This window comes from Narcine bancroftii, chromosome 5 (assembly GCF_036971445.1).
Source record: "Narcine bancroftii isolate sNarBan1 chromosome 5, sNarBan1.hap1, whole genome shotgun sequence".
Classification (NCBI taxonomy): domain Eukaryota; kingdom Metazoa; phylum Chordata; class Chondrichthyes; order Torpediniformes; family Narcinidae; genus Narcine; species Narcine bancroftii.
Genome location: NC_091473.1, coordinates 38107157 through 38251335, shown reverse-complemented (window position 1 = coordinate 38251335; position 144179 = coordinate 38107157). Strand labels below are relative to the sequence as shown.

The following is a 144179-nucleotide window of genomic DNA, read 5'->3' as shown; positions in this document are numbered from 1 at the left end:
CTAGCAGGCCTTCGCCCTTTAGCCTAGCAGGCCTTCGCCCTTTAGCCTAGCAGGCCTTCGCCCTTTAGCCTAGCAGGCCTTCGCCCTTTAGCCTAGCAGGCCTTCGCCCTTTAGCCTAGCAGGCCTTCGCCCTTTAGCCTAGCAGGCCTTCGCCCAGTTCTCTTGCTTATTGCATCCTGAGCACATAGAGTCCCTTCATGGGGCATCTGGCATGGGGCTGTTGTGCCTGTCCACAGAGGTAGCATCCCTGGTAGTGCATGGCTGCAGCAGTGACTGCTAGGGCCTTGTCCTCAAAAGGAGCTGCTTTCACCCATGAGGTCATCAACTCCCAGCTGGGCCTGCTCGAATGATTTTGCCAGCTCCAGGGTGCTGGCCAAGTCTTTCTTCCCCATTTCTAGCAGTAGATGTGTCATTTACCTCGACCTCACTCCTGCCATGATGGTGTACTGGATTTGTTCCTCCTCTCTCACCCGCGCCGTGGCCACTTCATAGTGGCATTTTCTGGACAGGACCTCTTCATTATTATGTGTGAAATAATGACTGGTGTCAGTGGGTGCAATGAACCTAACCATGAAGTATAAATCAGACACATTAATATGGCAGGGAGAGAGAGTCTGCAGCTCAGCGTCTGCTCTCTTCACAGTTCTCCACTCCAGTAGCCTCACAGTACCTGCACAGTGCACCTTTTTTACCATATAACCACTTACAGCACAGAACAGGCCAGTTCGGCCCTACTAGTCCATGCCGTAACAAATCCCCACCCTCCTAGTCCCACTGACCAGCACCCGGTCCATACCCCTCCAGTCCTCTCCTATCCATGTAACTATCCAGTCTTTCCTTAAATGTAACCAATGATCCCGCCTCGACCACGTCTGTCGGAAGCTCATTCCACATCCCTACCACCCTTTGTGTAAAGAAATTTCCCTTCATGTTCCCCTTATAATTTTCCCCCTTCAATCTTAAACCATGCCCTCTAGTTTGAATCTCCCCCACTCTTAATTGAAAAAGCCTATCCACGTTTACTGTCTGTCCCTTTTAAAATCTGAAACACCTCTATCAAGTCCCCACTCAATCTTCTACGCTCCAGAGAAAAAAGCCCCAGTCTGCACAATCTTTCCCTGTAACTCAAACCTTGAAATCCAGTCAACATTCTCGTGAACCTTCTCTGCACTCTCTCTATTTTGTTTATATCTTTCCTATAATTTGGTGACCAAAATTGTACACAGTACTCCAAATTTGGCCTCATCAATGCCTTGTACAATTTCATCGTAACCTCCCTACTCTTGAATTCAATACTCCGATTTATGAAGGCCAACATTCCAAATGCCTCTTCACCACACCATCTACCTGAGTATCATCCTTGAGGGTACTATTTACCATCACTCCTAAATCCCTTTGTTGCTCTGCACATCTCAATAGCCTACCATTTAATGCATATGACCTATTTAGATTTGCCTTTCCAAAATGTAACACCTCACACTTATCTGTATTAAATTTCATCAGCCATTTCTCAGCCCACACCTCCTGTCTTCCTGAATCACCTTTTAATCTACGGTAATCTTCCTCACTGTCCACAACACCACCAATCTTTGTAGCATCCGCAAACTTGCTTATCGAATTCTCCACCCCTACTTCCAGATCGTTTATATATATATATATATATATATATATATAACAAACAATAGTGGACCGAGGACCAATCCCTGAGGAACTCGACTAGTCACCGGCCTCCAATTGGACAAACAATTTTCTACCACTACTCTCTGACACCTCCCATCCAACCATTGCTGAATCCATTTCACTACCTCCTCATTTATACCTAATGCCTCCACCTTTTTTCCTAACCTCCTGTGGGGAACTTTGTCAAAAGCTTTACTAAAGTCTAAATAGATAACACCCACAGCTTTCGCTTCATCAACCTTTTTTGTAACCCCCTCGAAAAACTCAATCAGGTTTGTCAAGCATGATCTACCCCTAACAAAACCATGCTGATTACTCCCTAGCAATCCCTGTACCTCCAAATATTTGTAAATACCATCCCTCAGAACACTTTCCATCAACTTGCCCACCACAGACGTCAGACTCATGGGCCTATAATTCCCAGGTTAGACCCTTTCTTAAACAGCAGAACCACATGCAACACCCTCCAATCCTTTGGCACTACCCCCGTGGCCAGTGACATCCTAAATATCTCTGTTAATGGCCCCACTATCTGTCCACTAGCCTCCCTGAGTGTCCTTGGGAATATTTTGTCCGGTCCCAGAGATTTATCCACCTTTATCTTTTTCAACACAGCCATCACTACCTCCTCGGTTATCCTTATATAGAGCTCGTCGAAAGAATCAAAGACTTGTTGATCCAAACCAAGGCTTTTATTAGCAAAAGACGGGAGCTCTTCACCGGTGGCTGACCAGTCCGGAATGATCTGACCTGGCTAGGGACATAACCCTTTAAGGCCCAGAGAGTAGGTGTGGCTAAGCTCTCAGCCAATCGCTGTAAGCACAGTCTAGATACTGTAACTATATACACTATATTCATTGGTGATAGATCTGTACTATCACATTCAGCCCTTCTTGGAGAACTGACCCTGGAAAAAAAAGCAAAAAAAACGAGGGAGAGAATGAAAGGAAGGGGTAGGTTAAGGACTGTAGCGGTCAGGGGGTCTGACCATCCGGCATGACCGCCGTGGTGCCGGGATTGGGGTTGCTGGAGTGGTGTCACCAGTGGGCTCATCGGGTGCGACCGCTCCTTTGCTCAATTCCCCAGTCATGTTGTCAGCAGGGTGGCCCGGGTCGTTGGGGTGCTGTTGGTCCTTCTGTTGCGGCACGGGGCCTGGGGAATAAAGAGTTGGGGAAGGTTGGGTTGGGGGGTTTGCTGGGTCTACCATGTCCTGAGCTAGGACCCGCAACGAAACAGTGTCCTCCCGCCCGTCTGGGAACTCAACATAGGTGTAATGCGGGTTCGTGTGGAGTAGAGTCACTCGGTCGACCAAGGGGTCGTTCTTTGAGTGCCGGATGGCGACAGGGACGGTGAGCCATGCTGGTTCAGTGGTTCCTGATTCGGATTTCCTCGGGAAAAGGAACATCCTTTCGTGGCGAGTGGCATTTGTGGCGGTACATAGGAGTGAGCGGATGGAGTATAAGGCACTAGTGAGAACCTCCTGCCAATGAGAGGTGGGGAGACCATTAGACCGGAGAGCCAGTGTAACCGCTCTCCATATGGTGGCATTCACCCTCTTGACCTGGCCGTTACCGCGTGGGTTATAGCTGGTGGTCCTGCTTGAAGCGATACCACACTCCAGAAGGTACTGTTGCAGTCTGTGCTCATGAATAAGGACCCCCTATCACTGTGGATGGAATTGGGGTACCCGAAAATGGCGAAAATACTGTGAAGAGCCTGTATCACTGACATGGCAGTGATGTCTGGGCAGGGCACAGCGAACGGGAAGCGGGAGTATTCGTCAATGGCCGTAAGGATGTAGTTATTAATTACGGTTGGTCGACGGTAGGGGCCCCTTAAAGTCTACGCTAAGACGCTCGAAGGGGCGGGTGGCTTTGATAACGTGGGAGTTATCCGGATGGAAGAAGTGGGTCTTGCATTCAGGGCACATCGATCAGGATCAGGTCATGGAGCGGATCTCCTCGACTGTGTAGGGTAGGTTGTACACCTTCACAAAGTGGGCAAACCTAGTGACCCCTGGATGACAGAGCGCCTCATGGAGTTTCTGTAGTCTGTCAATCTGTATGCTGGCGCACGTCCCCCTGGAGAGCGCGTCAGGCGGGTCGTTGAGCTTACCAGGCCGGTACAGGATGTCATAGTTAAAGGTGGAGAGTTCGATTCTCCATCTGGCGATTTTGTCGTTTTTTATCTTACCACGCTGGGTGTTGCTGAACATGAAGGAGACCGCGCGTTGATCAGTCAACAGTATAAAGTGCCTCCCAGCGAGGTAATGTCTCCAACGACACACCACTTCATCTATGGCCTGGGCCTCCTTCTTGATCGAGGAGTGTCTACTCTCTGGACCCTGGAGGGTTCTGGAGAAGAAGGCTACAGGCCGACCGGTCTGGTTCAAGGTGGCTGCCAGGGCGAAGTCGGATGCATCGCTCTCGACATGAAACGGGACAGACTCATCGATCGCGTGCAGCGTCGCAGCGGCGATGTTGGATTTGATTCGATCAAAAGCCGCTCTGGCTTCAGTCGAGAGGGGAAAGGAGGTGGTCTTGATAAGAGGATGCGCCTCGTCGGCGTAGTGTGGAACCCATTGGGTGTAATATGAGAAAAGGCCCAGGCAGCGTTTGAGCATTTTCTGGGTATGGTGGTGGGGGTGGGGGGGGGGTAAGTCCATTAGGGGAAGCATGCGGTCAGGATCTGGCATGACTATCCCGTTCTCCACCATGCAACCTAGAATCGCGAGTCATGTGGTCCGGAAAACACACTTGTCCAAATTGTAAGCCAGGTTCAGCTGACGGGCAGTTTTAAGAAATTTGTCTAGGTTGGCGTCGTGGTCCTGCGTGTCATGACCGCAGATGGTGATATTGTCCAGATACAGTAAGGTAGCAGTTAGCCCGTTCTGGTCCACCATCCGGTCCATTTCCCGCTGGAAGACCGTGACACCATTCGTGACCCCGAATATGTAAACACTGAATGCAAAGTAAAGACAGGGACATTTGTGTAGATAAAGGTAGAATCAGAATAGCTGCAAGATAGAAATCCATACTGGAAGATGAATAGCCATACACACAGTTTATTTTAAAAAATCTTTGTTTTAATAATCTAGGGGCTTTCAAGATAATAAATTTGAGGAACTGAAACTCCACGCATTCAAAGTTTTCTTTTCAGGGCAAAAGTCATGGCTTGGCAGTAATAATGGCTTAGAAATCTGTCAGAGCAGAGCTTCACATCATTCAATGAGGCATTCATTTTTGTTTTTTTACAACAAAAATAGTAGCTAAACCATTGAAGTTCGTGTTGACTCTTTAATTGGATGTTGACTGCCTCAGTAAAAGAAGATTATAGCACACGCTGTGGGGACCAATGAATTACTGGCAGCAACTTCTGAATTTTCACATTGTACTTAATTTAGTTTGCATGTTGTTCTCAGAAGTTGCTGTCAGACTTCCTCCAATATAATGGTGAGCACTAATTGTCTTATTATCATCATCAGAGAGACAAGGCCTTTATACATTAAACGTAACTTTGCTCATCGTTTTATTCGCTAAACGGTAAGGAACATGTTAAATAAAGACTGCAAAAATTAGCAGTAGGCTTGATGGTTGATGTGGTGTTAAGAGTCATGGTGTGTGGAAAATAAATTGTTACTGGCCATTATGATGGGATCGTGGACATGTGACAACATAAAGTTTCAGGAGGCTAACCTGTTAATGGAATAGGCACATTGCAAAGTAGAGATCGGTGGGAGGTTGAAGGCTGCACGCAAATCTAGGTTGAAATCTTGAATTCCTTGGAGCTGAGAGTGCAGGCAGGTAGAGCTGAAAGAAAAAGCACAATAACACTTGGTAATATTAGTACAAATAGGAAAGTAAGGAAGTAATAAATTAAGGTGAATTTATAAGAGGTCACTGGCCTTGGGCAGCTTGAGTCATTTACTGTGGAAAATGATATCAGGTAGATATCAATGTCCCTGTCTTTACTTTGCCTTCAGTCAAGTGTTTACATAGTAGCTCTTTTGACCAAGTGAAGGTTTGTTTACCAGGAAAAGGAATAGTGTTTATAAGGGACTGAATAAAAAGCTACAGTATTAAAATCATGAAATATTTTGACATGGTGACGAGGGGATAGCCCTGAAATTGACATCAGAGGTTGTTGTGAGCCAGTGCTGATTACTGTTGTTTGGATATATGCACCAGAAGGAATTTTGCCCTCTAGTACTAACTGAAGCTTAGGTGCATTTTTCAAAAAAGAGAAATCCACTGTTGCTGGAGCAGGCACGGTGAGAAAATGTATCTGTCCTGGAAAACTGGAGGAGTGGCACAACTCAGAATGGAGGGGTTGTGGCACGATCAATGACCACCCACAGACATGAAGCAAGCAGTCAAAGGCTTTATTAATCATAAAACCTTGACATGCGGGGGACGTCACATGATGACGTAGGACCAGGATGGAGAATCTGGCTCCTCCAAGGAAATTTTTTTTTTAAATGAAAAGAAAAGCTTGAAATTCATCTGAATAAATTATAAATAGTCGAGGAAAAAATCCAAAGCCACCAAAGAAATTATAGAGAAGATGGAAGAAATACAACCAGAGGGAAAAAGGCCTACCTTAGAGTAGAAGCTGGGACCTTTAGTAAGAGGGCCTCCCAACCCACCTCTCAGCGAGCTACCGCATCCCTGCTACAGCAGGGATCCCTGGACAAGTCATGGAAAGGAGTGACCTGACTGTGCATGCGCGAGGAGTTGTGCATGAGCAGTTGGCAAAAAAAAGGAGGCCATGTCAAGAGTGGCTTACTAAGCCCTTTAGACGGGCTCCCAGGCAGTCCAAGAGGAAAATTGTTGGCGCTGGAAGAAAAGGAGGAGGAGGAGAAGAAAAAGAAGAACAAAGCTCAGGAAGTGTTGGCAGAAGAAGGTGTAACATAGAAAGCTAAAGTTGACACTAAATTCAAGATCCAGTGGTTATGATTATGGAAGAGTTAAAGTTAATAAGAGATCAGAGGCGAAAGTTGATAAAGTATGTGAATTTGTTGAAGTGATGCAGAAAAAAATCAGGAAATGGAAGAAAAAATTCAAAACATTAATTTGGAAATTCAATTTCTTTAAGAAAAAGTCAATAAAGTGGGTAAAGGTTTAGAACAAGGGTTGGCAATGAATAAGCAATTGTTTGGAAAAAGTGGATTCATTAGAAAATGTTCATTGAAGAAATAATATTAAGATTATTGGCCTGAAAGAAGGAGAAGATATTATTCAATTTTTACAGGATTGGATTCCTCAGACTTTTAAGCAAGATCATTTGAAAGGAGGTATTGAGATTGAGCGAGCTCATGGAGCCCTTCGACCTAAACCTCAGCCGGATCAAAAGTCGAGGCCTATTTTGGTCAAATTTCTTTGTTATCAAGTGGGGGGAAAAAATCTTGTAATTAGCAGCCAAACAGTCTAAAGAAAGAAAAGCACCATTAGAATTTGGAGGGAACAAAATTTTATTTTATCCTGATAAAAGCTCTGAATTATTGAAGAAAAGGAAGAGTTTTAATCCAGTTAAAAATATGTACTTTTATTCTGCAACATCCTGCAACTCTGAAAGTATTTGTTCAAGGAGGTCCAAGTAGATTTTTTACGAATCTGGAACATGCTCAAGAATATGCAGAAAGTTTGCCAGGCATGAGTCAAGAATTTACCTAAAGAGTGGACACTTGAAAATGGAAAGATATATTATTGTGGTAAAAGAAATCTGGAAGCGGTTTGAAATATTGCAGAGATGAGTTTAATATAGTAGGGGGTGCTGGAGATAAGCTGACTCATTCCTGTCGAACCGTGGATGTTATTTTGTGACTCTAGATGCAACCTGAAAAATGGAGGGTAGTAGCATTGTCGGGGGCTCTATGACAATGCTCAAGGGGGGGGGGGGGGGGTTCTCCTTTCTATTTCTCTCTTTTAAGTATTCAATCAAATACTATTTTTATTACTGGATTTAATTTTTTTGTATTTAAGAGGTTGGTGAAGAGCTGGGGACTGATGAAGGGGAATCATGAAAAGGAAAAATGTGTGAGAATTTTTACAATGAGTAAAGGATTAAAATTCATACATTTCAATGTAAATGGGCTTCAGAACTCCATAATGAGAGTTTTGACATGTTTTTAAAAGAAATGAAAGTAGATATTGCTTTTCTACAAGAAACATTTAATTGAAAAAGAGTATCAAAAATTTAAAAGGGATTGGGTTGGAATGATAGCAGCATCGCATTTTAATACAAAAGCGAGAGGAGTAGCAATTTTGATAAATAAAAATCTTCCAATTAAAATACAAAATACAGTGTTAGACCCATTTGGTAGGTTTGTATTAATAATGTTATGAGCCCAGATGACCCCAAAACCCAGCAGCAATAGAAGTTCACCAAGACAAATGGTTACTTAGACAGAAGTTGCTTTTACTTATCTTTTAAATATGAAAACCGGATCAAACTTTAACTTATCACTATTAATTTAACCTAACTTATCCCCCTTCTAATAACCTCTTTCTTTCAGGTCACCATAGAGTTCCTTTTCATGTGAAACATGTACAACCAGTCCTCTCCTCTTGGATGAACAACAAGTGCTTTGACTAGGCTGAACCAAAATTCACAATCCATCTTCAAAATGCAGTTTTTCCACAAGCTTGCCAGCTTATCATGTTCCAGTCCCTGCTGCTGAACTGAATTCATGCCCTCTCGCCTTCAGAAAACCACATGACTCTCTTGGAAGCACTCTGCACTGAGACAGGCTGCAGCAGTGGACCTAATCTTCTGAGTCTATTCCATTACTACACAACATGTCTAATTAATACCTATGTGTGAAGTCCTTAAGGCATTCTTCAAAATTTTTGCAAGGACACTCAGACTCAGAGTCTGAACTGTCTGGCTTGAGCAGAGCTCTGGCATTTTAAATGAGACCTGTTTTGAAGTGTTTCTATGTGACCTACTTTTTTTATTAAACTGCCACAATTTATCTCCTTTAAAACTTATCTATATACAGTATAAAATATAACAAACTGTCACAATAAATTGTCAATTTTTATCTGAACAATGGACATTAATGAATATTTATGCACCAAATGTGGATGATGGTAAATTTATACAAGAAACCTTTTTCAATATTGGGGAAGCTAATGAAAATATTTTAGTGGGTGGATATTTAATTTTTGTCTTGACCCTTTATTGGATAGATCTAAAAAGAGTGTGTTGAAATCTAAGGCAGTAAAAATAACTTTGTCATTAATGCAAAACTTGAATTTGGTTGATATTTGTAGAAGGATATATCCTAGAGAAAGGGACTATTTATTTTATTCTAATAAATATGATTCATATTCCAGAATTGATATGTTTCTATTATCAGCAAGACCAAAGTAGGGTTCAACAGGTTCAATATAAGGCAAGGTTCATATCAGATCATTCTCCTTTGTTCTTAGCATTCTATTTAGAAGAAGAGCATGATACAAGTTTTAGATGGAGATTTAAAAATTTTTGGACATTATTGCTGACTCTATGGATAATAAATTTGTTCTATGGGATGCATTGAAGTTGCATATATGTGGACCAAAAATCTTTTTCTTCTAAAGTTAAAGGAGTGTATGTCTAAATTAATAATTTAGAGGCAGAAATATTAAATCTAAAAAAGGAATTACAAAAACAATCATCAAAAGAAAAAAAGAATTCTTGTGAATAAAAATTTACAGTATAACCCGTTACAATCTTGTAGCACAGGGGAAAAATTCATGAGAATTAAGCAGAGATATTATGAATTGGGGGAACGAGCACATATAGGCTCAGTATGGCAATTGAAAACAGAACAAGAATCGAAAGTTATTATTGCAACAAGAGATGAGACAGATCACATAAAACCTGGGATATAAATAATTGTTTTAAGCAATTTTATATGAAATTATATAAATCCGTCTACGCACAATGCTAATAAAATTGATTGATGTTTAACCTGAGTAAATTTGACTAAATAAAAGAACAGTAAATATTAGGAACCTCTTTTACAGTAGAAAAGGTTGAAAGAATTGTAGCTTCTTTACATAACAATAAATCCCCTGGTGAAGATGGATTTACATAACAATATTATAAAGAATTTACAGATGTCCTGATTCCTGTATTTATGAAAGTTTTAATACAATTGGAAGAATCTGGAAATTTACCTGATTCTTTTAAGACACCAATTATAACTGTAATTCCAAAAAAAACAGTAAAAATCCATTAATGCCATTGTCTTTTTGACAATATAGTGGTTAAATTATTGGCAAATAAGATGGAAACTTTTTTACCAATATTAATTAACAAGGACCAAACAGAATTTATTAAAAAAGAAAATTGGTGAACAATGTAACTAAGTTAATTAATTCATCTAGCTCAAAAGCAAGAAATTTTAAGTATAGTAGTGGCTTTAGATGCAGAAAAGGCATTTGATAGAGTAGAATGGGACTTTAATTTTTAAGACACTTGCTAAATTTGGCTTGGGACAAACATTTTTAAATTGGATAAAAGCATTATATATTGAACCAAGAGCAAGAGTAGAAACAAATGTTCTCATGTCTGATTATATTAAATTAACATCAACAAGACAAGGTTATCCTTTATCTCCTGCTCTCTTTGTATTAGTATTTGAACCTTTAGCTGAATTAATTAGAACAGACTTGGATATTAAGGGTATTAAAATTGGGGCTAACAAACATAAAATAGTTTATTTGCAGATGTAATTATTTACTTGATAGATCCAGAAAATTCATTTGATAAACCACATATGCAATTAGAACAATACGGAGCAATCTCAGGATATAAAGTTAATTGGGATAAAAGAGAAATTATGCCATTGACTTTGGATGTCTATACCCAATGACTTGCAGATGTCTATACCCAATGTATAGACAAAATTTACAATGTATAGACAAAATATACCCAATGTATAGACAAAAATACAAAATTTAAGTGGGCAGAACGTGGAATAAAATATTTGGGAATTAGAATTGATAACCAGTTAGAGAATCTTTTTAAAATTAATTATGGACCATTGTTTAAGAAAATTGAAGAGAATTTTTTTTAATGGGTTGATTTACCAATTACATTAATTGGCCAAGTAAATTGTATCAAAATGAATATTTTTCCATGGGGGCAATATTTATTTCAATCATTACCCATTGATATTCCTTAAGTTTTATAAGGATCTAAACAAAATTATAAGGAAATTCTTGTGGAAAAAGATGTGGACGATTTCTAAGGAAAATTTAACGTGGTGATTTCAATCAGGAGGTCTACCACTTCCAAATTTTGAGTAGTATTATAAAGCAACCCAACTACAATTTCTTTCTTCCTTTTTTGAGGAAGGAGAAAAAGTGGCTTGGGTTAATATAGAAATGAATAAATTAAGTGAAAAATAATCTGAAGAATTTTTATATAAATGGAATGAGGTATTATTAACTGGAGAAACAAACACCAATATTAAAACTTTTGGTGAGAATGTGGCATAAGGTACATATGTTGATGGAAGTTGAGGGATATGGATGAGTAAGAATGCCACTGGTGCAAAATAAATTGATTCTGTTTACATTGAATAATATAAATGTTATTAACTGGTCAAAAAATGAATACAATTTATAAAAGATTGTTATCAAGGCAGATAGTTATTGACATTTGGCTAATTGAAAGCTAAATATGGAATACAAAATAATTTAACATTTGGATATTATCAATTAAAGGCTTATCTATGAGAAAGATTAACTACAACTTATTTACTATTAGAAGACGATGAAATAGAAACAATAATATCGAATCGAAATACAAAAAAGTTTATATCAGTTATGTACTTATTACTTTTGAGGGGAGTAAAGAAGAAAGATTTTTATAAATCTAAACAAAGGTGGGAAATGGAACTCAGTATAGATATAAATGATCAAAATTAGACACAAATATGCCAAAATAGTATGAAAATACAATAAATGTTTGATATAGAATAGTTCAATAAAATTTAATACATCAGTTATATAATTACACCACAAAGGCTTAATAGATTGAAGTTAGATATTTTGGTTAAGTATTTTCGATGTAAACAGGACACAAGCACCTATTTACACTCTACATGGACATGCACCAAATTGAATTTTGTTGGACTAATTTAATAGATTTTCTTCAACGCGTAATAGGTGCTAAACTCTTTTTTTAAAAGAAAAAACACTATGCTGTTTCATTTTTGGGGATATATCAAGGATTAGTCTAGATTTATAATTAAATTGGTTTTAAAATGAATATTTAACAATAGCACTGGCACTTGCCAGAAAATGCATAACAGTTTCATGGAAATTGGATATGGATTTGGTATTCAATAGATTGGCTTGGTGAAATGTGAAGTTGTATACCTTTGGAAATGATTACATATAATTTAAAGTACAAATATGATCATTTTGAAAATGTAGTTTCCATATATGCAAATAAAATAGGTGTTATAACTTTGTAATTATGTAAAATTGGTAGAATTTGGTATGAACTTTGTCACTCCCCAGCCTCACCTTGATGTATCTCATTTTATTTTACTTTATTGCACGTTGTTTGTGCTTTATTTATTTATATATGTGTGTGTATAAACACACACACACACACACACACGCATGTGCATACACATATCTACTTAAATTTTGATAGTGTGTACTGTACAGTAGTGTTTTATTTTACTATATACTTCATATTTTAAAGATATAATGGTATTTGCAAGTGTAGAATAATTATGTCACAATTTATTCGTTAGGTAATATCCAGTATTGTTTAAAAATCAATCTATACTTTTTTCTTTTTTCCTTTTTTCTTTGTCTTGGAGAAAATTATAGAAAAGCATGTATTGATTCTGATATATAAAATTATCTAGTTCTGTATGCAATTTAATTACATGTGCTAATAAAATAAAATTTGGAAGAACTTGGGATGCTTCCACATGCTGCTGGCTCACGTCCAAGGCAGGTATGAGGGAGGAAACTAGAGCTATCAGTCTTTATTAGGGGAAATTATGGGGAGGAGCTACAGGTACGGAAGGTGGGCCAGCCTGCCCAGTCCAGTGAGGTCATGCCTGCAGTACAGCATTCCACCACAGTGATTCCCATTAATTTATGACATACAGATGGATGAGGTAAAAATAAGTCCTGATTCACCTCTGCATAGAATGCATGTTAAACACCAGGCCAAAAATGGTGTAGAGCAACAGTCCTTGGGCTGCATAAAGAGTCCTAGACTTGGATATTAACGTGAATGTCTCAATGTAGTTCATAAAAAGTTCATGAATTTCCACAGTGATTAGAAACAATGAATGCATGTCAACCCAATTTCTCAATGTCAGGGTTTGTTTCTCACTTTCACCTTTATATATTCAGTGCTTCTGCAAACACACCCACAGTCTGAACAATAATGCTAATGAGCTAACCCAGTCAGTCATATGACCAAGCACATTGCATGGCATCTACTGACACCTTTCTCTCCCTCCTGCAAAACCATGGACTGCAGAAAATAACTGAGGGATACGTATGTCTGCTGGACCTAAATTCAGAAGGCACAAAGGGACAGCTATGGAAACATTGCTTCACAACAGATACTAAGATTTAGGCCTTCACCTGCATAATCTGTATCTTTTGGTCACACCAGCTGTGCTCTGAGGGAATTGAATGTCATTTAGTTCCATTGCAGGCATAGCTAAAGTGCACGTTGAATTGATTTGCATTAAGCTAATGCACCCTCTCATCATGTGCTGGTCTTTGCAAGAGTGAATGTATGTGATTAGCTTTCTTGAAATAGAAAATATAATTGACATCAATTACTCAACAGCAGACAGCAAGTTGCAAGATATTATCTTCAGTTCCAGATTGAAGGAATAGTACCTGTGGATTTAATTGCTGCAGTCATTGGTTAGAGCATCTCACATTACATTCCTATGATCACCATGGCAGCTACTTGCAATTCAAATTGTGCCCTGCTCTGAGGTGGCTGCTGCTATTGCAAGTACCAGATTTTAATGAGGGCTTTCTCACAGAGACACTGACATCTTGTCATTTTTCCTGTGCTTCAGAAAGGATAGTTCTTCCTTGAATACCCCAGGCAGATGTGCCCTGCGACTCCTTTTCTCATTTCCAAGGGCAATCTGGTTTTCATCTGCTGATCCTTATATAATTTTCTAGCCTGTAAAAGTTGCAAGAAGCACCTAAATACTTGTATGATTATAACAACAGCTAAAAGAAACTAGTAAACAATTAACAAGAAGATAGTGGATTATACATTTAAATAAGCCAGTGGAGGGATCTCTTCCCACTGTTTGAACATTTTCAGTTGTATGAAGTTAGGATGGCCAGAATGAAGATGGACAAGGTTATCTGCTTGCTGTGTGATTTACCAGTGCCCTTATGAAAGACCATCATGATATGCAGAAGCACACAAGCACAGATTTATCACTATTTTTGTTGTCAAACTATTTCCTAAGCAACTGAGTCCAATTTCACTTTCTCTTTCCCTTTATTTGGGGAACAGTTATAAAGAATTGTCAATGTGAAAATATCAGAATGAAGAAGAGATGAGGAAGTATTTCCTTCTATGGATGATGGCAAAGAAGAGTGCTTAACAACAAAAAAAAAATTAGAAAGTTCTATTAATGCTTATGAATTTGCTTTCAGAGAAACTGTAAAAAAAATATTTGAGACAGAATGCAATGGAAACTCATGGTGAGATTGTAGGCAAATGGGATTTGTTTGGTTCACTCTAGCAATGAGCTAACTCAGACATGATAGACCAAAATAGCTTTCCTCTATGCTGTAAATATGTATAATTCTAAGGTGTTACATCAACAAATGAAGAATTATTTCTCATAAGTTTATATCCATTGTAAGATGTTCGAACAAGGTGGCATGGAATGCGAACTGACTGAGAACATAGAAGGAGAGACTGGAGGAGCTAGATTAACAGTCTAATTCATACTAATAAGCCATCATGGGTCCCACAAGAAAACCAACATCAGGTGCTCTGCAGAATGACAATCAAGAACTTCAAGCTACTTTTCAGGTTATAGTTATATTTAGTAATACAGCACAGGAACAAGCTCCTCAGGCCCACAAGCCCGGGCTGCTCAATTAACCTTCTAACTCTGTACATCTTTGGAATGTGGGTGGAAACTGGAGCAACTGGAGAAAACCCACGCGGTCACAATTCCGAACAGAGAGCTACAGATTCAAACCCAGGTCCTTGGCATGGTGATAGCATTATGCTAACTGCTACGTGAACCATGACACCCTTTGCTTCTTGTTGGGATCATCTGAAGTGGCCGAAGGGTCTTGAAAACATTTCAGATGTGGCCATTGCCCAAGGTTTTCCAAATTTGGCAAGCAGTGCATTTCTAACATAATAAACCTCTGGTTTAGGCACATCATACTTCTGAAACCATTTAGTGTCTGGGGAACAGGAGACCCAGAGTCACACTTCTAACTTGAACAGTTATATCAGCATTAAATCAATATAAAACTGAAATTCTCAGGTGAAACAAGTCTTTTTTTTTTGTTTTCTTCAGACTTGTAATATTCATTACTTCAGGAAAAACTGTCCTCAAATTAAAAATCTAGATTGCTGTGTGTGGTGGAACACCATACAGTAATTGTACTGGTTGGCCCACCCATGATACCTTAACTCTTCCCCCTCCAGGATTCCTAATAAAGGTGGCATGGCCCAATCCTCTCCCTCAGTACTGCCTTGGAATCGGGCCAGCAACTATAAATTTATAGTAATTAAAGCCTATTAATCTTGACCTGGTCTGTCGGGTCTAATTGATAGCACGACAATTTAATCGCTATACCCAATTCAAGCGGAGAAGCTGAATACTGATCCCAAGGATTCAGAGGCCTCCATAAAATTCGATCAGTGGCTGCACTTGTCTGATTGCCTTTATAAGGTGACACGACATTCGGAAAGAAGTAGATAAGAGAGACCTGTTGTATGCACAGGTCAGCCACCACATTTTCCATATGATGAGAGACTGAGAATTACTAAGCTGCTATGGAGCTCCTGCAAAAGCAGTACTTGCCCCCCCCCCAAAAAAAAATGTTATCTATGTCAGATACCTCCTGGCCTAGATAGTGCTACACTGTGATTAACCACTGATTCACAATGTCTGTTACATGCAGTATATAAAGAAAAAATACTCACCAGTTCGAGTGGAAATGTTTGAATTGGACACAGCTATTGTCATTGTGTATATACTGTATAAGATCCACACCTACAATTTCATAATCGAAGTCTTTGGGTCCTACCTAAAACTCAAAGGTATCATCTCAAAACTGCTTCATATCTAATTGTAACAAGCTCTGAAATTTTGTTCATCTTGCTTGTATCTTGTTTAATGTCTACCTGCATGTGTGCACCTCTGTCCCTGTCTGTGTGTTTGTACATGTGTAAATTATGTGATCTTTGTGTGTGTGAGGTGTTTGTGTCTGAGAGAGTTTGTGTGTGAGGGGGTGTGAGAGAGACGTGTGTCTGTGTGTGCATGCATGGCTATGACACAAACCATAAAAAAGAAGTTGGGATTTTTTGGGGTTTACAATTGATGAAATTAGTGACAGTGTTCCAAATTTTAAAAGCCCTAAACTGAATAGCAGGCCTTGGGCTATGACCAACCCCAGGATTGTGGCCTCCAATAACCATATGCTTATTACCGAGGACACGGTTACCTAAGTAGCACAGGAACTCATCTGGCTTTGCTGCTGAAGACTCGGGTCACACGCACCTCTCCATGAGTTGAAGGTCTTTATCAAGCCAAGGTCAAACCAATTCAAAAACCTCATCCTTGCAGAGAATGTGTGAATATTGTTTTAATATGCTATCTATTGTATTTATTTGTTTCCCAAAGTAGCAGGTGGAAATCAGATCTTGGCTGGTCTCCATAGGTAGTGCACTAGCATGGCGGTTAAATCACTGGATTATCAGCCAGACTTCAGCACCATTGATATAGAAGCATGAGGTTTAACTCTCATCAAGGCAACTTGGAAATGTTAATCCAATTAATTAAATAAATCCAGTTAATATTAGTTTTGTTAACATTGACCATAAAACTGCAGAATGTGGTTAAAAATTCACCTGGTCCTCCTCTACAAATGTCCTTCAGGGAAGGAAATCTGGGGTGTTTGCTTAATTGGCCTATACCATTGAACCCTCCCCACCATCAAGAACATCTACAGGGAATGCTGCTATTGGAGAGCAGCAGCAGCAATCATCAAGAATCCACACCACCCAGTACACGCTCTGTTCTCGCTGCTACCATCAGGATAGATGTATCGGTGCCACAAGACTCACATCACCAGGTTCAGGAACAGCTGCTACCCCTCCACCATCAGACTCCTCAACCACAAACTCAATCAGGGACTCTTTTAAAGACTCTTACTTTTGCACTTTATTGATTTTTTTTTCCTCTCTGTGTTGCACAGTTTCCTAACATTTTTTCTTATTTGTTTATGTGTATGTTGTGTACAGTTGCTTTTACACTATCAATTCTAACTCACCTCCAGGATTGTATTTGGTGTCATTTCAGATTTATTGTCAGAGAACATACAGGAGAGCTGCTGCTCTCCAGTGGCAATGTCCCTGTAGATATTCTTGATGATGCGGAGGGTTTTGCACGTGATGTCCTGGCCTTTTGGAGGGCTTGACACTCAGGAGTATTAGTCATGTATGTACTCTGACAATGAGAAATCTGAAATTTATTGAAAAGTAGAGGACCTTGTTGGACAGTTACAAATTGAAAGATATGACATTGTGGCCATCTCCGAGACATGGGTTAATGATGAATGTGATTAGGAGCTGAATGTCCAAGGGTACACAATGTACAGGAAAGATAGGCAGGTAGGTGGGGGGGGGGGGGGGTGGCGTGGCCCTGATGGTAAGCCATGATATATTAAATCACTAGAAAGAAGGAACATAGGGTTAAATGGGGTAGAATCTCTATGGGTTGAATTAATAAATGGCAAGAGTAAAAGGACCCTATTGGCAGTTGCATACAGGCCCCTAAACAGCAGCCGGAAAGTGGATGAGTTACAGCTGGAAATAGAAAAAGTGTGTCAGAAGCAAAATATCAAATAATTATGGGGGATTTTAACATGAAAGGAGATTGGGAAAGTCAGGAAGGTACTGGATCTCAAGAGAGAGAGTTTGTAGAATGCCTACAGGATGGCTTTTTGGAACAGCTTGTCAATAAGCCCACCAGGGGATCAACGGTTTTGGATTGAGTGATGTGTAATGAACCGGAGGTGATTAGGGAATGAAAGATAACGGAACCCTTAGGAAGTAGTGATATTAACATGATTGAGTTCAGTTTCAAATCTGAAAAGGAAAAGCTGATATCAGGTGTGTCAATATTTCAGTGGAACAAAGGAAATTACAGTGGTATGAGAGAGGAACTGGCACAAGTTGTCTGGAGAAGGAAGGTAGATGGAGGGACAGCAGAGAAGAATTGGGTGATATTTCTACAAGAAATAAAGGAAGTGCAGGATAGATATATTCTAAGAGAAAATAAAATTATGATTGGAAATGGACACAAATGTGGCTGAAGGCTAAAATAAAAGGAAAAGGTGGGGTATGCAAGGGAAGCAAAACATAGTGGAAAAACAGGATTGGGAAACTTGTAAAAACTTAGAGACATAAAGTCATTAGGAAATAAAAGGAAGTTGGCTAATAACACACAAAAGAATACTAAAGAATGTTTTTAAATACATAAAAAGTAAAATAGATATCGGACTGATTGGAAAAAGATGCTGGAGAAATGATAATGAGTAACAAAGAGATGGCAGAGGAACTAAATGAGTATTTTGCATTAGTCCTCACTGAGAAAGGCAATAGCAATCTATCTGATCATCAGAGGGTCTCAGGGAATAGAAGTAAACACAGTCAGGATCAGAGATAGTGCTTAGCAAACTGAATGGAGAAGTCTCTTGGACTGGCTGAGGTGCACCCATGGGTTCAGAAGGAGGTGGCTTTGGAGATTCTGGAGGCTTTAGAATTGATTTTCCAGAAATCAATAGACTCTGGAATGGTTCTAGAGGACTGGAAAGTCACAAATGTAGCTCTGCTGTTTAAGAAAGGAGGGAGACAGAAACAAAATAAATTGTAGGCCTATTAATCTGATGTCAGTTGTTGGGAAGTTATTGGAGTTGATCCTCAAAGATGAGATTATGAAATACCCAGAGATGCATGACATGATAGGTCCCAGCCAGCATGGTTTCATGAAGGGAAGATTGTGCCTGACCAACCTATTGGAATTCTTTGAGTAAATCTCAAGTTGGATGGACAAGAGAGAAGCTGTGGATGTTGTGTATTTGGATTTTCAAAAGACCTTCAATAAGGTGCTACATAAGAGGCTGCTTAATAAGATGAGAACCCATGGAATTACAGTAAAGATATTAAATTGGGTGGAACATTGGCTGATCGGCAGAAGGCAAAGGGTGGGAATAAAAGGATTATGTTCTGGTGGGTTACCGGTTACTAGTGGCGTTCCACAGGGGTCGGTGTTGGGGCTGTTTCTTTTTACAATATGTATTGATAATTTAGATTATGGACTGAATGGTTTTGTGGCCTAGTTTGCAGATGAAACCAAGATAGTTAGTGGAGTAGGAAGTGTTGAAGAAATCGTAAGGTTGCAGGGAGATTTGGACAGTTTAGGAGAGTGGGCAAAGAAATAGCAGATGAGATACAATGTTGAGAAATGTATGGTTGTACAATTTGGAAGAGGAAATAAACAGGCAGATTATTATTTGGATGGGGAGAAAATTCAAAATTCGGAAACACAAAGGGGCTTGGGGTCCTCGTGCAGGATAACCTAAACGTTAACCACCAGGTTGGATTGGCATCTTAAAAATAAGAGAATGCTATGTTGGCATTCATTTCAAGTGGAATAGTGTATAAGAGTAAAGAGGTATTGATGAGGCTCTGTGTGGTATTCGTGAGTCCTCATTTGGCTTACTATGTGCAGTTTTGGGCCCCTTATCTTAGAAGGGATGTAATAATGTTGGAGAGAGTACAGAGAAGATTTACCAGGATGATTCCTGGAATGCAGGGGTTAACATATGAGGAACATTTAAAGGCTCTTGGACTGTATTCATTGGAATATAGAAAAACAAGAGGAGATCTTATAGAAACATATCAAATGCTGAAAGGATTGGGGAGAGTACCGTACATGTGAATGGGATGTTTCTCTTGGTGGGTGAATACAGGACATGAGGCCATGGTCTTAGAATTAGAAAGTACCCATTTAAAATCTGAGATGAAGAGAAATTTCTTTAGCCAAAGTATCATGGATTTATGGAATTCATTGCTACAAACAGCTGTGGATGCCTGATCACTGGAGCATTTAAAAGGGAGATTGACAGGTATCTAATTAGTCAAGATATCAAAGGATATGGGGAAAAGGCAATTAAATGGAACGAGATGTGAGAACATCTCAGGGTGGATTTGAGGTGAAAGCTCAATGAGTCGAATGGCCTACTTCTCATCCTTTATCTTGTGATCACTTTGTTTCTTGCATTACTGTAACTGTGAATACTCATTTATTGATCCTTTTATATGTCTATCTTTTTCTGTCTTGGCATATTGTGATAATTTAATTTATAATACTGTAATTGGTGTATTCTGTGTACCTGCATGGCTATAACAGGTAAGAATTTCAGTTTACCTGTACATTGTACTTGTGAATATAACAATGAAATCTCATCTAAGAATAAAATAATTGAATTTTCTTTTAGTTTTGACATTCAATAGCAAAGACCATTATTTATAAAATTTATAGCATATTATCACATAATTAAAACCATGTCAAAATAAGTAGTATTTTATTTAACCAAAGGTAATGATTTATGTATCAGATGGAAAAAAAGCAAAAAAAATCATGCACAAAACATAATGTTATTTTGATTGAGTAATGTTAAGGTTATAAGGCCAAAATTAAATATTTATCAAATTGAATTTGTGTTAATTGCTTCAGCAGTTTCTAGCAACATCATGGAAATCAGAAATAGATTTGGGTCTAGTAAGATAGCATGCAGAATGTCATAGTTGTAAACCATTGGAGAAAATTACTTCTAATCTGCAAGATAAATATGGAGCCCATATTTACAAAATTTTGGTTTGCTTGTATGATTGGCTCTCAAAAGACCTCACTTGGTAACCTCCAATAGATGTAATTGTATAAATGTTTTATTTTCTTAGCATTCTCTGGATTTTTTCTCTTTTAGGGGTGAGGGGAATGGGAGATGGGGGGGATGGGGTGATATATACCACATGTATAATTTCTTTTGATATAATTTAATACTGAATGTAAAATATCTGTGTCTTAAAAATTTATAAATAAAGTATTAAAAAAACAATAGCAGTAAAATTGCAGAAGCACGGTGTAATGTTTCCATTAGAATCACATTAGATTTAATCAGGATGTAATGGAAACAAGGAATATGGAGAACTGTGGGATTATACACTCAGTGTCATTTAACAATACACATTCAGTATTTTTAAACATAAAAACTTAAGAAATAGGAGGAGGAGTCGTCCATTGGCCCGTCAAGCCTGTTCCGCCATTCAATAACACCCTGGCTGATTTGATCATTGACTCAACTCCACCTGCCTTTTCCCCATATCCCTTAATTCCTTTTTCTGTAAAAATCTATCTAACTGAACGTTAAATATGCTTAATAAAGTGGGCTCAACTGCTTCCCTGGGTAGAGAATTTGCTACTCTCTGGGAAAAAAAGTTTTTCCTCATCTCTGTTTTAAATCTACTCCCCTGAATCTTGAGGCTATGTCCTCTAGTTCTGGTCTCATCTACCAGTGAAAACAATTTTCCTGCCTCTAATTTATCTATCCCTTTCATAATTTTATATGCTTCTATAAGATCTCCTCTCATTCTTCTGAATTTGAATGAGTGTAATCCCAGACTATTTAGTCTCTCCTCATAGGTCAACCCACTCATCTCCGGGATCCATCTGATGAACCTCCTCTGGACTGCCTCCAAGGCCAGTATATCCTTCCTCATGTATGGAGACCAGAACTGCACACAGTTCTCCAGGTGCAGCTTCACCAGTACCTTGTATAGTTGCAGCGTGACCTCCCTGCTCTTGCATTCAATTCCTCTAGCAATGAAGGCCAACATTCCATTTGCCTTCTTAATAACCTGTTGTACCTGTGATTCATGCACAAGCACTTCCAAATCCTCTGCACTACAGCATGCTGCAGTTTTTCACTATTTAAATAATTGTTCTATTTTTCCTGACAAAGTGGATGATCTCAAATTTACTAACAATTTACTCCATCTGCCACACCTTTGCCCACTCACCTAACTTAACTATATCCTTCTGCAGCCTCTCCACATCCTCTGTACAATTTGCTTTTCCACTCAATTTCGTGTCATTCACAAACTTGGCTACGCTACACTCTGTCCCCTCTTCCAAATCATCAATATAAATGGTGAAAAGCTGCGGGCCCAGCTCCAACTCCTGCAGCACCCCACTTACCACTGTCTGCCAATCAGAAAAGCACCCATTTATCCCGACTCTCTGTCTTCTCTCAGTTAACCAATCCTCAATCCATGCCAACATACTTCCCATGGCTCCATTCATCTAGATCTTATTGATAAGTGTCATGAGTGGCACCTTATCAAATGCCTTCTGGAAATCCAAATATAAACATCAACCTGTTTCCCTCCATCTACCGCACCCATTATATCCTCAAAGAATTCCAGCAAGTTTGTCAAACAAGACCTGCCTTTCCTGAGTCTATGCTGTGTCTGCCTGATGGAACCCTTTTGTTCTAAATGCCTCGCTATTTCATCCTTAATGACAGCTTCAAGCATTTTCCCAAATACAGACGTTATGCTAACTGGCTAATAGTTACCAGTCTTCTGCCTACATCCATTTTTAAAAAGTGGCGTGACATTTGCTGTCTTCCAATCTGAGAATTTTCATAAATGACTACCAATGCATTGACTATAACTCCTGCCATTTCCCTCAGTACCCTGAGATGCGTACCATCAGGACCAGGAGATTTGTTTGCCTTCAGTCCCATTAGTTTGTTCATCACTATCTGTGATGCACTGTTAGCCAGAATCAGACACACACAAAGATAAAGATTGTACAACAGGCTTTAATCCACAAAGACTTCCTCAGAGCCAGGCTGGCTGTGGCTGCAGCAACTCTGAGTGAGGCCTCGGGAGGCCGGCGCAGGCTTATATCCCGAAGGGTGATTGACACCTGACCGGGTGAAGCTTGGTCCATCCAGGCTGACTGATTGACAGCCGGCTAGGTGTTGTCCTGTCCCCTTACACTCCTGCAGGTACAGAGGTTTCCCCCTGCAGTAGGCCGGTGGTGTAGCACCACACAATCACTTTTGACAATTATTTTATCGAGGCTATCACCTCCCTTGGCTCCCTATCACCACTCTTTGGCATGCTAGACGTGTCTTTCACTGTGAAGATTGACACAAAATATCTGTCTAGTGGCTCTGCCATTTTCTTATTACTCAATATCAATCTCCCTTTCTCATTTTCCAAGGGACTTATGTTGACTCTAGCCACCCTCTTTCGTTTTATATATTTAATTTTATTTTACTATGTTCTTGAATTTTGTGCTAATTTACCTTCATAATTCTTCTTCCCTTTCCATATTTCCCATTTAATTCTCCTTTGTTGCCTTTTAAAGTTTTCCCAATCCTTCAGTTTCCCACCACTCTTTCCTGCTTTGTACACATGAGCTTTTAATTTTATACCTTCCTTTATTTCCTTAGTTAACCAAGGCAAACTCTTCCCTCTCTTACTGCCCTTATTTTTAATGGGAATATATTTTTGTTGAGCATCTCTTTCAAAGTCTTCCTCTGTTCCTCAACTGTTCTTCAAACTAGCCTGTGCTCCCAGTCCAGGCTGACTAATTCCTCCCTCATCCTGCTGTAGTCTCCAGTCTCTAGTTTTAGATCTAACTATTGCACCCTCCATCTGTATGAGAAATTCAATCATACTATGATTGCTTTTTCCAAGAGGGTCCCTAACTACTAGAACGTTAATTTTACCCATCTCATTGCACAATACTAGATCCAAAATAGCATTCTCCCTTGTTGGTTCCTTAACATGCTGCTCAAGAAAGCTATCATGGATGCATTCTATGAAGTCATCCTCCAGACTCACTCAACCAATTTAATTTTCCAAATCTATGTGGAAGTTAAAGTCTCCCATGACAACTGCAGTTCCATTCTTACATGCCTCAGTTATCTCTCGGTTAATTGCCTGTGCCACTGTGCTATTGTTATTTGGTGGGCGATACACAACTTCCACCGGTGATTTTTTGTTTCTTCCTCCTTTATTATTCTTAATCTCAATCCAGATGGACTCAACATTCTGCTCCTTAGATCCTGTATCATCTCTCACTATTGCCCTGATCTCATCCTTAATTAAGAGCGCCACCCGACCTCCTTTACCATCCAGTCTATCTTTTTGTACTATCTGATACCCTTGAAAATTTAATTCCCAATTATGCCCTGTTGCAACTTTTTTCTGTGATGGCCACTAAATATTTTGTATTTCTCCAGGATGCAAAGCATTTAGTTTTCTGTATGACCATCACTGGCATTTTGTGTTCCTTGGTTGGTACTCTTTAGATAATATAACATAATGACTTTAATAAAATCATCCACTCTAGTGAAAATTTTAGCTTGTGTAAGCTAATTAAATAAGTCCTAACTGTATGGCATTATCGGCAACAGGTTTTTGCACAAAGGTATTTCCAGGGCCAAGAGACCCACTTAAGGGAACATATGACAATGTGTCACTTGAGTAACTAGAGTCTGTACAAATTAAAGTTGCAACCATTGTTTCAAGAAGAACTTGTTTAGGATATGAAACTGAAAGGAAATCATTTAAAAATAGATTGAGTCAGGATTCAGTTCATACAAGACAACAACTCAAAAATATTTCAAATTCCATGGAATTCTTGCTATTTGTTGCATACGTTAATGATCTAGATGTAACCATGGGAGATATGATTAGTATGTTCATTGATGATACAAAAATACATATGCATGGCATGCACCAAAATTAATGTCAATAAAACACGTGTTGATATTAATGAGAATGGTTTCTCGCTGCAGGGCACTATGGTTCAATTAGTCAGACTGGGAGAGAAATGGCAGACGGAATTTAATTCTGAAAAATGTGAGGTAATGCATTTTAGGATTGATAAGGCTAAAGTACAATCTTGGGACTCCAGAAGTACTGACAGAGGGAACATAGTGTCTGTTTACACTGAGCCCTGTTGGCAGCAGCATGGGCAGATGAAGTGGAAAAGAAAGCTTGTTGTGCTATGGTACAAATATATTAAACATTACTTGAGCCACAGATGTTGTGGTTTTCTGAGGTCCAAAAACGAGTTGGGCAACGTGGAGAATTCTTCAAGAAGTTTAAACCTTTATTTGCTAGTAAAGGCTGAGGCAATCAGAGAACAAGCCACTAATCACCCATCAGACACCCTCTTTTTATGTTAAAATCCTGACCTTGCTTGCTTAATCAATCATGTCCTTTATCTTAGATGCATACCGATCTTTAACCTGCCACCATTGCTTATTTACGTCTCAAACTACTTGCTCCATCTTCTGCCACTATTATCTTTTACTCCCCTTTCTTATCAATGTCCTCTGTCAAGTCCTTATCACATCTTATGCATCAGTGCTTGCCATTCTTATCTTTTAATAGTACATGGTTACACAGCCTTGCTAATTGAATACATATGGTTGCTAATTGGATACATACATAGTAAAGTAAAAAAAATTAATGTTTAGAAGTATAGAGTAATACAAAGTAAATGTAAAAAGTAATTGTTTGAATACAAAGTAATTGTTTCCATATCAAATAAATGTTTCCATATTGTGTGCAATTCTGGTCCCCAAAGTGATGGAAAAATGTGATTGCACTGGAAAGAGTGCAGAGGAAATTCAACAGGATGTTGCTTCAGATAAAACACGAAAGGCTGCAAGATGCCATGATTGAAATAAAAACACTTTTCTTTCTTTGGCTTGGCTTCACAGACGAAGATTTATGGAGGGGTAATGTCCACGTTAGCAGCAGGCTCGTTTGTGGCTGACAAGTCCGATGCGGGACAGGCAGACACGGTTGCAGCGGTTGCAGGGGAAAATTGGTTGGTTGGGGTTGGGTGTTGGGTTTTTCTTCCTTTGTCTTTTGTCAGTGAGGTGGGCTCTGCGGACTTCTTCAAAGGAGGTTGCTGCCCGCCGAACTGTGAGGCGCCAAGATGCACGGTTTGAGGCGATATCAGCCCACTGGCGGTGGTCAATGTGGCAGGCACCAAGAGATTTCTTTAGGCAGTCCTTGTACCTCTTCTTTGGTGCACCTCTGTCACGGTGGCCAGTGGAGAGCTCGCCATATAACACGATCTTGGGAAGGCGATGGACCTCCATTCTGGAGACGTGACCTGCCCAGCACAGTTGGATCTTCAGCAGCGTGGATTCGATGCTGTCGGCCTCTGCCATCTTGAGTACTTCAATGTTAGGGATGAAGTCGCTCCAATGAATGTTGAGGATGGAGCGGAGACAACGCTGGTAGAAGCGTTCTAGGAGCCGTAGGTGATGCCGGTAGAGGACCCATGATTCGGAGCCGAACAGGAGTGTGGGTATGACAACGGCTCTGTATACACTAATATTTGTGAGGTTTTTCAGTTGGTTGTTTTTCCAGACTCTCTTGTGTAGTCTTCCAAAGGCGCTATTTGCCTTGGCGAGTCTGTTGTCTATCTCGTTGTCGATCCTTGCATCTGATGAAATGGTACAGCTGAGATAGGTAAACTAGTTGATCATTTTGAGTTTTGTGTGCCCAGTGGAGATGTGGGGGGGGGCTGGTAGTCATGGTGGGGAGCTGGCTGATGGAGGACCTCCGTTTTCTTCAGGCTGACTTCCAGGCCAAACATTTTGGCAGTTTCCGCAAAACAAGACGTCAAGCACTGAAGAGCTGGCTCTGAATGGGCAACTAAAGTGGCATCGTCTGCAAAGAGCAGTTCACGGACAAGTTGCTCTTGTGTCTTGGTGTGAGCTTGCAGGCGCCTCAGATTGAAGAGACTGCCATCCGTGCGGTACTGGATGTAAACAACATCTTTATTGTTGAGGTATTTCATGGCTTGTTTCAGCATCATGCTGAAGAAGATTGAAAAGAGGGTTGGTGCGAGAACGCAGCCCTGCTTCACGCCATTGTTAATGGAGAAGGGTTCAGAGAGCTCATTGCTGTATCTGACCCAACCTTGTTGGTTTTCGTGCAGTTGGATAACCATGTTGAGGAACTTTGGGGGGCATCCGAGGCGCTCTAGTATTTGCCAAAGCCCTTTCCTGCTCATGGTGTGGAAGGCTTTGGTGAGGTCAACAAAGGTGATGTAGAGTCCTTTGTTTTGTTCTCTGCACTTTTCTTGGAGCTGTCTGAGGGCAAAGACCATGTCAGTAGTTCTTCTGTTTGCGCGAAATCCGCACTGTGTTTCTGGGAGAACATTCTCAGCGAGACTAGGTATTATTCTCTTTAGGAGAATCCTAGTGAAGATTTTGCCTGCAATGGAGAGCAGCGTGATTCCCCTGTAGTTTGAGCAGTCTGATTTCTCGCCTTTGTTTTTGTACAGGGTGATGATAAAAACACAATGCTGGAGAAACTCAGCGGGTCAAACTGTGTATTTTATATAGCAAAGATGGTACGAGCAAAATGCTGGCGGCGACTGTAATGTATTTGATGTTCTGAAAGCACTGCACACGGAGATGTGATGCTTCATTCATTGTTTAATACTGAACTAAAATGGTTCCCCCCCAGTACACAGTATCTATGAGTGATAATGACATCACGCCCAGCATGATGACATCATATGCATGCAGGCATATCTACATAACAGTGACGGACAGGGGGAGGAGCACCTTGATGAAGGGCTCAAGCCCAAAATGTTGACTATGTATCTACCTTTACTATATAAAGTATGCTGTTTGACCTGCAGAGTTTCTCCAGCATTGTGTTGTTGCCTGGGACGAAGCTTTACAATTATGAGCAGAGACTGAATAGGCTAGGTTTGTTTTCTCTAAAGTAGAGAAGGCTGATGGTTGAGGGAGGAGATGAAAGGCAGAGAGCAGACATTGAGAAATCTTTCCTCTAAGAATAGGGGTTGGAAATTCATTGGAAATTTGAGGAAGAATTTTGAAATCTGGAATATCCTGACTGAGAGGAAGTGAAGACAGGGACTCTTCATACATCTTTAAAATAAAGTGTTTAGAACTTCCATGGAATGCAAAATTATGTCCAAGAATGAGGAAATGGGATTATTGTGGGTAGTAGCCAGTGTTGTGAATGCACTCATACAATTAAGAATCGGAGACATGATGCTTTCTCGTCATGATATCCAGCAGAGGGCGAGCTCATACCCAACATCCAGCATATACAGGATGGTCTTAAAGTTTAGTATGCATGCTGTATGACTCTAGGAAATGTTTAACCCCGCTATTGCTTTGTGTAATGAATCATAGCTATATATAAGTAATCACAAATGAACACTAAGAATGGATTCTGTTGAGAGGATTTGATCTATTATTCAGAGCACAGAACTTTATTCTAATTTACTGAACACCAATCCTCAGGCATCGGTGTGCAGGGCAACAGATAATGAACCAAAATGAACTTGCTGAACTTCGTTTTCTTGAATACAATATAGATTTCTGATATCCTGCTTTCTAATTTTACAGCCAGGTGGCCTTTTTGCATTATTTCGCAAAGCATTGATACAACATGTACAGTCGGATTAAACCCACGGATGGGATTAAACCCACGGATGGGCTAGACCGATTTGGAGGCTTCCTGCTCTGCAGAGGAGAGCAATGTGAAAGCTAATGAAATGACCAAAATCCCATGGTGGGTTTGAATTCATAATTCATGGTTGTTAAATGGAAATCATAATGAGTTTCCTCCTAAAATCTAGATACTCACTAAACAGAGAACAGTACCACACAATATCTGTGCTGAATATGATGCCCAAATTAAATTTAGCCCAATAGAACAGTAACAGGTCATTTCGGCCCATGCCGCCCAATTACACTGGAGGAAACTATAATCCCCGAAGGAAACTCAAGCAAACACAGCAAGAATGTATAAACTCTTTACAGACAGTGCAGAATTTGAACCCCAGTTCCTCTTATGTGAATCCTTTTAGATCCTGTCATTAGATACATAATTTCCCCTTACATTTGATCTCCCAATGTGCAACATCTCACACTTGCCTGAATTAAAATGTATCTGCTATTTCTCTGCCCATATCTGTAACTGTCCTCTCCATAACCCTCTACACTGTCGACAACTTCACCAATCTTTGTGATCATTGGCAAATTTAATAACCCACTCATCTACTTTTTTGTCCAGGGCATTTATATATTTACCAAAAAACAAAAAAAAAGAGTCCAGCACAAATTGTTGCAGAACATGACTGGTCGTGGACATCCAGCCAGAATAACACCTTCCATCATTTAACCTTTCTCTTGTTTGGCCAGCTATTTCTAAATCTAAGCTATCAATTTACCATGGACCCCATGCTCCTCTAACTTCTGGATCAGCCTACCATGAGTGACCTTGTAAAATGGCTTACTAATATTTATCCAGATTGTAAATGGGGGAACAAAATACTGTATGTTGTGATGGAGGATTATTGACATAAATTGTAAACTCTCTCCACAGATGCTGAACAATCTACTTCTATTTCAGTTTTGTTTTTTACCATTCAAGAAAATATCTATGATCAATAGCCATTGCTCAACCCAACAGCAAAAGTCCTCTCTGCCTGAGTTGCTTTGCACCTTTGGAATTCATGACCTCAGATATTCCCACAATATTTACATGTTACACCTTCTCTGAAAAGGTACCTTGAGGGAGGATACATAAGAATAGAAAATAGACATATTCACTAACATTTCATTAGACAGCACACACTATTGAGAGAAGTTTAGTGTTTTTTTTTAAATTCCATCACATTGTTGGAAGATATTTGCCTCAACATTTATATGGACAGAGGTGTTCATTGAAAAGGTTACATGAAAGAAATATGACCATTACTCTTTACCTACCCATAATCCCTCACCTGCACTTGCTCCATAAAATCAGTCAAAAGCTGACTCAGAAATGGATGAGTGTTGATGGTATACAACCCAGTTAATGCCCAGAGATGGGAGCCAATTTAGCACACCATATAATCAGATGAACATGCAACTATAATTCAAGGAACAGGAGCAAACCATCAAACCTTCAGTAAGATTGGAGTAGATCTGTTATCTCAACTGCCCTTTCCCACCTAAGGCCATTATCCCTAGATTCCTACAATACCCTAAAATCCATTGATCTATTGATAAGTGTAAAAATAATCATAATTGATTATCTTAATTATTTGTATGTTATAACATGAAGATGATAAATCTCCAGTTTTAAAACTTTACAGAATTCTATTAATGTGAACCTCACAGTACAGTTAAAGTATAAAGTTTAAAGTTGATTGTTCATTTGGAAAAGTATATCAATAACTTAAATTATTTACCTATAAACAGATGGGTTGTAAGATGGAGCATTGTCATTAATTAGAACAATGTTTTAAATTTAGACATACAGCCCTTCTGACCCACGACCCTGTGCCCCCCAAATGCACCAATTAACCAAAAACCTCCACGTTTTGAATGGTAGGAGGAAACCAGAGCACCTGGAGGAAATCCATCCAGTCACGGGGAGAACGTACAAACAGGCAGTGCCTGATTCAATCACGGGTCGCTGGCACTGTAACAGCATTGCACTAAGCACTAAGCTAATCATGTTGGCCATGTTTGTTTTGACAGAAATGGTTGCATGCTTAAAGCCTTTATTACATGCTTTAGCAGAGAATGTCTACATTGTTTGAAATCCATTTTGGTCCCTATCCATCTGAGAGAAAACAACCACTGTTCATGAATCTCAAAAATGAACAATGTTGAGTCCATGTTCTTTTTGACAGTCTATAAACTGGCCCTGTGTAAACTGGTCTACAAAATAAAAACTAACTTGCTAAAGGAACATCTTCACCATTAACATACTGGAATCTGTAACAAAGTGTATATAAATTGGCATTATCCAAGATACCAGTGGATCATGTATCCTATATTTTTATTAGCTGATTCTTTAAAATCTGTAATTCCTCTAAATAAAGCTACATTAAGTAAGCAGTACCTCAAGGTTATTATTAAGTTGGCATATTAGCTTTTATAAAAATACAGTCAAATGGTAGATGAGAGTGAGCGAGAGAGCTATCTTACTGAATGTAACATTCAGCCTTACTGCTTCACTGAAATTAGGAACAATTACATGTAACAATAGGTTCTGTTATGAGCCCAGAGGACCCATAAACAGCAGCATTAGATATTCACCGAGATAAATTGTTACTTAAACAAAAGTTGTTGGTAATTATCTTTAAACAAGAAAACAGAATCACACTTTAACATATCAGGATTGACTTAACTAACCTAATTTAACCCCCTTCTAATTCTAAGTGCACGTGTATGTAATATGTGTGTGAGTTCAAAAAAATTCTTTGTTTCACAGTCCAATCTCATTCCTCCAAGTTCACTGGTTGCAGGCAATTCTTATACTGCGCACAGAATTTAACATTTATAAAGTTCACCAGGCTTTGGTGCTTGAAAGGTAAATGGTTACCACTCAGGAAGGTTCTTATCAGTTTCCAGAGAGAGATTTGTTGTTCCATGACATCACAACTGATTCCTATTTAATCAGCCATTCCAGTGTCTTGCTTACGAAACTTGCCCCTTTCAGGATTCTCCAGATGATAGCTTCTTTTTTCCAAGGTCACCACAGAGTTCCTTTTTGTTTCTTTTATTCCAAGTGAAACATTAGACAGCCGGTCCTCTCCTCTTGCATGATCCACAAGGGCTTTAACCAGGCTGAATTAAGTACTCACAACCTGTCTTCCAAATGGGGTTTTCTACAAGCTTGCCAGCTTGTCCTGTTCCAGTCCCAGCTACTGTTGCTGGCTGTAGTACTGTAGAAGTGATCTCTCTCTCTCTCTCTCTCTCTCTCTCTCTCTCACTCTCTCTCTCTCTCTCTCTCTCTCTCTCTCTCTCTCACTCTCTCTCTCTCTCTCTCTCACTCTCTCTCTCTCTCTCTCTCTCTAACTCTCTCTCTCTCTCTCTCTCTCTCAAACTCTCTCTCTCTCTCTCTCACTCTCTCTCTCTCTCTCTCTCTCTCTCTCTCTCTCTCGGTCTCACTCTTGCAAAAACTATGGTGCTGACATGTCTAGCATGGGGCAGAGCTCCAGTATTTTAAATAGATCTGTTTTAAAGTGTTTGTATGTGATCTACTCTAACGATTTGTCTCCCAAAAACTTATCTATATACTCTGTCACAGTTCCCTCCATTTATGTACCTGATATTAGACCGCAGAGCCCACCTCACTGACAAAAGGCAAAGGAGGAAAAACCCAACACCCAACCCCAACCCACCAATTTTCCCTTGCAACCGCTGCAATCGTGTCTGCCTGTCCCGCATCGGACTTGTCAGCCACAAACGAGCCTGCAGCTGACGTGGACTTTTACCCCCTCCATAAATCTTCGTCCGCGAAGCCAAGCCAAAGAAAGAAGATTAGTTTATGGCAATCTGTGGAGAAAGCTCCAGAAGCAGAAATTTCATTATCAAATATTAATAGCACAGGAGAGCAATTGTGTCTCCCTTTTTTAATATTTTATTTAAAATTTTCTCCATACATTATAATAGTCAAAGATTATTATTATAATACAAAAAGAAAACAAACTAGAAACTACATACATGACAGTATATCCCCCAGAACCTCCCCTTCCCCAGCCCACCACACTCAAAATAATTAATATAAAATACAATATAGTTATGTAAAATAAGAAAAAAAGAAACTTTCAGGATTACACAGAGGGATGCCATCTAATACATATTTAAACAGGGTACTTTAATACAATTCAGAGGAGATTCTCAGGTCTAGAGCACAGGAAGCACAATATTACAAATTTAAACCTAATATTTGCGTATATGGGTGCCAAATTTATAAAAAAAACTAGTATATTCATTTCTCTAATTAAATGTAACTTTTTCCAAAGGAATACAACTTTAAACTGGAATCCCTTTGGCATTGACTATAGTCCCTTTCTATTAATGGCATAATTTCACTTTTATCCCAATTTATTTTATAACCCTAAACTTTTCCATTGTGATGGAATATTTAGAAATGTTTTTGGGAGATAAAATGGTAAAATTAGAGTAGGTTGACTGCATACACATTTTTAAAACAGATCTTATTTGAAATACTGAAGAATTCAGTGACTTTACAGAAACTGTGGAGAATGCTATGCACATTTCACAAGTAGATGCTAATTGAAATGATGTCATGAAATGAATAGACCATTATCTTGGAAGAACAACCAGAGTCAGGTTGGCTGTGTTGGACATTTTTGCAAAACTTTTGACCTCTGTGCAAAATACTCACTTAAAGGTCATTGAGAGGTTTGCTTACCTAAAACAACAGATAGGAGCAGAAGACTAACTCCTATTCTTTTCTGGAGAAGAAGATGGGGGATTTTGCAAGTGAGAGAGAGAAGGACACGTGGCTGGCAGTTGGAATCTCAGATGGAGAGAGAGAAAGAGAATGAATAGTGTCAGCCAGGAGAAGCTGGTTGGAACTGAAACAGAAACTCCAGAGTGGCAGATGGCTGGAAGTGCTATCTATCTGATGTTTCTCTTGGAATAAGGGGAACAGAAAGGAACTCTGTGGTAGTCTGAAAGAAAGAGGTTATCATCTGGAGAACCCTGATGGGGCAAGTTTCATCAGCAAGACATTGAGGTGACTAATGGTGGAAGCTCAGTTGTGGAAATCCTGGAACAATACATTTCTCTCTGCAAACCTACAAAGGACCTTCATGAGTGGTAAACATTTACCTTTTGAGCACCAAAGCCTTGTGAACTTTATACATGTTAAATTCTGTGCACAGTATAAGAATTGCCTGCAACCAGTGAACTTGGAAGAATGAGAAGTGAGATTGAACTGTGAAGCAAATAACTGTTCTTAAATTTACACACACACATCACATACACGTGTGCTTAGAATTAGAAGGGGTTAAGTTATGTTAGTTAAGTCAATAGTGATAAGTTAAATTTTGATTCTATTTTCATGTTTAAAATAATTAAAAACAACTTTTGTTTGAGTAACTATTTGTTGTGGTGAATATCTATTGCTGCTGGATTTTGGGGTCCTTTGGGCTTGTAACACCATATTCTTCCAATTTAACATAGTTTTGTAAAATCTCAAGTGCAATCAAATATGCTAAAATGTCATTTGCAAATAAACTAATTTTATGGTCTTCTTGACCAATCCTAAATCCATTAATTTCCAAATTACTGAATTGCTTCAATAGTTTGTCTCTGAAAGGAAAATAGAGACAAACAGTATGTGGAAGACGACACTGTTTGCTGGGCCACTCATGTCTGATGAGAGTGCTGAGTGTCTGCAGGGTTTGGACATCTGCTGTGTGTCTCTTTAACTCCTCCAAGTGAGAAGAGGATATGTAGTTGACTGCCATCACTTCAAGTTGTCTTCCTCATCAGCTTGCTAAACTGTGGAACTCCTGGGAGCTTGAGACAGAGTGACAGCTAGGTACATTCATTTTCCACTTTCATACATGATGGTGATGCTGTACTTTTGAGGTCGTAACATTATCCTTTGTCATCTTGCCGATGCTGCATGTATGGGTTTCTTCAGTATAGTGACCAGGGGCTGCTGGTCCATTTCTATGGTCACCAGCTTGCCATAAATATAATCATGTAATTTTGAACATGCAAAAACCACTGCCAACAGCTCTTTTTCGATCTTAGCATATATGGGGTCTATGTCAGTTCATGTTCATGAAGCATAGGCTACGGGATTTCCTTCCTGCATACAGGCTGCACTTAGTCTATACTGTGAAGCATCACTGGTAAGTGTCACAAGCTTACTGACATCTCTGACATCTACTGACAGAACCGATGGGCAGGACATGGGCTTCTTTAATGCTTCAAATGCATTTTGCTGCTTTTCACAGCAAGTCCATTCATTGTCCTTGTGTAGTAGTTGTTGCAGCGGAGCCATCAGCTGTCTGGAATTTGGAATAAATTTTCCAAGATAGTTGGCCATCCCCAGGAATATTTGCCAAGCTGGGACATCTCCTGGTACTGGTATTTCACTGATTGCTTTTGGTTTGGAGGGTTCGGCTTTGAGGCATTCAATTGTGAAAACGTGACCAACATAGCTGACCTGGTTCAGCCAGAACCTGCACTTGAGGGAATTAAGCCTCAAGTTCACTTCTCTAGCACGACTGAGCACTTTTCTCATGTTGACATCTGTTAACTATATAACAATATAACCGTTTACAGCACAGAAACAGGCCATGTCGGCCCTTCAAGTCCGTACCGGTTCATTTGAACAACTCCACTAGCTCCTCCGCAAACTCCTGAGGAAGTAGAGGCTTTCTTCATAATGCCATTGGTGTGTTGGTTCCAGGAAATATCTTCCGAGATAGTGACTCCCAAGAACATACATTTGCTCATCCTCTATTGATGACAATAAAACAATCAAGTCATTAAGGAAAAGTTCAAGGAAGCCAATTTGAAATCCTAATCTGATCTGGTCCTTGTGATCCACAGCCCTGCTGTTAATGGTTTAACAGAAAATGAAATGGCTTGGCAAATTATTCAAATCTGCAGCAATTAAAAATAGGTGATATATTTGAATTTGAAAAGCTGATCATGTATTATTTGTAATTATTCAAGGGACTATCCATCCCTAATTACCCTTGAGAAGGGAGCAAAGAGTTGCCTTCTTCAATCTCTGAAATTGATGTGGTGTGGGAATACCCACAATGTTGCTCCAGGATTCTGGCTTTGGAATGGTGATCTATTTTTGGAAGGTGGCGGTGTTAGCACAATACTATTCCAGCACCAGGAACCTGGATTCAAATCCAGCATGGTCTGCAAAGAGTTTGTATGCTTCCTGTGGGCTTCCTCTGATCCAGTTTCCACCCTCCCTACAGGAGTTTGTAGTTTAATTGGTGTATTTGGATGGCGTGGGCTCGAGCTTCCATGTTGTGTCATTAAATTATAAAGAAAAATATTCTTCCACATTTTTTTTCCCTCCAATGATTGTTGTTGACTAACTGGACAGGGATATCCAACAAAAATCTGTTCTAAGGAGCATTGGAACACTTCACTGGCAGAATTGAGTTCAAATGACATCCTTAGAAATCTTTAGCGACCAAAACAAGTGCTGAAGGTGGTTAGCATTGATGATTTGTGGTCAAGTGAAATCTGCCAAAAGGAGTTTCTCACATCCAAGACCAAAAACACAGTTGCATTTGACATTGGTGCGGCCACTCCTTCCACCATGATGTATCCTTTTCAGAGCAGCATTCAGGTCTCTTGGATTGATGCATATTCTGATTTCTTGTTTGTCCTTTTTGTTGGTGGCAACCATAGAAGACGCCCAATCAGTTGGCTCAGAAACCGGAGAGGTGACACCCAATTCCTGCATCCTGTCTAGCTCAGCTTTGACTCAGTTTTTCATAGCCACAGGAATATGATGTGCAGGACGAACAACTGGTCTCACTTCTGGGTCAAGTCTCATGGAGTAGGTTATGGTTCGCCCTCCAAGCTCACCAGAGAAAAGGTCACTGCATTCAGCTTGAATTTGATGTGGCAGATCATCTTCAGTGGGGCTGAACTAGTGAACATCTTTGCTGAATGAGACCATTTGAATACATTTGAATACATGCAAGTAGCCCTAGCAGTGGCAAAACATCCTCATGAACAACGAAAAATGGCAAAAATGGCATCCCTCTAGGTAGCACTGCAACTTAACCACACCAACCATTTGGATTTTGCTACCCCCATATGCAATAAGGCTTATGGATTTAATGCATCCTCTTATTTATTTTTCAATCTTTATTTGCTCAAATGCCTTTTTTGACAGGACATTATTCCTGATGTCTGTGTCAACTTTCATTTTAACTGAAGTGCCATTAACCTGCACAGAGACAAAAGCTTCATCATTTTCTTTTATCTCTGCATCAGTTGAATCAACAGCCATTTGCAGGATTATACCATCGGCATAGCATGCTTCATCTGTAACGCTATCAGCTTGGTCTGTTTCTATCCGGTGAACAGTTCTCCTGGATCACTGCGCATTTTTATTTTAAATAATTCCATTTGTTACAGCCATGGCACTGACGACCAAAAGCTGGACATTTGTCTCTTTTAGCTGCACGATCACCTCCACAGTAATAAACTATGTACATTTTTTTTCTAGCTGTTTCTTCATTTTTGTCTCATACTTTTGTTTTCTCATGAACCTAGCCTGGATGACATCAACATTGTGATCGAGTGCTGTGGAGAAGCCAGTGTGTCATTGTGGTCTTTGGTCATCTCATGAATTGGACAGATGGAGATAGCCTGAGCTAATGTCAAATCACTATCACACAGTAGGATTCTATCACCAATGTGTATATGTATGGATTGTAGTGTAGGATTATTGTGATTGGCTGAGAGTGTAGCCACACCTACTGGCAGGTCTCAGCCAGACCAGATCAGGTCATTCTGGACTCGTGGACCTACATGTAATACGCTCCAGTCTTCTAGTTAATAAAATTGTAGAGTGCGTCGAAAGAATCAAAAGCCTTGGTTTGGATCAACAAGCCTTTGATTCTTTCTACACACTCTACACATCTTTCCCATATTGTCATTATTAATAACACAGGTGAGTCTCTCTCTAATAAGCTCCTCACAGAGAACTTCAAAACAGCAGCTTTTCACTTTGATTCTAAATCACTGACATATGAGTCCATCATCTCACCAGCTTTATGATTTCATGTATTGAACTTGTGTCTTTTCATAGTAACATTAGCTTGAGGGTTGTACATTGCTCCAAATGTTCTCTTGAGGCATTCAGGATCATCTTTAGATTCCAGGGAAATGAGGATTGGTCCTCTCTTGCTGAGATCTCTCACTTCTCCCATGTACACAAAAGACCATTCATGTTCAATGGCCTCTGGTTCTGCTAGATTGAGGAGAATCTATCCTCGAGAACAGGCCGGCTTGTCAGAGTGTGCCACCACAACAAAAATCTCATATTCTTGTTCACAGATCCGCCAGTTTTTGGTGATGTTTGTGTAAAAGGCAAGTGGGTCGGGCCTCCAGAATCAATCCATCATATTCACCATTTAGCTATGCTGTCGTGGCTGGGTTAGTTGTCCTCACTCAAAAATACAAATCTCAGATGAAAAACATTAACCTTGAAAAGTCAGGGACATCACACTTCTGACGCCATGTTGCGAGTTTAGATAAATGAAAACAAGTGGATTAACAAAACCTAGTTTATCCAACACCTTAAACAAAAAGTTCCATTCCAGTCTGTCAAATGCTTTTTCTACATCTAGAGCCACTACAATACTTAAATCTCCTCTTGTTTGCATTAAATGAATTATACTAAGTAATTTGGCCACATTTTCAGCTGACTGTCTCTTTTTTACAAAAACTGTCTGATCCATATTTATTAATTTAGGTAGCAGTTTAGTCCTTCTAGTTATCAAAATTCTTTTCAACAATCTTGTAATCTACATTTAATAATGAAATAGGTCTATAAGATGAAGGCTTTAAAGGATGTCTATCTACTTTAAGTATCACTCTAATCATTGCTGTCAAAAATGATTCTGGGAGTGTATGTGTTTCTGAAGCATGATCTAATACTTCCATAAAGATAGGAATGAATAAATATTTTAATTCTTCATAAAATTCAGGTCAGAATCCATCCTCTCTTGGAGATTTATTACTCCATAATTAACTTATAGCCTCCCTCACCTCTAACTGAGTGAAGAGAGCATTTGGTTCAATTTGCTCTTCCAAACCTAATCTAGGTTTCCAAAACTTTTATTTCTTTTTCTAACTGATCAATCTCTCTCATATACTCCCTTTTAATTTTAGAAGTAAAACATAACTTGACCTCTTAAGTACACTTTCAAAGCATCCCATATAATAAACTTATCATTTACAGAGTTCAAATTTGTAGCACAAAATGTCCATATTTGTGTTCTAACAAGCTCACAAAAATCTCTTTTCAATAATAATGAATTCAATCTCCATTTATAAATCATTTTCTCCTTGTCAGGCATTTCAATCATTATTAATAAAGGCGAATAATCAGATAAGGTCCTCACTTTATATTATTGTGCCTCCCTTGAATTTTGTTTTAGCTGTTACAAATTTATATTACTTTGGTATGATACACATAAAAATTATGATCAAGAATTGTGAGATGATGACTAGTGTACCAAAACAAATTTAAAATAGGATAAAGAGAAATAAATCAACCGTCTTGAGACAAATTCTGGATTGCCTTCTTCATATATATTACTGTCATTTTCCTCCAGGTGTTTAGTTTTGTATTCCAGCAAAGCAAGCATCAATCCCACTCCACTCTCAGTACCCCACTGAAAAAGTCAATCTTTAAATAATAGATTGTTACAATAGTTCAACATTTTGATCGATAGATTTTTTATGCCGATGGGACCAGTGATCCATCCAATCTGACTACAACTGTGATAATGAACGGTGAGACTATGAAATAGGTCAGTTTAATAAATAATCTCTAATCGTGTCTTACACGCTATAGCAAGTGAATAATAGCATGAAATAATGTATACAATGTAAACAGCGTCCTTCTGCTCTGTTCCCTAATTAAACTGCCAGTTTTTATTTATGTCCTTTTTAGAGAAAATATTTGAACTAAGAAAGTTGGGACACCAATTTAAAGTTAATTTTTATTTAATCTCTAAAGTCACACTTTACAAAAGTTTCACAAAAATCCAATTGCATCACTAATGCGGTTTGCCCGTCTATCTGTTGACCTCAATAGGCTTCCTGTCAAACAACACCTTGTCCTTCTAATCCTTTGTGATCACATTCTGCCATGACCTCCAATACTACCATCTTTTTACTAGCCTCCATGCAAAAATCTCTGCCCTGCTCCAGTTCTGGACCTTTGGACAGCTTTAATTTCCTTCATGCCATAATCTGAATTAGTGCTTTTGGTTGGGTAGCAATGCAAATCTGTTCCTAAAGATCTCTACCTCTCTCCATTTCTTTATGCCCTCCTTTAAGATAGCACATGCATGAACTGATGTTATTTATTCTTCTTGCTTCTCTAAGGTTGCTAGTTTGTTTTTTTTTAATATTCTTCTCAGTTGCACATTTGCAAGTGAACAATCCAAATAAAATAAATGTAATCGTTCAGAATGAGGAAAAGGAGTTTCAGAAATTATGGAAACACGATTACCCAAATAATGTAAATGCAACCACTTAAGGTTGGGAAGTGCAATCAATCATTCGACTTATTGAAATGTAACCATTTGAAAAATGATAATAATCTACAGTTTTCTTGCCATCTTCAAAGGACAGTGATTCAGAAATAAAGGATCTTAATGGAGTAGACACCCTGAAGTGTAGGAGTGAAAATGTAAGAGAAATTCAGAAAGTTAAAAAAAAGTTCTGAAAAAATATAAGCAAGGTAAATCAAAGATAAAGCAAAAATGTTTTGTAAATACATAGTTCAAGGGAATAATTAAGGAAATAGTTGGATTTCCTGCAAAAAAAAAACCTGCTTGAGGAGGTGACAAATATTTTCCAAATTAGTAAGTCTGAAATGTTGAATGGAATGAATATGGTAAAAGAGGAAATTTTAAGAGATTTAACATCATTGAAAATGATCAATCATCAGGCCCAGGTGAAGTACAATTCCAAACAAGGCATTGGTCTAATACATGCAAGTGGGATTTTTTCAGAAGGGCACAACAAGTCATTATAGATGTAGCAGGCCAAAGGCTTGTATATATGCTGTTCAACTCTGTGAATCTTTGATAAAAGTAATCAAAAAGCAAAAAATGGGCATCAGAAATTAAAAACAGAGCATTCTGTCAATATTCTCTGGTCAGGTAGTATCATTGGGCTGTTAACTTCAAAACAGAGGAGGATGACGGGAGACTTGTGAGGTTTATAAAATTATGGGATGCCCAGGTGGATAATTGGGTTTAAAGTTATTGATACAAAGTTTGGAGGGAAGATGAGAAAAAAAGCTGTTTATTCAAAGAATGATAAGGGCCTGCAATTCAAAGAAGCAGAAATCCCACTGATTTAAACAGTACTTGGATGAAGAGTTGTGACCTACAAATCCAAACCCAGTGGGGCAATTATTAATACCAAAGATACTACTTGTATTGAGAACCTTGCTTCTATCAATAGTGAAATAAGTATTTGGCAAATCAAGCTGGGATATGATTTCATTTTTAATATCAGCACCTATGGCTGAGCAGGTAGCAATGACTGTACCTGCTGCTAGCTCTTTATCTAAGTCAATAATTGCTGTCTTCCCACAATAACAATTTTCTTTTCAACTCAGTTTCTTTGCTATTACTTACATTCTTGAAACTATATAAAACTAATATTAGGCGGAAAAAGGTCAAGACACTGCTATTTTTTCAACAAATTCTTAACAAATATTCTTTAACAGTATTCAGCTTGAAAAAAAAATACTTTGATCATGCTAGCCCTCGACACAACATTATTGATTTACCAAGTAAAGTATTTGTAAAACGTCGTAAGCACATTTTCAGAATGAAAGTGTACTTGAGCTAATTGTTCGTACGTTGAATATAACTGATATTTTGGAAATTCATAAGATGTTTGGTGTACTATTTCTTGTCAGCATGTTTTTAGTCATTGAAACTAAGATGAAGTCAAATTATTCATATCTACAATCAGCACAAATCTGAAATTAATTTTGGTAAAATCTTTGAAAGTTTAAAAACAGAAAGTTGATTGATATAAATTAAATTAATGAAAAAAAAATATTACCTTCAATTAAGGAACATATGCAAAAAATGTGTCGTTTTGCATTCAGAACACAATTAAACAATATCACTGCTAGAGATAAATTTGTTTTGTAATTTCTCCAGTGAAGGATTTGCTTCAGGAATGTTACAGAAGAAGAAAGAGCTGTGGTAAAGGTAGTGCTGCCGCTAATGCAGACCTGAGAGAGCCAGGAAAGGAGATAAAGCACTGCCCTGTAGGGGCCTACTGCCTGGTCCTAATGGCAGCAGCTCCATACAGGTTTTGAATGGCCTGTTAAAAGGGATTGACAGTTTTTTTTAAATCCTGCAACCATGGAGATCTGCGCCCAAGATGGTGGAACCTGCACTAGGCAGTGTACCATGAGGGATTGTAAAATCCTGGGGAGTAATAGACCAGTACAGAGCATCAGGAAAGGGGAAAACCCTTACTGATGTGAAGGAGAAGTGGGGAGACAATCCAACAGGGAAGGTGACCATTGCATAGTGGACCAGTGAGGAGCTCAGCAGCTGAAGGACCCACACAGGCAACGGGCTGTTAGCGACTTGCCTCAGGTGCTGTTCATACTGGAGGTTTGGATCTGGAGGTTGAGTTTCCAGTAGTCTGTGTGGCTGCAGAGGTGCTGAAGGTGAATCTCCGGACACTCAATGTCTCTAAATGGACTCCCTTTGGCTTCTCTTTCTCTTTTTGTTAGGGCCACTGGGCAATGCTCATGATGACACTTTGCCTTTGTAGTGCAAAAAAGGCTCTCACAACTGGAAGGAGAACATACACTTTTATTAGCTTATAACTGAGAGTAGGGTCTTACAGTGGTCTTCAGAAAGGATCAGGGTTTTGGTGGGAAACAAGGGTTATATGTGGGTAGATGGGGTGGAGCCAGCCAGCCAAAAGGCAATGTCATAATTGTAGTGGAGAGCTCGATCCTTCTGTAGAGACTGCAGTTGACCAGTGTGTGCAGAGGCACAGCTTCCTCTGGCTAAGGCAACTGGAGGGTCATTAAGGGCTTCTGGCTGAAAGGCAATGTCATAATTGTAGGTGGAGAGCTCGATCATCCACTTAGCAATCTTGTCCCTTTCGATTTTGTCCCTGTTGAATTTATTGAACATAAATGTGAGAAGGGTAAATTTCTTACCAGCCAGGTAGTGCCTCACGGCTTCAACGATGGCCTGAGCTTCCTTTTCCACAGAGGGGTTTCAGAGCTCGTGGCCTTGCAATGTCCAAGGAAAAAATACAACTGGCCTGCCCGACTGGTTGAGGATAGTGGTCGGGGCTACGTCCAAAGAGAGGCTTTCCACCTGGAAAGGTACATTCTCATTCACCGCGTGCATGGCGGCTTTCACAATGTGGTTTCAGAGGTAGTCAAAAGCCATTTGGGCTTCACCCAAGAGGCAAAAAGAAGTGGCATTTAAAAGAGGGCAAACCTTATCAGCATATTGTGGGATCCACTGGGCATAATAGGAGGAAAAACCCCAGGCATCTCTCTCAAAGCCTTTGTGGTCTTGAGAACAGGGAGCATTAACAGGTGGCGCATCCTATCGGGATCAGGGCCAATAATGTCATTCTCCACCACATACCCAAGGATAGCCAGATGTTTAGTCTTGAACACACACTTGCTGGAGTTATATGTGAAGTTGGTGTCATGGTCCTCCAGGGTATGGCCACAGGTAGTGATGTCATTGAGGTAGGGGAAGGTAGCCTTCAACCCATACTCAACACCATTCTGTCCATCTGCCTCTGGAAGATAGAAACCCCATTAGTGATACTGAAAGGAATCTTCCAGAATTGATAGAGATGACCATTAGCCTCAAATGTCTTATATGGATGGTCCTCAGAACGAATTGGCAGCTGGTGATAAGCTACATTCAAGTTGATGGGGAATAGACGTGATACTCCACAATATCATTCACCATGTCCAAAATTCGAAGAAGGGGGTAACTGTCCAGGAGTGTGTACCAATTAATAGTTTGGCTCTCATCAATTACTAGCCTGGACTTGTTTTCCCCTTTTACCACCACCACTTGCGCTCTCCATAGGCTAGTGCTAGGTTCGATGATACCTTCATTGAGTAGATGTTGTGTCTCAGTCTTTATGAAATTTCAATCTGCTGTGCTGTACCTCCTTCTCTTGGTAGCAATAGGTTTGCAGTCTGGGGACAGATTTGGGAAGAGAGGTGGAGGGGGTCTATATTCAGTGTGGAGAGGCTGCATGTGGGTTCTGATTTTAGAGGCCCTCCATTCTGAACCATTATAGGGGGAAGGGGACAAGAATACTCCAAGGTCACACTTTTAAGATGACACAGGAAGTCCAGACCCAACAGCACCAGAGCACACAATTCATCAAGTACATACAAGGAAAATTTATGGAATGCCCCCTTCAAACGAAAAATGGACTATACAATGTTATTGAATACGGGTAGAGAGAGAATGAGATGCAAGGAATATGTGATACATTTTTTAGGTTGAACTCTTGCATGGTCAGTGAGTCTATGAAGCTTTCAGTAGAGCCTGAGTCGATTAGGCATTTAGTGGAATGTCCGTTTACCTTCACGGTCACCATGGAGTTGCTGAGCTGGGGAGGTCTGTCCTGATCTAGAACCACTGAGGCTAAGACTCCGGAGACTCCATACTCCTCACTCGAGTGGCCCCCACCATCCTGGGTTGCCCACGGGTATGATGGTGACAACCTCGTGGCGCAGAAAGATGGCCGCCCTCCTTCCTCCTCTGACGATGAAGGTGCCAAGTTTGAATTTGTGTTGCTGTAAGATGGCCACAGAGCCTTTTTGCCCCGTTTTCTCGTAGCCACCCTCTTTCAGCGTGTAGCACAGCAAGTGGGTTCAGGCGAATTCGAGACAGACAGCTTGGGGCTGGAGTTGAATTCAGGAGTGGTGAAGGCCGTGGACTTCCCAGGCTTCCCTTTGCATGGAAAACCCTCATCCACCGCTGAAGCAAACTGAGTCTTTAGCTGGGCAACCAGATCGGAGATGCTGGCTCTTGCTGCAGAAAAAGCACTCCCTTGCATGGGAAGCGGCAACCATTAGGGCTGGGGTAGCGAGAGCAGCCGATCCTTGGAGGGGGTCACCTTGGTGAGTGAGCTCGCTAGTTTCGAGGTCATCGCTCTCGAGTTTGGCCTGTTCCAGTGATTTGGTCAGTTCAACATGGCTAGCCAGGTCCTTCTTACCTGGCTTGAGCAGTCACTGCGTCATGTACCTTGAGTGGACCCCCGCGACTAGAGTGTCCCAAATATGTTCTTCCTCATGAGCATGGCCTGTAGCTGTTTCTGTACCTGCACTTCTTGGCAAGCGTCCACAGATCCAGCAGAAAATCATTGATGGTCTTTCCTAGCCATTGGTGACATAGAACAAGTCGGTGCCTCGCTAGGACCTCGTTTTGCGACTTCAGGTACCAAGCTTTCAAAGTCTCGATGGCAGCATCACATGTCGTGCAGTCCCTGATGACTGCATACCCTTTCATTCCTACCCTTGAAACTAGTGCGGACCTCCTGAGTTCATCGGTGTGGAAGACGTCTCTGGTCGTGTTCAGGTAGGCCTGGAAGCAGTCTAGCCAGTGCGTGAACTCCTCAGCTGCATCGGGAGACAGAGGGTCTATCAGTAGCATGCCTGGCTTGAGTAGCACTTCTATCTTCGAGGGAATAAGCTAATAAAATTATAGTGTGAATAAAAGCTCTCTTAACTGGAAGGAGAGCATACAGTTTTATTAGCTTATAACTGAGGGAAGGGTCTTACGTTGGTCTTCAGAGGGGCTCAGGGTTTAGGTGGGAAACCAGGGTTACATATGGGTAGCTGAGGCTGGAGCTGGGAGGCAGAGTCAGCCATCAGTATAATACACCATCAGTCAATCTCAGTTTCTCTGCAGCCTTATAGCAGACAAGAAGTATATCATGTATATTGCATGTTTTATGTATTATTATATGACCAAAAAGTTAACCTTTGAACCTTCAGAAGCATGAGTAAGAAACCATGCTAGTAAGTTTGTACCTGCCTGGAGATGGCCCGTTATATTAACTCATTGTTCCCTATTGGCTGTGCCCATCAACTTTTGTCTTGTTATCAATTCTCCCTGGAAGACCTGTTCTTCATGCCACACAAAATAAAGTGAAAAAATTCTTCAATGCTTTCTTCATTTTCACAGGACTTCACATGGTAGAATTGGTTTCAGGCCTTTGAACTGGATATTTAATGAAGAGCCTCAGTAATTTTGAATGGATGCCTTAGTCTCTTGTCCCAAGTGCCAGTAAGAATTAGAGTTTACAATATTAAAAATCAACTTACCATAACTACTAATTCACACAAATGGAATTAATCTGTTCACCCACAAGTTTCTTCTGGAATTGAACTTGACCCATCATTAAGGTACCAAAATATAAATACAACTTGAAGATATATGAAAGAGTATTTTACATGTATTTTACATGTAAAATAACTGGATTGTTATCATTGATATTAGCAATTTGAAAACTTTAACAGTTCCAATAATGAAAAGACCACTTGCATCATTTAACTTCACTGCCAATGAATAGCTTCAAATTGCAAAGATATAATATATATGTTAAAATAGAAATGCTGTTAATAACCAACATATAATAATTAGTATTACAGAAAAATACCAAGATATATGACATCCATCTATCTCTGTGTGTTTGGGGGTGGGCCTCTTTCTGATTTGTAACATGGATCTCAACAACGGAATGGGGATCGTAAATTAGATTTATTGGAAAATTCATTAAATGGATGGGGATAAGATATTGCAAAAGGCCACAGATGGAGGGACTGAGTGTACATAATTCAAGCAAATGGATTTTAATTTATGAAAGTGTAAAGTCCTACACTTTAAAATGTCCCGATTTTTTAATAGTATAGATTTTTGAACAACATTGCTCTCAGAGAAACTACAGGAATTCCACACCAATAATTTAATATGAAAATCCAAAGCTTGTTTCAGCCATTCTTCAGCCCAATTTTGATATTTACAATACTGAATTTAATATGGAGATTAATGAAGCAATGGGATATTAGACTAAATTGATTGCTATTGACAAAAATTACTTGCCTAAAGCTATTGCACCAGTCTCATTCATTGGAAGAAGATAGCAGTAAGAGATCCAGTGACAGATTTTAAAGTACCGTAGCTTGTTAATAAAAAAAATAAGATTTTACGAAATCACTCCAATGTAGGTCAGCTATTCCTGACCTTTTCTGGTTATGGCCCCCTTAGGACTCTTCTCAAAGTTTATTGCCCCTTCCTTGTGAAGCAGTTAAGTTTGGTTGGTTTCTTCCACACTTCTGTCATACCGACTACATAAAAACATCTTCAAAATTTATGATTTCAGTCACGGCCCTCCTTAAATGTGCTATAGCCCTCACTGAGAATGGCTGGCTGAGATGGTTTTTAAAATTACTACATCGGTCTCAATAGTTTTTTCTTTCTTTTTAAAACATTTTTATTAATTTGATAGAGAAATATTATATGTATATATTGTTTAGATAATAATTATATAGTTTTTATATAATTCAATACAGAATATGAGTAACATGTCAATTCTACATTGTCTTATATAATTCTGAAACAAAGTGAAATATCCTTATGAGAATTTCACCTCATATTCTAATATTGAGATATACATTGGGATTATCTAAATGGACCAATGTCTTCTAGTTGTATATTAAAAAAAAATAAGAAGAAAAGAAAAAAGAAAACACCCATACTAATCTAATCCTTCCCACTAAACATGGTCACCAGCAAATAAATTGTAAAGAATCAAGTATCAGCTCTCGGACATCGGACAGAAAACCCGCAGAACACCCCTGCCTAAGTCATCAAATAATGATAATAGTCCATGAATGGGCTATCTTGTCTTGTCAAATTCAACCTTGATCTCTTTAACATTATATCTAATTTTCTCCAAACTCAAGCAAGACATAACATCCTGTAACACTTAAGAGTTGGTGCTCTGCTATCTTTCAATCTTATCAAAATTGCTCGTCTGGCCATCAGTGAAGCAAAACCTACTATTCTTTTATGAGTTGAATTCAAGGAAATCCTCTCTTCTAGAGAATAACCAAACAAAACAATAAAAGGACATGGTTCTAAATTACTCCCAAGAATCTGTGAGTTTTAAAGAATTGTTCCCAATATTCTTGTAGTTCAGGACATTCCCAGAACATATGAATCAGAGAGGCCTCAAAAATTTAACATTTGTCACATAGTGGATCAAAATCAGGATAAAAATTTATAGATGGTGTTTTTGTCATTCTAAGCCGTCTACTCATAGGTGAGTAGCGATTAGACAAAGGGGCTAAGAATGCAGCCCTGTGGTGCTCTGGTGATGTTCCTACCTGACCTTACTGATTGTGGTCTGGAGGTGAGGAAATCCAGGATCCCTTTACACAGTGGGATGTTGAGTCCCAGGACTCGGAGTTTGCTGATCAATTTTGAGGGGATGATGGTGTTGCATGCTGAACTTTATTCAATAAAGAGCATCCTGATGTATGCATCTTTGCTGCTTAGGTGTTCCAGAGCTTTGTGCAGAGCCACTGAGATGGAATCTGCCATAGACCAGTTACTATAGTAGGCTGCTCAGACAAGAGCAGAATCGCTTCAACACCAGCTGTTGGTGTGAGTGCCACTGGTCGATAGTTACTTAGGCAGGTTATCACAATCTTCCTGGGCATTGGTACTCTGTTCTGTATTCTTCTGTATAACCTGCCCATTGGAACCGATCAAGACATTAATATAGGGGTGTGGCAATGCAGATGAAGCTGACAGTGGATCTGGATGATTTTGCAAAGGCAGGATTGGATGCATCCCTCGAGTGAGATGTCTGATGTATGTAGTCCATGACTAAACAGTATACAGGAAGGTAGGGATTATCCGGGCACATCAGGCACTGAGCTTTGTGCTCATTTGACATAGGCAACCAACAATTTTTTTTACATATCGCCTCAAATATAACACCTTTTTTTTAAACTTTATTTATTCGTTCAAAAAACAAATAATATATGACATATACAGCAATTAAACATGAACATGAACGATCCATAAAAAAAGAAAAAAGAAAGAATATGAAAAAAAGTTAAATATACATATTAAAATCTAATCAATATAAATTGAAATGTAAATATTAAGAGTGTAACAACCACTTATTAATTAAAAAATTATAATTATCATGTGAAACATATGTAATTTTTTCCATTATTAAACAATATTTCATCTCATTATGCAATCTCTTAATATCAATCATATTTATATCTTTCCACGTACTAGCAATGCATTTTTTCGCTATGGATAAAACTAAATATACAAAAGCAAGCTGAAACTTATCTAATCCCAAGCCTTTCAGAGGTTGCAAACTACCCAATAAAAATACTGTTGGATCTAAAACTATTTTAATCTTATAAAGATATTCTAAAACCGATTGAATTTTCTTCCAAAAAGATTGTATATCTAGACCGTATCACCACATCTAAAACACAAATCTGATTCATTAAAACCATATTTTTTTAATTTTTCAGGTGTCAAATATAATTGATGTAAAAATTTGTAATTAATCATTTCATAACGTGCATTTATCAATCTAGTTACACTATCATAACAAATATCTAACCAATCCTCTTCAGAAAAAGTAAAACCAATATCCGCTTCCCATTTAATTTTAGATCTATCCCAACCCTTTTTATCCATACCATCCTGTAATATTTGATACATAAATGAAATATAACCCTTCTCTGGTACCTTCATAAGGGAAGTGTCAAATGTAGTCATTTTAGATAAAATCATATCTCTACCAAACATACATTTTACCAAAGATCAAATTTGATAATAAAGAAATAAAGAATTTTTATCACGACCAAAATCTTCCCTCATCTGATTAAAAGATAAAAACTTACCCTCTTTAAAACAATCTCCCAAATTTTTCACATCTTTAAATCTCCAATGCAATAAACTTTGATTATGTATTGAAAAAGAAATAAGTTGATTATTATACAACGGAGTCAAAGCCAATAATTTACCCCTAGAACCTATCATTTTATTTTTCTTTATCCATAACTTCATTAAATGTTTTAGTTTAGGCACATTATATTGTTGTAACAAATTCATATTCCACCTAAACAAAAATTGATGTATTTCAAATTCAGAAATACTTGCCATCTCAATTTTACCAAATCCATCAATGAACTAATAAATTTAAGTTGGGTTGCCTCATAATAATTTTGAAAATGTGGTAAACGTAATCCCCCTAACTCATATTTCCAAGTTAATTTATTCAAAGCTACTCTTGAAAATTTACCCCTCCATAAAAACTCCCTAACCATTTTATTTAAATCTCGAAAAAAAATGTTATCAAGTAAATACGGAATAGATTGAAACAAATATTGTATACGCGGATAGATATTCATCTTAATTGTATTTATCCTTCCCATTAAAAATATAATATTTTTTTTTGATACTCAGCACATTACAAATACCATGTGACTTCAATTATTATCACCCAACTACACAACATAACAATGTTCCCATTCACTATTTTTAATGTTTCCCTCCCTGGACAGAACACAGGGGTAGAAATGCCATCCACAAACATCCATTATTCTGCCATAAAATCAAGGCACAAGCTTCAAATCATGTAGAAATGTGGCAGCTTTTCACAGTGCTGTTCTTCATTGAAACCCTGTTGTGTTGATGAATAACTCAGACATCTATCTTGGACAGAAACTAATGGGCCTGATAAATAGCTTGTGCATTTTCCTTTTTAACATTTCATAATTGTAATTATTGTGCTTTATCAAAAACATTCTTGTTTAGCGAAGCACATATGCAGATTGTCCCTAACTTTCAAGGTAAGTCGTCCTAAGCATACAACCTGTTACAAGGAAAAATTGGAGAGTCTGTGGGAGTTTTCCTTAGAGAAGTGTATTAAACCAGTAGTTCTTGACCTTTTTCTTTCCACTCACATACCTCTCATAAGTATTCGTAACCCATAGGTGTTCTGTGATTAGTAAGGGCTTGCCTAAGGTGGTATATGGGTGGAAAGAAAAAGTTTGAAAACACTCTTTTAATTGTACCTAATTGACTCATTATGTGAACGGTTTCATAACCAAAGGAAATGGGCCAATGACAATTTTTCTTAAGCAAAATATTTCAGTAACAATTGGGTCTAGGGCAGTGATTCTCAACCTTCCCTTCCCACTCACATACCACCTTAATCAATCCCTTACTAATCACAGAGCACCAATGGCATAGGAAATATTTAAAGTGGTATGTGAGTGGAAAGAAAAAGGTTGAGAACCATTGTATGAAACGATGAGGGTGGAGCAACACATCAACCAAGTAGAGCATGAGATTGAAGTGGAACTTTAATCAACCAAGAAACCTAACACAGCCTTTCCTCGAGCCAGGAAGGTCAGAAGTGTTCAATAGGCAATTGTCTCACCTTTATATAGTGAGTGGCCACAGGTGACACCCTGTGGCCAAGTGATGAAATGGCAGATATCCATATCATCACATTCTCTCCCTCTTAAAGAATTTTGAGCCCCCCCCCCTCCCCCCACCGCCCCACCACCATCTATATACATGCCTCACAATCCCCATCTATACATTTTTACATAGTCAGTTTCACCAGGGCTCGTCTCTGTCTCAAGGACTTCCTCCGGATTAACTCAGGTGCTGCACGGGGTAAGTGTGGGGTTGGAAGTAGGGTTAAAGGATTGTTTGGGAGTGTCTGCTCAGCGTGTCCAGGGTCAGGGGTGGTGAAAACACACTGTCCTGGGTCCCTGGCGATAACATCACAGTCCCTGGCACTGGTCAGGGTGTTCTTGGTGCCGACAATGGTTTCTCCTCTTCTTCTGCGTTCCCTGCTAGTGCAAGGACCCACATGGACACAGACTCCTGTCTTCCGTCAGAGTACTCCATGAAAGCATACTGTGGGGTTACGTGCAACAACTCCCCCTTTTCAACAATCAGATCTGACTTTTGCATCCTTCCATGCTTTCAAATGATCACCGGCCCTGGTGCACTCATCCAGCTTGGTATTGCCGTGTCCAATGCAGATTTCCTTGGAAAGGAGAACAGGTGGTCATGGGGGGAGATAGTGTTCGTGGCAGTACATAACAGTGACCCTATCGTATGCAAAGCGTCTGACAATATTTCTTGCCACATTGATACTGGGAGGCCTTTTGATTTTAGCATCAGGAGGACCACCCTCCAGATGGTGCCATTTTCTCTCTCTACTTGCCCATTACCTCTGGGGTTGTAGCTCGTGGTGCGGCTAGTTGCAATCCCCCTCTCCAGGAAATACTACTGTACCTCCGCACTCATAAATGCCGCCCCCTGACAGTGTGTATGTTTTGATCCATGATGAGGGTAAAATATTTCCCAGCCAGATAGTGCTCCAGTGTCTTACAGCCTCTTTCTCCACTAATGAGTACCTTATTTCTGACTCCTGCAGGGTCTGGGAGAAGAAGGGCACTGGCCATCCTGCCTGATTGAGAGTGGCAGCCAGGGCAACATCCGAGGTGTCCTTCTCCACCTGAAAAGGGAGTGTCTCATCCACTGCTCTCATGGTAATTTTAGCTATGTGGTCCAGAATGTCTGTGAATGCCTGGACCGCTTCTTGGGACAGAGAAAAAGCTGAAGCTTTTATTTGGGGATGAGTTCTATCCGCATACTTGGGCATCCACTGCGCATAATACGCAAATAGCCCTAGGGACCTCTTCAGTGACTTCTGGGTGTGGGGAATAGGGAGGTCCATGAGTGGGAGCATTCAGGAAGGGTCTGGGGCTATTTCCCCGTTCTGTACTATATACCCCAGTAGTGCCAGTTTTTTTTACCCCAAACATGCACTTATCCTTGTTATACATTAGGTTCTGTTCTTTTGCTGCCTTGAAAAAAATCTTTCCAGATTAGCATCATGGTCCTCCTGTGAGTCTCTGTAAATGGTGACGTTGTCTAAGTATGGGAAAACAGCCTCCAGGTGGTAGTCATCCACCAAGCGGTCCATCTCCCTCTGGATCAACGAAACTCCATTTGTGACTCAGAACAGGAGCCGGAGGAACTGGTGCAGCCGGCCATCAGCCTCAAACGCTGTAAAAGGCGTGTCCCTCTCACTTATCGGTACTTGGTGGAATGCAACTTTGAGGTCTATGGTAGAAAATACCTTGTACTGGACTATGCTGTTCACCATATCAGTAATGCGGGGGAGGGGGTAAGCATCTAACTGCATAAACTTGTTGATGGTCTGACTATAGTTGACCACCAAGCGCTGTTTCTCCCCTGTCTTGACCACCATAACTTGGGCTCACCATGGGCTACTGCTATGTTCTATAAGGCCCTCCTGCAGTAATCTGCACATCTTAGCCTTAATGAATGCCCTGTCCTTAGGGTTATATCTCCTACTCTTGGTGGCGATCAGTTTACAGTCGGCAGTGAAGTGTGTGAACAGTGGTGGTGTCTCAATATTCAAGAGTGACAGATTGCAGCTCTTCCATTTTGTAAGCACTTGTGGGGGTTGTGGCCCATTATGGACAAAGGTTAAACTCTCCAGCTGGCACTGGAAATCCAGTCCTAACAGTACTGGGGCGCAGAGCTGTTCAAGGACCAGCAGTTTGTAATCCCTGTACTCCCTTCCATTAACCCGCAGCTCAACTACACAGTACCCCTGTACTGTTACCAAGCAACTGTGCTATCAGCTAAGAGGATCTGATGTTTACTGGAGTATACCTGTGACCCACATTCTACTACCATTCTGTGATCTACAAAGCTCTCTGTGCTGCCACTATCAAACAAGCAGCTAACTTTATGTCCATTTACTCTTACATGTGCTGTGGCATCTGCCAAACTGAGTGGACTCGCCTAATTTAGATGGAGTGTAGCTAGCATTGGCTACTCACATTCGTCCTCTCCCAATGACGTCCTCAGCCCTGTGACCCTTCTGATCCAAAATGTTCCTGGCACATGGCACTGTTAAAAGATCTGCCTGCTAAAGAAGCACTTTCCCGCCTCTCATTACCATATGAAAAGGGTCTGGCTGGAGCCCAAGGGCTTTTGCAAACTTTTGCATAATGCCCCAGCTTTCCACATTTGGAGCATTCTTTGTCTTTAGTTGGGCAGCTAGCTACTTCTCAGGGACTCGAGTCATAGCCAACTCGGAATTAAATGTCCCTCTCTCTCTTTGAGGGGCTAGTGAGTCTAACAGGGTGGGGTTTGGGGACCAGGCACCGGGGTCGGTAGCATACTCTTGGAGATTCTGGTTAACATTCTCCAGCACTTCTACAATTGTGATTGCCTCCTCCACAGTTAACTTTTCTTTCTCAAGCAGTCTCTGTCTGATTTCTTGTGATCTGACTCCTGCCACTATGGTATCTCTGATCGCATCGTTAGCATTCTGCTGGGCAGACACCGCTTCGAAGTTGCATGCCCTTGCTAAGCATTTTACAGACAGGATAAAGTCTACCCCGGACTCTCCCGGATGTAGCCAGTGTCTGGCATGGGCCTCCCCATATCCTTTACTGTAGTGTTTCCTCAACAGTCGCATGACTTCCATAAGAGGCTGTGTCCTGCACCAGGGCAAATGGCCGATCTGCCAGCTGTGCTATCAGCAGCCTGAGAAGGATTCCCTCAGTAGCTCCTGGGGTCCTCGCCTCTACATAGTTCTCGAAATACCTCTGCCAACAGATGAAGTGTGTATGTGCCCTGGGGGTCTAACTCCAGTCAATTTGGTCGCAGCATCTGCGGCAAGTTCTAGCTCCACTGTATCCCCTGCTGTGCTATGTCCCCACAGGGCAGGATCTGCAATGTCTGCTGCAGTCCTGAGGCAGTCCCTCTGCTCTGACGGTGGTCCCCCAGGGGGGGAGTTATTACCTGAGCCTCTGGTCTTGTTGCTCTACTTTTACACTCAGGGCCTCCCGATGCTTCAAGCGGTCTTCCTTCTCTTCCCTGTTGCTTCTGAGCCTGTCTTCGCTGACCTCGATGTGGGGGGGGGGGGGGGCTCGCATGCAGTCCTGGTCTAGCTCCTCCAATGGCTCCACATGGTCTCCCTCCGGGCCCCTGCTCTAGATCGCCCATTGTTCTTGGTTAATTAAATTGTAGCGACACATCGACCTAGTAGAGCGTGAGATTGAAGTGGAACTTTAATCAACCAAGAAACCTAACACAGCCTTGCCTTGAGCCGGGAAGGTCAGAAGTGTTCAATAGGCAATTGTCTCACCTTTATATAGTGAGTGGCCACAGGTGACACCCTGTGGTCGAATGATGGAATGGCAGGTATTCATATCATCACAGAGGGATCAGGAAGAGTGAATAGTAGCAGTCTGTTCACTTTGATGAAAGTATGGAGGACTAAAGTTTCCAGGTATAACATAAAGGAGAAGAGAATTCAGAGTATCATGAGGAGAAACATATTTAGATAGCAAGTATGTATTGCCTATAGGTGTGGTAAAAGATTGAACTACATTTAGTTGACAATTAACTTCAAGTAGGATAAATATATTGGAGACAACAAGCTATGGTTGGAACCAGTGATTTGCTCTGGCAGGGAGCATGAGCAGGCAAAAAAAAGGCTAAATGTCCTCCTCTAGAGTGATAGAAACATGCAGCATGGTAATTCAGCCCCCTGTCTGGACTAGTCATCAACCAACCATCTACTCTTTTTCTTTGGCTTGGCTTCGCGGACGAAGATTTATAGAGGGGTAATGTCCACGTCAGCTGCAGGCTCGTTTGTGGCTGACAAGTCCGATGCGGGACAGGCAGACACGGTTGCAGCGGTTGCAGGGGAAAATTGGTTGGTTGGGGTTGGGTGTTGGGTTTTTCCTCCTTTGTCTTTTGTCAGTGAGGTGGGCTCTGCGGTCTTCTTCAATAGAGGTTGCTGCCCGCCGAACTGTGAGGCACCAAGATGCACGGTTTGAGGCGATATCAGCCCACTGGCAGTGGTCAATGTGGCAGGCACCAAGAGATTTCTTTAGGCAGTACCTCTTCTTTGTTGCTCCTCTGTCATGGTGGCCAGTGGAGAGCTCGCCATATAACACGATCTTGGGAAGGCGATGGTCCTCCATTCTGGAGATGTGACCTACACAGCACAGTTGGAACTTCAGCAGCGTGGATTCGATGCTGTTGGCCTCTGCCATCTCGAGTACTTCAATGTTAGGGATGAAGTCGCTCCAATGAATGTTGAGGATGGAGCAGAGACAACGCTGGTGGAAGCGTTCTAGGAGCCGTAGGTGATGCCGGTAGAGGACCCATGATTCAGAGCTGAACAGGAGTGTGGGTATGACAACGGTTCTGTATACGCTTATCTTTGTGAGGTTTTTCAGTTGGTTGTTTTTCCAGACTCTTTTGTGTTGTCTTCCAAAGGCGCTATTTGCCTTGGCGAGTCTGTTGTCTATCTCGTTGTCGATCCTTGCATCCGATGAAATGGTGCAGCCGAGATAGGTAAACTGGTTGACCGTTTTGAGTTTTGTGTGCCTGATGGAGATGTGGGGGGGCTGGTAGTCATGGTGGGGAGCTGTCTGATGGAGGACCTCAGTTTTCTTCAGGCTGACTTCCAGGCCAAACATTTTGGCAGTTTTTGCAAAACCGGACGTCAAGCGCTGAAGAGCTGGCTCTGAATGGGCAACTAAAGCGGCATTGTCTGCAAAGAGTAGTCCACGGACAAGTTGCTCTTGTGTCTTGGTGTGACCTTGCAGGCGCCTCAGATTGAAGAGACTGCCATCCGTGCGGTACCGGATGTAAACTGCGTCTTCATTGTTGAGGTCTTTCATGGCTTGTTTCAGCATCATGCTGAAGAAGATTGAAAAGAGGGTTGGTGCGAGAATGCAGCCTTGCTTCACGCCATTGTTAATGGAGAAGGGTTCAGAGAGCTCATTGCTGTATCTGACCCGACCTTGTTGGTTTTCGTGCAGTTTACTTTGGAGGGCATCTGAGGCACTCTAGTATTTGCCAAAGCCCTTTCCTGCTCGAAGGCTTTAGTGAGGTCAACAAAGGTGATGTAGAGTCCTTTGTTTTATTCTCTGCACTTTTCTTGGAGCTGTCTGAGGGCAAAGACCATGTCAGTAGTTCCTCTGTTTGCGCGAAAGCCACACTGTGATTCTGGGAAGACATGTTTTATTCTCACCACATTATCATCAAGTTAGTCCCCAATTCTACCACTGACCTACACACAAGGGACACTTTACAGTGTGGCCAATTAATGTACCAACCCACACCTCTGGGGAGAAACCAGGTGATCACAGGGACCACACCTGAGGTTATGATGACAACTGGGTCACTGTCACGAGGAACAGATCTACTAGCAGTGTGATGGTGCTGTAATAATTGTATGATTTTATAATCTTATATATAAAAGTGGATTGAATCATTGAAAATTGTTTTTTGTTGCTTTAAAATCTAGTTTACCATAATGAAGATCTTATTTATGTATAACTTTGTTCAATTCCATATGACAAAAACAAAATCCTGTGCCTAATTTTTGATCAGTTCATGTTAGATGAAACAAATTGAATTTATATCTATCAGCACTGATCTAAGTTGTATCAAAGGTAGGTGAAATCCTGGCAATTTAATAGGGATACATTTGTGTGATAGTACAGATTCTATCACCAATGTGTATATGTACAGATGGTAGTGTAGGATGACTGTGATTGGCTGAGAGTGTAGCCACACCTACTGGCAGGTCTTAAAGGATTGCTCCTAGCCAGACCAGGTCATTCTGGACTGGTCGACCTACTTGTGATATGCTCCAGTCTTTTAGTTAATAAAAGCCTTGGTTTGGATCAACAAGTCTTTGGTTCTTTCGACGCGCTCTACAATTTGAATATTTTAGATAAATGGAGACATTTAAATAAAAATATGGAAACCATATTCACACACTGATCTAAAAATGTAGTCCCACGCCTTAGTTCTTGGCATTAATATGAGTGCGTGACTCCAAATGTTGCTGATCTCTAACCTCCAGGACCATCCTAACACTGCTGATGGTTATCTCAATTATCAGCACGGCTAGGTCAGAAAGTTGGGTCTCAGATGTTAGCTTAAATCAATACTATCTTTTTGAATTCAGAAAATTGTGGGTTTAAAACCAACCACAGAACCTTCCCTTGTAGACCAGATCTATATTTCAGACCCACATTCTGGAGGTGCTATACGGTTGGAAATGTAGTTTAATTAAAAAAAAAACAACAACTAAGGCATTTCGGTCAGGTTAGATGATGTAAAAATATCTTACAGATCCTCAGACAATCAAAGGAGAGATCTTGTTTCTTTTCTTAACTGGCATTTTCCCTCAATCAAAACAAAGTTTAACTGAAAACTGAAATAGAATTAGTGAAGTTCGACATATCATTATTGTCTAATATTTTTTCCTAATACTGTACTGCATTTCAGAACAAAATAATACATTTTTACATTTGATTTACCTTTTTGTTGCACTTTTGTAATCAGGTGTTCACCCTATGAATATTGAACCAATGCCACTGATCTGGAACTCTGTGGTGCCTGATGATGAATACTGATGAAATCGGTTAAAATGTTTGAAGAGAAAAATTCTGAAAAACAGAGAATTAATTTCTTAGGTACAGGTATGTGTACATTTCAGGTTTCCAAAATATAAGGTATTTTAAATTGAGATCTTGTACATATTTTTGTTATCCCCTTTAATTTCCTTGCTGTTTATTTGTGTAAACTCATCTCTGAAGGCTCATAGTTAAAATCTGCATGTGTTTATTTGCACATTCTTCTGGATGAACTTTATCCTCAGTTACTCCATCATAAATTTCACCTAGTGCAAAACAAGATGTTTCATTGTGTGCTCAATCTGACTTTAAATACCTTTATCCAGAGGATGAATACCATCTTATTTCATGGCAAATAAAACAATTTAACTGTCAAGATTTAAATACGGTGTATATTAAATTGGACAGCAGGTTTATTCAGAAACAAAAACTTTGCTGAGGAAGACATTGCTTAAAATGAACAATATATACTCAAACAAAGTATTTCAAACTTTCTCTGCAGTTTTTAAAGTTAATTTTAAACCTAATCCTTTATTGTTTTATTTGGTATTGTTGGAGACAGTGACATAACTTTAACAGCATCTGAGCTGCATGTATTAGCTTTTATTTCTCTCATAGCCAGGCAGGCTAATCATGTTCAATGGCTACATGATGTCATGTTTAAATTTAAAGAAGATTAGATGCTCAATTTCCAATTTGAATTTAAATTTTCAAACACTGTGGGGACCTTTTTTGAATTACTTTTATAGGGTATAATCTTTGATTTGCTATGAAAGTAGAAATGTTGACTAATGAGGTAATTTATCACTGATAAGAATTCTGTCTTTTTTTTAGTCAAACAGCTTCTTTCTTGGTAGTGGGTTTAGATTTTCCTTTTTTTTTATAATGAAATAAAATAAAATATCAATGCAATATAATCTGTTTGATTAAAATGTGGAATACCTTGGATGAAATGATAGGATTTTAAGTGTGATGTATCTTTTTGAATGTTAACATATATACTCAATATTTTTGGATGTGAAATTTCAATGTTAATAAATATATTGAAAAAGAAAGAAATGCACAATATATATAAAAAATATTAAATGGGGAATATGTCAAAATTGTGCTCATAGATCTTCAGACCAATTCCAGTTTAAAATTTCTGATTCTGTTCAAAACAAAATCTAATGCAGAAGATTCATTACAAATATAACACTATCAATAGAGGTTTGTAATTTTAATTCCTCTCTTGGGTAAAGCAGGTTAATTATGCCCCATGATTCCTTTGATAGTCAAGGCATAAGAAATAGAAGCAGGAGTAGCTATTCAGCCCCTCCAGCCTGCTCTGCTGTCCAATAAGATCCTAGCTTTACCTCAGCTCCACTTTTTTGCCCAATCCCAATAATTTTATATTACCTACAGTCCAAAAAAAAACATATTCAAGGCAGAGATGAAGCATTGATTATGCCTCCACAATTTTCTGGGACAAAAGAATTAGAAAGATTCACAATCTGCTCAGGAAAGAAATTCCTCCTATCTCTGCAAACTCTTATCCTGAAACAGTCATGGCCCAATCTGTTTAATCTTTTCTTATGAACTATTTTTATTACCTACAGTCAAAACCTTCATTCAAAGTAAATATACCTTTCCTTAAATAAGGAAACAGAACAATATGTGCTATTCCATGTGGAGTTTTACAGTTTGCCATACAGTTGTATTATGGAATCCAGAGGATCCCAAAAACCAACAGCAATAGATATGCACAACACAGGGTTACTTAAACAAAAGTGGTTTTTAATTATAATTGAACAAGAAAACAGAATTAAACTTTAACTTATTACTTAACCTACTTACTTAACCTACCTAACCTCTAATACTAAGCGCAGGTGTGTGTAATGTATATTTAAGATTAGAAAAGTTCTTTGGATAACAGTCCAATCTCACTGGTTGCAGGGAATTCTTGTACTGTGCACAGAAGTTAGCATTAACAAAGTTCACCAGGCTTTGGTGTTTAACAGGCAAATGGTTACCACTCAGGAGGGTTCTTGCTGGTTTTCAGAGAGAGATTATTTTTCCAGGACATCCGCAACTGATTCCTTCTCGTTTGGTCTTGCTGACGAAACTTGCCTCCTTCAGGGTTCTCCAGATGATCCTCTTTCTCTCAGGTCACCTTTCAGACCGCCAATCTTCTCCTTTGACCAGGCAGCTTTCCAAAGCTTGCCAGCTTGTCTCTCTGGAATTGATTTCTGTGACTTCTTCTCTCTCTCTGTTTCACACCCTCCCTCTCTGAGAGCAAAACTGTTCTGTGTCTCTGCAAAGATCACATGCTCTCCCAGGCAAGCTTCTGTCCATACTTTGTTGCCTCTTGCAAAAAGCATTCTGCAAAAGGTCTGCAAATATTTTGTGTTTTAAACAAGCTGCTCTAGCATTTCCTCCCGAGCCACCTATAAATACTCTGTCACAGTTGTATCAAACAGATCTATCCAAATGAGTATCCAAAAATCCTTACAATTTAACATAAAATGATTTACTCAGTGTTTCTATGCAAAGTACCTATAATCCTATCTGGAGTCCGGTCTGACATTATTTTATTAGCTGATGATATGATGATTTTACCTGAGACAAAGCTTTTGATTTAAGTGCAATCTCATGTTTCCATATTCAGGTTAGGCTACAAAACACAATTTTTAAACCTATGAAGGAAAAACCATTGTTGCAAACAGCCCCTTTGAACCTTGTTCATGTCCACTCAGGAAATAAAGGTTATTCAATGAAGGGCCTTTACCTCTGGGACTGGAAATTTCCTCTGTGGCATAGCAGCTTCAGACCATTCCAGGTAGATGTTTGCTCACAACAAGGTGGTTCTAAGCAGACCACTGAAGAATTCAGAGAAGATATAAAAGTGCTACATGACAAACTTATCCTCTGCATATTGCCAAGGGCAAGGGGTCTGGATATGATTGAATCAGTGTTGTTTTCTTTCTGAGTGGAAATGATCCTGAGAAATATGAATACATTGTTAAAGTATCTTCAGAACATCATTTCTTATCCGAATCTTTTGCTGTAACTACGTATATTATTGTGTTGATTGGAGTATCTTCTGCAATGTAATTTTCATGCAAAATCATATTAGGAACTACTGTAGTTTATAACAAAATTATTAGCTGGTTCTTTACAATTAAATAATAACATGTAAATTTCACCCAATGATCAGTCAAAAGTTAAACTTGCGATAAGAAACTGGAAACATATTAACAGACAAATGTTTAATATCCTTGAATTAGATTCTTCTGATTGTTATTCCATATGGATATCAGTCCACTTATAGAACACAAATTCTTGTATCTTGTCATATAATGGACAAAAAAATTTGACCTGTGAATGGGAAACATTGATTTGGATGAGATGATGAAATCCAAGATTTGATAAAGTCCAAGACGGCCTGCTGATAACTGGTCTGTTATTTTGATCCGACAAGATTATTTAGTTTATATCACTAAAGAATCAGTGAAAGAGGGTTTATATTTTCAAGAAAGTCTAATTTTCTGATTGTTTTTATTTTTTTTTTATTTTTTATTTTTCATACTATAAACCATACTGACCAAAATACATACAGACATTTTCCTCTTGAATATATACAGTGTAATTTTCTCCCCTTTTCCACCTCCCTTCCTTCCCTCCCTCTCCCCCCCTCCCTTCCCATTTTAATGGACAGATGTATCTTCCTAGTCACTGTCAAAACCATCTACCATTTGTTGCTTGGGGACACATGGAAACCTTCTGGAGTAATCAGTCCCCTGATTGTTGTACATGGCTTGCAGTTAATAATTTACCTAATAATCTGGTAAAGTCATTTTTTTTATCCCTTTGCTTTCTTGATAATTTATATAAATGTCTGATCATGGTATGTAGCTTTGAAAGGCAGAATTGAAGTCATTTTGTTTAATTAATGGCAGAATCGAGAGAAGTGAAAATTGATTCCGTTTAGTTAAGGAATCAGGAACTGCCCTAGCCAAACTCAACTTCATGATTTTCTTTAGCCAGAGTTGCACTCAATGACAAAACTCCTAAAAATTGTCTATTTTCCATGTGTTCAATCATCCTTACACTTGTACAATAGGCTTAAGTGTGAATGTTTACTCGGTCAATTTAATTAAATGAGTTAATTTGTTTAAATCGATGTTTGTTGAAAACCAATAATGAAAGTAGAAAATATAACAAACTGATTTAATGTATGAAGCAAATGTAGGTTAGCACAATACCAAATATCCTTTTTATGCAAATCAATGCTGAGAAAGCATTAGGAGACACTTTCCATGAGTTATAGTTTGGGGGCAATTGTGTTCCCTTCTCTTTACACCTGCAACTGTAATCGAAGTCTTATGAAATGTGCATGAAATTAAGGCTAGTGCATTAGAAAGGTGACCAAATTTGAGTGGACATTGCTCTCAAAGTAGTGTAAAATGCAATTATGTTGGACTTGTAAATGAGATGAGCCCTTAAGGACTAGTACAATAGCTACTGTTTAAAAATATTGATATATACACTGTGGCAATCCTTCAAATATGATATTGGGCAATTTGCAGAAAAATAATCACATTTTTTGCTCTCAGTATGATGATGCAAATGATTTATGCCATCACCTTTAAGTTCAAAGCTATTGTCATAGTACATACATGACATCACCTACAACCCTGAGATTCTTTTTCCTGAAGGCCAGGCCGAACTTCTAACTTTAACTGTAAACTGCACTCAAGAAGAAAAATATAAAGAAAAGAAATTAATGTAAACTGTGTGAATACAGAATTTTTTTTTAATTAGCCAAGTACAAGTGCTTAAAAGAGCCTCTGAATGAGTCTGTTGTTCAGAATGGTTTTTCTGAACTTGGAAACACAAGTCCTTTAAATAACCATTGTTACCTGGATTTGTGTATTGTTACACAGAAATCCTCATCAAAAGCACTAAAGTGTTGGATGTTCTTTTTCTACAGACTTCAACTCATTCTAGGTTATCAAATTGGAGTTATTTATCTTATAAATACATTTCTGTTTCATTGGGTTAGCTTGTGATTCTTTACATGTCAAACATTAGCTGGATTGTGCCATACATGGAATGCAAAAGTGGTGAAGAGATTCAGAAGTTATGCAGCATCCATGGAAAGCAAAATTTGATAGACATTTTAGGCCTGACCCTTTCTTCAGGACTTTTGTGTTCTATACTAAACCCCAGCTTCTGCAGATTTTCTTGATTACTCTACAGCAGATTGGTGTATATGTTTGGAAATCAAAAGTAAAACCATTTAATTTATGATAAAGATTTCAATGGTTTCCAAATAAATGTATTTTTTTAATAAGATATCTGCCCTTTTTGTCTGAAAAGATTTGAGGTAAATAGTTACCATATATAATTCATGTAATTCATGTAAATCTTCGCTAGGATTCTACTAAATAGAATAATACCTAGTGTCGCTGAGAATATTCTCCCAGAATCACAGTGCGGCTTTCGCGCTAACAGAGGAACCATTGACATGGTCTTTGCCCTCAGACAGCTCCAAGAAAAGTGTAGAGAACAAAACAAAGGACTCTACATCACCTTTGTTGACCTCACCAAAGCCTTCGACACCGTGAGCAGGAAAGGGCTTTGGCAAATACTAGAGCGCATCGGATGTCCCCCAAAGTTCCTCAACATGATTATCCAACTGCACGAAAACCAACAAGGTCGGGTCAGATACAGCAATGAGCTCTCTGAACCCTTCTCCATTAACAATGGCGTGAAGCAAGGCTGTGTTCTCGCACCAACCCTCTTTTCAATCTTCTTCAGCATGATGCTGAACCAAGCCATGAAAGACCCCAACAATGAAGACGCTGTTTACATCCGGTACCGCACGGATGGCAGTCTCTTCAATCTGAGGCGCCTGCAAGCTCACACCAAGACACAAGAGAAACTTGTCCGTGAACTACTCTTTGCAGATGATGCCGCTTTAGTTGCCCATTCAGAGCCAGCTCTTCAGCGCTTGACGTCCTGCTTTGCGGAAACTGCCAAAATGTTTGGCCTGGAAGTCAGCCTGAAGAAAACTGAGGTCCTCCATCAGACAGCTCCCCACCATGACTACCAGCCCCCCCACATCTCCATCGGGCACACAAAACTCAAAACGGTCAACCAGTTTACCTATCTCGGCTGCACCATTTCATCAGATGCAAGGATCGACAATGAGATAGACAACAGACTCGCCAAGGCAAATAGCGCCTTTGGAAGACTACACAAAAGAGTCTGGAAAAACAACCAACTGAAAAACCTCACAAAGATAAGCGTATACAGAGCCGTTGTCATACCCACACTCCTGTTCGGCTCCGAATCATGGGTCCTCTACCGGCACCACCTACGGCTCCTAGAACGCTTCCACCAGCGTTGTCTCCGCTCCATCCTCAACATCCATTGGAGCGCTCACACCCCTAACGTCGAGGTACTCGAGATGGCAGAGGTCGACAGCATCGAGTCCACGCTGCTGAAGATCCAGCTGCGCTGGATGGGTCACGTCTCCAGAATGGAGGACCATCGCCTTCCCAAGATCGTATTATATGGCGAGCTCTCCACTGGCCACCGTGACAGAGGTGCACCAAAGAAAAGGTACAAGGACTGCCTAAAGAAATCTCTTGGTGCCTGCCACATTGACCACCGCCAGTGGGCTGATAACGCCTCAAACCGTGCATCTTGGCGCCTCACAGTTTGGCGGGCAGCAGCCTCCTTTGAAGAAGACCGCAGAGCCCACCTCACTGACAAAAGGCAAAGGAGGAAAAACCCAACACCCAACCCCAACCAACCAATTTTCCCTTGCAACCGCTGCAATCGTGTCTGCCTGTCCCGCATCGGACTGGTCAGCCACAAACGAGCCTGCAGCTGACGTGGACTTTTTACCCCCTCCATAAATCTTCGTCCGCGAAGCCAAGCCAAAGAAGAAAAAGAATAGTGGATACCATGTAAAAGTCGACCCCCTCATTTTAGCCCAACCACCAGATCTCCTGAGGTCTTGACCATGGACTCCCTCCTAACCCTTGTCATCTCCTCAATGGATCTCCCGACCGCAGACTCAAGCCTAGGCCCCAGCCGCCCACTCACTGGAGCACCTGAAGCCCCGACTGTGGACTTTCACCTCAGCCCAGGCCGCCCAACACCCTGACCGCAGATTTATCACCAGGTCCTGGCCACCTGCCTGACCATCCGAGCTCCCAAAGCCCTGAACACAGACTAATGACCCAGTCCTGCCAACCCATCCAAGCTCCCGAAGTCGCAAACACGGACTTACCACCTGCCCATCCGCCCATCGGAACTCCTGATGCCACAAACAATGCAGGTACTTACTGCGGTCAAAAGTAGTATGCAAGAGTAAACCCCCTAAATTTTTCAAAGGCTGAATATTACACGAGTAAGTATAGTACATGAGTAAGTATACTCAGGCAAAACTACCCTTCTGGTCTTTACAAGTACTGGAAGTGTGAAGCATGGAGTGCTTTCAAAATCAAGCTTTGGATTGCTTATCATCAATGGCTGTTACAAAAAGTTAAAGCATAGTAAAGAATAAAAATGAACACATAAAAACTGCATTCAAACATGCTAATGTACAGTTGATGTAGGCAAATGTCAAATGCAATTTTTCTCATTGTGTCTGGTACCTGCTACTACAGGCCAGTCACCTTTAGTCAGTAATAGGGAAATTACTGGGTAAGATTGCACAGGACAATGAAGATTTTGCTTCCTGAAGACTTTGGGGTGTATTTTATGGATTTTGTGCGGCTGATCATGAAAATCATCTTAAAATTTTCCTATCACAGAAACGTCTCATAAATACTGCAACAGCTGTGATATATTCTGTTACATTTGTGGCAAGTATATGCTTAATGTTAATATAATATTAGATATAATCTATTTTGTGATTTCTTGTCATATTTTAAGTCTACTAGCATACTGCTCACAAAGCAAACTGTTTTGGTTAATCCAAGCATGCCTGCAAATGTTGTCATCAGCCTGGGCATGCTTAGTCAGGATAGATGTAGACAGGCTATATATAAAAAAAAGTTCACATATGATGAGCATTACATTAAACACAATGTAGTGACCTGCTGTACACTTACTTATTTGGCTCTGCCCTGTTATGTGACTGTACCCATAGCTCCTCTCTCTTGACCCTGAAAAAGGCTCCAACACCATAACCGCACCCCAGAGATCCTGGGTCACTGGACAGGATGACCTTCATGTTTATTGTAAATAAAAGCCTATTGTTTTGTAACTCCAGTCTTTTGAGTTATTGATAGCTGTATGATGATCAGGGATGCCTCAATGTACAGAGAGGCAATGGGCATACTTAAGGACCAGTACAGGGAGAAAGTCTACAAAGCAAACATCAGGCACATGCTGGCCACCCGCAGACAACAACCAGGTGAATTGATTGATGAATTCCTCCAGGCCCTGCAGGGACTCTCACGAGCGTGCAACTTCCATTCAGTGTCAGCCACTCAAAGCACTGAGGCCATGATCAGGGACACCTATGTTGCAACCATCAGGTCAGATTAAGTGCTCCAGAAGCTACTCAAGCAGAGTAAGTTGGACTTAAAAGGGGAAATTAACCTTGTGAAATCACTGGAGATTGTGCTCTGTTACATAGAAGCTTACTTAGTAAACAGTGTGGGGTCCACACGAAGGTCACCATCTTGGGATGCAGGTTTACAGGCCAGCAATCCACCTTCAATGAGTGAGCCCACCACAACCGTGGCCTCTCAGGAACAAAGTGTTATTTTTGTGGCCAACCAAAGGATCCCCAAAAACATTGCCTGGCGAAAGATTCAAAGTGCTCGAAGTGTAAAAAGAAGGGACACTAAGCGAAGGTATGTCAATCACGGCCACCTTCCACTCCCAGCGCTGTCATTTGTGCAGCATGGGGGCCATCATCTTGGCCACTGTCATCTTCTGGAGATGACCACACACATGTTGATCCTCATGTTCTTCAGGCAATAGTATAGTCAGATTCAATACTGCAGAAATGTCTCATAAATACTGCAACAGCTGTGATATATTCTGTTACATTCGTGGCAAGTATATGTTTAATGTTAAATTCATGCAGTGAACTGGAATTCACTGTCTGTGTATTGTTCAGCTGGCTGGCTCCTCCCTTGGCTCCACCCTCACCTACCCCAATTTAAACCCTGGTATTCCCGCCTTACCTCAGATTCACCTGAGGACTGTTGTGTCTACCAGCCATTGATTGGAAGCTATTAAGAGTGTTTTTACTCCTCACTCATCTCTGAGTGCATTCAGCCTCAATTTTAATAGCTTAGCTTTAAAACAGGATGGAAGCCCTGTTGAAGCCAGGCATACTCCAGATCGATTCTCTGTCCCCAGAGGCCCCAGAGGAATTTGCTTACTGGCTGGAGTGCTTCCAGTCCTACCTGATGGCCACACAAGATGTCTTCAACTCCAATTGTCTCCAGAGATCTCTCTCAAGTCGGCCGCAAAGGGTAAATTGTCATCAAAGACTGTGCTACCTACCAGTCGGCCATAGCAGGCTTGAAGGCCCACTACATGAGGCCCCAGAATGACATGATGGCGAGGCACTGATTCTCTCAACATTGGCAGCATCCGCGCAAGTCGCTGGATGATTATGTCCTTCAACTGTGGGCCCTGACCAGAAAATGGCACTATGAAGCGGCAATGGTCCGGATGAGAGAGGAGGAACAAATCCGGGACATCCTCGTGGCAGGAGTGAGGTCGAGGAATGTGAAGCAGGAACTGCTGGAGTTGGGGAAGAAAGACGTGGCCAGCACCCTGGAGCTGTTTAAAGCGTTCGAACAGGCCCAACTGGAAGGTAACAACCTCACGGGCAAAAGCGGCACCTTTTCAGAGGACCAGGTCATTGGGGTGCCTATGAACCCCACAGCCCCAAGACTGACTGCTGGATCCACGCAACTGGGGATGCTCCTTCTGTGGACAGGCAAAGGACTCTGTGATCTGCAATGATCCAGGGGTATTGTATAGTACATCTAACTGTAAAGGTGGGGGGGGGGGGGGTGGAATAGGGAACTTTTGTAAGTTCCAATTGAATGTACTGAAAGATGTTGTTGGGCCTGGACATCTTGTGTCACCTTAAAAGCGTACCTATGGAGTACTCTGGCTCACCCTCCAATCATGGTGCGGAACTGAAAGTTCCTAAAGCCGGATGCCAACTGTTTCCAAACCTGACTCCTGATTACAAACAAATAGCTACAAAGAGCAGGCAATACAGTGTGGCTGATTGGGAATTTATTAGAGCCGAGATACAGAGGCTCCTCAAAGAAAACATCATTGAGCCTCGCATCAGGCCATGGAGAGCCCAGGTGGTTGTCGTAAAAGTGGAAGAAAAGTCCAGGCTAGTGATTGACTATAGCCAAACAATTAATCGCTTCACACTCCTGGACACATACCCTTCCGTCGAATTTTGAACACGGTAAACGAAATTGCACAGTATTGGATCTAGTCTATCAATGACCTAAAAGCTGGATGCCACCAGTCATCGATCTGTTCCGAGGACACAGCATTTAAGGCAGACAGATGACTCTATCGGTTCCGGAGGGTCCCTTTTGGCATCACTAATCGGTTCTCAATCTTCCAGAGACAAATGGACAAAATGGTTGACGAGTACGGATTGAAGGCCACCTTCCCTTATCTCGACAATGTCACCATTTGTGGATACTCTCTGAAAGACCATGACACTAATCTCCAGAGGTTTCTCGGCTAAGGCACTGATTCTCTAAGCATTAGCAGCGTCCACGTGAGTCTCTGGATGATTATGTCCTTGAACTGTGGGCCCTGCACTGATCTCATGTACAACTCAAATAAGAGTGTGTTCCAGATGAAACATCTGGCAATCCTAGACGATGTGGTGGAGAATGGCGTCATTGGTCCTGGCCCCGATCGAATGCACTCCCTGTTAGATCTCCTGATCCCAAGGACCATGAAAGCCTTAGCAGATGCCTGGGCTTCTTCTCCTACTACACCCTGTGGGTTCCTCACTATGCAGATAAGGTCCACCCCCCCTTAAAAATCCATCTCTTTCCCATTATCGGCTGAGGCACAGGCAGCTTTTGACCACATTCGGAGCTACATCGAAAAGGCCACCATGCATGCAGTGGACGAGAACGCACCTTTCCAGATGGAAAGCGATGTCTCTGACGTAGCTTTGATCTCTACCTTTAACCAGGCAGGCAGGCTGGTTGCCTTTTTATCCCACACCCTACAAGGCCACAAACTTCGGAACCCATCAATGGAGAAAGAGGTTCAAGCCATTGTAGAGGCCTTCAGGCACTGGAGGCATTACCTGGTCAGCAGAAAATTTACACTGCTCACCGACCAGCAATTGCATTATTAAACATGAATGGTGGTCAATGAGCAGTGTAAAAAGGTGCAAAATGAAGAATGATAAGATCACTAGGTGGAGGATTAAACTGGAACTGGAATTCACTGTCTATGTATTGTATGTATTATTCTGATGGCTGACTCCTCCCCAGGCTCCACCCTCACCTACACCAATATAAACCCTGATTTTCCCACCTTACCTCAGATGCACCTGAGGATTATTGTGTCTACTGGCCATTGATTGTAAGCTATTAAAGCGTGTTTGTACTTTTCACTTGTCTCTGAGTGCAATCAGTCGCGTTACAATTCAATAAAAGTTAATTTAATGTTTCTTCAATTTCCTACGTGATACAGCAAATCTAAAATTATCTTTGTATTCAGCTTGAAGATATCTATCATAATCATTTTTTTCAGGAAGCAAACCTTTTGAAAACAATTATTCTTCAGGGTTATTAGAGTGAGATTTATGATCAATTGGAAAGGCAGGGGCTGATCAGTGTCAGCATGGTTTTGTGCAGGGAAAATACTGCCTCACAAATCTGATTTTTTTTAGAAGCTTACCGAGAAAATTGATGAATGCAAGGATGTGGATGTGGTATACATGTACCTTGGCAAAGCTTCTAACAAGGTCCCTCAAGGTAGGCTGGTATAGAAAGTTATGGCATTTGAGATCTAAGGTATCTTCACAAAATGGATCCAAAATTGGCTTGGTGATAGGAGGCAAAGGGTTGTGGTGGACGGTTGTTTTTCCAACTGGAAATCTATATCCATTGATGTTCCACAGTGATCAGTGCAGGGACCTTTGTTGTTTGTCACATCCAGTATATAAATGACTTGGACAAGACAACACAAACATTAATGGAATTGTAAATGGCCAGGATGGTTGCCAAAACACACATTACATAAAGATACACTGAGTGAAAATTGAATTTATCATGGTTGGAATAGATGTAAAAAGGAAACAGCAAAATAAACGCTTATTTTCAGAACAGCCAAATTTGCCTGTCCACAGAAGTAGCCAAAAGGATACAAACAGGCATATACCACCTGGGAAGTCGGGTAGTGTTGTGGCAGGTGGAATTTAATAGAGATAAATATGATGTAATGCATTTTGGGTCCTCTAATACTGGCAGGTCATTTACATTGAACAATAGAGATTTCAGAAACGTTGATGTAGAGAGGGATATTGTGTGCAAGGTCATAGCTCCTTGAAAATGTTGACACAAGTAGATAGAGGAATGAAGAATGCATTCAAAAAGTATATGGTTAAGTTAGGAATACTGCAGGACAAATTCACCTGGAATGGAGGGTTAGTTACAAGGAGTGATTAGATGGACTGGGATTGTTCCAAGAGGCAACGTTATGGAGGCTTACAAAATTCTGAGGGTTTAGAGAAGGTAGATTGCCATGTCTCTTTCCAAGAGTAGGGGAATCTGAAAGTAGGAGTCGGAGCTTTAAGGTGAGCAGGAAATATTCAAAAGAAATCTGAGGGGAAAGTTTTTCACGGAGAGAATGATGAGTATATAAACAAGTTGGCGGAGGAGGTGATAAACGTTGGTACAATCACAGCACTTAAAAGTATTTGTATAGGCCCATGTACTGGAAACGAATAAAGAGATGAAACATTATTTTAGGATTAGTGTGGATGTCATTCCTGTCAACATGGACAGTTGGGTCAATCGGTCTGTTTCCATGCTGTAAGACTTTATAACTCAATTTCAAAAACCAGAGTTACAGAGGATTACATTCTCATGATGATCATGTAAGTTTCAGTTTATTCTTTCTCTGAATCCCAGTTTCAGTTTCTCTGCTCTATTGCCATTGTTGCATCCTCCATTGACCCATAGCAACAGGGTAATTAAAGAAGTGGGAAAAAAATCCTAATTCATTTTAAGGCTCTTGTTAGGACAAGGCACATTCAAGTTTTATTATGGCTGTAACAGTTAACAAATTTAAATATTTTGAATATATTACTAATGTATCCATGTTCAAAGCCTGTAGTGCACGTCGAAAGAATCAAAGGCTTGTTGATCCAAACCAAGGCTTTTATTAACAAAAGACTGGGGCATATCACATGTAGGTCGACCAGTCCAGAATGATCTGGGTCTGGCTAGGAGCAACCCTTTAAGACCTGCCAATCACAGCCATCCTATACTACAATATACACATATATACATCAGTGATAGAACCCGTACTATCACAAAGCCCATCTTTAATTTCCCTTCAGAAGGTGGTGGTGAACCATTTCCTTGAACCACCACTGTCCTTTGAGTGATGGTATAGTACAGTTAGTTAAGACGTTGGAGAATGCTCATCCGGTGATGATGGAGGAATGATTAGTTCTTTCCAAGTCAAATCGTATGCAACTTGGAGGTTGTGGTATTCTCCTGCACCCGCTGCCCTTGTCCTTCTAGTTTTAAGTTTGTTTGTTAGTCACATACCGAGTACAGTGGAAAAAGGCTTTTCTGCAAGCAATAATATAAAGAGCATAATTTCCAGAGAACAGAGCTACAATTAAAATACAGGTCAATTAGTACATAACAAATGCATTATGATTGTGGGGTTCATTTAGAAGCTTGATGGATGTGGGGAAACACTTTTATTAAGAGAAGTTTTAGGCTAGCTATCAGATGCTTTAATTTTCTTTGCCAATAAATTCTGGTGAAAACTGACAGATCATTGTGGTGCGCTGTTGGTCAAAAGCAAGCACACAAAATCAAAAGACTATACAACAGGCTTTAATCGACATAAAACTCCACAGAGCCAGCTGTGAGACTGTGCTGCTGTGAGCTCTTTCGAAAGGCCGGCTCAGGCTTTTATCCCGGAGGGTGATTGACACCTAACTGGGTGGGGCTTGGTCCATTCAGGTCGGCTGATTGACAGCCAGCCAGGTGTTGTCTTGTCCCCATGCTCTTCTGCAGGTACAGAGGTTGCCCCCTGCAGTAGGCCAGTGGTGTACCACCACATTCACACCCTTCTTTAAAATTGACCTGGGCTGGGGGGGGGGGGGGGGAGTTGCAGTAAAAGCCCCAACATAATCATAGGCAACAACATTCTGCTATCCTCCAAGCGATTGTAAAGGAAAATAGTTGCTACAATATTTTGTCAATAAAAAACAGAATTTGCCAAGCTGAGCAGATCTACCGGGACCATTGCCTGAAGAGGGTGCACAAAATCAGTGAACCGGTGTGGACTCGAAAGGCCAACATGGCCTGTTTCCGCTCCGTAAATGGTTATATGGTTATATATTTACAGATTAAGAAGGTCCGGAGGCCATCGGAGTCTCTGCGACCTTCACAGGACTGGCTCCTGGTCACTGGTCGGTGAGGGTGTGGGAGGAGTGGGGGCAGGGGCCGGAGTGGCTGGCATGGTGCAGCGCGGAGAGGTGGCCGTAGAGGCCAGGGTCGAGTCGTGTGCATTGCATCAGATGTGCAGGGGTGCGGGTTTGTCCCCCACAGTTGTAGCAAGTCCTTGGTGCCCAAAGAGGTCTTGAGTGCCCCATAGCTGTTCAAGGTTGGGGGTGTGTGTGTGTGTGTCAGGCCAGCGGCATTCTGGGCTGGAGGATGCTGTGTTGTAGGGGTGCTCCTGCTGGTGTCAGGTTGAGACGGTGTCCTCCCTGCTGCTGCCGAACCTAACGTAGGCATAGTTGTGGTTCACATGTAGGAGGAATACTTGCTCGACCAGGGGTTCGGCCTTGTGCACCCGCACCTGTCTACACAGAAACACCAGTCCTGGGGATGTGAGCCATGCCGGGAGGGACGTTCCTGTCGCCGATCTCCTGGGGAATGAAAACAAGCGTTCGTGAGGGGTCACAATGGTAACTGTGCACAGAAGTGAGCGAATGGCATGGAGCGCCTCTGGAAGAGCATCCTGCCAGTACTCTATTGTCCACCCTTTTGACTTAAGACCCAAAAGAACTGCCTTCCAGATCACCCCATTCTTGCGCTCCACTTGTCCATAACACTTGGATTGTAACTAGTCATGCGACTAGTCGTAATGCCCCTTGAAGTCAGGTACTGGCACAGTTCCTCACTCATGAGGCTAGACCACTGGACGCTGTGGATAAATGCAGGGTAGCCGAACATGGTGAAGATCTGTGTCAGTACCCTGATGACGATGGCTGTGGAGGTGCCTGGGCAAGGGATGGAAAAAGGGAAGCAGAGTTCTCATCTATGACCATGAGGAAATAGACATTGAGATTCGTGGAAGGCAGGGGCCCCTTGAAATCCACACCAAGGCACTCGAAGGGCCAAGTGGCCTTCATGACATGAGTCTAGGGTGGGCAGAAAAAATGAGGTTTGCATTCCACGCAGGCCCGGCACACCTCGGTCATGGTCCTGACATCCCTGACGGTGTACGGAAGGTTCCGGGACTTGATAAAATGGTATAAATGGGTGGCAGAGGGTTTCATGCAGTGCCTGCAGCTGGTCGTCATGGAGTGACGCACAGGTCCGGGAGAGGGCGTCGGGGAGTCATTAAACATCATGGGATGATACTGGATGTCGTAGCTGTATGTTGCCAGCTTGACTCTCCAGCGCAAGATCTTGTTGTTCTTAATCTTGCCCCTGTGTGTAGTGTTGAACATGAATGCCACTGCCCGCTGGTCGGTGAGGAGGGTGAACCTCCTGCGGCCAGGTAGTGGCGCCAGTGACAGACCGCTTCCGCGATCACCTGGGCCTCCTTTTCAATGGTGGAGTGCCCTAGCTTGGAGCCATGGAGGGTCCTGGAAAAGAAGGCGACCAGGCGATCCCCCGGTTGAGGGTAGTGGTGAGGGCTACATCAGAGGCATTGTTCTCCACCTGGAAAGGGGAGTCCTCTTCCACGGTATGCATCATGGCGTCTGCGATATCCTGCATGATGTGCGTGAAGGCTGGCTGCGCCTCATGTGGGAGGGGAAATGTGGTGGCCTGGGCCAGTGGGCAAGAAGTGGGGAACCCACTGGGAGTAATAAGAGAACACAGCAAGGCACCCGCAAAGGGCTTTGAGCATGATGGGGAGGGGCAGCTCCATTAATGGGTGCATCCGTTCTGGATCTGGACCGATGCCACCATGTGCCATGATATACCTCAGGATAGCGAGGCGGGTGGTGCTGAACATGCACTTCTCTTTGTTGTATGTTAGGTTCAGCTCTTCGCCTGTCCGGAGAAATTTCTCCAGGTTGACATTGTAGTCCTGGCCACAGATGGTGACATTATCCAGGTACGGGAAAATCACTTTCAGCTTGTGCCGGTCTACCATTCAATCCATCTCCTGTTGGAAGACTGAGACCCCATTCGTGACCCCAAATGGATCCCGGCGGAACTGGTACAGGCGCCCGTCTGCCTCAAAGGCGGTATAGGGCTTGTCCCGCGGGTGGATGGGAATCGGTGATAGTCCGACTTCAGGTCAATTGTGGAGAAGACCTGGTAACGGGTTACCTCGTTGACCATGTCGGCTATCCTTGGTAGGAAGTAGGCATCCAGCTGGGTGTACCAGTTGATAGTCTGGCTGTAATCCATGACTATCCTCAGCTTGCTTCCCCCTTTAACCATGAGGACATGGGCTCTCCAAGGGCTGTTTCTGGGCTCTATGACACCTTCCGCCAGAAGCCACTGCACCTCCACCCTGATGAAATCTCTGTCTGCTGCGCAATGGTGCCTACTTCTGGCGGTTATCGGCTTGCAGTCTGGTGTGAGGTGTGAGAAGAGTGCAGGAGGGGTGATGAGCAGCATGCAGAGGCCGCAGGTTGGCCGGAGCTGGTTGGAAAGTGTGCTGTGGAGCATGAGTGGGGGTAGGGGCCCCCCCGAAGGCAAGGGTGACACTCTGCAGGTGGCATTGGAGGTCTAAGCCCAGGAGAACTGGGGCGCAGAATTTGGGCATGACCAGGAGTCTGAACCCAGTGTATGTCTCCCTCCCCCACAGTCAGATTGGCTGAGCAGTGCCCGAGGGTATTGATAGTCCGGTCCTTGGCGGTGAAGGCGATAGAGAAGGTGGTGGGGTGGAATTTTAGCTTTAGTGAGTGGGCTATGCTCGGGTGAATGAAACTCTTGGTGCTACCACTGTCGATTGGGCACTTTTGTTACCTGCCTGTTGATTTTAATGTCCATCATGGAGCTCCTGAGGTTGTGAGGAACATTCCTAGTCAGGGTGGTGGTTCCTAGGATGATTTTGGGGTCAAGTCATTGTTTCCCAATGGGGGAGGCGAGGAAAGATCATTTTGATATGTTCTTTAGTTCAAGTGAAATATTATCCTTTTTAGGGTAGATTCAAACTGGAATGGGCTATGGGAAAAGAGAGAGAAACCTCGAAGAGTAAGACAGGAACACAGAACAAAGAAAAAGAGATTTCATGTTGGTCATGATGAGTGAACTTGATGACAGAAATATCGAAGGAGTAAATATTACTTTAGTCTTTTATTCTTCTATGTTCATGTCACTTAAGACAAAATCATTTTTTACTTGTGCCTTCTTGATAATGATAAAGCAGTGTCTTTGGTTCATTGATCATTCAGAAATCCGATGGCAGCAGGGAAGAAGCTGTCATTTTGCCACTGAGTGCTCATCTTCAGGCTCCTGTACCTTTTTCCTGATGGTAGTAGAGTGAAGAGGTAGTGGGGTCCTTGAGGACATTGCCTATTGTAGATGTTCTCGATGGATGAAGTCTGGTACCCATGCTATCACAGCTTGAGTAAACAAACCTCTGGAGTTTTTCTTGCCCTCAGCATTGGCACCTCTAAACCAGACAGTGATGCAACCAGTCAGAATACTCTCCACGGTACACCTATGGAAGTTTTCAGGAGTAATTAGTGACATACTAAATCTCCTCAAACACCTCACCAAGTATAGCCGTTGGCGAGCCTTAATCATGAGTGCATTGACATGGAGGCTCCAGGACAAATCCTCAGAGATGTTGACACCAAGGAATTTGAAGTTTTTGACCCTCTCCACCACTGAGCCCTCAATGAGGGCTAGTTTGTGTTCTCCTGACTTCCTCCTGAAGTCCACAATCATCTCCTTGACTTTGCTAATGTTGAGTGCAAGGTTGTTGGTGTGACACCAACAAGCTGATCCATCTCCCTCCCGTACACTTCCTCATTGTTGTTTGTGATTCCGTTGACAACTATGGTGTCATCGGCAAACTTGTAGATAGCATTGGAATTGTGCCTGGCCACACAGTCATGGGTGTATGGTGAGAATTATGTTTGAAACAGTTGATTTTGGTAATCCTAAGGTTTGGGTGATTTTTTTTTCCACCTTATAATGGCTTCTATGACTTTCATTGGTCCTTGTGTTGAAAAATGGCATCTACAGACTCAAAAGGTGAACAAAAGCTTAGAAGCAAACCGAGCTCTTTTATACCTGCACCATTGAATCAATTAAACATACCTGAGTAATGACAAAAACCTGTGAAGCCAAATGTCCCAATGAAATGGGGGAACTTTGTATAAGAGTGTTGTAATTTCTACATATTTAAACCAAAATGTTATTGAACTTTGAATAAAATCTGGAATGCGCACTTTAATTACATGTGAATTGTTTGATTAAAAATTTAAAACTGTGGGGCACAGGGGCAAATAAAGGAAAAAAGTGTCTTTGTCCTAAACATTATGGAGGGCTCTGGACCTGGGAACCAACGGAGACTGAATTAATTGAAAATTACCAACTTCATCAACCCAGCAATACTCATAATGGTAGCTCAATGGACAATAAAAACATTTTGTAACAGCTTAATTTCTTCAGTGATTGTTTTGTAAAGCAAAATATATTTTTTTAGACAAACATAATGGTAAAGAGGCCATTCCAGCCCACGAGCCCAAGTTGCCCAATTACATTCAATGGCCTACAAACCCATATATTTTTGAAAGGTGGGAAAAAACTGGAGCACCCAGGGGAAGCCTACGCAGACTCGGGGAGAACATACAAACTCCTTACTGACAGCACTGGATATTTGGATGTATATAATTTTGCTATTATGTTATTGAAAGGCAACACATAAGACATTAGTTAAGATATTTTTTGTCTGGTCATCATATGGATTAATGGAAAATATTCAACATTTTCTGAAGAAGGTACACAGACAAGTTGCTCTAAATCTCACATCCCATTGATTTGTTGCATTTGGAAATATTCCAAATGAATATTCAGCAGGTTCAGCTTGTCTCCTGTTGGCACTGCAGCAGTTATCGTGGTGAGCAGATGTAGCATGGATTGTGAAGGGCCATGTGACCCCTCCATTTATAACCAGGTGGATATTGGGGGGATGGGGTAGTCACATAACCTCTCCATCCAGAGCCTAGTCAGAAATCGCATCACCTGCCAATCAAGGTTGGACTCTACCCACCCAATAATGCACACCTGAGCATTGGACTCTTTAATCATCTTGTGATTACCTGGGGCAGGCCCTTCTAGCTCACTGCAGTAGCTCTTCAGTCCTGAAACAAACCCTGCTCCATCCCAGGTCACAAACTCTGGACAATGCTGGAGGAGTTGTTGGTAACATGTGCACTACACAGAGATCAGGGCTGTTAGATAGCTTTGTAACCATCCCCTCATTAGACAAGGAATGGCAGGTAGCACATTGTTATCCTTGGTTGTTATAAGTCTGGACACATTTGCTAGTATCAGTAGTGTTAAGTCCAATGTGACTGGATTGTATTGTGTTTGTATGAGTGTAAGCTGTTGCTAATACAAGTTCAATGAGTCTGATTATATTGTACTTAGTGTTTGAGAATACTGTGTGTTATCCCTGTTGTGAGCCCCTTATGTGCATTTTAATAAAGATTCTTCTTGTGTTCATCCTGTATCCAGACTCATTGCTCTTTGAACCCACTGAACTTTTCCCTTCCCACACAATTGGGGTGCGAGCAAAGTTCAAGGAGTCTCGGCTGGACACATGCGCGGTCATGATGTTTGAACTTATATAACAAGCATGTGTGTGGGTCTACAGTCGTGTGTGTGTGTGTGTGTGTGTGTGTGTGTGTGTGTGTGTGTTATATGGCATACTCCCTTGAAAACAGGACCAGCAGAAATGGCTAGTAAGGGAGCCTCAAGGCACGAGAGTTCAATTCCCAGGTGGACAATGACAGTGTGGAGTTTAGTAGGTTAGCAAGTTTACTGGTAACCACAGAAGACCAGAAGACGGGGCTGACAATTTTGACCTGCGAGAGGAGAAGATTGGGCACCACGTGGCATCCCACCTTGAGACAGCGGGATTTCCCGAGACTGAGAGGATTCATTGGGAGGGGGCCTTTGGCTTATGGCATGTCTCCTGAGATAACAATGGGAAATTATAAGAGAATTAGACAAACAGGCTGGCAGTTCAACCCAGTCAAAGTCCAAGCCATTGTCCAGGGGGGAAATGGTCGACATGGTTGGGGGATGGGGATGTGTGGATGGATGGTGATGACCATGATGAAATGCAGTCCTACTACGTGCGTCCGCCCCCATGTGCCTGAGCCTTTACAAGCCTGACCAGTGACCACACAGTCCCAGACCTGACATGAGGGCACCCTGCCAACCCTCCAAAACAGGGAGGTAGCTGAAAATGGGGGGATCTCAAGTGGGCATGCATGCATTCACTTTGAAATTATGGAGACCCGGGACTTCTCTGCCAAGGAGCTAACCAGGCAAAGGGACTGATACACCTGCGGCTGGTGAACACCTAGCTGCATAGCTGCTATGGTTGTGGGACAAAGGTCCCACCTCTCTCATCAGGAAGTGAGGGCCCTAGGCAGTCTGTCTAAACGACAGACAATTAACAACGCATTGTGCGTACTGTCGGAGCAGTTCATGATGGCATCACACTATCGGAACAGATGATAACTGTGGTGGAGGCCAGGTTCCCTACCCTTCAAGAATAGCACCCACATGGCTGGCCACTGTGGCACACCGATAGTGAGGGGACATTATTCGCTGGCACTTACGGGGGCACTCACAGGTGCCACTTCCCTGAGAACACAAGGATGACTGGTCCTATAGCAGGCTATTTAGTCACTGCTGCATGGCTCAACCTTAGATGGTGGTCTTTCCCCTCATGGGACCGGCAACAGAAAAACTATCAGGGAAGCCATTACCCTCTTCAAGGGGGAAGAGTACATGGAGTGGGAAGAACTGCTCAAGTTCATAGGGTTGAAACAATGTTCAGCAATGCCACCCTTCCAGTGACTCACAGAGATATGTACACTCTCTTGAACTGAAAGGGCACTGCGGGGAGAAGCCTGTAAGGGTGGAACTTCCAATGCACTGCCCATCTCCAACCCAGACCAGCCTCCTCTCTAATCCTCCCGCAGCTGAGGTGGCCCCTGAATAACCTGTAACGTTACCACACTAACCAACTCAGCAGACGTGAGTGCATACTCCAAAACTACCCACCCCACATTCCCCCACTACTCTCCACCCAATAACCAACAGGAGGAGAGTACCATTCAAGCTGTTCCTCTTCCAGCCTCCGCTGATCAGCTCCGTGGGAACCTATGTCACATCTACGCATGCAGCACCTCCATACCAGACTGCAACCCCTGCATCGCTGCTCCAGACATGCAGCTGAAGGTCATTCACCTACGCCAACCCCTCTTAATGATTGCTACAGGAGCTGCTTGAATGGATCTTTAATCAAAATGTTTTGGTAATGACACCACTCTTCCACTCTCTTCATCACATAACCATCTCACTTCCAATAATCCTTGCTGGAGTGGGTGGTTTGGGAACTGCTTCTTTTTCCACTCCATCCAGTAATGCACACAAACAGTCCTGACTCTCCCAATGAATCCACAAAGGGAGTACGCCTTGGCAACGTGGTTCACCTAGTTCAGTCAGCACCGGTCCAAGCAGTTAGTGAGAATATGAGCAGGAACGGCATCTTGGCACTAGGTGGCCAACAGTCCACAGTCCAGCAATTGGGTGCTCCTTCGTGAATCACTGGGACGCCCAGGATGTGTGCCTATTGTCAGTGAGACATGCTGCACACACATCCTGGGTGAGCTCACATATGAGAGTCAGTGACTGGCAAAAAAAAACAGATAAGGGGCTAATTTCCACAGCACAACACTCCATGCGGAGAGCAACCTTTTCAATCTGTGGGGAGCTCGCCGATCTGTCATTTTCTGAAACAATACCTTCACGCTTCTGTTGTAGCTATTTGTTTATTCATCAGGCACTTGAACTTATCTTTCATAACAATTATTAATTTTTTAAATAATAATGTTTCTACACAGTTTCCAATAATTGGCAAGTGATATGACTTCCTAGGGGTGTAATTTAGTATGGATTGTGATGGGGTGGGGGGGCAGGGGGGTTATGTGGTGGATATGCAACATTCTGGGTTGGTTTAAAGCACATATGTTGCAGCTGAGTTGCTTCCTGCAGTTTTTGCTGTGTCCTTTATATTTGTCCTTTATACTCCATTTTCTTTTAGGAAAGCGATTATCTCACTATGGACACATCTCCAAAGCATGTCCACCTCCTCAGAACAAACATTCTTCACAGCAGGCAAACTCTCCTTTTTCTTAGTTCCTCCATCATTTTCCTTATCGGCAACTTGTCAATTGGATGAGGCTGTGAGTTAGACCTTCTTACTTTGCTCACTGTTGGAGTGTCTTTAATATCTCAAAATGCTGGATCTGTTACAACCTCCACTTGCCATTCAAGGAAATTCACTCTATCCTTAAAGATAGCTCTTTGATTGTTTTTTGCCTGGAACTTGTAGGCCACAGTTCTCAATGTATCCTTGTGATAAATAGCATATTAGCAGGCATGTCAAACTCATGCATGTAGTTGATATCTTCCATGGCATTACAACATCCTCTTAGAAAGAAGGTGTGTGCCCGTAGAGCCTTTGTGTCATCCGATTTTATTGGTGACCATACATGAACCTTCTCCATACAACCTGTAGCAATTTTGTGTGCATTGCCAAAATTTTCCTGTAGTAAAGACTTAGTCTTCCCAAATCCTCTGTCCAAGGCCATATGTAGGCAACTTCTTACAAGTTCTTTTGGGTGTCCTCTTGTGTAATGTTCCAGATAATAGACAATCTCTGGGGTTTTTGTTCTTGCTTTCAATACAGTGTGCTAAGGATTTAATGAATGCTTGGCACTGAATTGGGTCACGATTAAAAACCAAATCAACAGTCCCCAATGGACAAGTGGCAGCATGTCCAAACTGTGTTCAAACTGCAACAAATACACAGAAGGTGTCCAACTGCCTCTGATGGCTGTGATGTGCTATTGTCAACAAGCAAGTTTCCACTGCACCATCCATTAATAATATCACTGATTCTCAGGAAATGGCTCTACCAACATACGTCCTTCTTCTCTAGTATTAGATGCCCTGAATCCCTTTCTGGCTAATATTTGTACTGATGGATGCCAATTACTGTCAACAGCCTGCTCTCAACCTTTCTGATATGGTCACCATATTGTATTTTTTATCACTCCAAACCAAAGAGGGATAATTTTATATGTTCTATTTTTCTATTTTCTGTTCCTACAATTTTTTTGTTGACTAAATGTTGCAACTGCTATCCATAAAAGCTGCTCAGAGACAGGGTGAGGCTCTTGTTTGTGAAGCATTTTGATTGATTCACCATGAAGTCCAGATGAGTTTTAAATGGTTTATATATTAAATCACAAAAGACTTGGAGAAATCTATAATAATGTAATGTTCCAATAATAATGACCATTGTAACAACCTTCTTTAAGATTCTATGAAATGTCTATAAATAACAATCCGTGATAAGGATATCCATAGTAATGTTCAACAAAAACAAATTAGAGTCTCACTCACGGTCCTAGTCTTTAACCTGCCACATCAATTGGCAGTCAATTGCCACACCAATTGGCAGTCTAACAAACTCTGAGGAATTGTCCCCAAACCCTTGTACATGTGCCAACCATTCCCAGTTCGCAAAACCCACCATGCATGCGTGGACACAATATAGCACTGGAAAGGGGTGGCATTGATGAGAACAGCCATCGAAACAATGGCAGAAACTGGACATAGCAGCCTTTGGACCCTGGGACGCCACTGATGCCCGCAACCATCACAGCAAATGTAAGTAACGCACTATGGATCCTGCAGATGTAATATACAATCATTTACTAGTCTGCAAGGTAATTTATTGTATTTTGCATTTATCAATATCAAATGGCTTTGTTGATCCTTTGCTCCCTTACCCACCAAGGTAGAAGTAACTTTTAACTAATCAATACTTTGTACAGAAAAGTAGAGTAGAGCAGAGCTATATTGAGCAGACACTCAGTTATCAAATACAATCTGCTGGAGGAACTTAGTGGGCACTAATGCTGCTTAGCCCACTGTGTTCCCCAGAAAATTGTCTTTGGCTTCAGATACCAGCATCTGCAGTCTTCTGTGTATCTCCTGTTACGAGCCCTGAGGACCCATAATCCCAGCAGCAATAGATATTCACCAAGATGAATGGTTACTTAAACAAAAGTTGCTTTTAATTATCTTTAAAAATGAAAAAAGAATCACACTTTAACTTATCACTATTGACTTAATTAATCTAATTTAACGCCCTTCTAATTCTAAGTGCATGTGTATGTAATATGTGTGTAAGTTCAGAAAGGTTCTTTGATTCATAGTCCAATCTCATTTCTTATTCCTCCAAGTTCACTGGTTGCAGGGAATTCTTATACCGTGCAGAGAATTTAGCATTTATGAAGTGCACTAGGCTTTGGTGCTTGAAAGGTAAATGGTTCAGGAAGGTTCTTGTCAGTTTTTGGAGAGATTCTTTGTACGTCAACACCCACAACTGATTTTTCCATCAGCCACTTCAGAGTCTTGCTGAAGAAACTTGCTCCATTAAGGTTTTCCAGATGGTTAGCTCTTTCTTTCAGGTCACCACAGAGTTGGTTTTGTTCCTCTTATTCCAAGAGAAACATTAGACAGCCAGTCCTCCCCTCTTGCATGAACTACAATGGCTTTGACCAGGCTGACATAAGAACTCACAACCCGACTTCCAAATGGGGTTTTCCACAAGCTTGCCAGCTTGTCCTGTTCCAGTCCCAGCTGCTGTTGCTGGCTGTAACACTGTAGAAGTGATCTCTGGGTCTCTCTCTCTCTCTCTCCCTTTCTCTCTCTCTCTCTCTCTCTCACTCACACACACACACACACACACACACACACACACACACACACACACACACACACACACACACACACACACACACACACACTCTCTCTCTGAGAGAAAACTTGTTTGACTCTCTCTGCTTGTAAAACCACATGACCCTCTTGAAATAGCAAGTTCCTTTCCAGACAATATGCGGCTCTGACAAGCTCTTTCATCCGTTGCCTTTTTGTAAACAACAATCCATTAGTGAGGTCTCATGGGCGCTCTCCAAATCTCTTGCAAAGGCTGTGGAGTCGATATGTCTAGCATTAGCAGAGCTCCAGTATTTCAAATAAGATCTGTTTTAAAGTGTTTGTATGTAACCTACTCTAACAAATCTTTCCTAATTTATTTCCCAAAAACATATCTATGTCACAGTATGGTATGTTGGAATGCAGAAATTCAAAGTTGTATTCCTTTGGAAAAAAATTACATATAACTTGAGAAATAAATATGCTACGTTGTTATAAATCTGGCTCCTGTATACTCAAAGGTTAAGTTTAAATTTATAATGTTGTGCTTCCCATGCCTCTGGACCTGGCGAGAATCCCTTCTGAATTGTATCAAAGGATTTTGTTTAAATATGTGTGTTAGCTGGCATCACTTTTTTAACTATATTTTATCTTTCTATTAACTATTCTGGGGGATGGGGATTTGCGGGGAGGAAGGTTTTGTGGGGGGATTATATACCATCATATATTTAGTTCTAGTTTTTTTTTTTCATTTTTAATCTGTACTGTTATATTAAATTTGACTACTACATGTTTGAAACATTTTTAAATAAAATATTCAAAGAAAGGATAGTACTTTCCCTTTTAAACTGTTTATTCTAAATGCAAGTGTGAGTCTCAAGCAACTGGAAAACTTGCTTATCTGGCATTGGCCAATCCCCATAGGTGCTGGCTACTGGGGTGTGTTACTGTACTTTTATTAAAAACACAAAAAAACAGTCAAATCAATTTCAATTAAAACAGGCTGCTTTTAAAATAAAACATAATGACTGAATTTTTTAATTGTATCTTTTCTATTTTTCCATCAATTAATTATTATCATAATAATTAGAATATAGCCATCAACAAGAGAATAAATTGGATTCTTGATAAAGGATATAGTGAATGCAAATGTCATCAAAACCATTCAGAACCAGTTTACTGTTTCTAGTGTACACAAACAATCTAAAGCCATTTTAAAATGATTGGTAATAGAATTATAAATGACAAATTTGTGAACAGAATTGAATTAAATATTTGATTTGACCTGCTATTGATTTGAATAAAATGAAGACAAACAAATCTTTCCGCCTTCTCTTCAAATTAAGTCATTAGGAGTAGCAATGGCTTTTGATCAGATTAGGTACTATCTTCAAGGCTGTTTTATTTGATTAGAATTTAAAGCTTTGTCCTTTCTTAGTATCCAACTCAAACTTGACTGGTCACACCCTCTGCACCAAAGAGATGAGAAGCAAACACTGTGCATGAGTTGGCTTTCAATCTCAGGCATATCGTTGTTCAAGTTTGTGCAAATTGCAATGAATTCAGAATGATAAAAAGTATGATACCAAGCAGTAGTATTGCCTCCAGTTCTAGCCAATGTCGAAAATCTAATTAAATGAACAAATTTGACACAAGTAATGATTGACATACCAGCCTGCAACAAGCAAGTAGCCTTTCAGCAATGTTTAATATTAAAGAATATTGTGATAAAAATAACTTCATTCTTATTCTGTTCAGCCTGTATTTTACATATATGTGGCTCATAAAATTCTGAAAGCATGCTCATCAGTTTAGTTCTATTAGTATCCACACTTCCACAGCTACCTAAAATTAACTAAGCTTATAGTAGGCAACGGGTAGGCAGCTTTTAATATTACACATGTTCACATTAGCTCTTTATGCCACAATTATATCTCAAGAGTTAACTTGTTACAAAAATATCACACGTTGTTCGGAGATAGGGTCGTGTAAAAATGTAACTTCTTCAAAATAGAATAAATCCAAGAAGTTTCTTTACACAGAATAACAATTTTGCATTCCACATATTTCACATGGAAGGGAACCATTCAGCCCATCGACTCCATGTAGTACCTCAGAGCATTTCCATAAGTTCTACTCCTGGATTTATTTCCTCATAATCAATTCTCTCCCACCTGTCATCAGCACACACCATAAAACTTTCGTGGATGAAACAAACTTGTGGAGACAATGGATTAAGCAGCACATATGGAGACAAAGGGATGGTCGATATCAGACTCTGCATCAGGACACAGGCATGTTATAAACATAGACATGAGCCTGCATGAAACCTCAAAACTATAGAACTATATCCAGGACAAAATTTTATAAGAAAAGCAAGAGTGTTTATTTCTATAGCTCTAAGATACATTACAGGCGATTAATTTAAAAAAAAAACTACTAGGTATATAAGAAGATATTAAGGCAGATGATGAAATGATTAATCAAACCAGTAATTTTTAATAAATTGAGATTTGAGATTTAAAAAAAAGATTGAAAAGCATGATGTTTAAAAGGGAATATTGAAAATTTAAAGCAATAATTTGGAGCAAATAAAAGTGGAGATTTGAAAAGATCTATAATTTGTGGAGCAGAGATGCCTCACATATTATCAGGACCAGAAAAATTGACAGCGTTTGAGAGAAAAAAAAAACCTTTCTCTGTCCTAACAAAGCCATGGTTAGATATGTAATCAAGGATGATAACTTTAGTGTTGCTTGAGCTGGGTATTCTGTGGGCCAGCAATCAGAGGGAAGGAGTATTTGGGATGGGTGAGAAGTAGAAAGATACATGATTCTGAAGACCTCAAAGTTATGGAAGGTGGAAGGCTCAGTACCACATAAAGTATATCAAAGTTTTAGAAAGGTATATTGCTACTTATTAAAACATTCATAAAAGTATAAGCATGCATAAAGTGTTGGAGAATTGATTTGTGGTCCTTAGAAACAACATAAATTGCTTGATGATATGACAACAAGTTCTTGAGATTATGAAAGTATAGGACAGAGCAACCAAAGCAAACTCTGCTCATCAGATGAGTGCTTGATCCAGAGTTCGATGATGCAAGATCAAATAGGGTTAATTATAACCAAACCAAATTTACATCCTAAGTCTGGTCCGTTGAAAATCTTCTCCTTCACTCTGAAAAGAAGAGACTTTCCAGTGGTTGAATTAAAAACGTGCAAGAATCGACATGTTTCATACAGTTTAATGGTTCACTTAATTGTACAAAAATATGGAATTATGCAACTCCAGAGCTGAAGCAATGAGAGAAACCAAAGGTTCGTAAAGTTAAATCTAAATATCAGCTTTAAAATGAAGGAAAAGAGAAGATCAGATAAGGAGATTAAGAAAAATAATATTATTTTTGGTTTAGTGATGCTGTTAAAGAGCATGGTTTTTTTTCAAGATAAAGAATAAAAGTGGCAAGTTAGGAGGAGGGTGGCTCTAGTAGTTTTTATAAAGTAAAGCAATCCTACGTGGAATGTAAACCTCATCTTAATTTTCAAATAAAGCAAAGTAACTTTAGTTCAATAATATTTTGTGCACCTACTACAATTTCATTGAACTCATTTTGATTGGCCTTGGAAGTTTCAATAGTGGGTTAACTAAACCCAGGAAATCAGTGGTGAAAATTACTTTGTCAGAAGTTGATCAGGCAGTGGCAGGTTCCAATTGACTTGGTAAATTTCACATAGATGCACTGTCCCAAAAGAGTTTGCTGCAAGAACATCTCTGACAAAAAAGAAATTGTTTGGCATCAATCATTCTTGTCCCTGAACAATTGAACAAGTCTATTAATACAGCTCATTATTAAATACTAATTATCATTACACCAAATGCAGTTATTATCCATTGGTTGTCCTAGTTTATTAGGTTCATATTCATGTACACCGCTAACACACTTCAACAAGTGACATGCCCACTGCTTGAAATTTAAAATATGAACTTAGCATTTAGATGGTAATTTTTAAAACATTCTAAGTTAGTGTGACCTTTGATCTGAAGAGAATTACTTGAAATGAGCACATTAAATATTCTTGCAATGGGAAACTAGACTCTGTAAAATAAAATTATAAGACCATAAGGAGCAGAAGTAGGCCATTCCACCTGTCAAGTCCACACCGCCATACCATCAGGAGTTGATCCATTTTCCCACTCAGCCCCACTCCCCTGCCTTCCCTCCATAGCCTTTGATATCCTTATTATTCAAATACCTATCAATCTCTCCCAATGACCTAGCCTCTACAGCCACCCATGGTAACAAATACCAGAGGTTCACCACTCTCTGGCTAAATAAATTCTTGATTTTTTTCTGTTTTAAATGGGTGCCATTCAATACTGAAGCTGTGCTCTCTTGTCCTAGATTCCCCTTCCATGGGGAACAACTTTGCCACATCTAGTTTTCCCAGTCCTTTCAACATGCAAAATACTTCTATGAGGTTACTCTAATTTTTCTGAACTCCAAGGAGGACAGTCCAAGATCATTCAAATTTTCATCATATTCCAATTCTTTCATTCTTCTGAATCTTCTCTGAATCCTTTCCAAAGCCAGCATATCCTTTCTTAAATAAGGAACTAAAACTATACCCCCTACTCCAAGTGAGTCCTTATAAAACCTTAACATCACATCCCTGCTCTTATATCCTATCCCCTAGATATGAACGCTAACATTGCATTCAGCTTCTTCATCATCCTTTAAATCTGGAGGTTAACCTTTAGGGTATCCTACACAAAGACTCCCAAATCTCTTTGTACCTTTGAATTCTAAATTTTCTCCCGATCCTAATTATAATCTGCCCTATTATTCCTTCTCCCAAAATGCACGAATATGTACTTTCCAACATTGTTCTTCATTTGCAGATACTTTGGCCATTCTCTTAATCTATCTAAGTCTCTCTGCTGCCTCTACATTTCCTCATCACTACCTGCCCCTCCACTTATCTTTGCATTGTCTGCAAACTTTGCCACTAAACCATTTATTCCACAATCCAAGTCATTAATCTGAAAAGAAGGGGTCCCATCACTGACCTCTGCAGAGCACCACTGGTAATTATAGTTAACCAGAAGAGGATTCCTTTATTCCCACTCTCTGTATCCTGCCAATTAGCCAATGCTCTACTCATACTAGCACCTTTCCTGTAATTACATAGGCTCTTATCTTGTTAAACAGCCTCATGTATGACATCTTGTCAAAGGCCTATTGAAAGTCCAAATAGACAACATCCACTGCATCTCCTTAGTCTCACCTGCTGGTAGTTTCCTCAAAAAAATTCAGTAGTTTGGTCAGACAAGATTTCCCCTTGAGAAGCCATACTGATTTTGGCCTATCTTGTCATGAACCTCCAAGTACTCTGTAACCTCATCTTTAACGATCAATTTCTCAACCACCAATGTTAGGGTAACAGGTCAATTATTTCCTTTCTGCTGACTCTCTCCCTTTTCAAATAACAGAAAGATATTTGCAATTTTCCAGTTCTCTAGAACCATGCCAGAATCTATTGATCATTAATAATGCCTACATAATCCCTACAGCTATTTCCTTCAGAACCCAAGTGTGTATTCCATCTGGTCCAGGTGACTTATCTACCCGCATTCCATTTAGCTTCCCCAAGCACCTTCCCTCTGTTGATCTTGACTGCACTTACCTCTCTTCCTTGATAGCTTTGAAAGACAGATGTACCGTTAGTGTTTTCCAAAGTGAAAACTGATGCAAAATCCTCATTCAGTTCCTCTGCTATCTCCTTGTCTCCCATTACAATTTCTCCAGCATCATTTTCTATCACCCTATATCTACTCTCTCCTTTTTTTTAACTCTTAATATACATTTTTTTAAAGTGTTTAGTATCCTTTTTGATATTATTCCTGTTTAAAGAAATTAGTAGAGCAATATTTTAATATCCTAAAACATGATACTTTAATCCATAAAGTGTCATGTTTTGGTGCATAAAAATATGGCTCTATAACTAAACTATTCATAATATGATTCATTCAGTATACAAGAATAAATGCATTCCAAAATTCTTCTTTATTTTATGTCCTTTTCTTCTGGTAGGAATTGATTCAAGATATCAGCTTGCATTGATTTCCAAGTTGACATAATACATTTTTTTGCTACAGCTCAGGCTATCGTAATAAATCTTTTTTGTGCTCCGTCCAAATTGAGGCCAAGTTCTTTACTTCTTATATTACTTAGATCTCTGGATTTTTTGGTATGTTGCTTTTTGTGATTTTATTTAATACCTGATTTAGATCTTCCCAAAACTTTTCCACTTTCTCACATACCCAAATTGCATACACTGTTGTTCGCGTTTCCTTCTTACAGCGAAAACATCTGTCTGATAGTGTTGGGTCCCATTTATTAAACTTTTGGGGCATGTTGTATAGCCTGTGTAACCAGTTATATTGTATCATGCGTAACCTCATGTTTATTATATTTCTCAAGGTTTCGGAGCATAGTTTTTCCCATGTTTCATTCTTTATCTTTATGTTTAGATCTTAATCCCACTTTTGTTTGGGTTTACAGCTTATTTCATCATTCTCTTTCGCTTGCAGTTTGATGTACATGTTTGTTACAAATCTTTTAATTATCATTGTATCTGTAATCACATATTCAAAACTGCTTCCTTCTGGTAACCTCAGCCTGCTTCCCAATTTGTCCTTCAAGTAGATTTTCAGTTGGTGGTATGCAAACATTGTACCGTGAGTTATTCCATATTTGTACTGCCTGAGAATGCAGCAATGGTACATAGAAATGAATAAATATATTCCATTGGAAAAAATAACATATAATTTAAGAAATAACATCACAGTATTCGAACAAATTTGGGAACCGTACATGGAACACAACAGAGACCTACACCCCCTAAAATGACAGAATGAGAAGAAAATGAAATGAACTGACCCAGTGTGTAAAAGTAGATGACACAATTTTCTTGTTTATTTTCATTGTGCGATGACATTGTTTAATGTATCGTATATGTTGAACATTGAGTGGGTGGGGAGGGGGGTGGGAAGGAGGGAGGGAAGGGAGGGGACAAAAAGGGGAGAAAATGACACTGTATATTCAAGAGGGAAAGGTTTATGTGTATTTTGGTCAATATGGTTCATAGTGTGAAAAAAAAATAAAAAGATATCAGCTTGCATTAATATAGCTCTTCATTAACTCTGAACCCAAGGGAAAATGCATGCACGTAACTTGTAGCTGTCATAATTAATGGGCCATATGTTGTGAGAAAATATCAGCAGCTGCACTTGGAACACCTGGCCTTTCACTCTGTAAGTACCACCCAATTTGGGATTCCTGCATCCCTGTGAGCAAAATTCAACATGTTGCAAACTTGGCCAATGTTTTCCCAACTGCAGTTCCTCAGTGCAATATTGCAAATACTTTCCAGCACTTATTCAGTGGGTGGGGGGGGGGGGGTCACTCACAATATGATAGAATTTTGAACGGTATACAATCAATCTTAAATAGAGCCAATTTTGTAGATATGAGGGGTGAATTGACTAAAATTGGGAATATTGATTAAGAGTTTGCTAATGTTCAAAAAATGTCAAATCATTCAACAAATATATATTCCATTGAGAACTAAAAACAACTGATAGGAAAGAGATTTATCTGAAGCTCGACATATTAAGAATAATATTAGATTATAAAAATCACTTTACAGTATTGCCAAATGAAGTAGGATGCCTGAGGACTGAGAGTTATTGGAAGAAGCATCCATGAGTGCAAAAAATTGATAAAGACAGTTGTGAAAGTAAAGTATAAAAAGCAAGATTATAAGTGTTTCCACAGCTAGGTGTAACGAAAGAGATAGCAAAAATACATGCATTCAAAGTCAGGTTAAATTATAATTGGGAATAAATAAATGCTAGAGGCATTAAATAAATCTGTTGCATTAGTATTCACTGAAGTGCATCCAATAAATGTAGCAAGAATGTAATCCAAGGATCCAATGACAATGTGAATTTTAAGATTATTATTATCACTAGATTGGATAAAATAGAGAGAGTAAAGCACTAAAACAAATCCCCTGCACAGGGATGGAGAAGATGTGGCAGCAGAAGTAATAAATTCATTACTGATGATCAACTAAAATTGCTTTGAAAGGTACATGGAGATTGTAAGGTAGCAACTGTAACCTCACTATATATGCAAAGGAGAGCAAAGTATGAATAAAAATGGCTTCCAGTAGTCCAAAAAATCTGCCAATCTGACAATACCCAAGTCCTGAGTGGGCCAGATTATCAGTTTTCCTGGATTTGTATAGGAGCCAGAAAGGATGGAAATTCGAACGCCAACAATAAATCCCCCACAAATGTTGCTCTCTAGAAAGAATTACCACTAGTTTCAACTCTACCATAGTATAGAAGATTGAAATTATGGAATCTATCGTAGACTGAAGGAGTGCCACAGCCAACCTAAACTTGTAAAATTGCAATATCTACAAGATCTTTATTTTGAGGATGGCAGTTTTGTCCCTACCTAAACAAGTCCTTTCATTCAGGCAAAGAAAAAGCTCAATAGCAAGTGGATGAAAATGGTGAATGATGTCAAATTAGCGAAACAGACTCCACCAGACTGCATTCCAGCATACGGAATGTACGGGGGAGTAGACATGGCTGAGTCCAAAGACCAGAGTATGCCTCCCATAGCCCCCAACTGGTGAAGGCTGCACTGAACATCTGAACATAAATGACTTTCATTTGATTGGATGAGTAAGATCAATAGAGCATGCTAAGCAAATTCTGAAATGTTTGTTCAACTGATTACTACAATTGTTGACATTGATTTGAATTAAATGCATTAGTTTACAGTACAGCATATTAAGTCAGACTTTAAATAGGAAGGTGTTGTTTGGGTTCCAAGAGCAACGAGTCTGGACATGGGCTGAACAGAGGAAGGATCTTTATTAAGGGATAACACATACTAATACTCCCAATCAGAAAACACAGTATAATCAGTCACAATGGACTTAACACTACCAGTACTACAACTGTTACTACCAAGGATTACAATATGCTACACTCTCTTATTTGTCTAATGTGGGCATGGCTCCAGTGCTATCTAACAGCCCAGATATCTGTGTAGTGCACACGTTACCAATGACTCCTCCCGTGTTGCTCAAAATTTGTGACCTGCAGTAGAGCCAGGTTCATCTCATCTGAAGAGCAAAGAGGAAGAGCTACTGAAAGTGGTGGACTTTATCATACAGTGAGCTGGAGGGTCCAGCCCAAGTCAACACTGGATGAATGGTCAGGTGTGCACGAATGGGTGGGCAAGGTCCAACCTTGAATGGCTGGTGATGCAACCAGACTACGTTCCAAATGGAGAGGGCATATGACCTTCCACAACCCACACTCCTACTAGGTTCAGGACAGAGAGGCTACATAACCCTCCAAAATCTAGACTACATTCCACCCCTTGGAAGTCACCATTCACTAATCATTAAAAAATTAGTTAAAATATTCTTAATAAAAATAAATTAATATCTATTCAGAAAAGTTCTAACTTTGAAATGTATTTTTTTTAAAGTGACTTGGGTATATTATATTTGTGAAATATTGTATTAAAAGACATAAAATATCCATCTATAAACAGATCCCAAAAAAAAACCTTTCCAAAAAGAAACTGCTTGATCCATTATAGACAATGAAAAAAAATAATTGAGATAAATAGTACTAGTGTGGCAACATGTCACTAGGCAGGTGAACCGGCCCCGCTTGTAATCCACACGGCGGGGCAGCCGGCCAAAATCGTGCCATTGGGGGTATCCCCTTCTTCTCAGCACTGGGTTCGAAGGCCGCGCTGGGGGACCACGTGATGCCTGAGTGACGTCGGCACACACCAGTGCGGTTCTCAGCCAGATCTTGGCTGGGAGTATAAGTCCAGCCCGGTAGCCAGCAATAAATCAGTTTTCTGCTCACTGAGCTCAACCCGTCTGGTTGTGTGTTCTTTCAGTAGCAGTACAGCTGCTGCTACAATTGGTGACCCCGACTGGGTCACTCATCTTTGAACCCAACATGAGCGAACCTGGGATCAGTGCTTTAGCTGCCTGATTTCTGGGTTCAGGAGCCGGAGACCTGGTTCGGCCACATGGAGGCTCAGTTTCACCTCAGCCAGATTTCGTACGACACGACCAAATTCTACCATGTGGTTGCCGCCCTGGACCAGGCCATTGCCAAACGTGTGCTACATCTTGTTCAGCTCCCACCCGCTGAAGACAAATATGGGACCATCAAGCGAGTGCTCACCGGATCCCTCGAACTATCCAGGCATCATCGTGCTGCTCAGATGCTGCACCTCAATGCCTTGGGGGACAGGTCCCTGGTGGTGATGATGGACAAGATGCTGGCACTTATGGGTGATCACACCAACTGCCTACACTTTGAGCAAATTTTCCTCAACCATCTGCCCGACGACATCCGGCCGTTACTGGCCCAAGAGAGCTTTACCGACCCGAGGAAGGTTGTTCAGAAGGCCCAAGTGCTATGGCTCGAGCGATTCCCGGAGGGCTCAGTGGTCCAGCAGGTTACGAGGCACAGATGTGACCATGCCAAGCCTGCCCCTAATGCTGCGGTAGAACACCGGCCCCTGCAGGGGCCACCAGGAGTATAACCAGGGGCATGGCATCCGCTCCAGGCTTCTGCTTCTACCACCAGCGCTGGGGAGCCAAGGCTCGGAAGTGTCATCAGCCCTGTTAATGGCTGCAGCGGCTGGCTAAGGACACAGCCTTCTCTACTTGTGGGACTCAGTCAGTGGCTGGCGCTTCCTCATCGACACTAGGGCCCAGATCAATGTCATCCCAGCCACGACCATCGAGTCCAGGAGCTGACTTCAAGGACTTCCCCTCCGTGTGGCCAATGCAACAGAGATCTGGATGTATGGGAACAAGACAGTCCACTTCCAGATTGGCCAGCGAAAGTTCTCGTGGAGGTTCACTGTCTCATCCCTTCCAACCGCCATTCTGGGTGCCGACTTCCTCCTCGCCCATGGCCTCCTGGTGGACATTCAAGGTAGGCTCCTGGTAGATGCCCAGACTTTCCAGGCCTTTCACCTTGACACCTCCCGCACAGAGCAGCCACAGATGGCCATGATCAGCACGCCCAGAGAAGAGTTCCAGCGAATCCTGGATGAGTTTCTGGCCCTCCTCAGGTAACAATTCTCTGCTGCCTCACCGCGCCACAGGGTGTTCCAGAGTCCACCAATTCACACCAAGGCACGCCAGCTTCCACCTGACAAGCTTCAGATGGCAAAGGAAGAATGTTCGCATCTGCTGGAGCTGGGGATCATTCAGCACTCCAACAGCCTGTGGGCCTCGCCACTCCACCTGGTCCCGAAAGCCTCCGGTGGCTGGCACCCCTGTGGAGACTATCGACGGCTCAATGAGGTGACAGTTCCTGACCATTACCTCATCCCTCACATCCAAGACTTTATGGCCAACCTGCACGGTGCGAGGGTTTTCTCAAGGGTTGACCTGGTGTGCGGGTATCACCAAATCCTTAGGACAAACCCAAGATGGCCATCATCACCCCCTTCGGCTTATTCGAATTCTTTCGCATGCCGTTCGGGCTAAAGAATGCCGCTCAGATCTTCCAGTGCCTCATGGACTCAATGGGCAGGGACCTGGATTTTGTCTTCATTTACTTGGATGACATCCTCGTTGCCAGCAGGGATTGGGTGCAACACAAGACTCATCTGCACGCACTCTTCTCCCGGCTGGCCGATTTCAGCCTCACCATCAATCCAGCCAAGTGCCAGTTCGGGAAAGAGTCCATGCAGTTTCTGAGCCATACCATCATGGCCAAAGGACCCACACCCACCGCTACGAAGGTCGCCGCTATCAAGGAGTTCCAACACCTGGACAACCTCAAGGGGCTGCAGGAGTTCGCGGGTATGGTCAACTTCTATAACCGATTCATCCCAGGAGCCACGCGCATCATACAGCTGCTATTTGCCCTCATCAGAGTCAAGCACAAAATGCTCACCTGGTCCCCAGAGGCCTGCAGTGCATTTGAGGCCACCAAGGACACCCTCGCTAAGGCTACCATGCTCTCCCACCTGCACACCGACCTGCATATGGCGCTCTCCGTTGATGCCTCTGCCACAGCTGTCGGCGCCGTCCTGGAGCAGCAGGTGAATGGACAATGGAAACTGCTGGCATTTTTCAGCCACCTTCTCCGCCCACCGGAATGTAATTATAGTGCCTTCGACCGCGAGTTACTGGGCGGTGCCTGGCGGTACCTGGCGGTGCAGCATTTCCACTATTTCTTGGAGGGGAGGACTTTTACCATCTTCACTGACCATAAACACCTCACTCAGGCGCTTGCGATGGCAAAGGATCCCTGGTTGGCCTACCAGTAACATCACCTCTCCTTCGTGTTGGAATTTACCACCGACATTCGGCACAAGGCGGGGAAGGACAATGTGGTTGCCTATGCACTCTCACGACTGGCCACCTGCAAGCTGAAACCTGTCCTCGACTTCGACCAGCTTGCCCAGGATAAGAAGTCCAACGAGAAGACGCGAACCTTCAGGACTGCCGTCACGGGCCTGCGGTTCCGAAACCTCCCGACTCCTAGTGGCGAAGGCACTGTGTCTCCATGGGCACCCCGCGGCTAGTGGTTCCCCAGCAGTGGCGCAGGCAAGTCTTCTATCACATCCACGACCTTTTGCACCAGTCCATCAGGTCCATGGTCCATATGGTGGCAGAGCGGGTCATCTGGCATGGGCTGCGGAAGCAGGTCGCGGGCTGGGCCAGATCATGCACCCATTGCCAGATGTCTAAGGTGAAAAGGCACACCAGGGCACCTGTGCAAGACTTCGAGCATGTCTGGGAACGGTTCAGCCACATTCACGTGGACATAGTCAGGCCCTTACCAGTTTCCCAGGACAACCATTACCTGTTCACAGTGGTAGACCGCACCACTCGTTGGCCCGAGGCAATCCGATGCTGGATGCCTCCACGGACTCCTGCTCCCGAGCACTGTTGCCCAGTTTGGCGTTCCGAATCACCTCACCAGTGATCGGAGCACCCAGTTCACCTCTGCACTCTGGGCACTGCTCGCCAACAGGTTGGGGATAGAGCTACACTGCACCACGGCCTATCACCCGCAGGCCAATGGGCTGGTCGAGCATCTGCATCACCACCTTAACTCGGCACTTATGGCCCGACTCACCGGTCCCGACTGGGTGAACGAACTGCTTTTGGTGCTCCTGGGCATCCGCTCCAAGCCCAAGGAGGATCTGCAGGCGTCATCAGCTGAGCTGGTCTATGGCGCACCGTTGGCACTGCCCGGTGAGTTCATCAACCCCCAGCGATCGCCGCACGAGCTACATTTCCACCTCTGGGCCCACTTGGACTCCTTCGCAACCCCACCACCACCCAGACATGGCACACGGCCATCTTACATCCCCAGCGAGCTGTACTCCACAGAGTACGTTCTTATTCAGCGGGGCCCACCCGCGGCACCTCTGCAGAGACCTTACGAGGGGCCATAGGGGGTTGTCCAATGTTCAGGGTCTACTTTCACGCTGGACATCGGCAGTAGGCGGGAGCTGTTTACTGTGGACAGGCTGAAGCCAGCTCACCTCAACTCCACCGAACCAGTGATTGTGGCCCAACCCAAGAAGCGAGACTACCCAGCTAAAAAGGACATTGGCACCAGTTCCGGGGGGGGGGGGGGATGTGTGGTGACATGCCACTAGGCAGGCGAACCGGCCCCCCTTGTAATCCTCGCGGTGGGGCAGCCAGTCAAAATGGCACCGTTGGGGATTTCCCCTTCTTCTCAGCACCGGGCTCAGAAGCCCGCACTGGAGGACCACGTGATGCCCGAGTGATGTCAGCGCCACCCAACACGGTTCTCAGCCAGGTCTGGGCTGGGAGTATAAGTCCAGCCCGGCAGCCAGCAATAAACCAGATTTCTGCTCACTGAGCTCAACCGTCTGGTTGTCTGTTCTTTCAGTACACTAGATAAATTTTAAAAATTTAAATAAAAAAATTGCAAAATTGAAACCAATGCTTAGGTATTGGATTAAAGGTATATCAGATCAACCTGATTTGGTTGATACACTTTTTCATTTGAATCCTTCCCATAAGGGTTTAATAGGTAATATTTACAATAATTTATTAAAATTGCAATCATTTTCTAATGATAAAATTAGAGGAGCTTGGGAATTGGAACTTCAGTCACTTCTCCCAGAGGAGCTTTGGAATGGTTAATACCTCTTCGTTATATGGTCAACATGCATTGATTCAGTTTAAATCCGGTTGTTCTCCCCATGGAATGTCATTCTGCTGGAACTGGCCTCCTATTTATTTGTTTGTCACTGAGTCTTATGTGGTCTCGCTGACTTGCCCAGGATGTTATGTGCAGTGCATCTCACTGACAACAGTACCAGTACCACCTTTATTTAGTGAGCAGGTAGTTTAAGGTCATCCAGCTTTCCCTTAATCGAAAGTACCACAATCCTTTCTTTGGCCAGCATTCCCACTACAGTGGCCATTCATCCATGTGTTCCACAATCGTTTGGAGCCACACATCCCCCATGAGCGCTGCCGTGCCAGGGATCACCCCAGCAGGCGCGCATCCAGGGCTTACCGGTGGTTCTCATAGGAGTACCCCACTGGATGGCATTCCTGCTCTCATTCCCACTGATTGTTTGGACCAGTGCTGACTGAACTAAATGCACCATATTGACAAGGTGTGCTCCTTTTCTGGACTCACTAGGAGTGTCAGGACTGTATGTGTGCCAAATCGTATGGAGGGAGGAAAAACGAACCAGTTTCCAAAGCACCCACGCAGCAAGGATTATTGGAAGTGAGGTGGTTGTGGTGAGGGGAGTGGAAGAATGGCGTCATTTCTGAAATATTTTGTTTTTTAAAAAAATAACACAACTAACTCTTGTATCAATCATCAAGCAGGGTCTGTGTAGGTAGAAGACACTCAGCTGCATGTGCCAGAGCAGTGATGGAGATGCCACAGTCTAGTGTAGTGTTGCTGCATTCGTAGTGTCCCACAGCGCAGATCAGTGTTGACTGGAAGAGAAGCAGCTTGAAAGGTAGTCTTCTTTTTCTTGAGGAGGGGGATAGGTGAGGTGGGGGGATTGGGAAGGAGGGGGAGTGTTTGGGAGAACTTGTGTCTGGAGAGTTGGTTGCTGTGGTAACATGATAGATTAATCAGGGGCTACTTCTGGTGGGGAGGAGCAGAGGGGAGGCTTGTCTGGGTCAAAGAGGGTGGTGCATTGGAAGCTCCACCCTTACAGGGCTTCCCAGACAATGCTCTTTCTGACAGCATACATGTCTCTGAGTCATCAGCAGGGTGGCATCGCTGAACTTTGTTTCAGTCCCACAAACTTGAGCAGGTGCTCCCCACTCAGTGTACTTTAATCCCTCCAGGAGGGTAATGGTCTCTCAGATGGTTTTTTTCCAGTCGCCAGTCCCATGAGGGGCAAGACTGGACCTCTAAGGTCAGAGCATGTGGTGGTGACTAAATAGCCTGCCAAGGCAACAGGCATCCTTGTGTTCTCAGGGAAGTGGCACTCGCGGACACCTCTGTAGATGGCGTGATTTGTGTCCACTCCCTAATAACTTGAGTCACCTCACTGATGGAGTGCCACTGCAGTTGGCTGTGGCGGTCCCATTCAAAGAGCGTAGGGAACCTGGCCTGCACCGTAGTCACCACCTGTTCCCATAGCATGGTGCCTTCATTGATGCCTTTTGGTGGCACCCGCAAGGCATTGTTAATCATCTCTTGTTCAGACAAACTGCCTAGGGTGCTCGCTTCCTGATGAGGGAGGAAAATATTGATGCCCCCCCCCCATCCTACAGCTGTAGCAGTCACATGGCTAGGTGTTCACCTGGCCATTAGCAGTATCAGTTCCCCAGCCTGATTAGCTCCTTGGTGGAGTTATCCTGGATCTCTGTAATGTCACAGTGACTGCATGCCCAAATGGGGTCCCCCATTTTCAGCTACCTCCCTGTTCTGGAGGTCATGGGGGGCCCTCATTAGCAGATCTGGAACTGTGTGGTCACTGGTCAGTTTTGCAAAGACTTGGGCACACAGGGGTTAGGGCGTGGTCTGGTCATCATCATCATCCATCCACACATCCTCTTCCCCATCTCCTGTCCATGTGTCAATCCCTTTCCCCCTTCCCTGGACAATGGCTCGGACTTTGACTGGGTTGAACTGCTGGCCAGACCAGTGAGCTGCCTGCAGCAGCCGCTGCTTATTCAGCTTGCAAGCTGCCTCTGCACCTTTTTTCTCTAAATTGGCAGCTCAAACTTGGGCAAGCAGTCTTCCTGCCTCCTTTTTTATTATTATATTTTTTTTATTTTTCACACTATGAACCATATTAACCAAAATACACACAGACATTTCCCTCTTGAATATACAGAGTGTCATTTTCTCCCCTTTTTCCCCCCTCCCCACCCACTCAACATTAAACCCATTAAACAATGTCATCACACAATGAAAATAAACAAGAAATTTGTGTCTTCTACTTTTACACACTGGGTCAGTTCATTTCGTCTTCTTCTCATTCGATCATTTTAGGGGGTGAAGGTCCGCGGTAGGCCTTCTCTGTTGTGTTCCATGTACAGTTCCCAAATTTGTTCAAATAATGTGACTTTATTTTTTAAATTAGATGTTATTTTTTCCAATGGAATACATTTATTCATTTCTATGTACTCTCAGGCTCTCTTCTGATCGTCTGCCTGCCTCCTTTAGTGCACTACAGCAATGCAGGAGGGATTCTATTTCCCTATCTTTGAGGGCATCCTGTTAGCCTAATTCTTCTATCATTTCTTATCGGCATCTCAAGAGAGACCCATAAGCAAAGGACTTACCCCATGTCTCGCCTAAGTCTTGGAAAATACTGACTTCTCAGGGAGGAGTGTTACGTGGTGCCCCATCTTCTCCCTGTGTGGGTTCAAACTGTCAGCCCAGTCTACCGGTCTGCCAGTAAACCCATTAACCTTTTGAACCCTGCACTATTGTCAGTCCACCGAGGAATTCTACTTTCGTGCTGAGTCTCCCTTACTAGCTGTGCTTCCTGCTGATCCTGCTTGTGAGGAAGTCTGCTATGACACACACAACAGTAGACTCACACACAGGCTTGTTAATATAAGTTGGAACATCGTGAACGCGCGAGTCCAGCTGAGACTCCTTTCAACCCTGCTCACAGCACCAAATGTGTGTTCAAAAAGCAATGAGTCTGGACACAGGCTGAACGCATGAACAATCTTTATTAAAACTCATGCAAGGGAATCACAACAGGGGAATCACACACGAATACACTCAATCACAAAACACTGTATAAATCAGACACATCAGACTTAATACTACTGACTGTGTACAGACTTGTAACACCAAGGATTATTATACACTATATGGCATTCCTTGTCTAATGTGGGCATAGAACCAATGCTATCTAACAGCCCTGATCCCTGTGTTGTGTGTACCTTAACCAACAACTCCTCCAGCGTTGTCCACATTTCGCGACCTGGAGTGGAACAGGGTTCGTATCTGAACTGAAGAGCAAAGAGGAAGAGCTACTGCACATGATGGATTTTCTAGTACGGTAAGCTGGAGGGTCTGGCCCACTAGATGATTAAAGGGGCCAATGGTCAGATGTGCACTAATGGTTTGGCAGAGTGCAACCTTGATTGGTAGGGGATGCGACTTCCAACTTCATTCCAGGCGGAAATGTCACGTGACCCCCCCCCCCCACAACCCACATTACAAAATTAAAATGCTGAGAACATATAAGCATGTCAGGTTGTATCTGTGAAAAGGGCACAGTAAAAGCTACTTTTGTCCCACAAGCCTGTGCCACTTAAATCCCCAATTAACCTACAACCCCCATATGTTTTGAAGGGTGGGAGGAAATCAGAGCATCTTGATGAAACCCACGTGGATGTGGGGACAGTGTATAAACTCCTGACAGCCAGCGCCAGATTCAAACTCAGGTCACTGGCATTGTAATAGTGCTGACTGCCATCATAACCAGGTTTTAGGTTGAAAGTATGTCTTTTTTTTACACAAAGGCTGCCCACCAGTTGAGCCAGTTCAAATAAAGTGGTGGCACTGGCAGAGCCAGAGCTGCTGTAATGGCAGCGGTGTCGCTAGTACTGACCTGGGAGAACAGGAGTGGGGACAAGCCCTGCTCTGCAGGGTCCTAGCGCCTGGTCGTAATGGTGAAGGTTCCATGCAGGTTTTAAATGTCTTGTTAAAGGAGCTAATGGTAATTTTTAAAAATCCTGCAGCCATGGGGTCTATGCCCAAGATGGCTGCACCTCTGCTGGGCAGCATACTATGAAGGATTGTAGGTCCAAGGGGTGCAGTGGACTGATGCAGGACACAAGAATCTGGGAGAACAACCCCCCCCCCTCCACCATGGAGAAACACAGGAGATGACCCGACAGGATAGTGACCATAGCAGCAAACCAGCAAGGGGTTCAGTGGCTGAAGGACCTACACAGGCTGTGGGCTGTTGATGACATGAAGTAGGAGTCACACAGGCTGCGGAGACTGGCACATGAGAACCAGGTCTGGGATCTGGGATTCGAGAGTGTGGAGGGCAAAAAGGGCTCCCAAAGGGCTTCTGGTGCTGAAGGCTTCCTGATCATATTGGAATTTTTGATGTGGAGCTCAGGTTGAGGATGGTTTGTACTGGAGTCAGGGCAGCTGCAGAGCCTGCAAGAGTGCCAGAGTGAATCCATGGATACACAATGTCTCTGGAGGGACTTGTTTTTGCTTATATTTCTCCTATTGTTAGAAACATCAGGCAATGCTCATGACAAAACTTTGTTTGCCTTACACAGATAAAATTGAAGTTTATTATATTTTTAATGCATTATTACATCACAATAGAAGGAACCTTTGTCCTTTAATTGTGAAGAAGTTTCTATGGTCACAGTTGTCTCAGGTGCCAATTGAAGGACATTAGGGTCAATGCAATGATTTACAGTTTTGGTCATCAGAAAGCAGTTTCATTTTAAAGCTCCAATTCTGAATTGCATTTTAATCCCTTTTGCCAATAATCAGTTTTTCAAATATCATCTAGTTAATATTTTAATAGCAACTAACTTGAAAAAGCTAAATAGTTAAAATGGGTTAAACATTTTTTTGCATGGGACATTTTTTGAGATGATATAATTAGCCCATACAACACCTTGATGCTTATTGAATCTGTAGTTGAGAAAAGAATGATAACATGTTACCAGCACCTCCATCTTATATATTCAAAATTAAATATTTGGTGATTTCTCATCCTAAATTCGTGTGCATTTTTAGCTATTTTCTGATTCCTGATTTATCAAATCAGTCTCTTTCTCCATCAATTGTCTTTCTTGCAGTTTGTTAAGGAATTTCACAAAGTTGTGTCTGATTTCTCATCCATCTATTCTTACTGCCATCCAGCTGTTGTGTTAATGATGCACTTCACAAATGCAAGTGAATAAATTGGACATTCCATAAGTGACTGCTCAAAAACTTGTGCAATCACATGGCAATGATTTTGGCATACTTAAATATTTCTCCATTCTTCAAGGGCTTAGCTTCAAGCACAGAAACTGTGCGAAAGACTACATCTGCTTCAGAATACAGTTAGAATTCATTAGCTACATTAAAAGCATGCATAAAAATGACAAAAATTGGTTTCCTTCTCAACATGTTTACCATCAAGATATAGAAGACAACAGAATAGTCAAAGGAGAAACAGAAGCACCTAAACACAGAGATAAATGCCTTATGAGGTGAGTATCCTGCCAATAATGGCTACATTTTGAAGTCTTATTAAAGCTATCCTGTAAAACTGAACAGAATAATTTTTTTGTTTTAATATATAAGTATCTCATTACTTATTTTACTATTTTCTATAAATGTTAATTAATGCTAAACTTCTTCTTTGTAGTGTTTATATATGAAGCATTGGGATATATTTTTGTTAAAAACTTGTTATATTGGCATATTATTCATTTTGAGTACTTGCTAAAATAAAGTTAGTTTTAATTTTATTAAAACCACTCCCTGATTCAATAAAAAGATTAAATAGCCTAAAATCATCAATTTTATTGAAATGCCTGCTGAATTAAATCTGTTCAAATATATCATTTTTGAAATGTGTTGCTTAACAATTTTAATGCTGACTTACGAGTTATTCTAGCAGGTATTTTGATTTATTAGTGAGTTATAACATTTGATAAGGTAGCCACTGTTTAATTTTATAGCATTGCCCTATTTGTAATTGTCATTTGTTTTAATCATAATATTTAGAAAAGTATTATTTTATTATAATTTTGATCAAATATGATTAATTATTCAGACTCACAGACTTGGTGTAGCAAGAATGTTGATCATTTAACTCATCATGTCCATACCAACTACACAGTGAAGCAAGTCAACTGTCCCACTCACTATCTTCTTCCTGTAGACTTATTTCTTTTCTTTCAGGTACTTGTCTAGCCCCCTTTTGAACATTGCCAAGTATAATGGTAGATACCAGTGCAATGTATTCCAAAACTTAACCACCAACTTTGCAATCTGGATTTTTCAAGTTTCTTTTGGTTGTTTTATTGATCAACTAAATCTTGTTCTGGCCCCTTTATTAGTTGAAATATTCTCTCAGGTCTACCTCTATTTTTCTGATCCAGGAACTCCAGCTTCTCCTGTCTACCCAAATACCTTCGTAAAGAGACATTGGATAGGGTAGGTTTATTACCACTAGAATGTACACAGCTAAAGGGTGAACTCAGGTTGATAAAATGATAAGTGGCAGAGATAATCTTTTTTCTTGGGTGGAGGAGTCTAAAAGGTGAAAGTATAGATTTAAGGTAAGAATGGAAAAATTTATTTTTCTGAAAGGCAGGTTTTCCACAAAGATACAGGTGGAATGAGCTGCATAGGAAGTGGATAGAGATAAATACAATTGCATTGTTTAGAGGGCAAAGGTACCTGGGCAGGAATGGAGCAGAGCAATATCAACCTCTTGCAAGCAAATGGAATTAGTGTGGATAGGCCTCACCGTCAACATGGACGAGTTGGGCTGAAGAGCTCATTTCTGCGCTATACAACTCCTTGATTCCACAATAAGCATTGCTGAGCATTCCACTTTATTTGCCGTCCATCTGCCATTTTGGTCTACTTCCTTAAATTGATTAGCATTCTCGTGACACTTTCACTTCAAGTTTTGTAACATCTGCAAATTTGGAAATTGTCCCTTGTATATTTAATTTATTAAGAAATGTGGTGGTCAGGGTACTGAACTTTAGAGAATGTCACTGCTCCAATAAAAAAATAACAACTTTTCACTTCCACTTTCTCCAACCTATCACATTAATTTTCTAGTCAAACTGCGGCCAGCCTTGAATTCATGGCTTCAGACTTCATGACGAGCTAATTCATGTTGGAACTTGACAAAGACCTTTGGATGCATATATATGTATTTATATATAACTGTTAACCCTTCATTAGCTGCTTCATTGCCTCATTTCCATCAGATTAGTCACAAATGATTTGCCTTTGACAAACTCATTTTTATCAAGTGGCCTGTTAATTTTGTCTCTGATTATTCTTTCATTTAAACTCTGGGCCTAAGTACCTACTTAAAAGGAGAACAAGACACTTCCTAAATTGGACATTAGATTTGTTTAAGAAGCCTAGTTTTATTAACAAAATCTTCATCCATCCATATGAAAGTTCAGAAACAAGCAAAATAAAATGCCTGAACAGCATGCTTTAAATAGAATTCCCTCCAATGAAACTTTACCTTTTAGTATTTTTCATTCATTTATTCAACTATTTTCATGAAATCAGTTAAACCAATTTGCTCGTCCCCAATTACATGTATTACTTAACTTGCATTTCCTTCTTAGGGAATCATTGTTTAATAACTATGCATCCAAAATCACTAATGTGAATGTAATTAATCTTTGTTTTAGACTAATTTATTGGTGGATTGGCTTTTTGTTTAGTTTTCCAAAAAGCTGTACTTTTACAATCAAATGTATACAAAAGCAAAATGCCCAATTCAATTACAATGCTATTCAACCTATTTATTTCCTCATCTTCCTTGTTAAATTCTTCATGCTGCCACACTTTTCATACATGTTAATTTTTGCACAGGGTGGTGAGTGTATGGAATGGGTGGTTGAGGCAGATATTATTGCAACATTTAAGAACAAGGTTAGATCATTACATGAATAGGATAGGTTTAGAGGTATGGTCGAAACACAGGTGGTTGGGAATACTGTGGGTGGGACATTTTAGTCAGTGTGGGTGTTGGGCAAAATGGCTTTTTTCCATGCTATGTAACTCTATGCTCTAGCTGACTGATGAAAGATATAACTCTGTTGATCTTGAGTTATCTAATAATTTTCCCCTTGGATATAAATTATTCAATGATGAAACATTCCAATTAATGATCCTCTTGAAATTTTAATAATTACTAATAAGCATTAATATCAATCTTAAATGGCAATTATAACTGTTGAGTGAAAACATTATTCTCATTATCACATCCACTCATTATCCATTGTAAAAAGGCAAAAATAGTATAGCCACCTCTGCAGATTTTCTTTATGAGAATATAGAAACAGTAGGAAATCCTAAAGTATCCAGGGACTACCAGGCAAATATTTCCATGTGTTGAAAGAGAAACCAGCTTTTCAGTAATAAGCTAGTTAAGTGTAAAATAAAATCTGTCTAATTAACTTTGAAAATAATGAAAGCTACAAATGTTTGGAATGTCGGGAGAATTACATGATTCCTCATTTTTTTTTCCTGTCTGGTGTAGGTGGAACAGAGATGCACCCACCAATCTTGTCAAGCCTCCAATTATTGTTCCAGAAGAAGGCTCAGAATACAGCAAAGGAAAGAAAAAAGGTCTTGTCAATAAAGCACGAAAAACACTAGGAAGATATATAGCGCATCATGACCCACACAAACAGTTAAAGAGTTTTGACAAGGAAATTGAAATAGACTACGGAAGTAATGCTACAAGAACTAGAAACATTCCACGATTTCCCATAAAATGTGATCGCTTTCTGAGAATTAACAAGGTCGCTGACTCACTACAGAAGTTGCTGGGAAAAGAAAAAACAAATTGCCTGCAGAATAATGATTCGTACTCATTCAGACCCATAGATAATAAACCTTCCACAACACAGGCCAAACAATTGGCAAATATTGATGAAAATAAGATATTTGCGACATTCAAGGCTAAACTACAAAAAACAGGTTTGTACAAAAGAACTTGCAACTGAAAAGAGGAACTGATACATAGTCAAATAACATAAATATATTATTGTAAGCCTGTGGCAGAATCCCAAATGCTGGACTTTCACCAGAAGTTGAAATTCTGAGCTAATCTTGCATTTTGTAAGTCCTATGTCTTGGGATTTTTCAGCTAATTCAAACTTAAATGGTGTTAAGCAATCAAATACCAAAGTAGTCTTAGCTCAGAAACTCTGGTCTGCCAGCTGTAATACAGAAGAACATTGTTGGCAGTATTTGACAAATGTATAAATTTGTTATGATTTGTTTTTCCCTGTGGGGCGATCACACTGCAATTTTTTTTAAGATTTAGATATAACCTTGCTGTTTACACTTTTATTTACATTTAAAAGGTACAAAATTCTGAAATTCTACCACCAGGACTGGCGTCATCTCGTTTTCACGTAAACCTTTGGTTTACAAATATCATTGGAGCAGCCAATTTAACTCAAATGATGGCATTTCTTTTTGTTCTTAATATTAAATTGTATCTACAGGATAACAAAATAGGAATCTATTTTTTCTTATATGTCATTCGTATTTTCCTCTTGGGAACTGAACTGCAAATATCACATTCACAGTGCTGACTGCAATCGGCTGTTCTGTTCCAAGTCCACCAGATGTCAGGCTTAGATGCTGCGAAATATGCTTTGCTCTATCTCAATACATGTAGGTAATTACCTAAACCCACGATGAAGACCTTTTGAAGGAAAAGGTTCTCTTGCTGCAATGTGTTTATTGGTTATTTGAACCTACAGACTTGCTTTTCAGTAGGTTTTGTGTGCTGAAGGGTGCAGATGTCAAGCAACTTTTCCCCCTTTTACATTCAAAATCATAATTGAGGACGTGTTTATTATGATGCAGGAGGCACCCATTCAATCCATTTCATCCATTCCAGCTTCCAAAATAATCAAACCCCACCCCACAGTTCATTTCCTGCAGCCCTGTATTTTACTTTCTCTTTCACATAACCATCAGCACCCAATTCTTTTGTCATTTCCAGATAATTTTGAGTAGCTTGTTAACATGCCCAGAACATCTTTGAGATGCAAGAGGTAACCAAAGCTGCCAGGGGAAATGTGTATGGTCACAGGACAAGCATGCAAACTCCATACAGACTCCAAGCAGGATCAGGATCAAAGCTCAGTCATGGGTGAAGTGAAGTAGCAGGCCCTAGATATTGTGGAAGGGCCTGATGCAGATGAAACTCTCTTAACTCTCTTTTTAGCCAAATATTGCCTTAACTCTCACAAAAGCAATGCTTATTGGATTAGTGCATTCTTTTTTTTAAATTAGAAGCTGGTAAAAACAATCTAAATCAAATTACTGATTTGGTAGCTTTTTTGTATCTTACAATTACCACCATATTATTCTGTATCTTTTAAGCTGATACATGTGAGATTTTTACTTAACTAAGATTGAATATATAAAGGATAATATGTTACCCTGTTGACTCTTAAAACATGAATGCCAGTTTAAACTCAGCCGGTCTTTTCAGCATCTAAAAGAGACAAAGATATATTGCTGACATTTCAGGCCGGAGCCCTTCTTCAAGGAAAAATCAGAAAAGAAAGAAGCAGGAAGTTTCTTTCTGAGGGGAGGAATCCAGACCAACAAAAGGGGTTAATTGAATATGATGAGGGACTACAGGAGAATTTATCATGTCTATGCGAAAGGAGACAGGGACAGGAGAGATGACAGGAGAAGAAGGGGTTGGGGGGGGCAATGAAAGTCAGAAATCGATATTAGTGCCATCCGGTTGGAGGGTGCCCAGTAAGAAGATGAGGTGTTGTTCCTCCAATTTATAGGTGGTCTCAATCTGGCAATAGGATGGGATGGAGAATTAAAATGGGCTACCTCTGGGAGATCCATGTTATTGCGGCAGACAGCACAAAGGTGCTCAACAACGTGATCTCCCAGTCTGCGTCCAGTCTCTCCAATGTCAAGGAGACCACAATGGAATCACTGGATGCAAAAGATGACCCCTACAGATTCACAAGTGAAATGTTGCTTCACCTGGAAGGACTGTTTAGGACCCCAAATAGTGGTGTGGGAGCAAGTGGAGCATCTCCTCCGGTCACAGAGGTAGGTCCCAAGGGGATGATTGGCAGGTAGGGAGGAGTAGACGAGGGATTCGCAGAGGTAACCTTCTCTGTGGAAGGCAGAAAGGGGAGAATATGTGTCTAGTGGTGGGATCACACCCTAACCCTAACCCTAACCCTAACCCTAACCCTAACCCTAACCCTAACCCTAAGGAGGATGTGTTGGATGCAGAGGCTGGTGGGGTGGTAGGAGAGGAATCCTGTCCTTGTTGCATGTATGGGCGGAGGGAGCTAGCGCAGATGTGAGGGTAATGGAGGATATGCAAGTGGGTGCCAAGTTGATGGTGATGGAGGGAAAGCCATGTAGTTTGAAGAAGGAGGACAACTCTGATGATCTGGCATTAGAGTCCTCATCCTGGGTGCAGATGTGATGGAGATGGAGGAATTGAGAGAATGGAATGGAATTCTTACAGGGGACAGGGTGGGGAAGAGGTGTAGTCGAGGTAGCTGTGGGGGTTGGTGGGTTTGTAGAAGAGGGTTCTCTGTCGAGAGTTTGTCTCCTGAGATGGAGATAGAGAGATCACAAAAAGGGGATGTGCTAGAGATGGACCAAATTAATTTGAGGTCTGGGTGGAAGTTGGCAGTAAAGTGGATGTAGCCAGCAAAGTCAAAGGGTACATAAGGAAGCACCAAAGTGGTCCTCATTATAGTGGAGGAAGAGTTGAGGGGCCTTTCCTGTATAGGCCTGTAGCATAGATTGCTCCATGTAGTCAACAAAAAGGCAGGCATAGCTGGGGCTCATGTGGGTATCCATGGGTACCCCTTTAACCTGGATAAAGTGCGATGAGCCAAAGGAGAAATTATTGAGGATGAGGACAAGCTCTGCCAGGTGGAGGAGGGTGGTGGTAAAGGGGGACTGGTTGGGTCCATTGTCCAGAAAGAAATGGAAGGCTTAGAGGCCTTCAGTATGGGGGATGGAGGTTTATAGGGATTGGATGTCCATGATAAATATGAAGTGATCAAGTTCTGGGATCTGGAAGTTGTTGAAGTGATGAAGGGAGTATGAAGTTTCTGGATGTAGGTGGGGAGTCACTGGACCAGGAGGGACAAAACAGAGTCAAGGTAATGTTAAAGGTTCCATTATTGTCAAGTAATACAACATTTAGAATGTAACATACATGAAACTCTTTAACTTTTTTCTATTGTAAGGCAAACAGAGTCGCCACATTGTCCAACACCCCTCATAGAAACTTACAGCACCTAGTGTTCCTAGGCGTTCTCCCCTCCAAGTACTGACCAGTCCTGTGCCTGCTTAGCTTCTGAGATGAGACAATCCCAGGCATATTCAGGTAAGCAGAGACCAGTTTGGTGGGGCAGGAGCATGTGACACAATGAGTCTGTTGGGACAATTGGGCTTGTGGGTCTTGGGTAGGAGGTAGAAACAGGTGGTGTGGGGTTGGGAAACAATAAGGTTGGAGGCTGTACCAGCAAGGTGACCATAAGTGATGAGTTCAGTGATAGTGTGTGATACAGTGGTTTGATGAGATTTGGTGGAATCCTGTTAGAAGATAAGTTGGAGGAGGCATCTGAGAATTGTCCTCTGGCTTGGGGCAGATAGCAGTCAGTACAGAAGACCAGAACTGCACCACCCTTGTCTGCAGGTTTGATGGTGAGGTTCAGATTGCTGTGGAGAGAGTGGAGGGCCAGGCATTCTGAGGAATTTCAAAGGAACTTCAAACTGCATGCATATGTACAAATAGGAGCTGCTGTAATGTCAATGCTGCTGCAGACCCGCAGGGGAACAGCAACGCAGCATTGCTCTGCAGGGACTTACTGCCAGGTCCTAATGCTGACAACTCTGTACAGGCTTTAAATGGCCTGTTAAAGGAGCTGATGGTGTTTTTAAAAAAATCTGCAACCACAGTGTCTGTGCCCTAGGTAGTGGCACCTATGCTGGGAAGCATACCGTGAAGGGTTGCAAACTATGGGCAAGCAGCAGCAGACTGGCACAGGGCACCAGAAATAGGGAGAACATCTCCCGTTAAGAAGAAGGATAAGAGACAACACTACAGAATGGTGACTTCAGCCACAGACCAGTGAGGGCTGAAAGACCTATGCAAGTTGTGGCATAGGTGTATCTAGGGTATGGCAGCCAGGGCACATGACCTGACACCACTTGAAGGGGGCAGCAGAGTCTGGAAATTATTCACCACCCCACCCTGCCCCAAGCCCGATTATTTTTTTCTTCCCCCCCCCCCACCCCATACCCCTTGCCTGATTTATCTCAAATAGAATACTTATCAGACCAGCAAGAGAATAATTGGCATTAGTTATTTTACTGTAACCACTGAGGAACAAGTGAACCCTCCTCTCACCCTACTGCGCATGCACTCCAGAGTCTGAGGGAAGCATTTGAAGTCGGTGTCAGGAGCTCAGGTGTGCACCTGTAGGCCAACTGCTGAGTGGATGGTTCAGAGTTGGCATTGGGAGCTTTGATGTGTGGTAGTCTGACTGCCGAGGGGAGGGTTTGGAGTCTGCAATGGGAGCTCAGGTGTGCGCCTATAGGCTGAGGGGAGGGTTCTGCATCGGGAGCTCAGGTATGAACCTGTAGGCTGACTGCCAAGAGGAGGGTTCAGAATTGGCATTGGAGTTACATGGTGTGGTAGGCCTTCTGCTGAGGAGAGGGTTTGGAATTGGTGTTGGGAGCTCAGGTGTTCGCCTGTAGGCAGAGGTGAGGGTTTGGAATCAGGTGTCAGGACCTCTGGTGACCGGAGCTCCAGATGCCTGACTCCAAACCCTCCCCTATTGGAGCCAGGGCTGAGGAGGGTGTGTGCTGAAGGATGAGTTTGAGCGTGGGCTTTGGCATCTTCCTGTTTCTCTCCTTGTAGAGCTAGTCAAAAGAACCAAAGACTTGTTGATCCAAACCAAGGCTTTTATTAGCAAAAGACAGGAGCTCTTCACAGGTAGCCGACCCGTCCGGAATGATCCGACCTGGCTAGGGACACAACCCTTTAAGCCCAGACAGTAGGCGTGGCTAAGCTCTCAGCCAATTGCTGTAAGCACAGTTATTACACTCTAGATACTGTAACTATATACATTGGTGATAGGTCTGCACTATCACACTCCTGCCAGGTTCTTGGCACCGAGAGTCACCACCTACCGAAGGTAAGACAGGGCGCCCACGGGGATGGTGACAGCCACTCAGCATCTTTAACTTTAGCCACTCCATTCTGGCCCGGGGAATGTTGCTCGCTGCTTTCATTCAACAAATGCTGGCTTTTGAAGTAGGCAGAGGGTTTTCTAATTGAAATGACTGTCAATTTTATTTTAAGATGTAGGCTATTTTCTAATATCTCCATATATCCAACACATTGGATATGACTATTTTAGGGTTCTACGGCTGCATGAACAGGTAGCGAAGACCAAGTGGATGATGTAGCGGTGCAGAGGGATGGTTGCGGGGTGAAAAGTTGAAGTTTTATTGGAGGGGCACAATTTCAGATGCTCTTTTCCCTAGATGCACTACAAGGCTTACAGTTGAAGGAATCTCACAGGCTGGCTGCAGGTTACTGGTAACTTTATGGTTGAAGGACCTACACAGGCTGCAGGGTGCTGGAGGTTGGTTCATGAGAACTAGGTATCAAAACTGGATTCAAGAGGGTGCTGAGGGCAAGAAGGGCCTCGGCCACTGAAAGCCTCCTCATCACATCATGGATTTGAATGTGGAGCTCGAGTTGCTGATGGTTTGGAGTCTGTGCAGCTGTAGAGGCCGCGGGAGTGCTGGAGGTGAATTCATTGGGCACTCTGTCTATGAAGGGAATCTCCTTTGCTTCTTTCTCGTATTGATAGGAGTGTCAGGCAATGCTAATGGTGACTCTTTGCCTTATGGCAGGCAAAAGTTCAAGAATATCATGCATATTACATTCTAACATTATTACATTACAATAAAAGGCACCTTTGAAACAGAGTCCATCTTATTGCCTGTTTAGTTGGTTTTAATGGAACCAATTCAGCTACATTATTTCACTGTTTTGATTTCTTTTCCTCAATTCTCATTATAAAGATTACACCTGACACTCAAAAGGTGTGTAAAAAAAGTAATTAAAAAATATGTGAGTTCTTTGAAGCTGATTCATCATTTAGTAATGAAAGACATTTTGGTGTCATATTACTATTGAAATGCTTTGAATGAGATAATGAAAAGATTGGAAATTTCCTGTTCTGAAATTGTGTATTCAAGTATATCTTCAAAAGTCTTTGCAGCTGTAATTAAAAATCAGATTGGGGTAATTTCTACCTTCAGAAGGATAACATAGCAAATTCAGTATCTTGTAGCTACAACAATTTAATGGGAGTGTGGGCTGATCCTTTATGCAAAGTAGATGAGTGGCAGATCAATTCAGCATCCTGCATGAGTTCTAGAGTAATCCCTTCCTGAATTAAATTTGTTATAAGCTCTTATTTTGCTATGTCACTAAACTAATTTTACATCAACTTTTTAAAAAAATTTGGGAAATGCAAAATAAAAAGATTTGACAAATAATGAGAATTTCAAGAATCTAGAACACAATTGTCACCTCCAAGTCCATGCCCAGATACGGAAATGTCCTAGATTTCCCTTTAAATTGTTTAATTTGCCAACTTTCTGTGGGGAGAAGGGAAAAGAAGACTAGCTCCTCTCGTCTTTCCTGCCATTCAATTAGATCATAGTTAAATGGGCTTTGCAACATCATTTGCCCAATACTTCATATCTTTCACGTTCTCAAGCATCATACCCAACATTAACTAACAAAAAGCTACAGGATGCCATCTTGAAAATTCAAATGGCAAAGTTATCAGAGATCTCGTGATCACATTATATATTCTGATGGGTGCCCTTTACAAACTTTCCAACAAACCAGTGAAGATATAACTATTTCTCTTATTTCAAATCCTTAACTTTCTGCTGTCCACACCCAGAACTCTAAACATTCCCTTGTATTTCTTTCTCTTGGTCCTATTTATGACAGAGCTTTAAAACAACCACATTAATCGCATTTTTCAATTAAGCCTCTAGCGACTCATATGATTAAATGCCAGAAATATCTGAAAAGTTACAGGAACATATTGCGACAACCAAGGAGTACAAGATGTTATTAATATGCACTTGAACCTTATAGGAGAGAAAATTGGGGATTTGCTCTTTGTTATGCAATTGATATATTTCTGTATGTTGAATGCTCTGTATTTTAATGCATGAGATCTAAAACTTATTGCTGGTTACAATTTAAACCTAACAAAATTGAGTCAATTTTAATTTGCACCAAAGGTGCCAGCTTCAAAAAAAAATCACACTTCTCACACACGAAGTTTTCTTCCAAAAAAAATTTTCATTTGGTGTTCTCATTAAAATTGTTGAAGTTACAATGTGGATGACATTCAGATATCTTCCTGAGCAAAGTTTTGAAACCATTAACCTAATTTTATTTGACTACTTAAAAATAACTTACTTCATCAGTAATTTATTAGAAATGTATAAATCTGAGGCAACTTTTTTTTTACAGCAAGAATCCAAGTTGACGTGGATGTTGTGGAGGCAGAAACAGCAAGTATTATTGGCAACAATCTGATTGTGAGGTCACGTTGCTTGTCTCGCCGAGTGTCTGTTACAAGCCTTTCTGCTGATCAGCAAAAGGTTTACTTTGCATATTAACAAGTCTCATATTTATTAAGAATATTTTTACATCACTTAATGACAAATTAATGCTTATTTCATTTTAGGCAGACAACACAAACAAAAGACAGTACTTAAAGATATTCAAGAAGAAAAAGAAGAGAGATGTAGCTCAGAACAGACATTCTTTTGTAACAGTAGGAAAGCTTCAAGCACAGGTAAGCATTCAACTTTTCCATATAGAACCACAGAACATTATTATGCATTATTTTATTTTGCGCAAATAGGATTCGAGTGCTCTGGTCATTTTATGTATTTGCATATCTCCAGTTTAGAGTGGGCAGAACATAATAATTTCTTTTGTTAAATCAGATGTTTAAAATTTTTTCAATTAGGTGAATGATTTAATAGAAACAGCCTCAGACAAGTCAATGAAGTTACTGGCTCAAAGGCATGCAGAGCTCCGGCAGTGTGAATACTTGGGAGATGAAATTCTACAATCATCAAAACAGTTTCAGAGGGTTTCTAGGAAAAGTGCCCGAAAGTACAAATGGAAGAAGTGTTTACTTTTTGTCTGTTGCTGCTAAATCACCCTAACTCTTGTTACCTATTTTTAGAATTGATTATCTGTTTATTGTTCCAAACGATCAATGTGGATGGAGGCAGTGGTTATCTTAAATCCTTAGTCCTGGGCAAATGATTCAAATTCATAACATTTCTGTCACACTAAATGGAGAAGTTAAATTCAAATAATTAATCAGGATTTTTTTTTAAATTCTATTAATAGAATAAAACCACCAGCTTGCTTTAAAAATGCAAGTAAATCACAAAAATATATAGACATCGTGGTTGAAGTAAAATCAAAATATTGGAGAAACTCAGCAGGTCAGTGTTCTTTATGTAGTAAAGGGTAAAAACTCATAACTGATGTTTCGGGCTTGAGCCTTCAAGTTATGAAAGTGTCAGCAGGTGTCCAAACAAAATGATGGCGGTTGGGGGGTGGGGAGGCAGAAGGTGATAGGTAGGGAGGGAGGAGACAGCAACAAGGGGGAGGATGGATGGCTGGGTGAGTGGAGGGGGAAGGGCAAGAGGAGAACTGGAAAGAGAAAGGGTGAAAAAGGGCATGCAGTTTAGCAGAAACCAGAGAAGTCTATGTTAATGCCATCTGGTTGGAGCGTGCCCAGAAGGAAAATGAGGTGTTGATCCTCCAATCTGCAGGTAGTCTGGGTGTCTGTCAGGCCAATGATAGACGTGTATGGGAGTGTGACTCAAGATATGAAATTGTTGGCTATTGGGAGGTCTGTTTCTTTAGCAAAGGGAGTGAAGATGGTCAGTGAAGCGATCTCCAAATTTGTGACCGGTCTCTCCAACGTAGAGAAGGCCACAAAGGAAGCACCAGATGCAGTAAATCAGTCCTATGGATATACAATTACTATGCACAAGCCTGAAATACTTTATCCAACAATACTGAGAGACCACCTTGACCAAAAGAAGTGGTTCATTTCTTTAGAGCAATAAAAGAAGCACAGAAAATCCTGGCTTTGCGAATGATACACAGATCCCATAAATAAATAAAATAATCCATTATTGTACAAGTAATTATACATCTGCTATTCAAGGAGTTTGGGCAAGGCATTGGAGGAGTCGAGTGGGAGAGGGGCAAGGAGAGTGTGACGGCAAGGTAAGGACTTTAAAAGTCGAGGCCTGGTAGTTCGGGCGAGGCATCAGAGTTGTTGAGTTGAAGAGGGGCGAGGAGAGAGTGACGGCAAGGTCTTCAAAAGTAGAGTACTTACCGGGGCTCAGACCTAGTAGTTCGGGGGAGGAGTCGAGTGGAGGAGAGGTGACGAGAAAGTGACGGGGTTTATTGGTAGAGGGCCAATAAAAAGATATGGTAAAGGAGTGGCCCAGAGGAGTGGGACTTGGGGGCTTTGACGAGCAGAGGCTGAGATCGAGCTTGTTCGCATTAAGGTAAGGCTGGTTAGTTGTTTATTTGGGTTTTTTTTGCACTTGAGGAAGGGGATAGAGAAAGAATGAGTGTGAGATGTGGGAGGTCCTAGAGTCTTCTAGCCTCCCAGACGTCCATGTCTGCGCCAGGTGCACTGACCTGCAGCTTCTCAGGGACGACGATAGGGAACAGGAGCTGCACCTTGATGACCTTGCCCTGGTCAGGGAAAATGAGGAAGTCATAGATAAGAGTTACAGCCATATGGTCACACCAGAGCCATGGGAGGAGGATAAGTGGATCACAGTAAGGAGAGGGAAGGGGAAGAGTAAGGTGCTAGTGAGGGCTCCTGTGGCTGTAACCCTCAATAATAGGTATTCCTCTTTGAGTACTGTTGCGGGGGGACAGCCTAGCTGGGGAAAGCAACAGTGGCTGTACCTCTGCAACAGGGTCTGGCCCTGTGGATCAGAAGGGTAGGGAAAGGCGCTAGTTATAGGGGACTCAATAGTCAGGAGAACAGATAGGGGATTCTGTGGCCACAGTAAGGAGAACCCGATGGCTATTTGCCTCACTGGTGCCAGGGTCCAGGATGTTGCTGCTCGTGTCCAAGAGCAATACGTAGAGGTACCAACTAGTGAAGGGGCAATGTTGGATCTACAGTTGGGGAATGAGATAGGTCAGGTGACAGAGGTATGCATTGGGGAGCACTTCGGCTCCAGTGATCATAGTGCCATTAGCTTCAATGTAATTATGGAAGGGCATAGGTCAGGGAGTAGGATTGAGGTTCTCAAGTGGGGAAAAGCTAGTTTTGTGGAAAAAGGATTTACAATGAGTGGATTGGAACAATTTGTTTTATGTGAAGGATGTAGTAGAGAAATTGAGGTCTTTTAAAGGTGAGACTTTGAGGGTACAAAATCTTTATGTTCCCGTTAGATAGGGTCAAAAGTTTGAGAGAGCCATGGTTTTCAAGGGATATTGGAAACTTGGTTCGAAAAAAAGAGGGAGACCTACAATAAATATAAGAAAAAAGGAATAAAGATGTTCAGAGAATACATTGAATGTAAAAAGAATCTTAAGAAAGAATTAGAAAAGCCAAAAGAAGGAACGAGGTGGCTATTGCAAACAGGGTGAAAATAAATCCAAAGGGTTTCTATAAATGTTAATAGCCAAAGGAGAATGAGAGATAAAATTAGTCCATTGGAGAATCTGAGTGCATAACTGTGTGTGAAGCCAAATGAGATGAGGGAGACCTTGAACGTTCTTTTCTTCGGTATTCACTAAGGAGAAGGATATTGAATTGTGCAGGGTAAAGGAAGCAAAGAGGGTAATTATGGAGACTATAGTGATTAAGAGGAAGTACTGGAGCTTTTGAAGCATATAAAGGTGGATACGTCTCCAGGTCCTGATGGGATTTTCCCCAGGACCTTGACAGAAGTTAGTGAGGAAATAGCAGTGGCTCTGATGGTGATTTTTCAAATGTCTTTATGGAGGAGTATAGTGCCAGAGGATTGGCGTGTTGCACGTGGTTCCTTTGTTTAAAAACGGTTTGAGGAGCAAGCCTAGCATTTATAGGCCTGGAAGTTTGACGTCTGTGGTGGATAAATTAATGGAAAGCTTTCTTCGAGTTAATATATAAGCATCTGGAGAGACCAGGTCTGATCAGAAATACTCAACATGGGTTTGTGTGTGGAAGGTCATATTTGACCAATCTTGTTGAATCTTTTGAAGAGGTGACTAGGAATGTTCATGAAGGAAAAGCAGTGGATGTTGTCTATATGGACTTCAGTAAGGCCTTTGATAAGGTTACACATGGAAGGTTAGTTAGGAAGGTTCAAGCGTTAGGTATTAACTTTGACATAGTCAAATGGATTGGGAGATGCCAGAGAGTCGTAGTGGATAACTGTTTGTCAGGCTAGAGGCCAGTGACAAGCGATGTGCTTCAGGGTTCTGTATTGGGTCCCTTGCTGTTTGTCATTTACATTCATGATCTGAATGATGGGGTAGTAAATTTGATTAGTAAATATGCGGATGATACTAAAAATAGGTGGAATTGTGGATAATGGTTTTCAAAGATTGCAAAAAGATTTGGACTGCTTAGAAGAGTGGGCTGAAAGATGACAGATGGAGTTTAATGCTGAGAAGTGTAAAGTGCTTCATTTTGGAAGGAATAATCAAAATGACATGCATTGTAAATGGAAGGGTATTGAAGAATGCAATGGAGCAGAAAGATCTAGGAATAACAGTTCATCATTTTCTGAAGGTAGAATCTCATGTAGATAGGGTGGTGAAGAAGGCTTTTAGAACGCTGCCCTTTATAAATCAAAGCATAGAATATAGGAGTTGGAAAGTGATGTTGAGACTGTTCAAAGCATTGGTGAAGCCAAATTTAGAGTACTGTGTGCAGTTCTGGATATTAACAAGATTGAGAGGGTGCAGAGAAGATTTACAAAAATGTTGCCTGGGTTTCAGAATCTAGATTACAAAGAAATATCGAGCAGATTAGGTCTTTATTCTTTGGAGCATAGAAGGTTGAGAGAGGATTTGATAGAGGTATTTAAGATTATGAGGGGGATAGATAGAGTTGATGTGGATAGGCTTTTTCCCTTGAAGGTAGGAGAGATTGAAACAAGAGGTCATGTGTTAAGAGTTAAGGGGCAAAAGTTTATAAGTAACATGAGGGGATACTTCTTCACTTAGAGTGGTGGGTGTATGGAATGAACTTCTGGGAGAAGTAGTGGCGGTAGGGTCCATTTTCTCATTTAAGGAAAAATTGGATAGGTATATGGATAGGAGGGGAATGGAGGGTCATGGGCAGGTAAGTGAGACTAGAGGAGAGTACTTGGTTCGGTGTGGACTAGAGGGGCCAAGATGGCCTGTTTCCATGCTGTATTGCAGACACTGCAATACACAAAAGTGCTGAGAAACTAAGCAAATTACACATCGACCATAAGAAGCAAAAGTATGTAGCCCTTGTCAAGGTATTCAAGGAATATATTAGACCTAGAACTAGGGCTATCATTTAATTAAATTAACGATACTGGGAAAAAAAAACATTTGCATTAGTCTCCTATAAATTAAACTGGACAATTTTGGATCTTTTCCACAAAACTGCCAGTCTCACCAGTGGAAAAATGCTATGCAAATATATTTGGTTAGAGACATAACCTTTGATCTGCATCTAAGCATTGGAAACAAGATAGCAAGATGAAAATTGTTACAAGCAACAAGTTGTCTAACTTCAATTGGGACAAAATTTCAGATGTAAATATTTTAATTCCTTGCCATGATTCTCAGAATCATGATTCTAGAAATGTTGTGCATCACTGTACATTTACCTAATGTATTACATACCCATTTAAATAATTGTGCTATGTGCTACCTTTTATTTTGGGCTGATCAACAAGTGATTGCATGATGTCACTTTTTTTAAAACTTAGAATTTAAAATAGAAGCCCCATAATGAATATAATGCAAAATATTACAACAAAAGGGGTACTGATGGTAGTGATCAGCCATGATCTGTAAAATGGCGGTGCTGGCTCGACGGGCCAAAGGGCCTATTCCAGCTCCTATTGTCTATTGTCATAAAAATGTTGTCATTTGAGTTTTCATGTTAACTACATCTGATACTTTTTTTTATCTACTACCATCAATTGATCAGTGGAAAGTATGTTTTATAACTGTGACTGATTTTCCTTCAGTTTGCATCGTGGCATCACACTGAGAAGAAACATCCACATGACTGAAGAGAAAATAATCTTTGACTTTGTGTTTTCTTAAGTACATTTTAATGTTATTTGCTAACTATATTAATAAAAGCAAGAATATCTTCAAATCTAGTTTCTCATTGCCAAGTTTGTAATATTCTCAACTACAGTATTTTCAGTATTCTTAAAAACCAGTCAAAATAATATAGCAATTAATAAGAAACCTCTGATCAGAAGAATTTGAATGGTTTTACATATACAATAGGTCAATCCTTAAAAATGAAATGGCATTTCATTAATCAAGAACCAATTTCCATTTAATGCCCATCATTGCCTTTCTAGTTTTAATATTTAATGTTACTGGTTTCCAAATCAAGCTCCTAGATCATGTGATCAACATATTTTGGCTGCCATTTCATTGTTGATCTTTCTTGAAACTTGCAAGCTATTTTCTGTGGTTTAAATTCAATAAATTCTCAATAATATTATTGATTCATGAATAGTTGGTAAACACATTTTTTTCAAAACCACTGTTGCATGCCAGCTCTTCATGTTCATGCATATAAACAGAATCATATTTTATTTTACTTTTTTCTTTGGCTTGGCTTTGCGGATGAAGATTTATGGAGGGGTATTAATGCTTACAAAATGACTTCTTTTGCTCTAACAAAGTTTGCATTATCAGTACAAAAGCAAAAGTTAGTTCCAGACAGGGAATCAGTAATGTCCACCATCTAATGTTTCTTCCTTTTGTACTGATGTTCAGAACAAATACCCCCTTTACACAGAGATCCCACTTAACTGGTGTGTGAACAACCTGTGTTTAAAGCCAGGTTGGATTGTTCACACTGAACCAAGAAAAGCTGGGTCAGTGCAACCTTTTACATAGCAACCCGAAGCAAAAGGTGGGACCTACAGCATTACAGCATTAGTGCCCTGTGTGATGCATAACGCACGCTCCGGGCAGTGACCTCACCACTACCTTGTTGCTGCTGTTTGAATCTCCCGCTGGTAAGTCACACACATTCAACGTCATCAATGCATCACAGCCTTTGACCGTCCTGGACCTGGGAAGGTGGGTAAGCCTTTTAGACAGGACCTATTTCAAAATGTATTAGACAATAGACAATAGGAGCTGGAGTAGGCCCTTCGGCCCGTCGAGCCAGCACCGCCATTTTACAGATCATGGCTGATCACTACCATCAGTACCCCTTTCCAGCCTTATCCCCATAACCCTTAACTCCTTTGCCCATTGGCTCTGATACTAACTACCTTGGTGGGTAATACATGGGATAAAAATGAGCCCCCCCCCCCCCCCACATCCCACGTTCATTACGTTCACGCGAGTAAGTAAACCGCTTAATTCCTGTCTTTTTTTTGGCTGTATAAAAGGGGTAAAAGAGTACAGAAACAAATGACACTGCAAAATCTTTTTCAAACAAGACTTTTATTACTAAACATTATAAAAACACAAAATATTTGTAAAGGTCACTAGTCATTTTGTTAGACACTACTCTGAAAATATTGCAAATTCAACTGTGGGAAAATGTTATCTTGTCTGAAGAATCTGACTTAAGAACTTACACAAATAAATTGATTAGCTATTCAATTTTTGGTTCATGACAGATTTATATGGGAAAACGAGAATCCTAACATTGAGGTTTTGTTTGTGGAAAACAGGAAAGAGCATTTCACATTTTTAAAAAATCTGATTCTCTTTTGACAATCAAATAAAAATAAGTTAATTCCCATTTCCACATTTCTATCTTTTTCTTCTAATATTTTATAATACACATCACAAAAATAATGGAGAGTATGCAAACCAGATTGACTTCCACTAGAAGTTAATGGGTACATTTTCAGCATTTATTTCCCACGTTGAATTTCAAAAATATGTCCCTAGTAAACAAAGTGAGCATGGTTATCTGTTTGGACATAAAAAGTTTTTGGAATTTTAGGATGGGCATTGAATGTTTCACATGAAATGTTTCCTCCATTATATAAAAAAAACACTATTAGAATATAGAATCTCTCAATAGCAGTTCCACTATTGTCCATTTTGAATCTCCATTCGTGTCTCTGGAGAGTCCTCACCTTCTGACAATTTTTCATCACCTGGATCAGTATAAAAAGTTACAACAGCATTACTTTTTACAATTCTGCTTGAAGCAAGCTTAACTGATTTTACTTATTTAATTTCTAATGATCGGTGTCGGTGCTGCACAATTGCTCAGCAATTGTCCGATAGCCTACAGGTCACCCTCGGCCTCCCAGATAGGCTCTCGAGAAGCCACGGATTGCAGATTGTGGATGATTATACAAGCAGATTCTACAGACTGGAATTTATGGTTGTAAAACCAAAAACGCTGGGCAGATGAATCTGCTGATCAATGGCCCTTCAAGTATGGACACTGCAACTGAAGAAGGCAATGGGAACCCACTTCAGTATTTATCCCTTGTATAATCATGAAGTCAACATTGACAATGGTCTCAGCTCAAAGATGGAGTCTTCACCAAACGAGAACCGGGAGGCAACAATTATAATTTAGAGGGTCAGATGGAGAAACGTGATCGCCCACGCCAAACAGCAAGGCACCTGAATGATGATGAATGGAGTTTTGTAAGAACAGCACAACACTGTATGCTATAAATAGCTCAATGAAGTAAATTTGTGTCATAATGCAAGGTCAGCATCTTTGTTTGAAACAACACTCCCAATGCAGAGTACATGAAGGGATACATTGAATGGCACAACTAACTCACCCTATGGCTTTAAATGTTTTTGGGGGTTTCGAGGCAGCTGCTGAATTAACATGATGCAGCTTTGAAGATGCTGCTGAATAAGCTGCTAAAGTGAATGGTCCCTTCTGGAAAGTAGGGGTATTCTACAAAGAAATTTAGGAAAGATATCCTGCCTGAAATGCACACAACAAATCATAAGTCTGTCCTGTGTTTTAACTGCTATACTATGTGTGAGTTGATCACCGGACTACTTGTAAAACAAACTTCCACCTTGTACTTTGGTATATGTACAATAAACAACATTGAGAACCAAATTTGTAATAATGCATTCTTGTTTTAACACTATATTCTATGTTGTTGCTGTGTTTAAAGCATTCCATTTGATACTTGCAAACACTAGACGAAAATAGTTGACCAGGTTCAGCAGTTTGTGGTTCATGGTCAAAGCCTTTTGGAGCAACTAGCCTTTTCCTTGCCATCTAAGTTCCAGTGCTTACCAGGGCTTGGGCCTATTTGGTTTGGACAGCAGTTCGGAGGAGGCGGCAACTGGAGCTCGGGTGACTTTGTGAGGAGGAGGGGGAGCGAGTTGGAGATAACGACTAAGGTAAGCCTATGAGTTCCAGTGTTTACTTGTTAGGGAAAATATTACAGCGGTACTGCTGCATGATAGATCGGAGGGCTTGTCAAGGGAGGCAGTGTGGGTGGAATTAAAAAATAGAAAAGGTGAGGAGACAATTATAGGGGTGTATTATAGACCACCTAGTGGGGAGTGAGAAATAGAGGAGCAAATGTTCAAAGAAATATCTGAGATGTGCAATAACAGGGTTGCGTTGGTTGGGGATTTTAATTTTCCTAATATAGATTGGGAGACACATTCAGTGAAAAGGCTGGATGGTTTAGACTCGGTTAAATGTGTGCAGGATAGTTTTTTGCAGCGATATGTTGACGTGCCCACTAGAGAAGGGGCAGTGTTGGATCAACTGTTGGGGAATGAAATAGGGCAGGTGACTGAGATGTGTGTTGGGAAGCACTTTGGATCCAGTGATCATGGTACCATTAGTTTCAACATAATTATGGAAAGGGATAGGTCTGGTCTGACAATGAAGGTTTTTGAATGGGGGAAAGCCAAATTTGATGAAATAGGAGTGATCTGGGCTGATTTGTTTTTTGGGAAGGAGGTAGAGGAGAATTGGAGGGCATTTAAAGGTGAGATTTGAGGGTTCAGAATCCTTATGTTCCTGTTAGGATGAAAGGCAGGGCCAAATGTTCAAGAGAGCCATGGTTTTCAAAGCAGATTAGAAAGTTGGTTCGGGAAAAAAGTGAGGCCTACATTAAATACAGGAAGCAAGGTATGGACGAGATGCTGGGAAATTACATGGATTGTAGAAAGAAGCTTAAGAAGGAAATTAGAATAATGAAAAGAAGGTACAAGGTGGCTATAGTGAACAGGGTGAAAGTAAATCCTAAGGGTTTTTCTTTGGCTTGGCTTCGCGGACGAAGATTTATGGAGGGGGTAAAAGTCCACGTCAGCTGCAGGCTCGTTTGTGGCTGACAAGTCCGATGCGGGACAGGCAGACACGGTTGCAGCGGCTGCAGGGGAAAATTGGTTGGTTGAGGTTGGGTGTTGGGTTTTTCCTCCTTTGCCTTTTGTCAGTGAGGTGGGCTCTGCGGTCTTCTTCAAAGCAGGTTGCTGCCCGCCAAACTGTGAGGCGCCAAGATGCACGGTTTGAGGCGATATCAGCCCACTGGGGGTGGTCAATGTGGCAGGCACCAAGAGATTTCTTTAGGCAGTCCTTGTACCTTTTCTTTGGTGCACCTCTGTCACGGTGGCCAGTGGAGAGCTCGCCATATAACACGATCTTGGGAAGGCGATGGTCCTCCATTCTGGAGACGTGACCCATCCAGCGCAGCTGGATCTTCAGCAGCGTGGACTCGATGCTGTCGACCTCTGCCATCTCGAGTACTTCGACGTTAGGGATGAAAGCGCTCCAATGGATGTTGAGGATGGAGCGGAGACAACGCTGGTGGAAGCATTCTAGGAGCCTAAGGTGATGCCGGTAGAGGACCCATGATTCGGAGCCGAACAGGAGTGTGGGTATGACAACGGCTCTGTATACGCTTATCTTTGTGAGGTTTTTCAGTTGGTTGTTTTTCCAGACTCTTTTGTGTAGTCTTCCAAAGGCGCTATTTGCCTTGGCGAGTCTGTTGTCTATCTCATCGTCGATCCTTGCATCTGATGAAATGGTGCAGCCGAGATAGGTAAACTGGTTGACTGTTTTGAGTTTTGTGTGCCCGATGGAGATGTGGGGGGGCTGGTAGTCATGGTGGGGAGCTGGCTGATGGAGGACCTCAGTTTTCTTCAGGCTGACTTCCAGGCCAAACATTTAGTTGCCCATTCAGAGCCAGCTCTTCAGCGCTTGACGTAAGGGTTTTTACAAATATGTGAATAGCAAGAGCAGAGTGAAGGATAGAATTGGTCAAATGTATAAGGAGCCAAATGAGATGGGGGAGATACTGAATAAGTTCTTCTCATCAGTATTCACTAGGAAGAAGGATATGGAATTGTGTAGGATTAGTGAGGCAAAAGGGGTAATTATGGAAAACATAGGGATAAGGAAAGAGGGGTTGCTGGAACTTATGAGGCATATAAAGGTGGATAAGTCTCCGGGTCCCCAGGACCTGAGGGAAGTCAGGGAGGAAATAGCGGAGGCTCTGACAGTGATTTTTCAACAATCACTGGAGGAAGGTGTGGTGCCGGATGACTGGCGTGTTGCAAACGTGGTTCCTCTGTTTAAAAAGGGATCCAGGTGTAGGCCCAGCAATTATTGATGTCAGTGGTGGGTAAACTAATGGAAACTATTCTTAGGGATAATATGTACAAGTACCTAGAGGGGCAGGGATTGATCAGGGACACTCAATGTGGGTTTGTGAGTGGAAGGCCATGCTTGTCAAATCTTGTTGAATTTTTTGAGGAAATGACCATAAAGGTTGATGAGGATAGAGCAGTAGATGTAGTCTATCTAGATTTCAGTAAGGCTTTCGATAAGGTTCCACATGGAAGGTTGGTGAGGAAGGTTCAGGCACTAGCGATTAATGTTGAGATAGTTAGATGGGTTCAACGTTGGCTAGAAGATAAGTGACAGGGAGTCCTGATGGATAACTGTCTGTCAGGATGGAGGCCAGTGACGAGCGATGTACCTCAGGGATCGGTGTTGGGTCTCTTGTTGTTCATCATTTACATTAATAATTTGGTTGAAGGAGTGGTAAATTGGGTGAGTAGATATGCGGACAACACAAAAATAGGGGAATATGTAGATAGTGAGGATGGTTTTTAGGGACCGCAGAAGGATTTGGATTGCTTAGAGGTGGCAGATGGAGTTTAATGTAGAAAAGTGTGAAGTGCTTCATTTTGGGAAGAATAATCAAAACAGGACATATGCAGTAAAGGGGAGGGCATTGAGGAATGCAGAGGAACAGAGAGATCTTGGAGTAATGGTTCATCATTCTTTGAAGGTGGATTCTCATGTGGATAGGGTGGTAAAGAAGGCTTTTGGTATGATAGCCTTTATAAATCAAAGCACAGAATATAGGAGCTGGAAGGTGATGTTGAAACTGTTCAAGGCATTGGAGAGGTCAAGTTTGGAATATTGTGTGCAGTTCTGGTCACCAAATTATAGGAAGGATATCAATAAGATAGAGAGGGTGCAGAGAAGATTTACTAAAATGTTGCCTGGATTGCAGTATTTAGAATACAAAAAAAGATTGAGTAGACTGGGTCTTTATTCATTGGAGTGTAGAAGGTGGAGGGGGGATTTGATAGAGGTATATAAAATTATGAGGGGAATAGATAGAGTAATGTGAATAGGCTCTTCCCCTTGAGGGTGGGTGAGATTGGAACGAGGGGTCTTAAGTTAAGGGTTGGGGACAGAACTTTAGAAGTAATATAAGAGGAAGTTTCTTCACTCAGAGAGAGTGGTGGCTGAGTGGAATGACCTTCCAGAAGAGGTGGTTGCAGCAGGGTCAATTTTGTCATTTAAGAGAGGGTTGGATGAGTACATGATCTGAGGGGACTGGAGGGTTATGGAGAGGGAGCAGGTAGGTGGGACTAATGGAGTTCACTTAAATCTGTGAGGACTAGAGGAGCTGTAATGGCCTGTTTCCGTACTGTAATTGTTATATGGTTATATATTTACTTCAAGACAACAGTATTCCAATGGCACTTATACTTAACAAATTAACTTCCAATCATCTTATTCTTGATTCTTCTTATTCAATACACTTACTTGTACTTCTTCCAGAAACTATTTATATTTTGGAAATCCTCAGACTCAAATACATGGATATAGCAGCACTCAACCCAAATGCATGACATCAGCAATAAAAGTGCAAAAGGTCACTCTGCTATTTAAGAAGAGAGGGAGGCAGCAGAAAGGAAATTATAGATCTGTTAGCCTAACATCAGTAGTTGGGAAGTTGGAGCCAATTGTAAAGGATGAGGTTATGGAGTACTTGGAGGTGCATGACAAGATAGGCCAAAGTCAATGTGGTTTCCTTTTGGAAAATCTTGCCTGACCAACCTCCTGCAATTTTCTGAAGAAACACAAGGCGAGACAAAGGAGATGCAATAGTTGTTGTATATTTGGATTTTCAAAAGGCCTTTGACAAGGTGCCACACGTGAGACTGCTAAACAAATGAGAGCCCAAAGAATTACAGGAAAGATACGAGCATGGGTACACCTTTAGTTGATCGGAAGGAAATAGAGTTGGCTGGTTGGCTACTGGTTACCAATGGAGTTCTGTAGGTGTCACTTGTTACATTGTATGTTAATGATTTGGATTGCAAATAAATGGCTTTGTGGCTAAGTTTGCAGAGGATACAAAGACAGGTGGAGGGACAGGTAGTGATGAGGAAATGGAGAGGCTGCTGAGAGACATGGATATATTAAGAGAATGGCCAGAGGTGAAAAATGAAATACAATGTTGTAAAGTGTATAATCACGCACTTTGGAAGAAGGAATAATAGAGCAGACTATTATTTGGATGGGGAGAAAATTTAGAATTCAAAGGTGCAAAAGGACTTGGGAGACTTTGTGCAGGATAAAGGTTAACCTCCAGGTTTAGTCGGCGATGAAGAAGGCAAATACAATGTTGGCATTGAAGAATAGGATACAAGAGCAGTGATGTGATGTTGAGGTTTTATAAGGTACTGGTGAAGTCTCACTTGGAGCAGGGGGTACAGTTTTATGCTCCTTATTTAAAAAAGGATGTGCTGGCATTGGAGTGGATTCAGAGAAGATTGACAAGAATGATTCCTGGAATGAAGTAATTCACAAATGAGGAATGTTTGACGGCTCTTGGACTGTACTCCTTGGAGTTCAGAAGAGTGTGGGGGACATCATAAAAACACTTTTAGTGTTGAAAGGCATGGACAGAGTAGATTTGGCCAAGTTATTTCTCATGGCAGGGGAGTCCAGGACAAGAGGACACAACATTAGGATTGAAGAGCACCCATTTAAAATAGAAATGCGGAGAAATTTCTTTAGCCAGAGACTGGTGAACCTCTGGAATTTGTTGCCATGGGAGACTGTGGAGGCCAGCTCACTGGGTGTATTTAAGTTATTTGAATAGTCATGGTTTCAAAGGATATGGGGAGAAGGTAGGGGAGTAGGGTTGAGTGGGAGAATGGATCAGCTCATGTAGGAATTGTAGAGCTGACTTGATGGGCCAAATGTCCTACATCTGGTCGTATATTTTAGAAATATCTGGATCAATATATAACAAAATCTCTGAAAGTTATCTTTTACAAAGCAATAGTCCACAAAGTCTGTAAACCTATTACTATTTGAATAGATGCTATTTATGTGCTGAGGCTGAGACATCGCAACATTTTTTTCTGGAGATTTCAGGTACTTCCCCACTGCACGACATTGTTCTATGTGCAATGGGCAGAGAGTAGGTATGATAAATACAGATAAATACCCAAACTGAGCAAGTCCTTTTACTGGCAAGCATCATGTGCATGCATTGTACAAATCCCCTTTAGCATACACATTTGAATACTTACTTTCCAGTGTTTGCTGTAGTTCATGTATTGTGCTGAGTAGAACATGGAACTGTTTCCTTCTCAATTCAAGCTAGAATTAACAAAAGTGTGTTTAGAAGTGCTAATTTAAAAGAAAATGGTTAAACAATGAAAAGTTTTCTCAAAGTTTAATATTTATTACCTTATCTTCAACACTCTCCTTAATATGAGAAAGATGTTCAAGTTCCTTACCCAAGGCCTCCAATTGCCTAGAAATTCATAACAGGGAACATTTTTTTTCCCAGAATACTTCATGTAACTCTGACAGATTTCAAAATCTCACCAGAAATTAATTCAGAGAAATTTAACTCATTGTTTCCTTTCTCAGCTTTCCTCCTTCAAACTGGACTTCTCATCCCATCTTTGATTAAATCCTATGCAAATTGCTCCATCAATGTACAACTGTTGATCTGCGCCAGTGTTTATTTCACTACCCATCATGAACCAAAAGCCAATATGCGCAAATGGCTCATGCATCTGTCAAAGCTTCAGAACCACTTATCATTTTTGCCACTTACTTTACATTTAGAAATACAAAAATTATCACTTACTGTAAAGTTTCGTGTCTATCAGGATGTTGCTGAATAACTTTTGCTAATGCATCATATTCTGTAAAATTAAATACAAAAACAATTAAAATGATGCTACTGCACAAAACAATGGCCAAATAAAAATCTAGTTATAGCTGCCAATTCAAGAATCAGCAGTATCAAAAAACAATTTTAAAAAAATAAGTAGGACGATGTCCAGGAGATCAGGGAAATGGAAAACATATTGGAATGGATAATAGCAAGAATGGGATTTACAGCTTGGGGCAAAGACAATTTTTTTCCTTTATTTGCCCCTGTGCTCCTCAGTCTTAAATGTATAATCAAACAATTCAGTCATTAAAGTGCACATTCCAGATTTTATTCAAAGTTATTTGTATACATTTTAGCTTAACCATGTAGAAATGACAGCACTTTTTATCCATAGTCCCCCATTTCAGGGCACTATAGTATTTGGGATGTTTGTGATTTCTCGGGTATGTTTAATTGCTTCTCTGGTGCAGGTATAAGAGAGCTAGGCTTGCTTCTAAGCTTTTAATCACCTTTAGAGTCTGTAGTTGCCTATTTTCAACATGAGCTGTGCAAATGAAAGTCAAAGAAGCCATAAAGAGAAATCACCCAAGTCTTAGGATTACCAAAATCAAAAAAGAGCATATTGGTGAGCTCAATAATCGCAAAGGGACTAATCGATCAAGGAAAACCTCCACAGCTGATGAAGGAAGAGTTCTCATCATAATGAAGAAAAATCCCCTAACACTCTTCAGGAGGCAGGTGTGAATGTGTCAATAACTACTGTCTGCAGAAGACTTCATGAACAGATATACAGGATGGCCAGATTACAGTTTGCCAAGAAGTATTTAAAAGAGCCTGCAGTATTATGGAAAACGGTTTTGTGGACAGATGAGTCCAAGATTAGCCTGCATCAGAGTGATGGCAAGAGCAAAGTGTGGAGGCCTAAAGGAACTGCCCAAGATCCAAAGCCTCATCTGTGAAATAATTACTGTATCTTCATTGATGATGTAACTGCTGATGGCAGTAGCAAAATAAATTCTGAGGTGTACGAAAACATCTGATCAAGTTCAAGTAAATACCTCCAAACTCATTGGATGGCACTACAAGACAATGATCCAAAACATACTACTAAAGCAACAAAACAGTTTTTCAAAGCTAAACACTGTAAAATTTTGAATGGCCAAGTCAGTCACCCGATCTAAATCCAATTGACCATGACTTCCATGTGCTGAAGAGAAAAGGTAAAGGGACAAGCCCCCGAAACAGGCAGAAGCTGAAAATGGCTGTAGTAGAGACCTGGCAGAGCTTCCCCAGAGAAGATACTCAGCACCGGTGATGTCTGTGAATCACAGACTTCAAGCAGTCATTGCATGCAAAGGATATGTAACAAAGTACTAAACATGACTACTTTAATACCATTGCTATGTCCCAAATATTATGGTACCTTGAAATTTGGGGGCTATGTATAAAAAGTGCTGTAATTTCCACATGGTAAAGCCGAAATGTACACAAATAATCTGGAATGTGCACTTTAATCAGATGTGAATTATTTGATTACAAATTTAAAACTGGAGCACAGAGGCAAATAATGGAAAGAAAGTGTATTTGTCCCAAATATTATCGAGGGCAATGTACATAAAGGACATGAATAAATTGCAGAGGCCTGAAAATTTGAAACCATCTCAATGTTAAAACCCAGAATATACAGATTCTGGCTACTGCACAATAATTTATACATAAGAAGTATTTCTCAATGCCAAAAAAGTGTGATTTGTATGTACAAGTTTGTCAAAGGTAAATTTGCTTTAAAATATTTTCTTTGTCGTGGTAAACAATATAAATTTAGTTAGCATAACTCATCAAACACTAAAAAAAAGGAACCATGGCACTGAAGTATCAGTTTAAGAGCTAAGTTATTACATATAACAGCCCATCTGTATTTTTGGAAGATTATGAAGTACCTTCACAGTAAGGTTATCAGCAATTCGATTGGAACCACTCCTCAGTCTTCTAACATAGATTCCTTTCTTGTAACTTTTGATTCATACATTTTCTATCATTTAATTTTTTTTTAATGGAGGAAAGCATTTTTAAACTGAGACATTCAATGAGGTTTGTTTTGTTATTCAAAAAGGTCAATTATGTCAAAATTGAATTAATTACTCTATAAATTCTGATGACAATGTTTTACTTTTACTTTATAAGATCGTTTGGGAAATTATCTAAGAAAGAAATTGACAAACAACTATCACAAGATAAATTAACCTGGTTATTTTTATGCTGTTAGCTAAAGAATGAATACTGGTAATGTTCTTTAGTTTCCTTTACACTTATCTAAGTAGGTAGACAGATTTGTAGTAAAACATTTCATGCAGAAAAAAAAATTGAAAACAATGTTCTGAAGTATCACTTCAAGTACAAACCCATCTCAGTGGAAATAGTAAAAGGACAGCTGAAGCTCATGTCAGCCAAAGACACCGATGTTTTGTCGTTGTTTAATAAAATTTAAAAGTTTATCATTTTTTGAGCCCGTGCTCCTGGGGCAGAATTTTCATTGATTGTGTGTATTTCAAGAATTCAATTTCCAGAAAGCATAACTTTGTGTACATTAATGTCAATATATGGACAATTATATATGGTGAAATTCTTCTTCTTGTCACAAAATCCTAAAATGTGCTTTCACCACACAAATTTCTGTACTGGCCTTCAGCTTTACAAAAAGTAATGCTTAATATTCACGTTGTTGCTACACAAATTCAAAAGATGAAAATTCATCATAGCCAGAAATTTTATGAAAGAACTGTTGGGCACTATCTGTAGCCCCAGTAATGACACAGACAAAAGGCTGAGGGGAATGATAGGCTTTATTGTACTAGAGACTCCCTGGCCCAGGTCCAAGCTAGGAAAATGAGTGGACTCGACCTTTATGGCCCGGGGTCACATAGGCAGGACTAAGGGAGGAGCCAAGGCAGGAAGACACCCGGAGGGCAGGCCAGCCAGTGCAAACAATCATATCACCACAAAATAAAAAACAGGAACAGAATAGGTTACACCGCCTTTTGAGGATGCTAAGTTTTTTGAACAGTGCCATTTTCCAACACTATTCCAATAACACTGGAATTTTTTAAATATTCAGAAATAAATGCTGGGCCAAAGGGCCTGTTTCCTTGCATTTTCAACACACAAGTTATCTGTTTTTCCATTATTCTTTGAGGAAGATAAAACCCATTTGAAAATGTTCTATTAAATTGACACTTGCTGATGTTATTCATGAGAACACTCTCATTTTGTGACATTAGGTCATTTTGTTCAGTTAAAACAGTTTTCTTTTCATCATTTAACAAGTATTACCTTGGCGATTTTTCCGAATTCGCTTTGCTTGTTGAATCTGCTTTTTACATTCAGAAATCTTGTCATGAGCGGCTGAAATGTTATTTTCTGAAAATGATACAATTTCCACATAAGATCAAAACAAAGTAAATTTCATCTGTATGAATTCTTTTGTTCACAAAATGTCTTCTATGGGTAGTCATGGTCATAATAAAATGAAAGTGGTTACTTTTTAACTATAAAGTATTAGGACATTGCTAACAAGTACACAAAGTATTTTCTTTGAAATTATTGGCCCTTCTTTTGAGCTTCCACTAATCCCTGATGCAAGCAGTTTTTAAATATAGTAAATTGTGCCATCTTTATCCTATATTGATTCAGATTGATAATTCTCACCTTATCTATTTTTAAATTTCCAGATTACCAATTTCTATAGATAGTATATCCACCCATCACAATTTTCACACTCCAGTCACCCTTTATTCTTAAATGCTGCTCCTGGTCTACATGGATGGCATAAATAAAACTTCCACAAAAGGAGTATCAACTTCATCTGCCTTGAATGAACTGATTATTTCCTCAGCTAAAACTAAGAAAGGCCATCATTTTTGATCCTGTTATAGATTCAATATCCATAGCACTAATTTTTTCTCCAGTTCTAAATTCTGAATCCACACTGAACCATATATTGTGCAGCTTTATCTTTAGTACCAAGCTAACTTTCTAACCCTATTTCCTCTCTTTCACAAAATACGCCCTGTTTCACCCCACCTTTCTCAGTTTAACTGCAACTGAAAACCTCACTCACATCTTTGTCAATTTAGCCTGACTACAAACTTGCAGCTTCATGATCACAATCCTCTATTAACTTAAATACATCTCATGCTCTTATGTTATATTCAGCCCAGATAACTTTGATTCAGTCCACATAACTTTGTTGACCTACATTGATTCCTGGGACCGTAATCTAAGAGATATATCTAAAAACAAATCTAATGACAAATCTAAAAGATACATCCTTCCCATTTCTGTTACTATTTACCAAGACTACAACTTAAACTCATTGTTTCAATGTTGAGCAAAAAAAATCCACTGTTCTAAAAGGATGCAATGAATATTTCTTCCACAAGCAAAGAGTTGTCATGTTTCACAAAAACAGAAACTATTTACTGGATAAAGGGTATAGTTTAAGCCCTACATCTTGTGTATCTAAACAGTAACTACATGTTGATCAGCCTATTTACTACATATAAACTGATTACTTTATCATTTTACTGCTCTTTATTTCTTACCAATGTCTTTAGATATTTTCTCATAGTTGAGCATTTCCCTCAAATTCATATCATACACAAGCAATGTTTTCCCCATGGAAAATTCACACTGGCCCAATGTGCCAAGCATACGCTGGTGTTGACTGTACCTAAAAATAGGAAACAACATTTTTAATGCAACATTTCCATCATTATCAGCGACTGGAAAATATGCTTTATCAAAACTCATGGCTGCAACTGCCACTAGAAATCCCAAAAGCACAATGTGCACATTTCATTCTAAGCACAATATACAATGTATTTAAAACTGAACTCACTCTATTGCTAAGCTTGTTTATTGAGCAGCTGACCAAACAGACTAAGTTACAGCTGAAGCTTAACCTGTGTAAAGTTAACCAGTGGCTGAACTGATGCTGCAAAGTACGACAGTTGGCCTGCTTGGGAAGTTAAACATAACACCAAGTGTTTGTGCTCTGTTCTAGTGAACCTAACTAAGTGGAAGCAAGGACAGGTTATGACTATGTAATATTGTAATGTTTATAAATAAATAATTCTCTTGAGGAAGCTATTGAAAAGAGCCCACCACACACGCCAGAAATAAATTTAAATTCTGAGGAAGGAAATAAGTTAAAGTTTAAGTCAAAAATCACAAATAAAACATTGATGAGGAAAAGACAACGGCTAACTCAACTGGTTCGTAAATACTTCCATGGACTAGCTGGATTGACTAATCCTGCAATTCTCAGTAATTCCATCCAATTATTTTCAATGTACATTATTTCCAATCACAACATTGGCATGTTAGGGTGATGTAGTCACTTCAATTCAGAAATTCTTACTAAAACAAAGAAATAGACTTTACTGAAATTATGGAGTAAAACACAGAGGTCTGCAGACACAGTGATTGAAGTAAAAACACAATGCTAGAGAAACTTAGCAGTTCTATACTTTATATAGCAAAGATACAAAAACAACATTTCGAACTTGAGCAAGGTTTGAGCAAAATGTAGGTGGACATCTGAATTACATTTTGCTCATACTTTGATGAAGGGCTCAAGCCCGAAACAATGGTGTTGTGCCTTTATCTTTGCAATAACAAGTACTTGTGGCTGCCTGCTGCTGTGACGATTGAGCCGACGCTCTGGGCGGTGAGTGCAACCAAAGGCCAGCAGTCCGTGCAGCGGCACTGACCCCAACAAGCGAACCAGCGGGTGAATGCAAGGGCAGCTTAAAGGCCAGCACCTCAAAATTTCAAATATAAAAGTTGGGACTGAGCCTAATCAAACTAAGATCTTAACCTGACTACACACGCGTGTGTCTTCTTTTGAGTAGCGCATGGCTACATACCATATATTTTGGCGTACAAGTCGACTGGCAGATAGGTCGACCCCCCCCCCCCTTCTTTTTTAGCCTCATTTTAATGGTTTTATGGTATTTCTGGCGTATAAGTCGACACCCATTTTTTGGGTTGTCTGGGCCTCCCAGGAACAACCTAACATTTTTTATAAATACCCCAATCACAAGTAACAAAGCTGTAAATTAAGTAGGAAAAAAAATAACCTCAACCTACTGGGCAGGAGCAGCGACGGCGACGTCAAGGTCCCCCAGGTAGGAGTGGTTATAGCGTCCCCCTGCTGCAGGGAGGTGCTTCCAATATCGACATACATCAAATTGACGTCAATCTGGTTTTTTTTCAGTAAATTTAAGGTCTCAGAAGTATATCTGGCACAAGTCAACCCCATTTTTTGAGTGATATAAAGTACACTGTTTGACCTGCTGAGTTTCTCCAGCATTGTGTTTTTACTTCAACCATGATGTCTACAGACTTCCGTGTTTTACTGCAAATGGGATTATGTTAGATTGGAATCTTTGTCAGCTAAGGAGAGTTGGGCCAAAGGGCCTTTTTCCATGTTGAATAACTCCATGAATTCATAGGGCATCGCTCCGACCATGTTTCCTATTTATCCATTTCAGAGAATCTTGGGACTTTCTCCCTTTTTCTCCTCTACTCAGCCAATGTGTGTTACTGCTATCTGTCTACCATTGGGACAGCAATATGTTAACAACTGAATTTAGCCAAGTGACACTTCGAACCACAAAAATCATCCATTAATGCTTCTTAATGCTACTGCACTCTTGCCTTTGATCAATTTTGTGATCTTGACTAAATTTGAATCTAATTATAAATGAAACAACATCTTCACAAATTAAAAATACGTGCAATCCCATTTAGATGAATCAGACAACAAATGAAACAGCATGCTGTTGGTCTTGTTTTGAAGTACAACCATTTTGGGAAGGAATTAGATTGGTTTTGGAAAAATTATTTCAGATTAAATTACCGCTAGACCCATCAATCTTTTTGTTGGGATATATGGTTTCTTTGAAAGGACTAGGGTTGGATAAATTTCAAATTGCATTTGTACGTCTAGTGTTATCTGTAGCACAAAAATGTGTAGCTAGTACTTGGAAGGATAATGTGGAGGTTAATATAACACGCTGGCAAAATGAGTTGAGAAATTGTATTATTATGGAAAAAATTACATGTAATTTGCATGATAATTATTTATTTTTTTATTAAAATATGGTCTTATTTGGAGTATATGAATTTAGAAATACTTTGAAATATTCTTTATAATTACTGTATTATCTTTATATTTGGCTCCCCTTAAGGGGGCTGGCTGAAGGGATGGGAGGGCGGTCTGTTATGTTTGATTGTAAATTGTTTAAATTCTTTTAAATAAAGTTTTCAAAATAAAAAGACAACAAATGATGCACAAATTTGATTTGTCTCTATATACTTTAGGAAAAATTATGTATAATAAGCATATTACTAAGCATGAAAAAATTAGCCCACTTATGAATCTTATTCAATATAAACATTATTTAAAACTATAATTAAAAGGATAAAATTCATTATCTAAGATAAATATGATTACACATTCTGTATTAGGAAAAATACCCAAATTATATCTCAGATATTGGCTTTTCCCCATGTGATCCTTTCATTAATGACAGAGAAGTCAAATTAATTGAAACTAATAATTTACCCCTCCTCGTGAGATCCAGAATTACACCACTTAATGAAGCTTTTCAATAGCAGGTTAATGCGCCGATCATCACCAGCACCGTCTCCATCAATCAGAAGCCTCTTCCGTATAACTTCATCTAGAATAGAACAATTTTGTGAGATGATATCAAACACTTGTTTTCCTCAGCACATTGGTTCCACTTAATGTTGAGTTTAATGCATTAACTGGATTAAATTCACTCAATGCATTTATAATCATTAATAACTTTTCTTGAGATGAAATATTCAGTTTAGGGGAAACATGAGAGGGAATTTCTTCTCGTAGAAGGTGGTGGGGCTGTGGAATGAACTTCCAGCAGGGGTGGTAGAAGCGAGATCAATGTTAATATTCAAGGAAAGGTTGGATTGGTAGATGGACGGGAGAGGTGGGAGAAGATGTTCGGCACAGACTAGTAGGGCCAAAATGGCCTGTTTCTGTGCTGTAAATGATTATATGATTATTATATATATATCATTTAAGACATTAATCTTTCAAGTATAAGAATACTAGTGTTTTTTAAATAAATTTATTGTGTTTCTTGGCTTACCTATGGTAGTTTAAAATGCATTGCTAACTCAATCAAAGTCAAAAATCAGGTCAACTGAATAAAAATGCCTTTCAACCAAAATAGAAACTGAATAAAATCCATTTTTGCAGTAGATCTATCAACTTTCAAAAAAGGAAGACTTCTGAAAAAGACTGTTAAACAAAGCATCTTATGTAAATAGAAAAAAAAGACCAGTAATCTCAAGTTGACATGCACATGTTTCTAACTGGGAAAAATATTTACGTATTTTTTAATCTAACACCATACAAAACTCACGGCACAACTTTGGATACAACTTCGACTCTGATTATATTTCATGTTGTATGCTGGCATTTGACCAAAACCAATATGGATTTTGAGTTCACTGTTAAACAAATTTTAATGTTGCATAAAAATCTAGCTGTCAAACGTTCGAGCCACCAAATGGAGTCACAAGCAAATCAGTCCTTTGTATTTTATAGAGATTCCAAAAACATAGTTGGGGAAAGGCGCGCAGAAATAATATATTTAAATCAAATGGGTGCTTTCTTAAAAAAAAGTGCACCTTCAGAGTTGTAACGCAGATTTAACAAAGTCAAATAGAATGGACCTAGTGAAAAACGTTTCCGCAAAACCTTCAAGTTTATTTGGTTAAAAAATGGCCTGTACCTCGCAGCAAAGGTTATATGTCAACTTCAACATTAAGAAAGGCCAATTGCACCGGCTTCTGATGATGTTGATCATTTAAACCTCTTGTTACGAGCCCAGAGGACTCCAAACACCAGCAACAACAGAAATTCACCAAGACAATGGTCACTTAAACAAAAATGTCTTTCATTTTATTCAAACATAATAATATCAACTTTTAATTTATTACTATTAACTTGACCAACTTAACCCCCTTCTAATTCTATGTAACGTGCTCAGGAAAGTTCTTTGTTTCACTGTCCAATCATTCACTTTTCACTTCTCCAAGTCCACTAGTATTAGGCAGTTTTCCATACTGTGCCCAGCATTTAACATTTATGATCTTAACCAGGCTCTGGTGCTTTAACTTAAATTGTTACTGCAAAGGAAGGTTTTTGTTGGTTTCAGAGAGATTTTCGTTGGACACACACACACACACACACACACATGCACAAACTGATCTCCTTCAATCAGCCACTTCAGTGTCTTGCCGAAGAAACTCGCCCCCTCGTGGGTTTTCCAAAAGATAACCTCGTCTTCCAGATTACCACAGAGAGTTCTTTTTACCCTATTTCAGGAGAAACACATTAACCAGCCACACCTCTTGTAATTGACTACAAGGGTTTGAAATAGGCTGAACTCAGAACTCAAAACCCGTCTTCAAATTGGGTCTTATAGCAGGCCTGCAAAACTTGCAGGTTCCAACACCAACTCCTGCTGCAAACTGACTGTCTCTACTCTTCTCTCCCTTTCTCCAAAGAGAATAGCATGTTTTTTTACCCCCTCTCTGTTTGCAAAACCACATGATCCCCCCCCTTAGAAAAACTTCAACCACACTTGGATCGCTGGCACTGGCAAAAGATTAATCAGTTTCTGAGCCTGGCCATCTGTTTCTTTGAAGACAATAGTCCATTTCAATTCCACAATTAATTTGACTTCTCTATCTATCATTAATGAAGTCTTCATAGGCACTCTTCAAAGTCACTGTAGACATGGAGTCTCTGCTTAGGCATAGCTGTTGTATTTCAAATGAGATGTCTTTTGTGAAATGTTACTGAGATGTCTGTTTGTGAAGTGTAAGTAAACTAAACCCCCATAATCTATACCTTTTAAAGATATATTTTATCATAATTTTATTAACCCATTCCATAACACTATGAACACACGTTAAAAGTAGTAATGCACCCTTATTGGTAAAACAAAGAGGAAAAAGAACAAGAGTACTAAGCTGTACTAAGATTTGTTGAAATATTCTTTCATAGATCTGAACTGACAAATTAAACCACCAATCAACTATGAAAAGTAGCTGTACAGAAAGAAAGATTATATGATCAAATAAACCAATAAAAAACACAAAAAAGTTGAGTTTTAACCATGAATAGAGAGGGTAGATCAAATATGGAACAAAAAGAAGCCACTTGTCACTTGTCTAAGAAAAAAAAATGAAAGGTAATAATATAACTCTGTGAGAAAGCTACCAAATATGAGAGGTGTTTTTTTGTCATTAACAAATACATTGTATAAATGCAATGAAAGTATTACTTGCTGCAGCTTCCCGTAACATAAAACACATTCAGACAAATTAAACCTAATTAGAATGCTACAAAGAGAAAAAAATAATAAATATGAAAAGGAACAAAAATAATAAATGTTCACATTTAGCCAGTAGTACAAAAAATGTCTTCTGTACAGACAGACATTTGGTGGTCTTGTAGTAAGTGTTATAGTTCAGGTGAGGTTCAAGAAACTGAGAGTGGTTGAAAAAAAAACTTCTTGACCTAGAAATAATGGCCTTCAGATTTCTGTATGATAACATGGGCTGGATGATAGAGGTCTATATCCATTTGACCAAAATTATCGAAAGGTAAAGAGCAAAGAATATGGCAGATGGAATTTAATTCCGACAAATGCAGGTGTTGCACTGTGGTAGGTTAAAGCATGGGAGGACTTAAACAGTGAATGGTAGTGGCCTGACAAGTGTAGATTGAGGGGCACAGGAAATGTACATAGTTCCATGAAAGTGGCAATGCAGGTAGACAGGGTGGAGAAGGCGGCTTTTGACATGCTTACATTCATTGGTCAGAGCATTAAGTACAGGAGCAGGGACATTGGTGAGACTGCAGTTGGAGTGTTGTGTGCAGTTTTGGTCCACCCAGCTGAGAGAAAACTATTGTTAAACTGAAAAAGGCACAGAAAAGATTCACACCGATGTTACTGGGTTCAAATTATGAAGTGAGGCAATTATTTTTTTTATCCCTTGAGCATCAGATGCTATGTAGAATCCTTTAGAAGTTTATAACATCACTTTCCCAGAGAAAGTGAATCTAAAACCAGAGTGCAGAGATTTAAGGTCTGGGGTGAAAGATTTGTGGTGGTGGGTATATGGAATGAGCTGCCAAGAGGAATTGGTAGAACTGGAGACATTTGTAATATTCAAAAGATATTTAGACAGATATATGAACAGTGAAGATTTAGAGCAATATAGGCCACATGGGAAACAAGTTGGTCAGCATGAATAAGTCGGGTTGCAGAGCCAGTTTCCGTGCTGTAGAACATTGACTCTAACATAAAAAGCATTTTATAGGTATTTTAACTAAACAAAGTCATTATTTATAGTTGATTAATGCTTGCTAAATTGGAATCAAGCCCACCAATAGAATAACTGGGGAATTCCCTCCTTAAATGCTTCCATACCTCCACAACTTTCCTACTGGTCCTGAAATAATACAATTTTGACCATGTTTTTGGTCATTTCATTTAGTATCTCTTATTGTTGCCTGATGCAATTTTTTTTTCTTTGATAATTCTGACAATAAGTACCTTGGGATAGTTTTACCATAATTAAAATCATTTTTGTCATTGGAAATACTGCAGTTAATTTGTACATAACAAGCTCGCAGACAGCAATGCAATGAGGACCAGATAGCTCCTTGTAAATGAAGCAGGTTAAAAACAACTTCTTAAAGAATTTCAGAGGAATTATATAAAGCTACATTAAATGTGGTAGTGTAGCCACAGTAGAATAATAGAACAGAGCTAAACTGGAATGGAATGGAGTGGTTGACAACTGCAAATATAGAAAAAAACTCACCTAAAATACAAGAGTATTGCACTATTTCACAATCTCAGAATTTCTTAACTTGGGTGCAATGCAGGATTTACCAATTTGGGCATTGAAATGTGGTAAGGACTATTTCTGCATGCCAATTAAGGGATAAATATTACCAAGGAAAATAGAAATAATTTCACTGATCTTCTTCAGAATAGTCCACAGAGTCTTACACATTGCAAATCAGTGTAAAATTTCCTCAGAACTAAAGCCCTTTTGGAAATACAGTGGTCATTTAGATTTGCAGTTGAAGCACCGTAAATGAAAAAAAGGCAGATTCAGGGAGGAAGCTTCAAAATTAGGTCTCGTTAGCTAAAGAGACAGCTGCCATTGTTGAAATTATTCAATTTGGTGTGGGCAAAATACCCAAATGGGAAAAGTGCAGCAATGCATTGTGAGAATAGAGAACTAGAGGAAATCTCAGAAATGTGGACACTGTCAAGAAATTTGAAACAAAAGAAACTGAAAATAAGTCATAACATCGAGGTTGTGAACAGTATGGCTCAACTTCAAGGAGCGGAATGGAGTTAGTGTCTTGGAAATAGACAGAATTTCTGTTCATGTAGTTCTAAATATCAAACACACAGGTAATTATGAGGTCCGTTTCCCCCCGCCCCTCTTTCTCAGAATCAGAATTTATTGTCACGAACAATTCATGAAATTCTGTGTTTTGAGGCAGCATCACAGGGCAAACATTCATATTATAACCATTTTACGATATTACTATAATTGCGCATGAAAAGTAAAGCAGTGTCTTTGTTTCATTGTTTATTCAGGAATCTAATGGCAGAGGGGAAGAAGCTGTCCTTGTGCCAGTGAGTGCTCATCTTTAGGCTCCAGTACTTTTTTCCCCAATGGCAACAGAGTGAAGAGGGCATGGCCTGGATGGTGGGGGTCTTTTTTAAGACACCGCCTCAAATAGATGTCCTCATTGGAGTGAAGTCTGCGATGTTGCAGGCCGAGTCAACAACTCTCTTGAGTTTATTCTTGTCCTAAGAGTTGGCACCTCCATACCAGGCAGTGATACAATCAACCAGAATGCTCTTCATGGTACACCTGTAGAAGCTGACATGCGTCTTCAGTGACGTACCGAATCTCCTCAGATACCTCATAATGTATAGTCGCTGGTGAGCCTTTGTGATTGCTTTAACATGGAGGCTCCAGGACAGATCCTCCGAGATGATGACACCCAGGAATTTGAAGTTCTTGACCCTCTCCACTACTGCGCCCTTGATGAGGACTGGGTCGTGTTCCCCTGACTTCCTCCTGAAGTCCACAATCATCTCCTTGGTTTTGCTGATGTTGAGCGCAAGGTTGTTGTCGTTACACCATTCAACGAGCTGATCCCTCTCCCTCCTGGGCGCTTCCTCATTGATGTTTGTGATTCTGCCGGCATTTGTGGTGTCATCGGCAAACTTGTAGATGGCATTGGAATTGTGCCTGGCCACCCGGACGGAATAATAAGCAGAGTCGTGTGCTAAACGCACATCTATGAACTTTGCATTTTCTGATTGATATTAACCCCCGATCCTCCAAGAAATTAAATTTAAGTGGTGAAATTTATCCCTTAAATGAACGTGCCTCTTGATCTTAGATCAAAATGAATCTACTCCTCTTTTAGAAAAGTCTTTTCCTCGCACCTGTCCTTTTCCTTCCACCCATTGCTCAGGAATCACTCCATCTTCAAAAATCTACTTTTCTGGTCCAAATATCCTGTTTCCTCGCGTTTATTCACACTGCCTTGAGTTTAATGATGCATTTTGATCAGACACACGTTGAGCATTAAAGAACAATATTATGCTCCTCGCAGATCTGCGCAAAAAGGCATCACGACTAAGCCACTAACAAAACTCCCTCCCCCCCCCCCCCCCCCCCCTTTCCGGAGTGACTGGGGTCACTGTGAAGCCACACACGGCCAACCGGACCTCCTCACCCACTGGGCCCCGTCCGGAGCGGAGCGGCACACCCGGCCGGCGATCAGGCCATACATGGAGCCCGAGGATAAACCCGGGAGCCAGTCCTGAGATCGCAATCAAATGGGGTCGATGTGCACGAAGGAAACAGCGGCCGCAGAGAGACAAGGCCTGTTCTTACCGTCCGTCACCGACATGATGGCAAGTCGTGTGGTCCAGAATGCAACGCGGGATAAGGCCAGGGGGCGGGGCTAATGCTGGAGGCGGGCGGAGGGGCGGGGCTAATGCTGGAGGCGGCGAGGAGATAGGGAGAGGAAGGGGTCAATGGTGGAGGCGGGCGGAAGAGATGGGGAGGGTGAGATGAGAGGAGGGCTCAATGCGGGAGGCGGGAGAGAGGGAAATGCCAATGGTGAGGAGGGGGAGAGGAAGGTCCAATGGTGGAGGTGGGAAGAGGAGGAGGAGGGGGAACAATATTATGCTCCTCGCAGGCAGCATGTTAGAATCCATGAGGGAGGAGGAGGAGGAGCCAGTGCTAGAGTCATCTTCAAACGGAAGAGGAAGCTGGATGATATAAAGAATTACAAACCCATTACATTGTTAAATG

At 40.8% G+C, this 144179-nt stretch overlaps 2 protein-coding genes across 5 annotated transcripts; one reads left to right on the top strand and one right to left on the bottom strand.

The window, feature by feature from the left end:
- Nucleotides 1-82320: 82320 nt before the first annotated feature.
- Nucleotides 82321-120395, top strand: LOC138763280 (putative uncharacterized protein C3orf49). Of its 4 annotated transcripts, none has more exons than XM_069937152.1 (6): nt 82321-82568; nt 103354-103423; nt 106462-106904; nt 114526-114656; nt 114743-114853; nt 115031-115412. In XM_069937152.1, the coding sequence occupies exons 2-6, from the start codon at nt 103419-103421 to the stop codon at nt 115220-115222; spliced, it is 882 nt and encodes a 293-aa protein (XP_069793253.1). In that variant the 5' UTR covers nt 82321-82568; nt 103354-103418; the 3' UTR covers nt 115223-115412. The 4 variants fall into 4 exon arrangements, 3 of the variants coding, with proteins under 3 accessions (XP_069793253.1, XP_069793251.1, XP_069793254.1); XM_069937150.1 differs by lacking the exon at nt 82321-82568 and adding an exon at nt 101161-101247 and having other exon boundaries at nt 103219-103423; XR_011357467.1 differs by lacking the exons at nt 82321-82568; nt 115031-115412 and adding exons at nt 115423-115520; nt 120279-120362 and having other exon boundaries at nt 102596-103423.
- A 1317-nt stretch (nt 120396-121712) lies between these two features.
- On the bottom strand, nt 121713-143857 carry thoc7 (THO complex 7). The gene is made up of 8 exons (XM_069937149.1): nt 143757-143857; nt 137320-137437; nt 134291-134418; nt 133020-133106; nt 129660-129717; nt 129251-129317; nt 129091-129160; nt 121713-122399 (listed from the first exon to the last, which is right to left on the bottom strand). The coding sequence occupies exons 1-8, from the start codon at nt 143770-143772 to the stop codon at nt 122332-122334; spliced, it is 612 nt and encodes a 203-aa protein (XP_069793250.1). The 5' UTR covers nt 143773-143857; the 3' UTR covers nt 121713-122331.
- Nucleotides 143858-144179: the final 322 nt, after the last annotated feature.

Bases quoted from the DNA above. Each gene is read 5' to 3' on its own strand.
- LOC138763280 (XM_069937150.1), top strand. From the start codon at position 103,302: ATGCATAAAAATGACAAAAATTGGTTTCCTTCTCAACATGTTTACCAT. The intron at 106,905-114,525 runs GTTTGTACAAAA...TTTTTTTTACAG, and splicing joins GGCTAAACTACAAAAAACAG to CAAGAATCCAAGTTGACGTG. The intron at 114,854-115,030 runs GTAAGCATTCAA...TTTTTCAATTAG, and splicing joins TAGGAAAGCTTCAAGCACAG to GTGAATGATTTAATAGAAAC.
- thoc7 (XM_069937149.1), bottom strand. The intron at 129,718-133,019 runs GTAATACTTGTT...TTAATTTTACAG, and splicing joins AATTCGGAAAAATCGCCAAG to AATATGATGCATTAGCAAAA. The intron at 129,318-129,659 runs GTAAGTGATAAT...ATGAATTTCTAG, and splicing joins GATAGACACGAAACTTTACA to GCAATTGGAGGCCTTGGGTA.